Genomic DNA, 144,179 nt, shown 5'->3' on the forward strand with positions numbered 1-144,179 from the left:
TTCATAGATTTTACAGCCAGAAGGGACCACTGTGATAATTTAGTCTGACCTCCTGCATAACACTGGTCATAGGACTTCCCTGTATTTATTCTTGTTTGAACTAGAACATTTTAGAAAAAAAATCCCACCTTGATTTAAAGATTTCCGGTGATGGAGAAGTCATCACAACCTTTGGTTAGTTGGTCCAATGGTTAATTACCTTAACTGTTAAAAGTGAGCACCCTTACTTCTAGAATGAATTTGTCTAGCTTCAGGGTCTTGCCACTGGATCTTGATATTCCTTTGTCTGCTAGACTGAAGAGCTCTCTATCAAAATTCTGTTCCCCCATATAGGTAATTATGTACTATGATCAAGCCACCCTTTAAGCGTCTCTTCGGTAAGCTTGAATGTGATGAAATTCATCCACCTCTGTGCTGAATGACTGTACAAGGTGTATTCACCCCTTAGGTGTCATGTGGCTCTAGAGGTTTAAGTGGAGATTAATTGGTGAATACACTCTGTGTAGGGGTGTATTTGACCCAAGGAGTTGCAACTTTTGTGACACTGGAAGTAACAGTGACTAGTTACCTGGAGTCCACAACCTAACTTGCTTATGCATGTACCAGAAAAAGTGCATCCAGACATATTTGCTTGTCTTCCTTGATAGAGGAACAGAAAAAAAACTTTGGCTACAGTATTTTCTAATGTTTTTACCTTTAAATGAAAGAGTCCCAGGCTTTCAATTTACAGTGTTACCCACTTTCCTTATCACTTTTGCCAATGATTTTAGAAGGTATCCATGCTAAGTTCAAACCAAATATCTCCTAATAATTCCTATTGGCCATTCATGAAGCCACAGTGGTTTGATTTACTTGTGACTGTTGCAGGTGAATTGTTCAGTGGCAAAGTCCTGTTCCAGAGTCCTCACAAATACTGTGTTCATGGAAAACATATATAATTAGTATTGTATAGGCGTAGGACAGCTACACTGGAGATCCAGTCATAATACAGTTGTTTCATATTCTGTTAGGCACAAAGAGAAAATATCTGTCTGTGAACTGTCTCTGCTTCAGTTGGTAGCCAATAGCTTGGCCTGGGTTGGATTGAATTTTGTGCCCAAACTCAGGGCTTTGAGCGATGGAAGTAGGTTATACAATTGATGGGAGAGAAATGCATAAACCACAATTTAAAAAAAATCAATTTACATCTTTATAAAGGTCTCAGAGGGAGAAACCAATCAGTGAACAGAGAAAATGGTAGAAGCCCGAGAACCATGTATGCAGTGATTTCACTATGGCAGTATTTTCATTGTGGAGAAGTATAGGTCTGGACAACAAACACTCCACAGTACAGCCATATTGAATGGAGAGAGGGACACACAAATCTCATGAGCAGCTGGGGCCTCCTTGTCCAAGGAAATGAGATGACTCTGTGGAAGGCAGGTCAGTAAGTATCTGGGATCTTGTGCAGGAAGAAGACTAGAGGCATAGCACCAAAGTCACCAGGCTGGAAATGATAGGATCTGTCAGGCAACAAGTTTAGAAGGTACTCCCTTGAGATGCTAGTTTTTGCAAAACCTATACTACATCAGATGGAGCCTTATGGTTGCCAGCTTTCTAATTGTACAAAACCCAATACCCTAGCCCAGTCCCTTCCCTGAGGCCCCGCCCCTGCTCACTACATTCCCCCTCCCTCGGTGGCTTGCTCTCCCCAGCCCTCACTCACGTTCACTGGGCTGGGGTAGGGCCTGGGGGCAGGAGAGGGTACGAGCTCTGAGCTGGGGGTGCATACTCTGGGGTGGGGCTGGGGATGAGAAGTTTGGGGTGCAGCAGAGGGCTCCAGGCTGGGGGTGTGGCCAAGGGATTTGGAATGTGGGAAGGGGCTGCGGTTTGAGGCAGGGTGTTGGGATGTGGGAAGGAGTATGGCTCTGGGCTGGGGGTGCATGGTCTGGGATGAGACTGGGCATGAGGACTTTGGGGTGCAGGTGTGGGCTCCAGGCTTGGGGGTGGGGCAGAGAGATTTGGAGTATGGGAGGGAGGCTACAAGTTGAGGGAGTTGGGGAGTGGGACAGGGTGTGGGCTCTGGGGTGGGGCTGGGGATGAGGGTTTTGGGTGCAGGAGGGGGGCTCCGGGTTTGGGGTGGGGCTCAGGGTTGGGGCAGGGGGTTCGGACTCGGGTTGCGGGCTTACCTCAGGTGGCTCCTGGTCAGCGGTGCAGTGGGAGTAAGGCAGGCTCCCTGCCTGTTCTGACACCATGTTGCACGCGCCCCAGAAGCGGCCAGCAGGTCTGGCACTAGTATGCGGGGGTGGGGGGGGTAGGAGGCTCTGCATGCTGCTCTTGCTCGCAGGCACACACCCCAGCTCTTATTAGCCAGTTCCCGGCCAATGGGAGTGCAGAGCCGTTGCTTGGGGCGGGAGCATCATGTGGAGCCCCAAGCACCCCCCCACCTAGTATACTATAATAATAATAGTCATTTCTAGCAGGGATTATAAAAACTAAACTACAATGTAAGGTATTGGACATCAAATAACTCATTCCACAACAAAGTTCTCCCACTTTTGTTTTCTAATGTTGATAATAAGAGACATTTTGAGATCTGAGTTGTATTTCTCTTCCTTTGATGAACAAAGTCAGGTTTTAAAATGCAGTAAAATACATCTCTGAAATGATGCAGGTAAAACCAAAACATTTCTGCATTTAAAGATTCAATCAAAGATTTGCTGTGAATGGTGAGACACTAACGTAAAACAAAAAATCAGTCTGGTATGTATTTTGAACATGATTTGTCACAAACATAATTTCTAATAGATAAGAGTGATTATATGGTAAAGAGCTTAATTTATATATCCCAAGCACTGTGCTTTTGTCACTGACATCGTTAAGGAATTTGACACGTTTGCAAGAGAACAATATATGTCAACTGAAATATATACCCATTAGCTTTAAATGGGACATTGAAAAGAATGATGCATGCACATGCTATACTTAGAAGTAATAACGTGGTTTAAAGTCACTTGCATTTTCAAACAAGAATTCTTTTTATGTTGTCATTTTAAAAATCTAATATTTCAAAAGGTCCGGAATAAACAGCACCATTATCAGTAAAAGCTAGCAAAAGGGCAAGTAATTTGTTGTCATAAACAGATAAGTAAGAGTTAATAGAACAGAAGTACTTCATATCTCTTCTGCCTGTAAAGGGTTAACAAGATCAGTGAGCCTGGCTGTCACCTGGCCAGACGACCAATCAGGGGACAGGATACTTTCAAATCTTGAGGGAGGGAAGTTGGTGTGTTGGTGTGCTGTTAGTTTTTGGTGGTGGTTCTGTCTCTCCAATCTCTCTGATACAGGTTCTTATCAATTCAAAATAGTAAGTACTAGGTGTTAAGGTGAGTTAGGCTTATGTTTGTTTTCTTTATTTGCAAATGTGTATTTGGCTGGGAGGAGTTCAAATGTGTATTTGGCTGGAAGGAGTTCACATTTGTATTTTGCTGAAAGGATTTTAATTTGTACTTTCATAGATTCTAGGGTCAGAAGGGACTAATGTGATCATCTAGTCCGACTTAGGCTGGGAGGGTATTCCTAGTGTCTATAGCTGAAAGACCCTGTAACATATTCCATCTTAAATTGACAACGATAATTTTTACTGTTTTTTCTTTAATTAAAAGCTTTTCTTGTTTAAGAACCTGATTGTTTTTTTTATTCTGGTGAGACCCCAGGGGACTGGGTCTGGATTCACCAGGGAATTGGTGGGGAGAAAGGAGGGAAGGGGGAGAAAGAGGTTAATTTTCTCTCTGTGTTAGGATTACTTTCTCTCTCAGGGAGAGTCTGGGAGGGGAAGAGAGAAGGAGGGGGGAAGGTGGATTTTCCTCTCTGTTTTAAGATTGAAGGAGTTTCTTGGTGATTCAAGGAGATTCACAGTGATCTTCCAGGGTAACCCAGGGAGGGGAAGCCTGGAAGAGGCAACGGTGAGGGAAAGGGTTTACTTTCCTTGTGGTAAGATCCAGAGGGTCTGGGTCTTGGGGGTCCCCGGGTAAGGTTTTTGGGGGACCAGAGTGTACCAGGCACTGGAATTCCTGGTTGGTGGCAGCGCTACAAGTACTAAGCTGGTAATTGAGCTTAGAGGAATTCATGCTGGTACCCCATCTTTTGGACGCTAAGTTTCAGAGTGGGGATTTATACCATGACAGTTGTTCATTTAACAATGCATTTTATGTAATAGCTTTGTAAAGTGTTCATTTTTATTCTGCTAAAACAAGGGGGAAGCTGTTTCAGTTCATTATTAAAGAAGGATTTTTTTATTATACCATTGTCAATTTTAATGTCCCGATTCTGTTAGGTATTTGTTAAAATTATATGGTCTGCTGGAGTGGCTATGGCAGAGGATAATGCTGAGAATATCACGACTGTCAAAACAAGAGTGTGGGCAAGTTTCTGCTTATACCAAAGCCATGAGGAATGAAAAACAAAGGCAAAAATCTCCCTCAGCATTAGGATGTTAATATCCCTGTAGAAGCTGCTCTAGGAGGAGTAACTGAAATTTGTGAGCCAGATTCTGTAGAGCAGCCCCGCTGTGATAAAAAGGACCAGGTGCTGCAATGTCAAGAGGTTGCAAGATGCAATGAGCCCTGACATCATGTTGCAGGGTACGGTGTCCATGCAACCAGGCTGTGTCTGACTACTGCTGATTATAGATGGGGTAGCAGCCACTCTGCTGCTGTATGTATTATGAATGTACCCAGTAGCCATGTCCCTCACACATGTACATCTCTCATCCTGTTTTCCTGTGGAGACTGGCTGTGGAGGTCACATGCTCAGTGGGTAAGTGGCTGCAAATTCGCCTGGATGGGTCTTCTGTTTTTTTGACTCACCAGTATGGCCACAATGGAACATGCTCACTTCTTAAGGGGCTGTTATGCCTGCCTGCACAAGCCAGCTTAGTATTGGATCCTGTGTGACTATGAGTGCCCGTATGGAGCAGGATTGTAAGAGTTAGTTATTAAAAATTATGTTTTCACAAATACCCTTTCTCCTTCGCTTCTTCATCCACAGCTTGTCCATGTTCACTTGCCTGTGTGTGACCTCTCTGAACGCTCAGACTCAGTCTGTCTGTTTTTACTCATTGGGCAATGTGAGACTTATATCAGTTTGTGGAAACATTAGCTGGGCTAAACTCTGCACTCAGTTGTACCTGTGCAGCTCCAGAGACTTCAGTGGGGTCAGATGGGGAGTAACTGAGATCAAGATTTACTTCAGTATGTCCTCTGATCTGAGACAACCAATTCACCTCCTTAACAGATGACAACCTCCTTGATCACTATGCTTATGTATCATATCCTTGTTCCCTATGTTCCATATGTTTGCATCTTTGAACATTTTAAGTCCCTCCACACAGGGAGCGTGTCTTCTTGTATATTTGCATAGTGGCCAGCACCTTTTGAGTTCTACCACAATACAAATGATGATGATAAAACAAGCGGGGCAGTTATGCATTATCAACTTTTATTAATACTAACAGACAGGGCTGACATTTTTGTATGTTGTTAGCAAGATGTAAGAGTTTGCAGAACGTTCTCTCGCACAGTTTCGCTGCCACAGAAATTAAACCTGAGGAGAAAAAATATGAAAAGTGTTTTTAGTGTGTCTAGATTTATTTATTTTTTGTAATTGTACCAGTGTTTTTTAATAGAATAAGCCAACCTAATTTGTTTTTTGACAAAATTATGATAGAATATTGTTACATTGGCACAAAAGAACAAGCAAATACTTTGAGTTGCTAAATGTGAAATCATATTTCCTGCTAAACCACCAAGGGACTCTAATCATCCTGATTGGTTGGCCTCTCTTTTTTGGCTTCATTCCTTTGGTTTTATACCTTTCCTGTTCAATTTGTATGCCACCAGCATTAGAGAGATGATGATTGCTCGGTGTTTGCCAAGACATGAATAAATAGAATAGCTGATGGGACATTTTTGGGAACAGTATCCCTCAGCATGTTGATCTGTTGAATGCAAAAACCAGAAGTAGACTTGTATGCTCTGCTGTACCATAATTCATTGGTCTGTGAAGATCTCTATTTCAAGTGAATGGACTTTAGTTGTGTGATATTTTTTTTTAATTATATCCATGACCCACTGAATGTAGCTTGTACTTCATTGTGTCACCTTTTCTGCCCTTCTGAATGGAAACACAACACCATTGGTGGGTAACTGATTGAAACATGCTGTTTTAAAAGAATTAACTTAATAAGCACCTTCCAATCAGTAACTGCCATGCCGTACACTGCTTCTACAGTCTTAAGGCCTGATCCAAAATCCAATTAAGTCAATGGGAGTATTTTTGTGGAGTTCAGTGGGCTTTGGATCAGGTCTTTTAAGCACAATTTATAACTACTAGCTCTGTCTGTGGGACCTGAAGACATATTACCATTACCTCTTAGTCTTCCAGAGCCTGATCCAACACGCATTAAAATCAGTAGGTGGGAAGACTGCTATTGACTTCAATGGACAGTGGATCAGACCCCCTGATGTAAGTTTTAAACACTGATGGCCATTTCTAGTATAAAACTTGCAGTACTCAATAGCCCGATATCTGGAAAGAGCTGTGCTGATAACTTAATCATGGTTTAGGTAAATCTTTCCTACCTAAAACACAGAGGTTTATACAAAAACTTTGCTCCTGTTGAAGCCAAATCCAGATGTTTTTATAATTTTTCCTTGACAATATCTGACAGAAATATTTAATGTACCAGTAAGCTACATCGGTATCTTGTGGGGAAGGAAATTTAAACTTTTCCTCTTTCTTTATTTTAAAACTCTAAATAGCTGTTCTTGTGCAAGCACTATTACCCTCATATGTCATGCTGTCCTTGTAGCTCCTAAAGAATTTGAGATTTTCACAATAAATGTACATACACATTTCCATCTTCTCCAGCTTGTACTGTGACTGCTGCTGCTCCTAGTGTGGGTAGAGTTGGGTTTACGATATGGTTGTTCCAAAGAAATTTAACTTTCGTAATTGTCCCAACATTAAGTTCAACGTCAATGAAGTTGGCATATGTTTCGCCTGGTTTGAGGGTCCCCCTTCAAGAACAAAAGTATATAATGTCCAATGAGGTTTAATATTAATTACGAATACAGTGTAGTTGTTTGAGTAGCTATAGTAGCATATTGATAGTAAACATGGCCTTCAGCTTGTCAAAGAGTAAGGATCACAGATTAGGGTTGGAAGAGACCTCAGGAGGTCATCTAGTCCAACCCCCTGCTCAAAGCAGGACCGATCCCAACTAAATCATCCCAGCCAGGGCTTTGTCAAGCCGGGCCTTAAAAACCTCTAAGCATGGACATTCCACCACCTCCCTAGGTAACCCATTCTATTGTCTCGGTTACCTCAATATCATGTAAACCTTCATGTAATATCAAAATTTGTAAATGAAATTTCCCTGTCCTCATATGAAATCAATGTTCATCAGAATGCATTACCTGCTGATCAAAGAGATGTTTGCCTGGCATTCACATGCTCTGTAGTACCTCACCTATATTAAAATATGGTGTTCCAGGAGATCCAGTTACAACACAGTGCCCTAAGGCTTGGCTGCAGCATGGTTACATTTGGTAGCGTAGGCAGGGTCTTGGCCGTGTTTTGCACATATGTTAAACCTGTTTTATCTTCAATTCATTTACAAAACACAGGCATGGTGCCATATGTGCTACAAAATGTAGGTGTGTAGACTCATCCAAGAGACATTTTCACTGAGTCTCTGACATGGTTGGATTGGTCATGCAGGAAGAACCTTAGGGAAAGGGAATCTAGCAAGAATCAAACAAAAAAAAATCGACTTCTTGAAGGCTAAGAAACTCCATGCGTGGCTGGAAAATGTTGGTGGAGAAGTCAATCCTGGCGTAGTCTTTTCTGTGCAGGTCTTCTCTGACTGCTCTTAGCACACCAGGCCTTTTCTTCTTTTAGAGACAAGGAACCAAATTCTGCTCTCATCTACAGTGGCATAAATCCAGAGTAGCTCCATTTACTTGCACAAACAACTCATTAATGAAGTGGGCTTTGAGAAGTGATTTAAAAGGGAAGAGGGAGGTGACAAGGCGAATGAGGTAAGGAAGGGAGTTCCAGGCATAGAGAATGCATGGGATGGGTGTGGGGAAAGGATACAAAGAGAGACACAAATTGGCAAAGTATATGTGTGGGTTGCCCATCAAGCAGAATTTACTTGGTAAGTATTTTGTGCCAGAGCTGTGCCTTCTGTTAGCATTCCTTGAGAATCTAAATCAAATCTAGCTGAACATAATTTATAAAGAAAATCACTTAAAATATCTTCCCATTAGATCTACTGCCTTTCCAAATTTCCATGGCAGCATAATATGCTATGCTGGCTAAATAGTAATCCAGCACTAACATATTTGTACTGCTAGCACAAAAAATGAACAGGATTGTTAACGCAGGAAATCAAAATAAACTCACATTGCAGCAGAAAATTGCAATGCTTTGCAATACATAGCTTTATTCAGTGTGCATTACAGCTGGGATTTTCAAAAGAGCCTAAGAGAACAAAGCATCTAGGTGCTACTGAGTTTCAAGAGCATTTGAGCATCTACAACTTCAACTTCAAAGGGAGTTTAGGCTCTTTTAAAAAGTCCAGCTTGCTCACGCTAAACCCTTTGGCAGCATACATTTAAGTTTATATATAATTACACCCCAAAAAATTCAAGAGCATTGTTAATGTTCCAAAGTCAAGCACTAGGAAATACCAGATTTAAGGCTGTCCACACAACTTTAATTTGGCCTTTTTGTGTGTATGTATTATGATACAGTCTCAAATTACACAGTTGCATAGTGACAGGTTTCAGAGTAGCAGCCATGTTAGTCTGTATCTGCAAAAAGAACAGGAGTACTTGTGGCACCTTAGAGACTAACAAATATATTTGTGGGCTACAGCCCACTTCATCAGATGCATAGAATGGAACATATAGTAAGGAGATATATATACACATACAGAGAACATGAAAAGGTGGGAGTTGCCCAACCAACTCTAAAAGGATAATTAATTAAGATAAGCGATTATCAGCAGGAGGAACAAAAACTTTTATAGTGATAAGCAAGATGGCCCATTTCAGACAGTTTGACAAGAAGGTGTAAGGATACTTAACATGGGGAAATAGATTCAATCCTAAATTGATGCCCCTCTGCCATGTACACTGGCCAAACCAGACAGCCCCTACACAAAAGAATAAATGGACACACATCTGACATCAGGAATCATAACATTAAAAAATCAGTAGGAGAACACTTCAGACTTTCTGGTCACTCAGTAACAGACTTAAAGGTGGCAATCTTGCAACAGAAAAGCTTCAAAAACAGACTCCAATGAGAAACTGATGAAACTGAATTAATATGCAAACTAGATACCATCAATTTAGGCTTCAATAGAGACTGGGAATGGCTGTGCCATTACACACATTGAATCTATTTCCCCATGTTAAGTATCCTCACACCTTTTTGTCAAACTGTCTGAAATGGGCCATCTTGATGATCACTGCAAAAGTTTTTTTTCTCCTTCTGATAATCGCTCATCTTAATTAATTAGCCTCTTAGAGTTGGTAGGGCAACTCCCACTTTTTCATGTTCTCTGTATGTGTACATATATCTCCTTACTATATGTTCAATTCTATGCATCTGATGAAGTGGGCTGAAGCCCACAAAAGCTTATGCTCAAATAAATGTATTAGTCGCTAAGGTGCCAGAAGTCGCTAAGGTGCCTTGTCGGTCCTATCCATGACCCGTTAGTCCCTTGAAAACCTATAAATCAAACTACATCCCAAACCTTTCTCTTTAAAGCAGAGCAGAGCGGACAGGGAGCTGCAGACAGGGGAGTTTGAGAGGGAGTTTGACAGAGGGAGGCTTACGATGGTTAGGAAGACCCGCAATACGTGCCAGCACTGCTTCTGTCTCCTCCACCTGCGCCTGTAGCCAGACAGAGCACCAGAGCATGGATGCTTCTACCCAGATTCTGGTGTGGTTTTGCAAAGACTGTAACTTGCAATTTCCACTTACTGATATCCAGGCTGGGGGTGGCATCCAATGTGAATGGTGCCTATTGGTGGAATCTCTCAGGCAGCAGGTGGGAGAGCTACAGGAGGAGGTGGCTAGGTTGAGGAGCATCCGTATCCACGAGCAATTCCTAGACAGTGTCCATGTGGAGACAGCTGAGGCAGCTGTCCCAGTTCACAGGACTGCTGACACACCGCTGGTGGAGGAGGAGATGGCTCAGGGTGGACACTGGCAGCTGGTTATTTCTGGCAGCGGGCAGTGCTCCACCCCTGCTGCGAACCCTCCTGCCATGGTAATAGGTAACCGTTATGCTCTTCTTGATACAGGAGAGAAGGAATCACCCCCAAAGTAAAGGAGGAGAAGCCTCGTACCCCTAAGGCTGGGAGGTCTGCTGCCACCACTGAAAATAGGAAACGTAGGGTAGTGGTGGTCGGAGACTCTCTGCTGAGGGGGACGGAGGCGCCCATCTGTCGCCCTGACATTTCATCTCGGGAGGTACGCTGCCTGCCGAGGGCCCGTATCCGAAATGTTACAGAGGCATTGTTGAAGATTATCCGGCCTTCTGACTACTACCCCATGCTACTCATCCATGTGGGCACAAATGATATTGCAAGGTGTGACACTGAGCAGATCAAGAGTGACTACAGGGCTCTGGGAGTACGGGTGAAGGAGTTTGGAGCGCAGGTGGTATTCTCTTCGATTCTTCCTGTCAAAGGTAGGGGCCCGGGCAGAGACAGATGCATCATGGAGGTGAATGCCTGGCTGCAAAGATGGTGTCACCAGGAGGGCCTTAGCTTCCTCAACCACGGGATGCTATTTGAGGAAGGACTGCTACGCAGAGATGGCGTTCACCTTTCGAGGAGGGGAAAGACTCTATTTGCACATAGACTGGCTAACGTAGTGAGGAGGGCTTTAAACTAGGTTCGATGGGGACAGGTGAGCAAAACCCACAGGTAAGAGGGGAACATGAAGACCTGGGAGATGGGTCAGAAACAAGAGGGAGCGTGGGCTATAGTGGCAGAGAGAAAGGAGGGTCAGAGCAAAACTGGGAGGCAAGATCAAACCAGTATCTTAGATGCCTATATACAAATGCGAGAAGTATGGTAATAAGCAGGAAGAACTGGAAATGCTAATAAATAAATACAACTATGACATTGTTGGCATCACTGAAACTTGGTGAGATAATACACATGATTGGAATGTTGGTGTGGATGGGTATAGTTTGCTCAGGAAGGATAGACGGGACATAGGAGACGGAAGTATTGAGAGTCTCTGGATTAGGATAAAAGGGGTAAAAAACAAGGGTGATGTCGTGCTAGGAGTCTACTATAGGCCACCTAACCAGGTGGAAGAGGTGGATGAGGCTTTTTTAAAACAACCAACAAAATCATCCAAAGCCCAAGATTTGGTAGTGATAGGGGACTTCAACTATCCAGATATATGTTGTGAAAATAACACCGTGGGGCACAGACTATCCAATAAGTTCCTGGACTGCGTTGCAGACAACTTTTTATTTCAGAAGGTTGAAAAAGCTATTAGGGGGGAAGCTGTTCTAGACTTGATTTTAACAAATAGGGAAGAACTCGTTGAGAATTTGAAAGTAGAATTAAGCTTGGGTGAAAGTGATCATGAAATCATAGAGTTTGCAATTCTAAGGAAGGGTAGAAGGGAGTACAGCAAAATAGAGACCATGGATTTCAGGAAGCTGGATTTTGGTAAGCTCAGAGAGCTGATAGGTAAGGTCCCATGGGAATCAAGACTGAGGGGAAAAACAACTGAGGAGAGTTGGCAGTTTTTCAAAGGGACACTATTAAGGGCCCAAAAGCAAGCTATTCCGATGGGTAGGAAAGATAGAAAATGTGGCAAAAGACCACCTTGGCTTAACCACGAGATCTTGCATGACCTACAAAATAAAAAGGAGTCATATAAAAAATGGAAACTAGGTCAGTTTACAAAGGATGAATATAGGCAAATAACACAGGAATGCAGTGGCAAGATTAGAAAGGCAAAGGCACAAAATGAGCTCAAACTAGCTATGGGAATAAAGGGAAACAAGAAAACTTTTTATCAATACATTAGAAGCAAGAGGAAGCCCAAGGACAGGGTAGGCCCATTGCTCAGTGAGGAGGGAGAAACAGTAACAGGAAACTTGGAAATGGCAGAGATGCTTAATGACTTCTTTGTTTCGGTCTTCACTGAGAAGTCTGAAGGAATGTCTAACATAGTGAATGCTTATGGGAAGGGGGTAGGTTTAGAAGATAAAATAAAAAAAGAGCAAGTTAAAAATCACTTTAAAAAGTTAGATGCCTGCAAGTCACCAGGGCCTGATGAAATGCATCCTAGAATACTCAAGGAGTTAATAGAGGAGGTATCTGAGCGTCTAGCTATTACCTTTGGAAAGTCATGGGAGACAGGAGAGATTCCAGAAGAAAGGAAAAGGGCAAATATAGGGCCCATCTATAAAAAGGGAAATAAAAACAACCCAGGAAACTACAGACCAGTTAGTTGAACTTCTGTGCAAGGGAAGATAATGGAGCAAGTAATTAAATAAATCATCTGCAAACACTTGGAAGGTGTTGAAGTGATAGGGAATAGCCAGCATGGATTTGTCAAGATCAAATCATGTCAAACCAATCTGATAGCTTTCTTTGATAGGATAACAAGTCTTGTGGATAAGGGAGAGGTGGTGGATGTGGTATACCTAGACTTTAGTAAGGTATTTGATACGGTCTCACATGATATCCTTATTGATAACCTAGGCAAATACAATTTAGATGGGGCTACTATAAGGTGGGTGCATAACTGGCTGGATAACTGTACTCAGAGAGTAGTTATTAATGGCTCCCAATCTTGCTGGAAAGGTATAACAAGTGGGGTTCCGCAGGGGTCTGTTTTAGGACCGGATCTGTTCAATATCTTCATCAACGACTTAGATGTTGGCATAGAAAGTACGCTTATTAAGTTTGCAGATGATACCAAACTGGGAGGGATTGCAACTGCTTTGGAGGACATGGTCAAAATTCAAAATGATCTGGACAAATTGGAGAAATGGTCTGAGGTAAACTGGATGAAGTTCAATAAAGACAAATGCAAAGTGCTTCACTTAGGAAGGAACAATCAGTTTCACACATACAGAATGGGAAGAGACTGTCTAGGAAGGAGTATGGCAGAAAGAGATCTAGGGGTCATAGTGGACCACAAGCTAAATATGAGTCAACAGTGTGATACTGTTGCAAAAAAAGCAAACGTGATTTTGGGATGCATTAACAGGTGTGTTATAAACAAGACACGAGAAGTCATTCTTCCGCTCTACTCTGTGCTGGTTAGACCTCAGCTGGAGTATTGTGTCCAGTTCTGGGCACCGCATTTCAAGAAAGATGTGGAGAAATTGGAGAGGGTCCAGAGAAGAGCAACAAGAATGATTAAAGGTCTTGAGAACATGACCTATGAAGGAAGGCTGAAAGAATTGGGTTTATTTAGTCTGGAAAAGAGAAGACTGAGAGGGGACGTGATAGCAGTTTTCAGGTATCTAAAAGGGTCTCATCAGTTGGAGGGAGAAAACTTGTTCACCTTAGCCTCTAATGATAGAACAAGAAGCAATGGGCTTAAACTGCAGCAAGGGAGTTTTAGGTTGGACATTAGGAAAAAGTTCCTAACTGTCAGGGTAGTTAAACACTGGAATAAATTGCCTAGGGAGGTTGTGGAATCTCCATCTCTGGAGATATTTAAGAGTAGGTTAGATAAATGTCTATCAGGGATGGTCTAGACAGTATTTGGTCCTGCCATGAGGGCAGGGGACTGGACTCGATGACCTCTCGAGGTCCCTTCCAGTCCTAGAGTCTATGAATCTATGAAAGTACTCCTGTTCTTTTTACAGTTGCATATTATCTCTTTTAAATTACTTGACCACGTGCCATCCATCTTCCTCTATCCCTGCCCCGCCACATCAAACCTCTACCCCCTGGCTCCTGTTCCCTCCCTATTTGCTTCCGTGCCCTTCACCCCCATCCATCCCCTGCACTTTGGCTCCACAACCCCATCTTCCCACTAATCCTGTTCTCTTCCAGTTTCTTGCACCTCCTCACATCTCCGCATTCCAATTAGGATGTTTCCTTCTCCTCCTTGCTGCCAGGCGTGAGGGAACATTGAGGGTACAACAGACACAGTGTCCCTACTCTCAGTTCCTGGGCCTGGTGCCTCAGTGGCTCCTGGCTGCCTAGAGCAACATCTGCAGGGAAAGTCTTGCTCAGCCCCTGCAGCCATGGGATAGAGCATACTCAATAGCTTTGTTGGGATGATGCATTGCACAATGTGGTTGCAGATAGCAGCTGTGGGGGGCTGGAGCATACTCAGTGCAGATGGATTCTTTGGAGAATTTAACATCAAACTCCAACAGGTCTTTACTAACCATGTGCAAACTGAGATTTTTCAGAAATATGGATGAATTTTCATGGAGATGGCAAAAGACACAGTCCTGACACCAAGATGACCCCACTGGTAAATTTAAAGTTTCTGCCCTAAAGCATGAAGGCCTTAGAACTTCTCAGCAAAATGGTTGTAAGGATTTCTTTAACATGGGCAAAACACTGTATTTTCCCGTCATCTTTTTCTCAGAAACGCCTGAACCATTCTAGCTGAACTGTAATATCTGCCTGTCTTTCTGTCCAAAACAGACACCTGACATAGGAAATTTCAGCAGAAATGGTTAAAGTTTGGCAAAGTAACGAGCACACAAAAATAGGGTTTTGTGAAAGAAAGTGTCAGGAAACCCTGATTATAGGCCGAGCTGGTAGCACTGCCTATGAGCTAGCACCATAAACTGATACAACATTTTACAAACATGCAAAAGATAAGGAATCAGAATTATACTAATGTAAATCCATAGTATCATTTTAGAATTCAGTTAAGTTACATGGTATAACAGAGATCAGGATCTAGGCCCAGGTTCTTGTATCCTTATAGCTATCAGAGAAGTAGGGCTAAATTCTAACTCTTCTTCTGATATAAATCCAGAGTCAATACAGTTAATACGGATTTACACCACTGGATGTGAGAGCAGCATTTGGCCTATAGATTAAGAAGCATTAATTAAAAATAGAAGAATTAAATATTCTAATAGCAGAGAAGCTCATTTTTCATTATAATACTGAACTTACTGAACAATTTCATATTGCCTTGTGTTTCCTCCAGCGCCGTACAGGGCAATATTTACATACCCACTCACTTTACTCTTTCCAGCGATTGCCACTGATACTTTATACCTCCAACCTACACAGCAGAAATAAAATGAATTAGATTGTACCTATAGAAACAAACACAACATGCCAAATTTTCATTTTCTATCAGTACTTTATGTTTCAGGACAAAACAGAGGAAAAACATGACCGTCACTTCACTTTGAGCTCAAGATTAAATCCTGACCTAACTGGAATGATGAGAATAGCATAGAATAGAAGAGAATGTTTTTATAGGAGAATACTAGGAGCCTGCTTTTCCACTGCTTTGCACACTCTGCAGTCATTTACAGCTGAGGAAAATGAGTGTCAAACCCTAGCAAATCACAATTCTCCGCTCACACTAGTAGTAGCATTTTATTTCCAGTTTGCACAGCGTGAATGACTACACGAAGATCCAAGGCAGAGGAAATCCACGGACTTTGTGTTTATTTGTGAAAAATAGTCCATGATGTGATAGAAGGAACATATTGCATGTCATAGTGACCAGGAGAGTATCTATTCACAACTTGGGGGCATTGTAAGGAACAACCCTGAAGAGTGAGGACTGGAGTTTTTGGCCTATAACCAGGGCAAAGAGGACTTAAAGCATCCGACGGCCAAAGGAGTATTCCATGTAGGGGAACTTTCCGTTGACTTACAGCTGAGAAAGGTGCCTATGCTACCTCCTACTCCAGCTACGTCCCCACCCGCAGAATAAGGGGAAGGAGTTCTGCATGGGCATATTTTGGGAGTTGAGGGGACATTTCACTCCCAAACTGTAAGCCTTGGGCTGGCATGGAATTTTCTGCCCCCACCCCACGCATAGCTCCATTGGCCAGACTGGAGCTGTCCCCCAAAATATAGAAGTCAAAGCACACCTATGGAGTTATATTGGGGCCTTTCTGGGACTGGTGTTGTCAAGACAGGGAAGGGAGGGGGCATGATGATACAGCGCTCTGCTTCTCCACCACGTTAAGGGCCTTTGTCCAGTAAAACTAATTTAAAGTGAGAAGGAAATATTTTAAATTGTGTTGGTGCTCATGTTTAAGAAGAAGCAAGTAAAAAAATAGGAACTTACGAGCAAAATCGCTGGCCTCTCCAGTGTTCAGATAAAGTTTCTGGATCCCAGAAGTAACTCTGTCCTTAAACTTATCCGCATAGTGACCCATTTGTGGGCACCCGCCTTTGGGGCATGGGAAGCAGTTTTCCTAATCGAAATACATGTGCCAATTAATGAGGCTCTATCCCAAGGAGACAGGAAAAAAATCATTTGGCCACAGAAAAATGTTGCTAAGCCATGTCTATGGGCTAACTCTAACTCAGCTTGAAAGAAGCTGCCATAGAGAGAGCAGGAGGTGGAAGGGCCCTGCCTGGCACCTCATGGATTTGAAGGCATGGATGTCTCCTTTGTACTTCATCACAGTTTGCTGTTCACGAGGAGGAGGCCTCCCCATTTCTCTAAGTTCCCTCTCTTAAACTCAGTGCTTTAGAATGGGGGTAGCAGACAGGAATCATGCTCTCCCCGGCTCATCTAATGACTGGTTGTAAAGTGCTTTAATGGTGCAAAGGTTTATGTAAGTGCTAGGTATTATTGTTATTTACCCCTTGCATGTGAAGCTCTGTTCCCCTCCAGTGGTGGGTGGGCCACATAGCTAGGTTGATGAGCCTGCCACAGTAATAGCTAACAGAGCGGGATCATAGATGGAGCTATGGGACAAAGGAGAAAGCAGTGGCTTTTGGCCACATCCCATCTGTATTTGTTCCTTGAGGCCATCAGGTCGTCAGGAGAGTCACTGAGCATGCACTGTACCTTAAGGTAAATGATTTTATTTCAAAATTCTTTGCTGTGCTCACTTCTCCTTGGATGTGCGCAATAAATAATTACCAGGGCAGATTCTTCGCCCTGCCTGAGCCCCTCTTTGACCCAGCGGGGTGAGAGGTTGCAGGAGCAGCTCTAACGTATGCCACTGGCATGAGGTCTCTCAGGAGCCATGCATAACTCTGCTCCACCATGCCCCTTCTGTGCCCCATCCCCATCCCCGAGTGCCCCAGCACACCCCTTCCTTCCCCTTATGCCCGCACTCACGCAGTGCAAAGTGTCCTGAGCCAAATAGACCCTGGTTCTTCCGCATGCAGATGCACAGACAAGTGCCACTCATCCGCTGGGATGTGAGAATTACTTACTGTCTGAAAAATGTCATATGAAGCACAGGTGTATCCTAGAAAGCCATCGGGAGAGATGATGCTGTCAGAATAATACTTGTAGCTTCGCAAATGATTACAAGCAAAAAAGTCACGAGTTCCTGTGGAAAGAAGCTCCTATTACATATCGTACTGCAAGGTTATTGGTTGTTGGGTTTTTCTTTTGTGTAAACTATGTAGATTGGATTTGTGGTATTGAACTGATCATGTCATTTGAATGATTTGTAAATCCCCAAGTTACATTGTCACAATTCTGGGCAGCACCTGAGTTGCAGTTTGAGACCTATTTCTTCAGTGACTATATTTACCCTTTGTGAAATGCACGTAATACAGAACTTGTAAAATGCAGATGTGTAACAAACATAGGGGTCGATTGTGCAATCCTTGTTCATGTTGGTGAATGTGTGATTAATTACATTACTGCTCGCCAAAATGAATAAAGGGCCTCTGTAGGAAACAGCTCACCTTATCATCATATAAAAGGAAACAAAATGCAGTGTTAAGTATTATGTCCTCCTTAACACTGAGCTTCCTGGAGCAATACTGATTTATGCAGACTGAGGATCTGGCCACCTGATTATTTGTGGGGGGAGGGGGCGAAGGGGTGTGTTGTTATTTTAAATGTTATTTTGTACTAAAAATCCTTATGTTCTGAGTTTAGGTTAAAAAACAGAAGCAATTAAGTGCAAGGGGTTTTTGTGCATTATTATTAATAAAAAGTTTGATCTTCGTGCTTACACAGGCAAGAATTTGTGAGTAAAGACTGCAGAAATAGGCCAGTAATTGCAAGAAATTCATAGAATCATAATTTTTAAGGTGCTCATAATAATGTAGGGAAAGGCTAGGAAAGAAATCCCAGGAAAATGTTCAGGTTTTATGAGAGGGAAAATATGTCTGCTATAGCTGGGGTCTTGTCCTTACGGTATGTTTTGATTTATCAATGTGATTTCCCAAAGGTGTAAAGGTTCATGCTTGCAGATTCTTTGGCAGTTTTGGGATCTTACCCTGCCCTCAAAAAACTTGCAGTCTATGTGCTTTATTAATGTCCTGTCAGGTACAATGTAAATTTATGGCACTATGTACAGGATTCTTAACAATAATAACAACAACAGGATTTGGAATATACAAAATAAGGAACAAATCTGAGTGTGCATGATCTATCATAAGCCAAACTCTTTCCAGCTGCCTAATAATAGAAATAAAAATTACATTGTTCCAGTGCAACCCAAATTGATCACAGGTAACAACAGAACAGAAACACATTTGAATTTAACTGCCAAAGCTCACAAAACAATTGAAGCCAGAGATTCCATAGCAGAAATAGGCATGAATGTTGTTGTACCCACTCCCACCCAGTGGGGCTGCCAGGTGACTACATAATAGAAACAAAGTTGAACGTTGTTGTTCCAGAGCTAAACTTCTGGCACAGTTTGAGTAGAGTTTGTTTCTCTGAGTAGATAACTGGCAGCAGTGTCTGATGAGAGAGACCAATTAATGAATATTTGTTTCTACTGTGGAGTTACCTGGGAACAGAGCACGGGGCACTGGAACAATCACACTGAAGTTTGTTCCTGTTATTTGGCAGCATAATGGACTATTTACAATAAACTCCAGTTAATCTTGCTCCATTAGATCCAAAGCTGGATAATTTAAAGAGTGGGTCAGCCAAGGTCCTTGAAGGAACATGACTGGTGGGATCTGGGTCTTTGCAGACCCATGGAGCCCAAACACACGTGGAAGGGGAGCAGGAACTATTGTTATTGCTCATCGCCCCCAACCTTGTACAGATACCCATTACTTGACAATGCAGACACTCTGGATGGTTGGAGTTAGAGATACCAAACCTCAACCCCATCAAGTTTTTCCCCAAGCAAAACCTTTGTGCTACTCATTCTTTGATCCCTCTACCAGAATATGTCCCCTAGAGTACATTTGGACCATACTATCAGTTTCATTGTTGTTTGTGGCTGTAATTGTTGGCATTTGTAAAGAAAAGAATCAAAAATAGTTGAAATAAGAATATTGCTGCTATGTTAGCTCAATACATTTTGATGTTGACCCTCAATAGAAGTCATAATCTGCTTAACATATTTACCTTCCCAGATTCCATCAATGTCAACAATCTGTGAAACAGGATTCCTTGTGCATCCTGGCATTTGTACTCCTCCATTTGGATAAAAATCAAGATGTCCTATAGCCTGGCTCATTCCAAAACCTGCAATGTTTGTAACGGGGGGAAGCAAATTTTAATTTAAATACTATCATGTATTTTGTGGCAGCAGCTCTACTGCTAATGCTAGGGCTATAGTTTGTAAGCTCTTTGAGGCAATAACTGATGGTTATTTTTGGTTGTGTGTGTTTGTTTTTTGTTGTTTTTTTTCCTGTATTTGTACAGCACCTAGCACAATAGGGTCATATTCTGTGATTAGGACTCCTAGGTGCTACCACAGGACAAATCAGTAATAATAATACAATGCAGCTGGAAACTTACCCAGATACGGAATTGTTGGAGCTGTATCAGTATGAATAATATCAACAAAGGCTGCATCAGTCTTATCCAGTCTGACTCCAACTGGAGTATCTTGAAAATAAGGCTGAGCAGGATCCAGTCCTTAAAGAAATATATCCACCATTAAACATACGTGCAAATAAATATAGCTTGCTAGCTATACTACTGTAAATAATTGAAGATGGGTCTAGGGAGGCTACATAGTTTTATTTACTTCAGAATTAGAGTCGCTAAGAAATATATAGTGTGATCGATCTCTCAGTGGCAAATGCCAAGGCTGTAACCATAGCAGGGTGAGCAGGGTAACAGCCCAGGAAGCAAAGCTGGGGGTGGTGGTAAAATGGGGTAAAAAAATGGTAGAGGTGCAAATATGCGCGTTCAACCGGGCGCTAAAATGCCTAGTTACAGCTCTGGTAAACTACGTGAGACAGATCTCCAGCTGGTGTAGATTAATAGCTCCATTGAAGTCAATGGGATTATACCAATTCTTGCCAGCTGAGGATCTGGTCTTGTAAATGTTTAGTCTTGAATCCCAACAACTGGAACACAGATTGTTGTTTTAGGTTAACATTTTTTTTAAGAGTGCCTAAAGTGAGGCTCCTAAATCCATATCCTGAGTGGTCTGTTTCTCAGAAGTGCTTGAAGTGAGTGGGAGCTGTTGGGTGCTCCGCATGCTTGAAAATCATGATGCTTATTTAGGTGCCCTGATACAGATTTTGGAGCCTAAGCCCATGTCTACATTACACAGCTTTTAGTAACATGGCTGTGTTGCTAAAAGTCGGGCTGTATGAATGCTGTTTGTCGGCGCTTTTGCGGACAAAATACATCCATCCTCAACAACTGGGGTTCACGTTGTCGACAGGAATGCGCTTCTGCCGACAACATGGACGTTCACACAGGCACTTGCCGCAGCAACACTTTTGTCTTTCAGGGTGTGCGGGGCTTAAGTAGCTGTGAACAACAAAAGTTTTGTCCTTTTAATTGCAAGGGTAGACATAACCTAACTTTAGACACCTGCTTTTGACATTAGCATGAAACAGAGCCCTCGTCCAGACTAACCCGCGGCATCGGCGGGTTAAAATCGATTGCTCGGGGATCGATATATCGCGTCTAGTCTGGACGCGGTGTATCGATCCCCGAGCGCGCTTACATCGATTCCGGAACTCCATCAATCCGAACGGAGTTCCGGAATCGACGCGGAGAGCCGCGGACATCGATGCCGCCCCGTCCAGACTGGTGAGTACCTCGATTTTAGAAATTCGACTTCAGCTACGTTATTCTCGTAGCTGAAGTTGCGTATCTAAAATCGATTTTAATTCCTAGTCTGGACGTGGCCTGAGACTCATTTTCTGTCTCATTCACTGCATCCCTCTCAGGTGCTTGTAAAATCCTGTAAATTACAAAGCACTTATTATCCTGTGCTGGTATCTGATGCTTTCCGTGGGCAGCAGCTTTAGTTTTGTTTTTAAGTTGAATTTTGCAGACTACTAGTCCAAGGGTTGGCAGGCCCAGGCTCTTTGGAAGATGCTATAATGGAAAAAAATTAAGTTAATAACATCTGAAATTGGCTTCTGTGCATGAGGGGCAGCTTTTCTGCCTAATGCACATCCCTCTTGGTCTGGCCTGTGTGCTGAACAAGGAGTCCAAACAAACAACTTGTCCGGGTGAGTGCTGAATGTCTGTAAAACCGCCTGACACTGAAGTCCAGGGGATACATTAGCTGTATTTTCAGAAGTAGGTAAGTAAATGTGTATTATGTGATAGCTTGGTTTGCTGTGCAGGAGCTCTCTTGGCATAATGAATAACATTACTAAAAATAGTTGTAGCTTGTCTGGACAATATTCATAAAACGTGAAGGCCACAGCCCTGGTGTAAAGGAGCTTTGTGTGAGTTACCTATGTGGCTGCTGAAAGGAGGGAATTCTCCGCCCATCCATCCAACCCAGTGCCAGGATACTGAACGCTCTGTCTGCAGCTATTACTCTGGCCCATGAGCTGTAGTAGTGGCCACAGGCTGGTGTGCTCTCTCTCTCTCTCTTTTAATTCAAAGAAGGTTTTGCAGCCAATGACTCTGCTGTTGGCAGACTCAATGGCCATTCTGGTGTCACTCTTCCCACCCACTTATGAACCCCTTGCATAATCCCCCAGAGACAGCTACCATGGAGCATTGTGCTGGGGTTATGCAGGTGATTGTGGAATCCTTTTGCACATTCTGTGATGCTGCTTGTTCTCCTCTGCACAATAGAACAGTGGCATTTCTACTGAGTTCAAGCCTGCTGCATCCAAGGAGCTTGAGGGAGAGGGGGTTAGGGTTTGACCTAATACCTTAATGGCTCATGGGGCCTGATCCTGCAAGATGCTGAGCGCTCTGTCCATGCTCCAGCAAAGCTCTTCAGCATGTGCTTAACCTTAAGCATTGAAGTAGTTCCATTGAAACCAATAGGACCGCTCACAACCTTTAAGTTAAACACATGCTTAAATGGTTGGCTAGATTAGGGCCTAAGTGCTCAGCCTCTTGCAGGATCAAGCCCTAAAACAGTTGCTATGGTTAGTTTCACTGCACATTTTTGTTTTCCTGTTGTTTTTTAAAACCTAAGAAATTAAACTAAAAAAATCTGCTGGAAAAATAACATAAACTAAAAAAAATGTGTGTAAATGCATTGCCCAGATGTGAAGGCTTTGATGTAAACCTAGCAAAGCAAGGAGATTAAAGGGTTACATTTGAAGGCTCAACCTTCTTTCTTTACTACATCAATTTCAATTAATCCTTTTCTGGGAATGGATATCAGACAGCATAACCATGGCACCAAACAATTAGCTGTGCTCACTACTGTGCTGCTTACAGCACACTTTGCCAGGCCTCCAAACAGTGGGTGATCTTTAATACTGGGCATACTGCTGCACCCGCACAAGCTGGCTTAATGAGAAAAGGAAATGATAGGCGAAAATCTACCAGGATAAGGAAAGTGGGAATCACCATGTCAAGCCTACATTGTCATAATAAGGTTGGGCAAATGCTTTGGGAAAAATCAGACTCATTAACACTGGTTCAAGTAAATTAAAATCTGTCAAATTAACCTAGATTATTGTATGTTTGCACTGTGCAGCCTGAGTGGCATGCAGAATGCCACAGTGTCAAGTCATCATGTATTGAGCCAGAATAACCCATGCTCCCTGGGACCATCCTTAGAGCACAGCTAGAATCATAGAATATTAGGGTTGGAAGGGATCTCAGGAGGTCATCTAATCCAACCCCCTGCTCAAAGCAGGACCAATCCCCAGATTTTTACCCCAGTTCCCCAAATGACCCCCTTAAGGATTGAACTCACACCTCTGGCTTGAAGCAGGCCTATGCTCAAACCACTGAGCTATCCCTCCCCCTGACAAAAGAGGACCTGCTGTACAAAGCAGAGGCCAGCCATATCCTAGAGATGGGATGCTGGTGCAGATCACTACCTCATACAGCTAACCATCTCCTGCCTACTGCACTTCATGCAGAGATTCTTGGGGACAAATTCAGCCCTTATGTAAGAAGGTCTCAGGGACATTCTTCAGGGGGTATATACCTCCTCCCCCAAAGATTAAAGTTAGGACAAGAACACCATGAAGGGATCCTTATGGAGATTTCCACCTGGGTAATACCTTCCTGAGAGTTGGATGGTGTTATTGAGGGAGGGCACAATTTTGGCTGTTAGCAATATGAGGTTATGATACAGTTGTGCAGTTCTGATTCCATCCTGTAGGGGGCAGTGGCAAACACACCCATGCATGCGCGTGCATGCATACACATACTCACCAGTTCATTACACTGCGGGGTTTTCCTTCAGTCAGATACTGTAGTTGTTTTAGTAAAAAAACATGAAGTAATGTTAAGGTCTAACAATGCTCTCTTCAAATTCTTCATTGGTAGAGTCTGAGCTATAATTCATTAACCTACCAGTTATTCTTCCAAGGCCTGGACTCCTTCTCCCTGCCTCCCCTGCAGCATGTGCTCCAAGGCTATGGCCAATTAAATGGACTTTGGAAGGAGAGTATCCATATTGTTCCTGAGGAAAACATCAATTGTAACAAAAAGGAATCTATATGAGGCCTAGAGAGAAGCTCTGGTTCACACAACTAAAGCCAGAAATGGGCTGCACAGAGCAGAGGTCCATGGAATTGGAAGGAGGACAGAGTCCAGGATGTAGAGCAGTAACAGAGTCTTTCAGTAGCTGCTACTACAGCCTCAAGGCATTATTAACCTCTGCAACTTCTGCACACGTGAGATTTTGGCAGTGGATAGTCATGATTCCACCAGCCAGACCCCTTATTCCCTGCCCCATAGTGAAAGGAAGTGTATTTGGCTTCCTATAGACATTGTTTTAGCCAACTCATGAATGGCAAAGGGAAAAAAATTCATGGCTGCTCTTATGTAAGACACCCTCACTCTAAGGCCTGATTCTCCACTGCTTTGCACCTTGTGTTGGAGTGAGCACCAGTGCAATGCGAGTGTTAAACACTACAGTTCTGATTTGTAATTTGCAGTGATGTAATTGACAACACAAGTTGCAAGGGAATGGAGAGCCAGCCCTCTAGTATTTATGCTAGCCAGAGGCAAATTAGTTCAGAAAATATTAGGAACCATCCCTCTCCTCATAGCTTCACTCAAGACTGGTTGCAAGCATTTTTAAGTCATTAGATTTAGGGACAGAGGGAGAGATTTTCAAAGGCAAAAATGGCAGTTAGGTGCCTAATTCCTACTGACTTTCAACTGGAATTAGGCCCCTAATGGCGCTTTGTGCCTTTGAAAATGCCCCCAAGAGCCTCATGTGGTGTAAAACGGTGAGTTACATTGACATCAGTAGATCTATAAAAGCAGCAAAGAGTCCTGTGGCACCTTCTAGATTAACAGAGGTATTGGAGCATGACCTTTCGTGGGTGAATACCCACTTCGTCGGATGCATGTAGTGGAAATTTCCAGGGACAGGTATATATATGCAAGCAAGAAGCAGGCTAGAGATAACGAGGTTAGTTCAATCAGGGAGGATGAGGCCCTCTTCTAGCAGTTGAAGTGTGAAAACCAAAGGAGGAGAAACTGCTTTTGTAGTTGCCTAGCCATTCACAGTCTTTGTTTAATCCTGAGCTGATGGTGTCAAATTTGCAGATGAAGTGAAGCTCAGCAGTTTCTCTTTGAACTCTGGTCCTGAAGTTTTTTTGCTGCAGAATGGCTACCTTTAGATCTGCTATTGTGTGTTCAGGGAGATTGAAGTGTTCTCCTACACGTTTTTGTATACTGCCATTCCTAATATCTGAGATCTATGTGATTTGCAGGAGCTGAACATCTGGCCCTTAGTTTGATTACAGACCCACACCCCATCTCCCTGCCCTAGGGCAGCTGGGAAGATCCCACCTGTCCCCAAACACCAATACCTAGGTGACACTTCTTCATGGATTGGGGAGAGCACTCTGCTCTCTCCCCCTGGGAGGTGGCTGTTGCTATCCAATGGCCAGTTATTGTAGGCTTTTGTATGGGTATCCCTTAAGATGGGTCCTATAGCTTTCGTGGTTGAGAAAGGGTAATTTGCCGTGTTCATTACTTCTCTATCTTTAAAACTACTCAGCCCTTCACATCCACAAGAGTACATAAAAGTAATCACAGCATGAAAATATTCAAACTCTGTGTATTATGGGGGAGTTGATAGGAGTTCAAAGGAGGAGAACCGTCTTTTGCTGGGAGGAGTCTTTTGCTGGCTATATGACAATTCATTGTGATTGTCTATTTAGATTAGAATAAATTTCAGCAGCTCTATGACTATAATCCTGTTATGGAACGAGAAGAAGTCCCTTTACCTTAAGCACATTTATAAAATAAGCCACTTCAGCGCCCACAACACGGATATTGTTTGCTGCCTGGGAATATAGGCACCTTGACCCACCACTCCAGTCTACGCTGATGCAGTTCACGTCTTCCACTTCAAACATCCTCTGGTGCAAATATAGATTTGAAAAGAACAGAAGCAAATATTATCAACCCCGGTTCAGCTTGCTGATTACTTAACGCAGTCAGAGACTTACAAATGTCATATGAATTCCCTGTACATTTTTTCAAGTACATTCCCTATATTACACCAGTATCAGAGGGGTAGCCGTGTTAGTCTGGATCTGTAAAAGCAGCAATGAATCCTGTGGCACCTTCTATATTACACCAGGACTCTATTCATATCTTGATTATTTATGGAAATGATACAAAGACACAGCCTGTAAATTATAAAGTCGGTTAGAAGCATATATTTTTCCATAATAATTAAAAGGTGGGATAATTGAGAACTTACATATTTCTGTATTTATCAAACACATGGATTTATATTTTCAAGAGGATACATAAGTTTCTGCTGTCAGTTTACATTGGTTTCAAGTTTATGGTTTTGTTTTAGTATCCACACAGTAAAGTATCTGCTCAGCTATCTGTCACATAATATTAGATTTTGCTTTTCTTGCTCTGACCTGTGGAATGGTTTGCTAAAGACACCCTGTTTTAATAGCTGTGATATAGTTTGTATATTATGTTATGCTCTGGATTACGTGGCGGTAATGCCAATGAAAGCAAGTAAAGTACTTCTTGTTGTGAATAAGGATGGCAGAACCTGGCTGTACGTCAGTGGTTCTCAAACTGTGATCAATGGACCACCAGTCTCTTTGGTGATCTGGAGATTGAGGTCATTTAGAACAAACAATGGGAAATTTGAAGGAGGGGATAAGAGCTGGAGAGAGGAGGAGGATTCAGCACAGGGAGAAGGTTAGCAAAGTCCTGTGTTTGTGTATTGTTGCTTTTGGAGCTGCAAAAGGGTGGTTTTGTGCAGAGCTGTCAACTAGAGGGCTCTTTCTAGTAGCACAAAGATAAAGAAATAGCATTTTACTGCTGGAATGGAGCCCAAAAAGGCTCCACATGTCCCTGGACTGGGCTAAATCCTGGAAGTTGTGGAATGCTGGCCAATCAGCACCCTTCTCCCCAGAGGTGAAAGTAAGCCGGTACAGGCCGGTACGGAGGACCGGTAAGAAAAGGAGACTGCCTGAGGGAGGGAGGGAGAAGCCTGCCCCCTGTATAAGAATAGTTTAAACTGAGCTATTCCCTGAGTGGTTCAGCCCCCCAGGGTTAGGCGTGGTTTCTGGCATGCTTGTTAATTTCACCCAGAGCTGGGGGGAGGGTGTGTTTGACCATGGCAGGGGCAGTCCTTTTCTGCTCCCAGGATGAGGGGATCTCTCCAATACTAATATATACAACAAATACAAGCATTTGGCTGCACAACTTAAATCCAGAGCTAATCAAAGCAGATGGAAGGGGAAAACTCACTGTCACATTGGTTTCCCGTCTCCTCCCTCCTCCTCCTCCAGCCAGGCTGCAGACAAGGCTCTGCATTCCTCCCACGCCCCGTCAGCAGGGGTTCTCCTCTAGGCTGTAGCTTGCAGTAGGGAGACTGGCTGAGATGCCTGCTGCTGCTGCCTGCCTAAGGACAGTTTAACCTCAGCTGTTCCCTGCGCAGTTCAGCCCCCAGCGCTAGGAGCTGTTTTGGGCATCTTTGTTAATTTCATTCCCACTTTTGTGTGTGTGTGTGTCTGTCTGTCTGTCTGTCTGACCATGGCAGAGGCAGTTCTTTTCTGCCCCCAGGATGAGGGGATCTCCTATACACAAAAAATGCAATCAAAATCAGGAACCATTTCCAAGTTCAAATCTATCCCATTCCCTCCCCAGCAGAGGATCATAGTTGCGATGTCCAAACTGCTTGCAGATCCTCTTTGAAATGTTACTGAACTGAGTAGGAAACAGCTGAGTTTAAACTGTTCTTATGCAGGATGCAGGCTTCTCCCTCCCTCAGCCAGGCTCTCTGCTGCAAGCTAGAGGGAAGCCCCTGCTGCTGCTGAGTGCCAGGCAGGGAGAAAGCATGGAGCCTAGTGTCAGCAGCCTGGCTGGAGGAGGAGAGAAGACACGGAGAAAAATGTGACAGTGAGTTTTCACTTTTTCAGGCTTATTCCAATAGTAAAGTTTTATTACAGACAGTATTGATATTAGTAATAGTAGCTTTATTTTCTCTATCTATGTCATGCAATGGGAGGAATCCATAAAGTATGTAGAAGAGGTGGATTGCTTGTGATTGGACCATATGGGTAAGAAATGTAAATTACTTTTGCCACTGCCCAAACCCCAGGGCTCCCAGCCGTTTCTGCAGCTGATAGCTCTGGGGGTGATTTAAAGGGCCCGACTCCTAGCTTCAGCTGAATCCCCGAGCCCTTTAAATCCTGATTTAAAAGCCCCAGGATTTAAAGGCCCCACCTCTTATAGAGGCCATACCTCTTCCGGTCAATGCCTCTCCCCCTCCGCAGGACTCTGGAGTACCGGTAAGTCCTTTAAGTTACTTTCACCCCTGCTTCTCCCCCAACAGGCCAATGGGTGCCAGGGACTCCCAAGGGATGAGCATCCTGTTGTCCCTTGACGAGTGTCTCCCTTCCTTGCTGCTGGGACTGTGCCCCTTTCACTACCTGCCCCATAAATTTCCCCCATCCACTGATGCAGGTGGGTCGCAGTTGGTGTCAGAAAGAAGAAGTAGTAGCAGAATTTTACCAGACAGCAAGTCAGCTCTTCCAGGAGAATTGATTTTTTATAAGTTTTCTAAATTTGAGTTGTTGATATTAATGCCTATTTAGAAACAGAAGGATTATAACCAATCATAGCAGCAGTCTGTCTAGACCAATATAAAATGTATTTAAAAAATCCGTCTTAAGTGCCAACTTTCAAAACAAAGACAAGAATGTGATTTTCAGATATTGGGCTCCAGGCTTCACTGGAATTAGCTACTGACTCGAGACAAAGGACTAAACGCACAGCTTTGCCCTGACAGCTCACCCGTCCTGATTGCAAATGCTCACTTACAGAAAAATGTCTTGTATAAATGTCAAAAGAGGAGATGGTTCCGAAGATGAATAAAAATTCATTGGGGGCAGATGGTTGGAACAGATATATTAGGAGCCATGTCATCTCCCCAGCTATCAGGCCCAGTCCAGTGTCATGGGCCATCCCACCTCTACTCAGTGGACCTTCCACACTCAGAGCCTTCCTGTACCATGACAGCTTAATCGAGCTCATTATCGGCAGAACTTGATCTCTCCCCGTTTAACAAACTCTGGAATCTCCTTAATTTCTAAGCCACATTTTACTGCATTTTTTTTTGTATATCAGAGAAAAAACATTAATTGGATCAAACTCTGTTATCATTTATGTCTATACAAACCCTTTGACTTCAGCACAGAGTACAATTTGGCCCATTTTGTTTAAGATTTTTCCTGGAAGTGGAGCTAGAACTGACTAGATTTCAGGTGAACAACATTTTATGTCCTAATATTGTAAAGATATATGTGGACAGCTTTTCTCTTCTTGTCAGCCCAGATGGCACGATATGCATTGGTTAGACATAGAGAAAATAATTAATTTACAAGGATACCTTCATAAATGTGAACTAAGTGATTTGAGAATCACAGAATATCCAGATAGTACCATACCTTGCACATGTCTGACAGCCAGGTTTCTTCTCCTTTGTCTATAAATCCATGGGTAATAAAACGTGTTATTTTGCTTAGATCGAAATTTGAGTAGCCAATCGATGCTGGATTTATTGAAGTGATCTCCTGTTGTAGATATTAAAATAGTAAATGTTTTAGCTATTTCCTATAAAAATCTTGTCAAAACAGCAGTGTGAATAGAAAACAACACTGTTATTATGTAAGCCCAGATCCTGCAAGCATTTACACATGCACTCTCAGTAGACACAGGAAAAATGTGACGTATGGCTAGGGGTGACTTTTGTGAGGGAGCCTTCAGTCTGTCGTTTGCATAGGGTTGGGAAAGTCTTTAGTGGGTCTATTCAAAGAATCACCTGTTGCAGCCACCAGTAAGAATTTTGCCCCTTGTGACTTAGTGAAACTTGTGGCACAGTCAGGGCCGGCTCCAGGCGCCAGCATTCCAAGCTGGTGCTTGGGGCAGCATTCTGCACGGGGCGGCAGTCCCTGTTGTTTTGCCCCCAAGTAGCGCACCGAATTGCCGCCCCGGGCAGCGGGGACAGTCCGTGCGCCTTTAGGGCAGCAGATGCATTTCCACGATGAGGGCAATTCGATAGCAGATTCTATGTTTAGCTGTCTGGGGTAGCTTCAGCTAAACATAGAAGCTGCCCCCGAATTGCCGCCGCCGCGGAAAAGCACCTGCCGCCCTAAGGGCGCACGAACTGTCTCTGCCGCCCGGGGGGCAATTCAGTACGCTGCTTGGGACAGCGAAAACTGTAGAGCCAGCCTGGGGTACAGTGGACAGGAAATTTCGGAGGGGCTGGAAAATGCTGCCTCCTGACCACATTGGAGAGTTGACCATTTCTCTCACTGGCCTTGGGAATGCCAAGAGCACTAGAAGGTGATGATTCTGTGTGTACGTGTCACTTGCAATATTTAAACAGCAATAGATCTTACTTGAAAGTTATTAGGATTCTTTTTGGTGTAAAGAAGGAAGCGGGTGTTTATCTTTTCTGGACTCCATGGTAACTTTCCCACTGGTCTTTCTATAGTTCCAGCCCATGGTTTATCATCTGTGAAGCACCCGAGCCTTTCAAAACAAACTTCTTCTCCTGTAGCACACAGATCAAATTATTAGGATGTGAATGAGCAAAGATGTGGTAGGTTCTAGTTGTCACATTCTGTCCCGACAGCACCTTTCCCCCAATGGTGTCTCGGTGCTTTCTGAACACAGCAACCTGCATTCAGGCCAGTTACAACTGCAGGCATTGCCCTTGGCAGAGCATAGCAACTGCTCCCCCTGGATCCACAGGGGAGGAAGTAGGAACAAAGATCCTTTCACTTATCTAATGGCCCTGTGGAGAAGACCAGGATACCAACATTGTGGGGGGAAAGAAATCTTCTCATACTTCCTGTTTTGTAAACCTGCTTGTTAACCTGCCAGGTTCAGAAACTGAGGCTGGGTCTTCCTGAGGGAATGGCACACCGTACTTCTCTCCCTCCTTATAAATGAGCTGCAAACTCAGATAGTCATTACACATAGAACCTTCATCACATAGAGCAAAATCTTGGCAAAGGAAAATGATTGTGATCAGAATAGAAATGCTGTATTGAAATCGACATAAATCCTATTCCTCACCTCTGGCTGTACCAAGTAGAAAAAGTGCAAGAATCCAAATTCCAAGCATCTAGAACAAGTCAAAAGGAAAAAGCTTAGACTGGCTAATCCATTTGACAGGCAAAGCTTTGTATCGATTGCTTTTTCTCATTATAAATCTGTAACTGTACCACACAATGACAGTGTCTCAGCAGCAGCTTTTACTAAATAAGATAAAAAGTGACTTACTGTTCAATGCTCTACCTGGAGTCCCCAGGAATCGCTAAACAAACTTTGTGTGTGCTTTTATAACCTGACTTATCCTTGAGGGTTTTCTTCAAAAGGAAACTCCCAGAAAGATGGAAAATGGCAGGTGTGTACTTCATTTGTAGATTATCATAAACACACACAGCAGCTCCAGCACATGTATCAGGTAACTTGTTTTTATCATATTAAATTTCTGGAGCAGAAGAAGGTATTTTGTTAAATGTGCATTTTAGAAATGCATGTGCCAATGCATGATGCTTTCAGAGTACTTAAAGAAAAATAGCTTTACGAAATAAACAGATCTTCTGAACTGCGTTCTGCTGCTCTGATCTGTGCAGGATCCATGTTTCTGACCGTGAGGTGGCCGAGAGAAAAAGTGGCGTGAGGCACTTGGGGATTTTAAAAAAATGGCACAAAATTCATGGGATGGCAAAAACATATGAATATTGGAAAGGAAATTGTGAAAATATGACCCCAAGATTCCATAATTTCCCAAGCTCATTCCTGGCATCCCACAATGCAATAGGGAAAAGATCCCAAGGCACTGAGCCCCAGATGGTGTGCAGGACTGTAAACTGAAAAAAGTTCTGTTTGCCAAATTAAGCTATGCCTTTAGAATGCTCTTATCTTACACACTAGCAGCATTATGGTAATAATATTAATAATAATAATACCACATAAGCCTATGCCTGCTTCATTCTTGACTGTAAATTAAGACTTTTAACTCCATCTGTCTTCACTTGCTCGTCTCTAGTGGTTTGGTTGCATACAGCAGAATTGAGATTTAGCTCTGGTTAAATCATTTGTTGCAAATAGTACCCTGCTCCATTAGGTTGGTATATAGCATTGATAAATTGCACATCACACGTTTAACTGTAAATTTTGCTGTCATTGTTATTAAAAATAAATCCCTCCCCTCGCATTGCCTTGCGACTGTTGTAATCTAGAGGGGTTTGTATCATTGCTGCAGAATTCTGTAGTTTCGTCTGTAAAGGACATAAGATTCAGGAAGTGACGTTCACACTTGTGGAAAGGCCCAGCACCAGGCTTCTGCACCACTTGAGTCTCACTCACATCTGATAGTATTGCTCAGATGTTCCTATCTTTAAATATCCTAGGCTGGTAGCAGTTTGACTGCTTGCGGTTACCTGTTAACATTTCCGGTTATTAAGTTCAAGGTCTGGTTGGGAACCCCAACCCACAATACTCTCACTCCATGCTCTACTGACTGAGCTAGCCGGGCATGCTAAGGATCAGGGACCCCACAGCCTCATGCTAATTACATAAGTTCATGTCTTGCACGGTGTAGACTTGTAGGTTTCTTCCATTCCTGATAAATAAAATATTGTTAAATAAGCTCTCTGGGTTAAAATAGAAGGGCCTGAAGTGGGCTCAAGAAGTGCATAGATGTTGTGCTGGTCCTCTGGAGCAGGCTGAAGTGGGAAAGAAGGGTTTGCCAGCCTCTTTATGCTCATGAGGTGTATTCTTAGAACTATCTGACCTTCCAGGAGCTGATATCCCTCAATCTCTACCTGTGAGAAGGAATGAAAGGACACCAGCTGTGCACATACGTATCAAGCTGACAACAACCACAGAAACGAGAGGTGTTTTTTTAATGACATTTGGACTTCATTCAGGGCTTGATTCTGCCAGTCTTACTCTGAGTAATACCACACCCTGTAAGTAGGCCCATATGGATGGTAAGGGAGAGGTTTCAGATGCGGAGAGCTGTTGGGACTTGTGCGAGTCCCTATTAAATGATCACATGAATGATAAGAGGGAGCAATAGCCCCTCTCATCAATTTTATGAATCAGTGCGAGAACATGCAGCTTGATTCCTATTTTAACTGATCTGATTCTCCCATTCTGAATAACCATAAACAATAATCATTAGCAAATGTAGTTACTGGCCTAATCTACTTGGCCCAAGTTCAGGCAGGTTCAAGCTGCTCATCCATCCTCCATGCAGGAGGTGTTTTTGGGCCCTGGAATAGAATGGAATCTGGTTGAGCCTTGATTGGAGAAGTTGTCCCTATGAGACCACTCTAGCTGGCTCAAATTAAAGCAGCTCTGAGGTGGCTCTAAGTTACATTGGGAACTGTTATGGTTCTTGAGACAGGGTAAAGGTAGCTTTAGAATCTTTTTACCCTGCCTCTCTTCCCCCAAACTCTTTTAAATATAAGTATTGCTTGGCTGATGATTTGGGTTACTGTGTTTAGCTGCAGCAGCCCTTTAAAGTCTCAATACATTCTCATCAAGACACTATGGGTCACTACAAGTTTATGTTAATATTCTGCTTGTAGAATAATCTTGGAGAATTTAGTGCTCACGAAAATAACAATGAGAAAATAATAATTTTATTTATGTAGCTTGTAAACATCTGCCTGGGCACTTGGGGTGCAACCTCTGCAACCTCAAAGAACAAATTCAACTCTGGTGTTACTCCTAACCAGGAGCTTGAGAAGCCCACTCTGGGCTCTGAGTCACGCTAACATTGTTCTTATGTCATCATCAGTAATACAGATTCTTCATGCCAAATTCTGCCTTTAGTTTTTACCTGTGTAAGCACATTTTGTTTTTAAATTTTGCTCTTAATGCCTGAGCAATCTCATTGCCTTCAGATTCTGCCCTCAGGGACTCCTTTTGAATCCCCACCTTGAAACTTTTCCTGAGCTGCAAAGACTTATATATGCTTACATTTAAGCGAGTGAGCAGTCCCCTGACCTCACAAGGACTATTCCTGTGTGTAAAGTTAAGAGGTGTGATTGTCTGAGGCCAGGTCTACACTCCAGCATTTTCTCTGTCTGTGACGATCCTAGTGTTGTGAGCCGAATATACACACAGTTATATCCTCAATACTGCACTTTTGTCATTATAGCTTATTTTTCTTGGTAGGGCAGTTTTATTGGTACAAATTGTGGCCATACTAGGGGTGCTTTTCCAGTACAGTACACCACTATAGCTATACTGGCAAAGCACTCTTAGTGTAGAAAGTCTTAGCTAACCAGTCTGCTACTGACGCGTGAGCCAGAACAGACTCCAGCTCACACTCCCATCCCCTTGTAGTCCTGCAGAGCTAACAGGAATAAAAAAGTTGTAAAAGTATATTTTTGTCATTATTGTTAGCGGATCTGATTTTTTATACACTCAGAGTAGAAGGAGCTATGGTGACAGAGGGGATTTCCAGAGTAGAACGACACTTCAAGAAAGATTAAAAAAAAAAAAAGACTATCCTCTAAAAAAAAGTCAGAGAAATCAAATCAATGTCAGGGAGACGTAAAAACAGCAGTAGGGAACTGCGGGAAATTTTTGAGGAGGAAGGGCACAAATGCAGGACCAGCCATAATCAGAATTTTAAAAGGAAGAAAAGTTCTAAAGATGTTGTTCAAAAGTGGGAGAGATTGAGGGGGGGGGCAAAGAGGGAGGACCGCGATGGACTGAAATGGATGTGAGAGGTTTCCACGCTCTAGCACCCGCCATAGGAACTACGTTTGCAGTGTTTTGCTTTCCTTTGCACTCCTGTTAAACTCTGATTTGTAGCACTCTTGAACACGGCCCTTCGTAAGCTGAGACTAAAGGCTGGTCTAACGGTGTGGTAAATTTGTATGGCCTTTGTTAATGGACTTTAGTTTAGGGTTCTGGGTTTATTTTTTTAAAAATCATTTTACTTACATTTTTATTCCCATCAATACCAAAAGGTTTGAAATGCATTTCGATTGCTATCTAATAGCAGTTAGCTATAAATACCTAAATGCCTGCAGGTCATTTACCAGGTGTAAGAAAATGAAGGGAACAGGTAAAAGATTAATATGTTTGGGATTTATACTGTGTACTTTAGCAATTTATTTACTTTGGTTAAAAAAACTCCACTGCCTTGAACTCTTAACAGCTACAACCTGATCACTCATAACAAACTGCAGATCTTAAAGAAACAATGTTAATTTAAAATCTGTAAAACCACGTTTTTAAAAGCCTATGCCTATGAGCAATTTGTCCAAGTTTGTTTGTTTTTTAAAATACTAGTTAAAGCCATTATAAATATTTTTCCAAAGCTGGATGCCTTGCTGGAAGATATATGTTTTTGGGCTGAGTACAGAAGTAACTGGATGAAAACATAAGGTCTGTGTTATACAGGAGTTCAAACTAGATGATCTAATGTACTTCGGGCACCTAGGAAATAATCATTCCCATGACATGTCTGAACCCCTGATGTTTGAGTACTGAGACCCTATGGTCCTGCGAACCCTTATGCACACAACTTTACATTTGGGAGCTCAGATGTTATATAGTCATGGGTTCCATAGAAATACCTGGATGGCTTGATAGTTCAGTCATTAGAGAGACAGGACTAGTCACATTGATTTTAATGGGAGAACTGATGTGTGTAAAGTTAAGCACATGTGCAAGTGTTTGAAGGACTCGGGTCTGAGAAACAGTCTTGCATAAGTGGGGTGAACTGCAAGGACCAGAGCCATAGGGTTGCCAGGTGTCCGGTTTTCAACCTGAACACCCGGTCGAAAAGGGACCCTCCCCAGCTGGGTGTAAATGAGCAAGTGAGTGAAGGTGGAGGAGAGCGAGCAACAGAGGGAGGGGGGATGGAGTGAGCGGAGTGGGGCCTCAGAGAAGGGGCAGGGCAAGGGTGTTTGATTTTGTGTGATTAGAAAGTTAGAACACTGGATTATTGTGGAGTTTTTCATGTAACATTGGGCTACAGAGCAGTATTGCCAACCTGAAGCATTAACAAATCAGGCCCATCAGACTGTCTTAAATATTGAGATGCAGAAAATCTGAAAATTAAATAATAAAATTTAAAATTAATCTTGGGGTTTTTATTTGCTTTCTGGTATTGGAATGTTTAGCCTTCATATTTTAAAACTTTTTTCTGCCATCATGATGTCTAGAAATTTACTTTGAAAGAAGAAATGAGGGGTGAGATTCTCAATTAATAACTGGATTTCAGCAGCTGAGCTCTAAGAAAGTCAATAAATATTATAAAATCACAAGTGTAGGCAACACTGAGAGAGGGCTATCTATATAGTTCAGTGTTTCTGGGCTTCTTGGAAAATATGAGTGGTCACAACTTTGACCTCAGCTTAATCAGATGTTTTTCCTGGCAATTTCTTTACATTTTAAAATAAATTTTGCAGGAACACCTGTGACACTTATTGCTGATTCTGGGTTTCTAAAACAGTGTTTGTGCTCAGCTGGATATCTGTGCCTTCCTGATATGGTCTGAACAAAATAAATAACAATCTAGTAATCAAGCACAACACAGCAGTGGATTCAAACAGAGAAACTTGTTGCCTATGGCTGTGTATATTCTAAGGCACGTACGGTATGAGCAGTCCAGTACAGGCCTGAGGGGTTCTGTAACCAGGAGGCACACATGGAAGGCTGCATGGGACATAAGGTGAACATGGTAGGTGTTAGGAATTAATTATCTTATTATCTTATTACTATGCTGTGGCTATCCTAAGGAGCACAGGTCATGGCAATTTTGACACAATGCAGACTCCCTGCACCAAGACCTAGGAAATACTCCTGCTACAGACCAGATGGTTGTTGCTTGAAAAAAGCTTAGATTGCTACTTTTGATATTTTAAAGGTATGTTTTTATTGAAGTGCCATGTTAAAGTGGATTGACTAAACCATGCCACCCCCTCACCCCTTTTGCCAGGTCAGGTAATAATAACCCCTTGCAAGACACCCAGTTTTTGCTTAGCTACTTCTGCTGTCTTCCTTAGGTCCTGGAGACCCATTTTGTGGGCTCCTGGTTCCACCTCTTTATGGATACAGCCCGTCAGTTTCCTCCACTTTCACATGTTTTAATAGCTTTGTGTGTGTGTGCTTTAGCCCCCACTGCCTAGCAGGAAGCCAGGAGATACTAACACCAGCCACCCATGGAGATACTTGGCAAGAAAACAAGGCAGAAATAGAGAAACTCAACACCCATCAACCTGTATTTGAAACTTTCTGCCCATGGCAGTGGCAGGGTGTAGTACTGCATTCCTGCCACCATGTGGTGCTGTATGAGGCTATAAATCTGTACCACTGGCCAGGCCCGTGCTCCCTTCATTCCAAAATGGTGTCCCCCAGCAGGAGGTAGATGTTGCTGCTTGTTCTGTGTCCCCTGGATCCTGAGGAGATGCTGAGCAGCAGGGACACGTGCCCCAAGGTAAGAGAGTGCCTAGGTCTCTGGATCTGTACTGTGGCAGGTAGGAGGGTGGTTTGGGAGCAGATGTGCCACATGCACCTGCCCTGCGGAGATTGCACCTTCGGGTTCTTTAGTAGCTTTGATGGAAAGATTGTGATGTATTTAGGGTGCCCTTTGGGGTTGCCCCTTTGAGGGTCCTTCACCTTAGACTTTCATTGCCTCCCAGTTAGATTGTTCCAGCACAAATTCTTGGTGTACTAGGGCTTCATTCACATTTCTGTTTTTCTGTCTGTTTTTCTTCAAAGTGTTTTATTCTCAAGGTACTGGTCTGGCCCCAAATGCTCATGAACAACCACAGGAAAAGCCAGGAGTCTCTCTCTCTCTAGGAATAGGGCATTACGGGTAATGTAGTAAGTGTCACAATTCAGGGCAACTACACTCATAGTCCTCCTCTATGGGCCAGCAAGGGCTGAACCCACTCTTAGGCTTCTGGCTTCCCTGCCATCACTTTTCTTGAGTAGAGACACACACCTCTCTCCCACTCTTGACTGGGCTGTTCCCAGGCTGCCTGGTTCCCTGCCTACACTGAGAATGGCAAATCAGATTGCCTCAGCAGGCCTGCTTTGCCTTTCCTCCCAGGCTGCAAACAACATCAGTTAAGTAACCGCACAACTTTCTCAGCAAGTACCTTTATCCTTATTCAAAGCAATAACAGATCCTACGTGCTTGCTAATAAGCCAATCAGAAATCACCCCAACTCCAACTCGAGCTCTGGCCAGTGAACAAACCCCACCAATGGGTTTTTATGGGGTTAAAGGGTTCGTAACCGCGTTGGCTCAGACCTGTGAGTCCTTCCTTTATACAGTTGGGCCTCTCATCTTGTCTTGATGTAAGAGGTGATGAGCAGGTCCCCTCCTGAGGGGGGAGTTTCAAAGATTGTGTCTGGAGGTGGGGAATTTGCATTCCCTCCACCCAGGTATTTCCTAGGGAACCCTCTTAACTCCATAACCCGACGAAGTGGGTATTCACCCACGAAAACTCATGCTCTAATACGTCTGTTAGTCTATAAGGTGCCACAGGACTCTGCTGCTTTTACAGATCCAGACTAACATGGCTACCCCTCTGACCCTTAACTTTGTTTATCCCACCAGTTCCTTCTCATCTGGCCCATTATTTTAAAATAGCCATTTGAAGCTTACATAGGGTTTAAATTAGTCAAGTGTGCCTCCTTCATTCACATTGCTGTCTCTGTCTTCTAAGGATTGTATTCTCAGGGTACTGGTGTGGCCTCAAATGCTCATGAACAACTACAGGAAAACTTGTTACATACAATCCCATCATAACAGAGAAACCTTTGCATTTTTAATATAATGAACTCCTAAGACACTTAACCTTACTTCGGTGGGGTTTAATTGAATTCAGTGAGGTTTGTCCAGGATGTGCAAGAAATTGCCACGTCTGTCACAGTATTAAATTAGACAAGTTTGGCAGTATCTCATCAGCTTTTTTGGAGGCATGTGGCTAAAAGAATTATTCTTATTTAAATGCAAATCAGGGGCAGAATTCTGGTCCTCTGCTCTGGTGTGCAAGGGATGAAGATCATGCACACAGAGTTCTCCTCCTCTTGTACCATCAACTGACTCCATTGTGTAGAAGCTAGGTGTGGTGGCAGGTTTTGCCCTCGGGACTTCACAGGGTTAGTGCCACACTGTGGTATAAGCCTGTGCAATGGAGGGGGGAGGAGTCAGGGTCATGGCCCTGCTTCTTCTCCCCAATCGCTAGCTGGGCTAGCCAGGCCATTTAAGAGCAGCGCAGTGGCTGTGCCATCAGGAGCTTGGCAGAGTCCAGTGTGTCTCCTGGAAGTTCTACTAGGCTGGTGCATCTCTGTACTTACCCCTAATATAAAGCTATGGCAGGGGTTGGCAACCTCTGGCGCGCAGCTTGATGGGGTAGGCACCCTGGTTGGCCGGGCCAGCTTGTTCACCTGCCACATCCGCAGGTTCGGCTGATCGTGGCTCCCACTGGCTGCGGTTTGCCTCTTCAGGCCAATGGGGGCGGTGGGAAGCCGCGGCCATCACATTCCTTGTCCTGCACCGCTTCCCACCGCCCCCATTGGCCTGGAGCGGTGAACTGTGGCCAGTGGGAGCCTCGAATGGCCGAACCTGCAGACACGGCAGGTAAACAAAGTGGCCAGGCCCTCCAGGGTGCTTACCCTGGAGGGCCGCATGCCAGAGGTTGCCAACCCCAAACTACAGCTTAATGCTACAGCTTAGTCCCGTCATTTCTCCATAAGTGGGGAATATTTTACTTTGCGAAGTATTTGTGCGATTGCAGCATATAATGGGTAGTTCTGACTTTCACTGAAATGGGGACTTGTTTTTGTGCGTATCTATTCTTACCTCATACATATTGTCTGTGTTAAATGTAATGATGTATTTTAATGCATTAAAACTGGAAGGTAAACTGCGTAGGGGTTTTCTGCAGGTGCTCCTGGCATATGCTTAGGGCTGTTTTGAGATTTTGTGCTGTCTTAAACACATTAAAGAGAGACAAATAATCCTGTGGCTCCTTATAGACTAACAGAAGTATTGGAGCATAAGCTTCGTCAGACTATAAGGTGCCATAGGACTCTGTCGCATTTTACAGATCCAGACTAAAACGACTACCCCTCTGATACTTGACATTAAAGAGAGAGAATCTTGCAAATGCAACACAGTGGAAAACATTTGTATTTGTCTGTGAGCCTGTTTGAAAAGATTGTGTCAATATTACAATGTTTATCAGTGCACCTATAGATATGTACTACTGCAGTGCCTGCCCCTGTCTCTTACAGAGGAAGTGGACTTTGGATAAACTGAAACCAATGACTTCTTGCTTGAAAAACCCATCAGTGTGTTTGCACAGAGCTGAGAAAACAAAGGAAACTACCTATTTAAGAATTATTTTCTATCAATAGCTGTGTATGAAAACAACCCCAGAGAGAGTACTGACGGGGGGAGGGATAGTTCAGTGGTTTGAGCATTGGTCTGCTAAACCCAGCATTGTGAGTTCAATCCTTGAGGGGGCCATTTATGGTTTTGTGGCAAAAATCTGTCTGGGGATTGGTCCTGCCTTGAGCAGAGGGTTGGACTAGATGACCTCCTGAGGTCCCTTCCAATCCTGACATTCTATGAACACAGGAACCATAGTTGATGGGATTCAATTTAGCAAGGTGTAAGTAACTGTGGAATTCCATATTTCACATTTCCATTGCCACAATATGTAGACCTGGAGGAAAAAAAAAAAACTACATGAGTCAATATTTCACTACAAATGTCTTTTTCCAAAGGTGGGTAGGAACATTGGTTACATTTATTGGCCCATCTGATTCTGCCAACCAAGACCCTGCTCATCTGAGAGGAGGAGTACTCCACTTACATCACAGTAGTTCAGCCAAATAGTATAAAGGGGTGACAAGAATTGATGGAACACTATATATTTCCATCTGTGTAGTGCTATCTTCACTTTTGTTGAATGCAGGCTTTGCATATTCAGGGCCACATTGTATGATGATCTTGTTAGAAATGGGTTTATCTAGGTACTTCCAAACACTGAGGAGCTTGTGTATAGCCACTAATAAGTCTGTTTAAGTTCATGTCCTGACCTGTCTCTTTGAACAAAAATATTTACAAGTTTTGTTTCCCTGATACCGCTCCTGGAAATACTTTCCTTGAAAGTAACATATCTGGGCGTGACCTGCACTAACTGGCTGACGGACACTTAAATGTTGCCTGTAGGGTGGTACTTGTCGAAAGTCATGTCACAGAAATGGTAGCCTTGGGGTTCTTTTTTCTAAAAAAGTATTTAACAAGGATTTATACAGAGTGCAATAAAGGAGTATCCTTTAATGCTCTGGGCGGCCTTGTCTATTTTTTTTGGCCAAGCCAGGTGAAATCTAACACTCAGTTCTCTGGCATTTTCCTGTCTGTCTGTAACATGATCACACTGAAACCCCATACCTGACAAATTCCAAAAATTCAAGGAATGTTCCAGGCATCAATAGGCACAACCCTGTTGATTTTGATGCAAATCAGAGCGCCAGAAAAACCTGATTCATGGAAAATCAGGGCTCCAAGACTGCCTCCTGCTTCAGGCAGAAGAATCTCATTGCAAGCCTCTGCTGCTGCCTAGACATATCAGAGGCAACAGCTTAACTTACTGTGTGGGTTGATTGTCTATAGCCTGGACTCCAACAGAAATAAGAGAGCCTTACAGAGAGGGCTAGGGGGTGGAAGGAGAAAGAGGGTGCACAGAGATCCTGGCATGGAGGGAGATGCAGGATCCAGGGATGGTGGGAGCACAGAGACTCTGGAATGGGGGGAGGTGAGGGGGGATGTGAAGAGACACTGGCATGTGTCAGAGAGGGGAATGTGAGCTACATAGAGCCCCTGACATGGGGCAAGTGGTAGGGGGGAGCTGCATGGAGTAAATGAAATGGACAGGGCTGCCCAGAGGATTCAGGGGGCCTGGGGCAAAACAATTTTTGGGGCCCCTTCCATAAAAGAAGTTGCAATACTTTAGAATACTATATTCTCGTGAGGGCCCCTGCGGGCCTGGGGCAGATTCCCTACTTGCCCCCCCCCGGGCGTCCCTGGAAATTGAGAAGATGGGAGCTTGTGGGAGAGAATGGAGGGATGCAAGGAGCCTCTGGTGTGCACAGTGAGCTCAGTTTACAGAAGTTACAAAATGTGCACACACACCCCAGTCTAGAAATACGCTGGATCAAACAGAAGCATCAGTCCACTCGATCAGCTTGAATACACAGCGATGACATGAGCAACTGAAATCAATCAATACCACACAGAATCTCCAGAGCTGCTGTGCTTCACTGTTGTGTATGCAGTTAAAATTGCTTTTTGGATGAAATCCATTTCCAAGCAGAAAGCCAGCCTAATGCCTAGGCACCCTTGAGCTCCCATTTAAGCTCTGTTTGAAGGGTTTAAGTGGGACTGAAGTGGGCCTTGCCTTTGTATGGTAGCTCTTTGCATAGGGGAGAATCTCACCCTTTAGGAACAAACCGCAATGTCAAATTTGACTCTCTTTATAAATGACTAACGTAGTGTAAAACAAGTGTACTTACACATGGCCATCTTCTTCATTGATTATATGTACCATTTCTGCTCCCAGTCGGGCCCAAAGCAGAGTCAATATGTTCTTATTCCACAGAAATTCAACTTTTGTAATATTTCTTGGGTTAATTTCAACATCAACATACTTGGTATAAATGCTGCCTTGATGAAGGAGTCCACTGCAAATAGGAGAATGAGGAGAGTGACCCTATCTGATACAGTCCAGGGGCAGGGGTTCTCAACCTTTTTGTTTCTGAGCCCCCTCCCGTGTTTTAAAAATTCCACAGCCCAGCTATGCCACAACTATTTTCCTGCATATAAAAGCCAGGGCCATTGTTAGAGTGTAGTAAGCAGGAAGCTAAGTTGCTCAGACTTTGGCTTCAGCCCCTGGCGGTGAAGCTCGATGCCCCAGGCTGCAGTCTCATGCAGCAAGGCTTCAGCTTTCTGCCCTGGGCCCTAGCGAGTGTAACACCGGCCATGCTTGGCAGACCCTGTAAAACCTGCTCGTGGCCCCACAGAGAGCCCCAGACTGCTGGCTGAGAACCACTGGTCTAGGAGGCTGCGGAGCTAAGACAGGTTCTAAAGAACTTTCAGCATGTTGCCCTTATTATTTTATAACACTTCATACCTTTTTAAATAATAATTTGTATTTGTGTAGCATCCCCGGTGCTAGATGCTGTATTGATACAGAACAAAAAGATGGTCCCTGCCCCAAAGAGCTTGCAGTCTAAGAATAAAACAAGAGACAACAGATGACAAGAGACACACGGGTGGAGTACTGGCTGGTTTGTGGTTCCAGCATGCTGGTAGTTTAACCATTGTCGAGTTTTTTGGAGACATCGTGGGAGAAGAGAGGTTGAAGGAGGATAATGAGGTAGCTTTGTGGAAGTTTACATGGAGCTCCTCCAAAGTATGAGGGGCAGCATTGGAGAAAACACAAAGGTAAAAATTTAGCAAGTGGGAGGTGGAGGCTGGCATCATGGGCTGAACAGATGGAGGAGTTAGGTTGTGAAGGTCCATACGCCCTTTCCACCCTTCATCTAAAGGTCTCTGTGCTGTTCTCACATTAATAAAGCTTTTTAATGTAGTCAGGATAGGTAGTGTACCCAGTTTACAGATTGCGTAAACCAAGGCCCAGAGGTTAAGCAGCTTGCATGAGTTCATACAGCAAGGCAGTGGCAGAGCTGGGAATCATGTTGGCATGTGGGAGTGACTATGCTAACAAGCTATCACAATGCTAGCATGGAAGTGACTAGGGCTAGGTCAATGCCTGTGGTAAAGCTGCACACACCCCGGTGTGACCTGAATGGAAGTACACCTCTACCTTGATATAACGCTGTCCTTGGGAACCAAAAAATCTTACCGCGTTATAGGTGAAACAGTGTTATATTAAAATTGCTTTGATCCACCAGAGTGAGCAGCTCCGCCCCTCTGGAGCACTGCTTCACTATGTTATGTCCAAATTTGTGTTATATCGGGTGGTTTTATATTGAGATAGCGGTGTATGTCTCTATCAGAGTTGGCTGGAGCCTTCTCCCCAGGCAAATCAGACTCCCGAGTGCTTGTTAAATGTTAGAGCCCAGGCAAAGGAATTGACTTTCATGCCCCTGCTCTAACCATTAGCCAATTCTCATAAGCCTTGTCTCTTTTAACGTGTGTTAACTAACATGACTGCAACAATGAACAAACGTTTGTTGCTTGCAGTCTTTAAACATGACTTGCAAACAGATGTGTGAATGAAGTATAGACACGCTACAAAGCCTAGTCTTGTGCCATTGAACTTACCAGATAATTTCGTACTGCTTTGTGAACCCGTCTGTACCATGCAAAACTATGTTTAGTTCCCCCCTCACTTTCTTCGTGCCCGACAGCTTGATAGATATTCGGTGGCTCCAACCTACACAACAAAAGCCAAATAAAAGTAGATTGCTGGCATTGTCTAGGTTCCTTACATACTGCAAACAGTGACAGTTCTCTTTAAGTGTACTTTTACTGTTCTTGTTTGAAGAACAGGCAGCTCAAGAGTCTCAGCAAGAATGGACTTTGGTAAATGGTTTAGTGTTTTTCCTTGGTTGTCAGCAGCCGTGTACGAGAGAGACGTGGAAAACTACCACTATTCAGCTTATCAAAGTTTATAACAGCACAGCAAGTTTACAGCTTTAGATCATCTCATTTCATTGTGCTCCTGTGTTTAAAAAATATTTTTGGTTTATTTTCTCAAGTTTAGCTGGATATTGATCCGCGTAGTGACCCATCATTGGGCAGCCTTCTCTGGGACATGGGAAGCAGAGTCCCTAGGGGAAAATAAGAGCATCTGGGTAATGTGGAATATTTTTCTTTTCATTCTAACTCTTGCAAGACTAAAGCTGAAGAGGTGGCCCTGATGCTGTCAAAGCCTTGACCATTCCCTTCCCACACTATTGAACCCCACTGCGTTTCAATGTCCTGTTTCTGATGTCCGTTTCTTTACTGATTATTTATGCTTAACCATCTGAGGATGAAACAAACTAACTCTTTACCCATTACATTGAGGGGTGCACTTAACTTCCAGGTGGTGATGGTCTGAACCCTTCTATTTCAAACACTGCCTTTTTTTCTGCCTAAGATTTGTACAAAACCTATGCTAGTCAAACCTCCAATGGAAAGTGTAGCGTAGGAGACACCTGAGGTTTGACCTATCCCAGTGGAATCATCAGATACCCAGGATCCCACCAGTGGTACGGTGTGGGAGCCAGGGTCTATCTGTATCTATCCTGCCACATGCCTGCTCTCTACCAGCTGGCATTGCTTTATTATTGTTGGAGCTTCATTCTCCCCAAGGCCTGATCCCAGTCAGGCACTGGGAGAGCAGAGACACCCTAGCACCTGACTCTGTGTGTGATGTGTGCACATGAAAGTAGAGTTGTTAATATTTGCAGCTCACCCATTCTTGGGCTGTTATGCTTATCGACGGAAGAACTTGTATGTCCTGCAGGGATATCCAAGAAATCCATTGGGATGGAGGATACTTTGAAAATAAAACTGATGGCTGCGTGAATGATGGCATATAGGAGAATTGGCATCTGTTGAATCAAAATTATGAGTGTCTCTGAAACCATCTTCAATTACATTTTGGCCATGTAGCGCAGGGGTGGTTTTTTCTCCTTTATAACAATAATAAAAATTCTGGCTGGAAGGATAGCATGATCCTGTAGCATTTCTTAAGGGAAATCTTAGGGGTTTCTGGTTGTCAGTAGCATACGAGAAGCTCGCCGCTTCAATTGACCAATGCATTGACTTCTCATAGCTGGAAAACTGGGCTCACACCTGCCTAAGTTCTCTTGTGGATGTTGATCCATGTTACAAGACAGCTACGCAGCACAGTATCATTTTTGGTGTTGCAGCATGTCATAAAGCAGCAGTTCTCAAACTGTGGGTTGAGACCGGAAAGTGGGTAGCCATGTCTGGGACCGAAGCTGAAGCCCGAGCATCACCACTCGGGGCTGAAGTCCGAGGGCTTTAGCCCTGGGCGTCTGGTCTCAGATTACAGACCCCTGCCTGAGACTGAAGGCCTGGGACTGAAGACCTAGGGCTTCGGCTTTGTCCCCCCCGACATACACACCTGGGGCTCAGTCTGGCTTAGGCTCCTGGGGTCGTGTTGTTATTTTTATTGTCGAAAGGGGGTCACGATTCAATGAAATTTGAGAATGCCTGCCGTAAAGAATGCAATTCAGATGAACTGAATAGAGTATAAGGGATACACAAGCTTTGTGTCCACCATTCCAAGCCATGTGGAGAGGGGATTCTTTCACTATTCTCCATGGAGACATTCAGCCCAGCTCTTTGGCTCAAGTTGCTGTAGGGAGAGGAGATGCAGTCAGGCTTTGTGCCTTTGATCAGTGCCTTGTGGGTGCTGGATGGAGCATGCCAACTCTGCCCACATATCTACACCAGCGACACCATCACAGGACCTAACCAGATCAGCCACACCATCACTGGTTCATTCACCTGCACATCCACCAATGTAATATACGCCATCATATGCCAGCAATGCCCCTCTGCTATGTACATCGGCCAAACTGGACAGTCTCTACGGAAAAGGATAAATGGACACAAATCAGACATTAGGAATGGCAATATACAAAAACCTGTAGGAGAGCACTTCAACCTCCCTGGCCACACTATAGCAGACCTTAAGGTGGCCACCCTGCAGCAAAAAAACTTCAGGACCAGACTTCACAGAGAAACTGCTGAGCTTCAGTTCATCTGCAAATTTGACACCATCAGCTCAGGATTGAACAAAGACTGTGAATGGCTTGCCAATTACAGAACCGGTTTCTCCTCTCTTGGTTTTCACACCTCAACTGCTAGAACAGGGCCTCATCCTCCCTGATTGAACTGACCTCGTTATCTCTAGCTTGCTTGCTAGCATATATATACCTGCTCCTGGATATTTCCATTACATGCATCTGAGGAAGTGGGTATTCACCCAAGAAAGCTCATGCTCCAAAACGTCTGTTAGTCTATAAGGTGCCAGAGGATTCTTTGCTGCTTTTATGGTGAAAGGTGTCGCTTGCAGCCTCTATTCCAGGGATCAGCAAGTATTGGCACATGGCCCGTCAGGGAAAGCCTCTCCTTGGCCTGTGCTGCTTCCTGCAGCCCTCATTGGCATGGGACAGCGAACCGCGGCCAGTGGGAGCCACGATTGACTAAACCTGCGGACGCGGCGGGTAAACAAACTTCCCTGGCCCACCAGGGGTTTTCCCTGACAGGCCACGTGCCAAAGGTTGCCGATCCTCGCTCTATTCCAAAGTGTGAGCTAGTGCTGCCCCAGTATAGGTATAGTCATGACCTTGTCCTCACCCTGGCCAGACACATCCCATTATGACTGAAGTACTAAATGATCTCTACCCCAAATCTGCAGTCAAATTATGGAAATTAAGGCTGATCCCACATCTTCTGTATGACCTTTCCCCCCCCGTATGCTACCTTCAGGCCATCAAGGCTGTCATTTGGCCCTCATTGTTTCATGCTTTTTTTTCCACTCATCATCAAATATGCAAAATTATTTTTAAAATGAAACTCTCAAAAAAGCTCCATTTGCGATGTTCAGAACTATGATATGAACAGAAACTGTGAGTTAATGCTGCAGATGTTTGAAGTAGATTTACCTTCAGCGAAGACTCGACAGTCTTTTTTAGTCAGTGGAATAATTACATCATCGCATCCAGGCATAACACTGCCTCCATTGGGTAAAAGTCAAGGTGGCCAGTGATATTAACCATTCCAAGCCCTGAAATACATACGTGACATGAGGAGTGCCTCAGTTAATTCAGTGTCAGGACTGTTGCTGCAAATGTTTGTGGGATCTTACCTACAGTAGAAAACTGGGCAGCATTACTATGAATAACGTCAACAAATCTTGCATCCGTAGGGTCCAATCTGACTTTAGGCAGAGTGCCTTCAAAAAAGGGCCCAGCGGGGTCCAAGCCTAAAGAGAAACAAATTATTCACTGTTGGATTGGAAAAAAATTGTGCACACGTAGCGCATCAGTTTCAAATGAAGTATATAATGCATGGGGAGTAGTAATGTAAAGATGGGTTAGAACCCCAGCCAGGGCACTGAACATTTTAATGTAATAAACATTTGTACAGGGTCAAAACACTTACAGAAGTCAGAATACTTCATAAAATGTAGTCATTGCAAGGAGAACGAAACCTCGTTTTTCTTAGTGGGCTACTGTTTTTCCCAAGTGATCTAGAAGTGAGTCTCAACTCCTAGAAGGCAGCTTTTCTGCAAACTCATCCCAGCACAAGCAAAGTGCTATCGGTTAGTATAGAATCGGTTAGTGTATAATCATATGACCAAAGATAAGGAGAGAGTTTGACACAGTGATCCAGTTTCCTACATTTTCTGCTGATGTGGAATGGAAAGACTAAAAAGTTTTTGATCAGTTATTTATTTGTATTTTAGCACCACCCATTGGGCCCAACTGTAATAGGCACATTGCAAATGCAAAGGGAGAGACAGTCCTTGCACAAAGGAACTTGCAATCTAATTAGAGAAAGGAAGCATTAAAACGATTATCCCCCTTTTACAGATAAAGGACTGAATCACAGAGATTAAGTGACTTGCTCAAGGTCACACAAGAAGCCTTTCACAGAGCCAGGAACTGATCTATCCTAGTTCAATGCCTTAATCACCAACATCCTGTCACTAGCAGTGGTAAGTACCACAAATGAATCTGGAGAAGTAAGGGGGGAAAAATTAAAATACAACACAAGAATGCAGTTATAGCTGTCTGGCTCTGCTGGTTGTGCCCACAAACCCTTAGCAGGGTCCAATAGCTGTACAGGGAAAACCACCTTCTCCCAATACTTAGACATCTATCATAGTTTAAAACGTGGTGCAATGGTGCTCCACTCTAGCAGGAACCCCTTGCTGTAAGAGAACATGGGAACTGTGCCACAGGCGTCTCTCACCCTAGGCAGAGCTAGTTTTGTGTCGGAGAGAGGTGAGGCTGTGACCACCCCCTTCCTATTGCTGGAGCAGTGCTTGTGCTCATGGGAGTGCAGGGATTGCTGTCACACTCTGCTGCTGTGCAGGTGCATGTAGGGGTGGAGAAAATCAAGAGACAGCACAGAAAAGTCTTCAGAGGACTTGTGTGGTTATTTCCTCTCAAAGGCCTGGGAAAAGGTCATTTAGTGGGATTGTAGCCTGTGTTCCCGCCTCACCTCTTAAACCCATTCAGAGAAAGACATATGTCTTAACAGTGGCCGTTGGGAGACTCCTTGGAGGCAGAGTGTATCTGCCTTGTTAATAAGTCCCACTCCAATTCCCACTTCCACTGAAAGTATGTTAAGGAGAAACTTAAGCTTCACTTTGCAAATTGATTGTAAGACATGGAAAGCTGAGTGTGGAGAGAAACTTGCCAGTCGTATCTCAGGTCATCGTTTGCTTGAGACTACTAAACAGATCTGCGCCGGAATCCTCACTGTTGATATTTTAATACTATTACTAAAGCAATACTGTTTTGCTTACTCTTGATAACACCATAAAGAATGCATAGTGACGTCTATAGGAACCACACACACAATGGGCTAAGCAAGCACCCCAACTCATTGAAGTTGGTGAAGATACACCCCTTATGCCTGTTTCGCTCAGTGGGTCCAGCTTTGCAAACTTCTTTCCTTTTAAAGACCATATCTTGTAACGTTCCATCTTAGTGACTAGCCTACCAGTTATTCTTTTGATGCCTTGTATTCTTCTTCCCGCATCTCCTGCGGCATGTGCACCCAGACTATGCCCAATGATATGGGTATGAGAAGGGCAGTACTGAAACATGTTCTGATGAGTTTTTTTGAAAAAAAATAAAATAAAACCATATGTATTTAAATTTCAAATGCAGAAGATGCCTTATTTTCATAGATTTTTACAGCCAGAAGGGGCCACTGTGATGATTTAGTCTGACCTCCTGCATAACACTGGTCATAGGACTTCCCTGTATTATTCTTGTTTGAACTAGAACATTTTAGAAAAAAAATCCCACCTTGATTTAAAGATTTCCGGTGATGGAGGAGTCATCACAACCTTTGGATAGTTGGTCCAATGGTTAATTACCTTAACTGTTAAAAGTGAGTACCCTTACTTCTAGAATGAATTTGTCTAGCTTCAGGGTCTTGCCACTGGATCTTGATATTCCTTTGTCTGCTAGACTGAAGAGCTCTCTATCAAAATTCTGTTCCCCCATATAGGTAATTATGTACTATGATCAAGCCACCCTTTAAGCGTCTCTTCGGTAAGCTTGAATGTGATGAAATTCATCCACCTCTGTGCTGAGTGACTGTACAAGGTGTATTCACCCCTTAGGTGTCACGTGGCCCTAGAGGTTTAAGTGGAGATTAATTGGTGAATACACTCTGTGTAGGGGTGTATTTGACCCAAGGAGTTGCAACTTTTGTGACACTGGAAGTAACAGTGACTAGCTACCTGGAGTCCACAACCTAACTTGCTTATGCATGTAACAGAAAAAGTGCATCCAGCCATATTTGCTTGTCTTCCTTGATAGAGGAACAGAAAAAAAACTTTGGCTACAGTATTTTCTAATGTTTTTACCTTTAAATGAAAGAGTCCCAGGCTTTCAATTTACAGTGTTACCCACTTGCCTTATCACTTTTGCCAATGATTTTAGAAGGTATCCATGCTAAGTTCAAACCAAATATCTCCTAATAATTCCTGTTGGCCATTCATGAAGCCACAGTGGTTTGATTTACTTGTGACTGTTGCAGGTGAATTGTTCAGTGGCAAAGTCCTGTTCCAGAGTCCTCACAAATACTGTGTTCATGGAAAACATATATAATTAGTATTGTATAGGCGTAGGACAGCTACACTGGAGATCCAGTCATAATACAGTTGTCTCATATTCTGTTAGGCACAAAGAGAAAATATCTGTCTGTGAACTGTCTCTGCTTCAGTTGGTAGCCAATAGCTTGGCCTGGGTTGGATTGAATTTTGTGCCCAAACTCAGGGCTTTGAGCGATGGAAGTAGGTTATACAATTGATGGGAGAGAAATGCATAAACCACAATTTAAAAAAAAATCAATTTACATCTTTATAAAGGTCTCAGAGGGAGAAACCAATCAGTGAACAGAGAAAATGGTAGAAGCCCAAGAACCATGTATGCAGTGATTTCACTATGGCAGTATTTTCATTGTGGAGAAGTATAGGTCTGGACAACAAACACTCCACAGTACAGCCATATTGAATGGAGAGAGGGACACACAAATCTCATGAGCAGCTGGGGCCTCCTTGTCCAAGGAAATGAGATGACTCTATGGAAGGCAGGTCAGTAAGTATCTGGGATCTTGTGCAGGAAGAAGACTAGAGGCATAGCACCAAAGTCACCAGGCTGGAAATGATAGGATCTGTCAGGCAACAAGTTTAGAAGGTACTCCCTTGAGATGCTAGTTTTTGCAAAACCTACACTACATCAGATGGAGCCTTATGGTTGCCAACTTTCTAATTGTACAAAACCCAATACCCTAGCCCAGTCCCTTCCCTGAGGCCCCACCCCTGCTCACTACATTCCCCCTCCCTCGGTGGCTTGCTCTCCCCAACCCTCACTCACGTTCACTGGGCTGGGGTAGGGCCTGGGGGCAGGAGAGGGTACGAGCTCTGAGCTGGGGGTGCATACTCTGGGGTGGGGCTGGGGATGAGAAGTTTGGGGTGCAGCAGAGGGCTCCAGGCTGGGGATGTGGCCAAGGGATTTGGAATGTGGGAAGGGGCTGCGGTTTGAGGCAGGGTGTTGGGGTGTGGGAGGGAGTATGGCTCTGGGCTGGAGGTGCATGGTCTGGGATGAGACTGGGGATGAGGACTTTGGGGTGCAGGTGTGGACTCCAGGCTTGGGGGTGGGGCTGAGAGATTTGGAGTATGGGAGGGAGGCTACAAGTTGAGGGAGTTGGGGAGTGGGACAGGGTGTGGGCTCTGGGGTGGGGCTGGGGATGAGGGTTTTGGGTGCAGGAGGGGGGCTCCGGGTTTGGGGTGGGGCTCAGGGTTGGGGCAGGGAATTGGGACTCGGGTTGCGGGCTTACCTCAGGTGGCTCCTGGTTAGCGGTGCAGTGTGAGTAAGGCAGGCTCCCTGCCTGTTCTGACACCATGTTGCACGCGCCCCAGAAGCGGCCAGCAGGTCTGGCACTGGTATGCGGGGGTGGGGGGTAGAAGGCTCTGCATGCTGCTCTTGCTCGCAGGCACACACCCCAGCTCTTATTAGCCAGTTCCCGGCCAATGGGAGTGCAGAGCCGTTGCTTGGGGCGGGAGCAGCATGCGGAGTCCCAAGCACCCCCCCGCCTAGTATACTATAATAATAATAGTCATTTCTAGCAGGGATTATAAAAACTAAACTACAATGTAAGGTATTGGACATCAAATAACTCATTCCACAACAAAGTCCTCCCACTTTTGTTTTCTAATGTTGATAATAAGAGACATTTTGAGATCTGAGTTGTATTTCTCTTCCTTTGATGAACAAAGTCAGGTTTTAAAATGCAGTAAAATACATCTCTGAAATGATGCAGGTAAAACCAAAACATTTCTGCATTTAAAGATTCAATCAAAGATTTGCTGTGAATGGTGAGACACTAACGTAAAACAAAAAATCAGTCTGGTATGTATTTTGAACATGATTTGTCACAAACATAATTTCTAATAGATAAGAGTGATTATATGGTAAAGAGCATAATTTATATATCCCAAGCACTGTGCTTTTGTCACTGACATCGTTAAGGAATTTGACACGTATCATAACCTTAGTCCCAGATTTGGACCTTAGCGTCCAAAATATGGGGGTTAGCATGAAAACTTTCAAGCTTAGTTACCATCTTGGACCTGGTACTTGCTGCCACCACCCAAAAAATTAGAGTGTTTTGGGGCACTCTGGTCCCCCTGAAAAACCTTCCCTGGGGACCCCAAGACCCAAATCCCTTGAGTCTCACAACAAAGGGAAATAATCCTTTTTCCCTTCCCCCCCCTCCAGGTGCTCCTGGAGAGATACACAGACACAAGCTCTGTGAATCCAAACAGAGTGACTCCCCCTCTCCGTTCCCAGTCCTGGAAACAAAAGCACTTTCCTCTTCACCCAGAGGGAATGCAAAATCAGGCTAGCAAATCCAACACACACAGATCTCCCCCTGATTTCTTCCTCCCACCAATTCCCTGGTGAGTACAGACTCAATTTCCCTGAAGTAAAGAAAAACTCCAACAGGTTTTAAAAAGAAAGAAAAAATACATACAAATGGTCTCTCTGTATTAAGGTGATGAAATACAGGGTCGATTGCTTAAACGAATATTGAATAAACAGCCTTATTCAAAAAGAATACAAATCAAAACACTCCAGCACTTATATTCATGCAAATACCAAAGAAAAGAAACCATATAACTTACTATCTGATCTCTTTGTTCTTACACTTAGAAACAGAAGATTAGAAAGTAAAACTACTTCTCCAAAGCTCAGAGACAGCAGGCAGACAGAAAACAAAGACCTCAGACACAAAATTCCCTCCACCCAAAGTTGAAAAAATCCGGTTTCCTGATTGGGGAGAGAGCATCAGCAACTTTGTTAGAAGCTCCTGTGATGTGCTGAATTTCAAAATCAAAATGTTGGAGAGCTAAACTCCAACGAAGAAGTTTGTTGTTGTTCTCCTTGGCAGTATGAAGCCACTTTAGTGCAGCATGGTCAGTTTGTAGTTGGAACCGCCATCCCCAAACATATGGGCGTAGCTTTTCCAGGGCGTACACAATGGCATAGCATTCCCTTTGACTGACTGACCAGTGACTTTCCCTCTCAGACAGTTTCTTGCTGAGAAATACGACAGGATGGAAGTTGTGATCTGTTGCTTCCTGCATGAGCACTGCTCCTATACCACGCTCAGATGCATCTGTGGTTACTAGGAATCTGATCTCTTTGTCCTTACACTTAAAAACAAAAGATTAAAAAGTAAAACTACTTCTCCAAAGCTCAGAAACAGCAGGCAGACAGAAAACAAAGACCTCAGACACAAAATTCCCTCCACCCGAAGTTAAAAAAATCCGGTTTCCTGATTGGTCCTCTGGTCAGGTGCTTCAGGTGAAAGAGACATTAACCCTTAGCTATCTGTTTATGACAACACGTTTGCAAGAGAACAATATATGTCAACTGAAATGTATACCCATTAGCTTTAAATGGGACATTGAAAAGAATGATGCATGCACATGCTATACTTAGAAGTAATAACGTGGTTTAAAGTCACTTGTGTTTTCAAACAAGAATTCTTTTTATGTTGTCATTTTAAAAATCTAATATTTCAAAAGGTCCGGAATAAACAGCACCATTCGCATTAAAAGCTAGCAAAAGGGCAAGTAATTTGTTGTCATAAACAGATAAGTAAGAGTTAATAGAACAGAAGTACTTCATATCTCTTCTGCCTGTAAAGGGTTAACAAGATCAGTGAGCCTGGCTGTCACCTGACCAGACGACCAATCAGGGGACAGGATACTTTCAAATCTTGAGGGAGGGAAGTTGGTGTGTGTGCTGTTAGTTTTTGGTGGTGGTTCTGTCTCTCCAATCTCTCTGATACAGGTTCTTATCAATTCAAAATAGTAAGTACTAGGTGTTAAGGTGAGTTAGGCTTATGTTTGTTTTCTTTATTTGCAAATGTGTATTTGCCTGGAAGGAGTTCAAATTTGTATTTTGCTGAAAGGATTTTAATTTGTACTTTCATAGATTCTAGGGTCAGAAGGGACTAATGTGATCATCTAGTCTGACTTAGGCTGGGAGGGTATTCCCAGTGTCTATAGCTGAAAGACCCTGTAACATATTCCATCTTAAATTTACAAAGATAATTTTTACTGTTTTTTCTTTCTTTAATTAAAAGCTTTTCTTGTTTAAGAACCTGATTGTTTTTTTTTATTCTGGTGAGACCCCAGGGGACTGGGTCTGGATTCACCAGGGAATTGGTGGGGAGAAAGTAGGGAAGCGGGAGAGAGAGGTTAATTTTCTCTCTGTGTTAGGATTACTTTCTCTCTCAGGGAGAGTCTGGGAGGGGGAGAGAGAAGGAGGGGGGAAGGTGGATTTTCCTCTCTGTTTTAAGATTCAAGGAGTTTCTTGGTGATTCAAGGAGATTCACAGTGATCTTCCAGGGTAACCCAGGGAGGGGAAGCCTGGGAGAGGCAACGGTGAGGGAAAGGGTCTGGGTCTTGGGGGTCCCTGGGCAAGGTTCTGGGGGGACCAGAGTGTACCAGGCACTGGAATTCCTGGTTGGTGGCAGCGCTACAAGTACTAAGCTGGTAATTGAGCTTAGAGGAATTCATGCTGGTACCCCATCTTTTGGACGCTAAGGTTCAGAGTGGGGATTTATACCATGACAGTTGTTCATTTAACAATGCATTTTATGTAATAGCTTTGTAAAGTGTTCATTTTTATTCTGCTAAAACAAGGGGGAAGCTGTTCCAGTTCATTATTAAAGAAGGATTTTTTTATTATACCATTGTCAATTTTAATGTCCCAATTCTGTTAGGTATTTGTTAAAATTATATGGTCTGCTGGAGTGGCTATGGCAGAGGATAATGCTGAGAATATCACGACTGTCAAAACAAGAGTGTGGGCAAGTTTCTGCTTATACCAAATCCATGAGGAATGAAAAACAAAGGCAAAAATCTCCCTCAGCATTAGGAAGCTAATATCCCTGTAGAAGCTGCTCTAGGAGGAGTAACTGAAATTTGTGAGCCAGATTCTGTAGGGGAGCCCCACTGTGATAAAAAGGACCAGGTGCTGCAATGTCAAGAAGTTGCAAGATGCAATGAGCCCTGACATCATGTTGCAGGGTACGGTGTCCATGCAACCAGGCTGTGTCTGGCTGTTGCTGATTATAGATGGGGTAGCAGCCACTCTGCTGCTGTATGTATTATGAATGTACCCAGTAGCCATGTCCCTCACACATGTACATCTCTCATCCTGTTTTCCTGTGGAGCCTGGCTGTGGAGGTCACATTCTCAATGGGTAAGTGGCTGCAGATTCGCCTGGATGGGTCTTCTGTTTTTTTGACTCACCAGTATGGCCACAATGGAACACGCTCACTTCTTAAGGGGCTGTTACGCCTGCCTGAACGAGCCAGCTTACTATTGGATCCTGTGTGACTATGAGTGCCCGTATGGAGCAGGATTGTAAGAGTTAGTTATTAAAAATTATGTTTTCACAAATACCCTTTCTCCTTCGCTTCTTCATCCACAGCTTGTCCATGTTCACTTGCCTGTGTGTGACCTCTCTGAACGCTCAGACTCAGTCTGTCTGTTTTTACTCATTGGGCAATGTGAGACTTATATCAGTTTGTGGAAACATTAGCTGGGCTAAACTCTGCACTCAGTTGTACCTGTGCAGCTCCAGAGACTTCAGTGGGGTCAGATGGGAGTAACTGAGATCAAGATTTACTTCAGTATTGTCCTCTGATCTGAGACAACCAATTCACCTCCTTAACAGATGAAAACCTCCTTGATCACTATGCTTATGTATCATATCCTTGTTCCCTATGTTCCATATGTTTGCATCTTTGAACATTTTAAGTCCCTCCACGCAGGGAGCGTGTCTTCTTGTACATCTGCATAGTGGCCAGCACCTTTTGGGTTCTCCCACAATACAAATAATGATGATAGAACAAGCGGGGCAGTTCTGCATTATCAACTTTTATTAATACTAACACACTGGGCTGACATTTTTGTATGTTGTTAGCAAGATGTAAGAGTTTGCAGAACGTTCTCTCGCACAGTTTCGCTGCCACAGAAATTAAACCTGAGGAGAAAAAATATGAAAAGTGTTTTTAGTGTGTCTAGATTTATTTATTTTTTGTAATTGTACCAGTGTTTTTTTAATAGAATAAGCCAACCTAATTTGTTTTTTGACAAAATTATGATAGAATATTGTTACATTGGCACAAAAGAACAAGCAAATGCTTTGAGTTGCTAAATGTGAAATCGTATTTCCTGCTAAACCACTAAGGGACTCTAATCATCCTGATTGGTTGGCCTCTCTTTTTTGGTTTCATTCCTTTGGTTTTATACCTTTCCTGTTCAATTTGCATGCCACCAGCATTAGAGAAATGATGATTGCTCGGTGTTTGCCAAGACATGAATAAATAGAATAGCTGATGGGACATTTTTGGGAACAGTATCCCTTAGTATGTTGTTCTGTTGAATGCATAAACCAGAAGTAGACTTGTATGCTCTGCTGTACCATAATTCACTGGTCTGTGAAGATTTTGGTTAGCTTGATTTTCCTCTAGCACATCTCTATTTCAAGTGAATGGACTTTAGTTGTGTGATTTTTTTTTAATTATATCCATGACCCACTGAATGTACCTTGTACTTCATTGTGTCACCTTTTCTGCCCTTCTGAATGGAAACACAACACCATTGGTGGGTAACTGATTGAAACATGCTGTTTTAAAAGAATTAACTTAATAAGCACCTTCCAATCAGTAACTGCCATGCAGTACACTGCTTCTACAGTCTACAGTCTTAAGGCCTGATCCAAAATCTAATTAAGTCAATGGGAGTCTTTCTGTGGAGTTCAGTGGGCTTTGGATCAGGTCTTTTAAGCACAATTTATAACTACTAGCTCTGTCTGTGGGACCTGAAGACATATTACCATTACCTCTTAGTCTTCCAGAGCCTGATCCAACACCCATTAAAATCAGTAGGTTGGAAGACTGCTATTGACTTCAATGGACAGTGGATCAGACCCCCTGATGTAAGTTTTAAACACTGATGGCCATTTCTAGTATAAAACTTGCAGTGCTCAATAACCCGATATCTGGAAAGAGCTGTGCTGATAACTTAATCATGGTTTAGGTAAATCTTTCCTACCCAAAACACAGAGGTTTATACAAAAACTTTGCTCCTGTTGAAGCCAAATCCAGATGTTGTTTTTATAATTTTTCCTTGACAATATCTGACAGAAATATTTAATGTACCAGTAAGCTACATCGGTATCTTGTGGGGAAGGAAATTTAAACTTTTCCTCTTTCTTTATTTTAAAACTTTAAATAGCTGTTCTTGTGCAAGCACTATTACCCTTATATTTCATGCTGTCCTTGTAGCTCCTAAAGAATTTGAGATTTTCACAATAAATGTACATACACATTTCCATCTTCTCCAGCTTGTACTGTGACTGCTGCTGCTCCTAGTGTGGGTAGAGTTGGGTTTACGATATGGTTGTTCCAAAGAAATTTAACTTTCGTAATTGTCCCAACATTAAGTTCAACGTCAATGAAGTTGGCATATGTTTCGCCTGGTTTGAGGGTCCCCCTTCAAGAACAAAAGTATATAATGTCCAGTGAGGTTTAATATTAATTACCAATACAGTGTAGTTGTTTGAGTAGCTATAGTAGCATATTGATAGTAAACATGGCCTTCAGCTTGTCAAAGAGTAAGGATCACAGATTAGGGTTGGAGACCTCAGGAGGTCATCTAGTCCAACCCCCTGCTCAAAGTAGGATCGATCCCAACTAAATCATCCCAGCCAGAGCTTTGTCAAGCCGGGCCTTAAAAACCTCTAAGGATGGACATTCCACCACCTCCCTAGGTAACCCATTCTATTGTCTCGGTTACCTCAATATCATGTAAACCTTCATGTTATATCAAAATTTGTAAATAAAATTTCCCTGTCCTCATATGAAATCAATGTTCATCAGAATGCATTACCTGCTGATCAAAGAGATGTTTGCCTGGCATGCACATGCTCTGTAGTACCTCACCTATATTAAAATATGGTGTTCCAGAAGATCCAGTTACAACACAGTGCCCTGAAGCTTGGCTGCAACATGGTTACTTTTGGTAGCATAGGCAGGGTCTTGGCCATGTTTTGCACATATGTTAAACCTGTTTTATCTTCAATTCATTTACAAAACACAGGCATGGTGCCATATGTGCTACAAAATGTAGGTGTGTAGACTCATCCAAGAGACATTTTCACCGAGTCTCTGACATGGTTAGATTGGTCATGCAGGAAGAACTTTAGGGAAAGGGGAGGATCTAGCAAGAATCAAACAAAAAAAAAATCGACTTCTTGAAGGCTAAGAAACTCCATGCCTGGCTGGAAAATGTTGGGCGGAGAAGTCAATCCTGGCGTAGTCTTTTCTGTGCAGCTCTTCTCTGACTGCTCTTAGCACACCAGGCCTTTTCTTCTTTTAGAGACAAGGAACCAAATTCTGCTCTCATCTACAGTGGCATAAATCCAGAGTAGCTCCATTTACTTACAAAAAGAACTCATTAATGAAGTGGGCTTTGGGAAGTGATTTAAAAGGGAAGAGGGAGGTGACAAGGCGAATGGGGTAGGGAAGGCAGTTCCAGGCATAGAGAATGCATGGGATGGGTGTGGGGAAAGGATACAAAGAGAGACACAAATTGACAAAGTATATGTGTGGGTTGCCCATCAAGCAGAATTTACTTGGTAAGTATTTTGTGCCAGAGCTGTGGCTTCTGTTAGCATCCCTTGAGAATCTAAATCAAATCTAGCTGAACATAATTTATAAAGAAAATCACTTAAAATATCTTCCCATTAGATCTACTACTCTTCCAAATTTCCATGGCAGCATAATATGCTATGCCAGCTAAATAGTAATCCAGCACTAACATATTTGTACTGCTAGCACAAAAAATGAACAGGATTGTTAACTCAGGAAATCAAAATAAACTCACATTGCAGCAGAAAATTGCAATGCTTTGCAATGCATAGCTTTACTCAATGTGCATTACAGCTGGGATTTTCAAAAGAGCCTAAGAGAACAAAGCACCTAGGTGCCACTGAGTTTCAAGAGCATTTGGGCATCTACAACTTCAACTTCAAAGGGAGTTTAGGCTCTTTTAAAAAGTCCAGCTTGCTCACGCTAAACCCTTTGGCAGCATACATTTAAGTTTATATATAATTACACCCCAAAAAATTCAAGAGCATTGTTAATGTTCCAAAGTCAAGCACTAGGAAATACCAGATTTAAGGCTGCCCACACAACTTTAATTTGGCCTTTTTGTGTGTATGTATTATGATACAGTCTCAAATTACACAGTTGCATAGTGACAGGTTTCAGAGTAGCAGCCATGTTAGTCTGTATCTGCAAAAAGAATAGGAGTACTTGTGGCATCTTAGAGACTAACAAATTTATTTGTGGGCTACAGCCCACTTCATCAGATGCATAGAATGGAACATATAGTAAGGAGATATATATACACATACAGAGAACATGAAAAGGTGGGAGTTGCCCAACCAACTCTAAAAGGATAATTAATTAAGATAAGCGATTATCAGCAGGAGGAACAAAAACTTTTATAGTGATAAGCAAGATGGCTCATTTCAGACAGTTTGACAAGAAGGTGTAAGGATACTTAACATGGGGAAATAGATTCAATCCTAAATTGATGCCCCTCTGCCATGTACACTGGCCAAACCAGACAGCCCCTACACAAAAGAATAAATGGACACACAGCTGACATCAGGAATCATAACATTAAAAAATCAGTAGGAGAACACTTCAGACTTTCTGGTCACTCAGTAACAGACTTAAAGGTGGCAATCTTGCAACAGAAAAGCTTCAAAAACAGACTCCAATGAGAAACTGATGAAACTGAATTAATATGCAAACTAGATACCATCAATTTAGGCTTCAATAGAGACTGGGAATGGCTGTGCCATTACACACATTGAATCTATTTCTCCATGTTAAGTATCCTCACACCTTTTTGTCAAACTGTCTGAAATGGGCCATCTTGATGATCACTGCAAAAGTTTTTTTTCTCCTTCTGATAATCGCTCATCTTAATTAATTAGCCTCTTAGAGTTGGTAGGGCAACTCCCACTTTTTCATGTTCTCTGTATGTGTACATATATCTCCTTACTATATGTTCAATTCTATGCATCTGATGAAGTGGGCTGAAGCCCACAAAAGCTTATGTCCAAATAAATTTATTAGTCGCTAAGGTGCCAGAAGTCGCTAAGGTGCCTTGTCGGTCCTATCCATGACCCGTTAGTCCCTTGAAAACCTATAAATCAAACTACATCCCAAACCTTTCTCTTTAAAGCAGAGCAGAGCGGACAGGGAGCTGCAGACAGGGGAGTTTGAGAGGGAGTTTGACAGAGGGAGGCTTACGATGGTTAGGAAGACCCGCAATACGTGCCAGCACTGCTTCTGTCTCCTCCACCTGCGCCTGTAGCCAGACAGAGCACCAGAGCATGGATGCTTCTACCCAGATTCTGGTGTGGTTTTGCAAAGACTGTAACTTGCAATTTCCACTTACTGATATCCAGGCTGGGGGTGGCATCCAATGTGAATGGTGCCTATTGGTGGAATCTCTCAGGCAGCAGGTGGGAGAGCTACAGGAGGAGGTGGCTAGGTTGAGGAGCATCCGTATCCACGAGCAAATCCTAGACAGTGTCCATGTGGAGACAGCTGAGGCAGCTGTCCCAGTTCACAGGACTGCTGATACACCGCTGGTGGAGGAGGAGATGGCTCAGGGTGGACACTGGCAGCTGGTTATTTCTGGCAGCGGGCAGTGCTCCACCCCTGCTGCGAACCCTCCTGCCGTGGTAATAGGTAACCGTTATGCTCTTCTTGATACAGGAGAGAAGGAATCACCCCCAAAGTAAAGGAGGAGAAGCCTCGTACCCCTAAGGCTGGGAGGTCTGCTGCCACCACTGAAAATAAGAAACGTAGGGTAGTGGTGGTCGGAGACTCTCTGCTGAGGGGGACGGAGGCGCCCATCTGTCGCCCTGACATTTCATCTCGGGAGGTACGCTGCCTGCCGAGGGCCCGTATCCGAAATGTTACAGAGGCATTGTTGAAGATTATCCGGCCTTCTGACTACTACCCCATGCTACTCATCCATGTGGGCACAAATGATATTGCAAGGTGTGACACTGAGCAGATGAAGAGTGACTACAGGGCTCTGGGAGTACGGGTGAAGGAGTTTGGAGCGCAGGTGGTATTCTCTTCGATTCTTCCTGTCAAAGGTAGGGGCCCGGGCAGAGACAGATGCATCATGGAGGTGAATGCCTGGCTGCAAAGATGGTGTCACCAGGAGGGCCTTAGCTTCCTCAACCACGGGATGCTATTTGAGGAAGGACTGCTACGCAGAGATGGCGTTCACCTTTTGAGGAGGGGAAAGACTCTATTTGCACATAGACTGGCTAACGTAGTGAGGAGGGCTTTAAACTAGGTTCGATGGGGACAGGTGAGCAAAACCCACAGGTAAGTGGGGAACATGAAGACCTGGGAGATGGGTCAGAAACAAGAGGGAGCGTGGGCTATAGTGGCAGAGAGAAAGGAGGGTCAGAGCAAAACTGGGAGGCAAGATCAAACCAGTATCTTAGATGCCTATATACAAATGCGAGAATTATGGTAATAAGCAGGAAGAACTGGAAATGCTAATAAATAAATACAACTATGACATTGTTGGCATCACTGAAACTTGGTGAGATAATACACATGATTGGAATGTTGGTGTGGATGGGTATAGTTTGCTCAGGAAGGATAGACGGGACATAGGAGACGGAAGTATTGAGAGTCTCTGGATTAGGATAAAAGGGGTAAAAAACAAGGGTGATGTCGTGCTAGGAGTCTACTACAGGCCACCTAACCAGGTGGAAGAGGTGGATGAGGCTTTTTTAAAACAACCAACAAAATCATCCAAAGCCCAGATTTGGTAGTGATAGGGGACTTCAACTATCCAGATATATGTTGTGAAAATAACACCGTGGGGCACAGATTATCCAATAAGTTCCTGGACTGCGTTGCAGACAACTTTTTATTTCAGAAGGTTGAAAAAGCTATTAGGGGGGAAGCTGTTCTAGACTTGATTTTAACAAATAGGGAAGAACTCGTTGAGAATTTGAAAGTAGAATTAAGCTTGGGTGAAAGTGATCATGAAATCATAGAGTTTGCAATTCTAAGGAAGGGTAGAAGGGAGTACAGCAAAATAGAGACCATGGATTTCAGGAAGCTGGATTTTGGTAAGCTCAGAGAGCTGATAGGTAAGGTCCCATGGGAATCAAGACTGAGGGGAAAAACAACTGAGGAGAGTTGGCAGTTTTTCAAAGGGACACTATTAAGGGCCCAAAAGCAAGCTATTCCGATGGGTAGGAAAGATAGAAAATGTGGCAAAAGACCACCTTGGCTTAACCACGAGATCTTGCATGACCTACAAAATAAAAAGGAGTCATATAAAAAATGGAAACTAGGTCAGTTTACAAAGGATGAATATAGGCAAATAACACAGGAATGCAGTGGCAAGATTAGAAAGGCAAAGGCACAAAATGAGCTCAAACTAGCTATGGGAATAAAGGGAAACAAGAAGACTTTTTATCAATACATTAGAAGCAAGAGGAAGAGCAAGGACAGGGTAGGCCCACTGCTCAGTGAGGAGGGAGAAACAGTAACAGGAAACTTGGAAATGGCAGAGATGCTTAATGACTTCTTTGTTTCGGTCTTCACTGAGAAGTCTGAAGGAATGTCTAACATAGTGAATGCTTATGGGAAGGGGGTAGGTTTAGAAGATAAAATAAAAAAAGAGCAAGTTAAAAATCACTTAAAAAAGTTAGATGCCTGCAAGTCACCAGGGCCTGATGAAATGCATCCTAGAATACTCAAGGAGTTAATAGAGGAGGTATCTGAGCCTCTAGCTATTACCTTTGGAAAGTCATGGGAGACAGGAGAGATTCCAGAAGAAAGGAAAAGGGCAAATATAGGGCCCATCTATAAAAAGGGAAATAAAAACAACCCAGGAAACTACAGACCAGTTAGTTGAACTTCTGTGCAAGGGAAGATAATGGAGCAAGTAATTAAATAAATCATCTGCAAACACTTGGAAGGTGTTGAAGTGATAGGGAATAGCCAGCATGGATTTGTCAAGATCAAATCATGTCAAACCAATCTGATAGCTTTCTTTGATAGGATAACAAGTCCTGTGGATAAGGGAGAGGTGGTGGATGTGGTATACCTAGACTTTAGTAAGGTATTTGATACGGTCTCACATGATATCCTTATCGATAACCTAGGCAAATACAATTTAGATGGGGCTACTATAAGGTGGGTGCATAACTGGCTGGATAACTGTACTCAGAGAGTAGTTATTAATGGCTCCCAATCCTGCTGGAAAGGTATAACAAGTGGGGTTCCGCAGGGGTCTGTTTTAGGACCGGATCTGTTCAATATCTTCATCAACGACTTAGATGTTGGCATAGAAAGTACGCTTATTAAGTTTGCAGATGATACCAAACTGGGAGGGATTGCAACTGCTTTGGAGGACATGGTCAAAATTCAAAATGATCTGGACAAATTGGAGAAATTGTCTGAGGTAAACCGGATGAAGTTCAATAAAGACAAATGCAAAGTGCTTCACTTAGGAAGGAACAATCAGTTTCACACATACAGAATGGGAAGAGACTGTCTAGGAAGGAGTATGGCAGAAAGAGATCTAGGGGTCATAGTGGACCACAAGCTAAATATGAGTCAACAGTGTGATACTGTTGCAAAAAAAGCAAACGTGATTTTGGGATGCATTAACAGGTGTGTTGTAAACAAGACACGAGAAGTCATTCTTCCGCTCTACTCTGTGCTGGTTAGACCTCAGCTGGAGTATTGTGTCCAGTTCTGGGCACCGCATTTCAAGAAAGATGTGGAGAAATTGGAGAGGGTCCAGAGAAGAGCAACAAGAATGATTAAAGGTCTTGAGAACATGACCTATGAAGGAAGGCTGAAAGAATTGGGTTTATTTAGTCTGGAAAAGAGAAGACTGAGAGGGGACGTGATAGCAGTTTTCAGGTATCTAAAAGGGTCTCATCAGTTGGAGGGAGAAAACTTGTTCACCTTAGCCTCTAATGATAGAACAAGAAGCAATGGGCTTAAACTGCAGCAAGGGAGTTTTAGGTTGGACATTAGGAAAAAGTTCCTAACTGTCAGGGTAGTTAAACACTGGAATAAATTGCCTAGGGAGGTTGTGGAATCTCCATCTCTGGAGATATTTAAGAGTAGGTTAGATAAATGTCTATCAGGGATGGTCTAGACAGTATTTGGTCCTGCCATGAGGGCAGGGGACTGGACTCGATGACCTCTCGAGGTCCCTTCCAGTCCTAGAGTCTATGAATCTATGAAAGTACTCCTGTTCTTTTTACAGTTGCATATTATCTCTTTTAAATTACTTGACCACGTGCCATCCATCTTCCTCTATCCCTGCCCCGCCACATCAAACCTCTACCCCCTGGCTCCTGTTCCCTCCCTCTTTGCTTCCGTGCCCTTCACCCCCATCCATCCCCTGCACTTTGGCTCCACAACCCCATCTTCCCACTAATCCTGTTCTCTTCCAGTTTCTTGCATCTCCTCACATCTCCGCATTCCAATTAGGATGTTTCCTTCTCCTCCTTGCTGCCAGGCGTGAGGGAACATTGAGGGTACAACAGACACAGTGTCCCTACTCTCAGTTCCTGGGCCTGGTGCCTCAGTGGCTCCTGGCTGCCTAGAGCAACATCTGCAGGGAAAGTCTTGCTCAGCCCCTGCAGCCATGGGATAGAGCATACTCAACAGCTTTGTTGGGATGATGCATTGCACAATGTGGTTGCAGATAGCAGCTCTGAGGGGCTGGAGCATACTCAGTGCAGATGGATTCTTTGGAGAATTTAACATCAAACTCCAACAGGTCTTTACTAACCATGTGCAAACTGAGATTTTTCAGAAATATGGATGAATTTTCATGGAGATGGCAAAAGACACAGTCCTGACACCAGGATGACCCCACTGGTAAATTTAAAGTTTCTGCTCTAAAGCATGAAGGCCTTAGAACTTCTCAGCAAAATGGTTGTAAGGATTTCTTTAACATGGGCAAAACACTGTATTTTCCCCTCATCTTTTTCTCAGAAACGCCTGAACCATTCTAGCTGAACTGTAATATCTGCCTGTCTTTCTGTCCAAAACAGACACCTGACATAGGAAATTTCAGCAGAAATGGTTAAAGTTTGGCAAAGTAACGAGCACACAAAAATAGGGTTTTGTGAAAGAAAGTGTCAGGCAACCCTGATTATAGGCCGAGCTGGTAGCACTGCCTATGAGATAGCACCATAAACTGATACAACATTTTACAAACATGCAAAAGATAAGGGATCAGAATTATATTAATGTAAATCCATAGCATCATTTTAGAATTCAGTTAAGTTACATGGTATAACTGAGATCAGGATCTAGGCCCAGGTTCTTGTATCCTTATAGCTATCAGAGAAGTAGGGCTAAATTCTAACTCTTCTTCTGATATAAATCCAGAGTCAATACAGTTAATATGGATTTACACCACTGGATGTGAGAGCAGCATTTGGCCTATAGATTAAGAAGCATTAATTAAAAATAGAAGAATTAAATATTCTAATAGCAGAGAAGCTCATTTTTCATTATAATACTGAACTTACTGAACAATTTCATATTGCCTTGTGTTTCCTCCAGCGCCGTACAGGGCAATATTTACATACCCACTCACTTTACTCTTTCCAGCAATTGCCACAGATACTTTATACCTCCAACCTACACAGCAGAAATAAAATGAATTAGATTGTACCTATAGAAACAAACACAACATGCCAAATTTTCATTTTCTATCTGTACTTTGTTTTAGGACAAAACAGAGGAAAAACATGACCGTCGCTTCACTTTGAGCTCAAGATTAAATCCTGACCTAACTGGAATGATGAGAATAGCATAGAATAGAAGAGAATGTTTTTATAGGAGAATACTAGGAGCCTGCTTTTCCACTGCTTTGCACACTCTGCAGTCATTTACAGCTGATGAAAATGAGTGTCAAACCCTAGCAAATCACAATTCTCCGCTCACACTAGTAGTGGCATTTTATTCCCAGTTTGCACAGCGTGAACGACTACACGAAGATCCAAGGCAGAGGAAATGCACGGACTTTGTGTTTATTTGTGAAAAATAGTCCATGATGTGATAGAAGGAACATATTGCATGTCATAGTGACCAGGAGAGTATCTATTCACAACTTGGGGGCATTGTAAGGAACAACCTTGAAGAGTGAGGACTGGATTTTTTGGCCTATAACCAGGGCAAAGAGGACTTAAAGCATCCGACGGCCAAAGGAGTATTCCTTGTAGGGGAACTTTCCGTTGACTTACAGCTGAGAAAGGTGGCTATACTACCTCCTACTCCAGCTATGTCCCCACCCGCAGAATAAGGGGAAGGAGTTATGCATGGGCATATTTTGGGGGTTGAGGGGACATTTCACTCCCAAACTGTAAGCCTTGGGCTGGCATGGAATTTGCTGCCCCCACCCCACGCATAGCTCCATTGGCCAGACTGGAGCTGTCCCCCAAAATATAGAAGTCAAAGCACACCTATGGAGTTATATTGGGGCCTTTCTGGGACTCGTGTTGTGAAGACAGGGAAGGGAGGGGGCATGATGATACAGCGCTCTGCTTCTCCACCACGTTAAGGACCTTAGTCCAGTAAAACTAATTTAAAGTGAGAGGGAAATATTTTAAATTGTGTTGGTGCTCATGTTTAAGAAGAAGCAAGTAAAAAAATAGGAACTTACGAGCAAAATCGCTGGCCTCTCCAGTGTTCAGATAAAGTTTCTGGATCCCAGAAGTAACTCTGTCCTTAAACTTATCCGCATAGTGACCCATTTGTGGGCACCCGCCTTTGGGGCATGGGAAGCAGTTTTCCTAATCGAAATACATGTGCCAATTAATGAGGCTCTATCCCAAGGAGACAGGAAAAAAATCATTTGGCCACAGAAAAATGTTGCTAAGCCATGTCTATGGGCTAACTCTAACTCAGCTTGAAATAAGCCGCCCTAGAGAAAGCAGGAGGTGGAAGGGCCCTGTCTGGCACCTCGTGGATTTGAAGGCATGGATGTCTCCTTTGTACTTCATCACAGTTTGCTGTTCACGAGGAGGAGGCCTCTCCATTTCTCTAAGTTCCCTCTCTTAAACTCAGTGCTTTAGAATGGGGGTAGCAGACAGGAATCATGCTCTCCCCGGCTCATCTAATGACTGGCTGTAAAGTGCTTTAATGGTGCAAAGGTTTATGTAAGTGCTAGGTATTATTGTTATTTACCCCTTGCGTGTGAAGCTCTGTTCCCCTCCAGTGGTGGGTGGGCCACATAGCTAGGTTGATGAGCCTGCCACAGTATTAGCTAACAGAGCGGGATCATAGATGGAGCTATGGGACAAAGGAGAAAGCAGTGGCTTTTGGCCACATCCCATCTGTATTTGTTCTTTGAGGCCATCAGGTCGTCAGGAGAGTCACTAAGCATGCACTGAACTTTAAGGTAAATGATTTTATTTCAAAATTCTTTGCTGTGCTCACTTCTCCTTGGATGTGCGCAATAAATAATTACCGGGGCAGATTCTTCGCCCTGCCTGAGCCCCTCTTTGACCCAGCGGGGTGCGAGGTTGCAGGAGCAGCTCTAACGTATGCCACTGGCATGAGGTCTCTCAGGAGCCATGCATAACTCTGCTCCACCATGCCCCTTCTGTTCCTCATCCCCATCCCCCAATGCCCCAGCGCACCCCTTCCTTCCTCTTATGCCTGCACTCACGCAGTGCAAAGTGTCCTGAGCCAAATAGACCCTGGTTCTACCGCATGCAGATGCACAGACAAGTGCCACTCATCCGCTGGGATGTGAGAATTACTTACTGTCTGAAAAATGTCATATGAAGCACAGGTGTATCCTAGAAAGCCATCGGGAGAGATGATGCTGTCAGAATAATACTTGTAGCTTTGCAAATGATTACAAGCAAAAAAGTCACCAGTTCCTGTGGAAAGAAGCTCCTATTACATATCGTACTGCAAGGTTATTGGTTGTTGGGTTTTTCTTTTGTGTAAACTATTTAGATTGGATTTGTGGTATTGAACTGATCATGTCATTTGAATGATTTGTAAATCCCCAAGTTACATTGTCACAATTCTGGGCAGCACCTGAGTTGCAGTTTGAGACCTGTTTCTTCAGTGACTATATTTACCCTTTGTGAAATGCACGTAATACAGAACTTGTAAAATGCAGGTGTGTAACAAACATAGGGGCCGATTGTGCAATCCTTGTTCATGTTGGTGAATACTTACTCACATGAGTAGCCCCACAATGTGTGATTAATTACATTACTGCTCGCCAAAATGAATAAAGGGCCTCTGTAGGAAACAGCTCACCTTATCATCATATAAAAGGAAACAAAATGCAGTGTTAAGTATTATGTCCTCCTTAACACTGAGCTTCCTGGAGCAATGCTGATTTATGCAGACTGAGGATCTGGCCACCTGATTATTTGTGGGGGGAGGGGGCGAAGGGGTGTGTTGTTATTTTAAATGTTATTTTGTACTAAAAATCCTTAAATGTTCTGGGTTTAGGTTAAAAAACAGAAGCAATTAAGTGCAAGGAGTTTTTGTGTATTATTATTAATAAAAAGTTTGATCTTCGTGCTTACACTGGCAAGAATTTGTGAGTAAAGACTGCAGAAATAGGCCAGTAATTGCAAGAAATTCATAGAATCATAATTTTTAAGGTGCTCATAATAATGTAGGGAAAGGCTAGGAAAGAAATCCCAGGAAAATGTTCAGGTTTTATGAGAGGGAAAATATGTCTGCTATAGCTGGGGTCTTGTCCTTACGGTATGTTTTGATTTATCAATGTGATTTCCCAAAGGTGTAAAGGTTCATGCTTGCAGATTCTTTGGCAGTTTTAGGATCTTACCCTGCCCTCAAAAAACTTGCAGTCTATGTGCTTTATTAATGTCCTGTCAGGTACAATGTAAATTTATGGCACTATGTACAGGATTCTTAACAATAATAACAACAACAGGATTTGGAATATACAAAATAAGGAACAAATCTGAATGTGCATGATCTATCATAAGCCAAACTCTTTCCAGCTGCCTAATAATAGAAATAAAAATTACATTGTTCCAGTGCAATCCAAATTGATCACAGGTAACAACAGAACAGAAACACATTTGAATTTAACTGCAAAAGCTCACAAAACAATTGAAGCCAGAGATTCCATAGCAGAAATAGGCATGAATGTTGTTGTACCCACTCCCACCCAGTGTGGCTGCCAGGTGACTACATAATAGAAACAAAGTTGAATGTTGTTGTTTCAGAGCTAAACTTCTGGCACAGTTTGAGTAGAGTTTGTTTCTCTGAGTAGATAACTGGCAGCAGTGTCTGATGAGAGAGACCAATTAATGAATATTTGTTTCTACTGTGGAGTTACCTGGGAACAGAGCACGGGGCACTGGAACAATCACACTGAAGTTTGTTCCTGTTATTTGGCAGCATAATGGACTATTTACAATAAACTCCAGTTAATCTTGCTCCATTAGATCCAAAGCTGGATAATTTAAAGAGTGGGTCAGCCAAGGTCCTTGAAGGAATATGGCTGGTGGGATCTGGGTCTTTGCAGACCCATGGAGCCCAAACACACGTGGAAGGGGAGCAGGAACTATTATTATTGCTCATCGCCCCCAACCTTGTACAGTAACCCATTACTTGACAATGCAGACACTCTGGATGGTTAGAGTTAGAGATACCAAACCTCAACCCCATCAAGTTTTTCCCCAAGCAAAACCTTTGTGCTACTCATTCTTTGATCCCTCTACCAGAATGTGTCCCCTAGAGTACATTTGGACCATACTATCAGTTTCATTGTTGTTTGTGGCTGTAATTGTTGGCATTTGTAAAGAAAAGAATCAAAAATAGTTGAAATAAGAAGACTGCTGCTATGTTAGCTGAATACATTTTGATGTTGACCCTCAATAGAAGTCATCATCTGCTTAACATATTTACCTTCCCAGATTCCATCAATGTCAACAATCTGTGAAACAGGATTCCTTGTGCATCCTGGCATTTGTACTCCTCCATTTGGATAAAAATCAAGATGTCCTATAGCCTGGCTCATTCCAAAACCTGCAATGTTTGTAACGGGGGGAAGCAAATTTTAATTTAAATACTGTCATGTATTTCGTGGCAGCAGCTCTACTTAATGCTATTGGCTATAGTTTGTAAGCTCTTTGAGGCAATAACTGATGGTTATTTTTGGTTGTGTGTGTTTATTTTTTGTTGGTTTTTTTCCTGTATTTGTACAGCACCTAGCACAATAGGGTCATATTCTGTGATTAGGACTCCTAGGTGCTACCACAGGACAAATCAATAATAATAATACAATGCAGCTGGAAACTTACCCAGATTCGGAATTGTGGGAGCTGTATCAGTATGAATAATATCAACAAAGGCTGCATCAGTCTTATCCAGTCTGACTCCAACTGGAGTATCTTGAAAATAAGGCTGAGCAGGATCCAGTCCTTAAAGAAATATATCCACCATTAAATGTGCGTGCAAATAAATATAGCTTGCTAGCTATACTACTGTAAATAATTGAAGATGGGTCTAAGGAGGCCACATAGTTTTATTTACTTCAGAATTAGAGTCGCTAAGAAATATATAGTGTGATCGATCTCTCAGTGGCAAATGCCAAGGCTGTAACCATAGCAGGGTGAGCAGGGTAACAGCCCAGGAAGCAAAGCTGGGGGTGGTGGTAAAATGGGGTAAAAAAATGGTAGAGGTGCAAATATGCGCATTCACCCGGGCGCTAAAATGCCTAGTTACAGCTCTGGTAAACAACGTGGGACAGATCTCCAGCTGGTGTAGATTGGTAGCTCCATTGAAGTCAATGGAATTATACTAATTCTTGCCAGCTGAGGATCTGGTCTTGTAAATGTTTAGTCTTGAATCCCAACAACTGGAACATAGATTGTTGTTTTAGGTTAACATTTTTTTTAAGAGTGCCTAAAGTGAGGCTCCTAAATCCATATCCTAAGTGGTCTGTTTCTCAGAAGTGCTTGAAGTGAGTGGGAGCTGTTGGGTGCTCCGCATGCTTGAAAATCATGATGCTTATTTAGGTGCCCTGATACAGATTTTGGAGCCTAAGCCCATGTCTACATTACACAGCTTTTAGTAACATGGCCGTGTTGCTAAAAGTCGGGCTGTATGAATGCTGTTTGTCGGCGCTTTTGCGGACAAACTACATCCATCCCCAACAAGTGGGGTTCACGTTATCGACAGGAATGCGCTTCTGCCGACAACATGGGCGTTCACACAGGCACTTGCCGCAGCAACACTTTTGTCTTTCAGGGTGTGGGGGGCTTAAGTAGCTGTGAACAACAAAAGTTTTGTCCTTTTAATTGCAAGGGTAGACATAGCCTAACTTTAGACACCTGCTTTTGACATTAGTATGAAACTGAGACTCATTTTCTGTCTCATTCACTGCATCCGTCTCAGGTGCTTGTAAAATCCTGTAAATTACAAAGCACTTATTATCCTGTGCTGGTATCTGATGCTTTCTGTGGGTAGCAGCTTTAGTTTTGTTTTTAAGTTGAATTTTGCAGACTACTAGTCCAAGGGTTGGCAGGCCCAGGCTCTTTGGAAGATGCTATAATGGAAAAAAGTTAAGTTAATAACATCTGAAATTGGCTTCTGTGCATGAGGGGCAGCTTTTCTGCCTAATGCACATCCCTCTTGGTTTGGCCTGTGTGCTGAACAAGGAGTCCAAACAAACAACTTGTCCGGGTGAGTGCTGAATGTCTGTAAAACAGCCTGACACTGAAGTCCAGGGGATACATTAGCTGTATTTTCAGAAGTAGGCAAGTAAATGTGTATTATGTGATAGCTTGGTTTGCTGTGCAGGAGCTCTCTTGGCATAATGAATAACATTACTAAAAATAGTTGTAGCTTGTCTGGACAATATTCATAAAATGTGAACGCCACAGCCCTGGTGTAAAGGAGCTTTGTGTGAGTTACCTATGTGGCTGCTGAAAGGAGGGAATTCTCCGCCCATCCATCCAACCCAGTGCCAGGATACTGAACGCTCTGTCTGCAGCTATTACTCTGGCCCATGAGCTGTAGTAGTGGCCACAGGCTGGTGTGCTCTCTCTCTCTCTCTTTTAATTCAAAGAAGGTTTTGCAGCCAGTGACTCTGCTGTTGGCAGACTCAATGGCCATGCTGGTGTCACTCTTCCCACCCACTTATGAACCCCTTGCATAATCCCCCAGAGACAGCTACCATGGAGCATTGTGCTGGTGTTATGCAGGTGATTGTGGAATCCTTTTGCACATTCTGTGATGCTGCTTGTTCTCCTCTGCACAATAGAACAGTGGCATTTCTACTGAGTTCAAGCCTGCTGCATCCAAGGAACTTAAGGGAGAGGGGGTTAGGGTTTGACCTAATACCTTAATGGCTCATGGGGCCTGATCCTGCAAGATGCTGAGCGCTCTGTCCATGCTCCAGCAAAGCTCTTCAGCATGTGCTTAACCTTAAGCATTGGAGTACTTCCATTGAAACCAGCAGGACTGCTCACAACCTTTAAGTTAAACACATGCTTAAATGGTTGGCTAGATTGGGGCCTAAGTGCTCAGCCTCTTGCAGGATCAAGCCCTAAAACAGTTGCTATGGTTAGTTTCACTGCACATTTTTGTTTTCCTGTTTTTTTTTTAAACCTAAGAAATTAAACTAAAAAAATCTGCTGGAAAAATAACATAAACTAAAAAAAATGTGTGTAAATGCATTGCCCAGATGTGAAGGCTTTGATGTAAACCTAGCAAAGCAAGGAGATTAAAGGGTTACATTTGAAGGCTCAACCTTCTTTCTTTACTACATCAATTTCAATTAATCCTTTTCTGGGAATGGATATCAGACAGCATAACCATGGCACCAAACAATTAGCTCTGCTCACTACTGTGCTGCTTACAGCACACTTTGCCAGGCCTCCAAACAGTGGGTGATCTTAAATACTGGGCATACTGCTGCACCCGCACAAGCTGGCTTAATGAGAAAAGGAAATGATAGGAGAAAATCTACCAGGATAAGGAAAGTGGGAATCACCATGTCAAGCCTACATTGTCATAATAAGGTTGGGCAAATGCTTTGGGAAAAATCAGACTCATTAACACTGGTTCAAGTAAATTAAAATCTGTCAAATGAACCTAGATTATTGTGTGTTTGCACTGTGCAGCCTGAGTGGCATGCAGAATGCCACAGTGTCAAGTCATCATGTATTGAGCCAGAATAACCCATGCTCCCTGGGACCATCCTTAGAGCACAGCTAGAATCATAGAATATTAGGGTTGGAAGGGATCTCAGGAGGTCATCTAATCCAACCCCCTGCTCAAAGCAGGACCAATCCCCAGATTTTTACCCCAGTTCCCCAAATGACCCCCTTAAGGATTGAACTCACACCTCTGACTTGAAGCAGGCCTATGCTCAAACCACTGAGCTATCCCTCCCCCTGACAAAAGAGGACCTGCTGTACAAAGCAGAGGCCAGCCATATCCTAGAGATGGGATGCTGGTGCAGATCACTACCTCATACAGCTAACCATCTCCTGCCTACTGCACTTCATGCAGAGATTCTTGGGGACAAATTCAGCCCTGATGTAAGAAGGTCTCAGGGACATTCTTCAGGGGGTATATACCTCCTCCCCCAAAGATTAAAGTTAGGACAAGAACACCATGAAGGGATCCTTATGGAGATTCCCACCTGGGTAATACCTTCCTGAGAGTTGGATGGTGTTATTGAGGGAGGGCACAATTTTGGCTGTTAGCAATATGAGGTTATGATACAGTTGTGCAGTTCTGATTCCATCCTGTAGGGGGCAGTGGCAAACACACCCATGCATGCGCGTGCATGCATACACATACTCACCAGTTCATTACACTGCGGGGTTTTCCTTCAGTCAGATACTGTAGTTGTTTTAGTAAAAAAACATGAGGTAATGTTAAGGTCTAACAATGCTCTCTTCAAATTCTTCATTGGTACAAACTGAAGTATAATTCATTAACCTACCAGTTATTCTTCCAAGGCCTGGACTCCTTCTCCCTGCCTCCCCTGCAGCATGTGCTCCAAGGCTATGGCCAATTAAATGGACTTTGGAAGGAGAGTATCCATATTGTTCCTGAGGAAAACATCAATTGTAACAAAACGGAATCTATATTTTCTCTAGTATGAGGCCTAGAGAGAAGCTCTGGTTCACACAACTAAAGCCAGAAATGGGCTGCACAGAGCAGAGGTCCATGGAATTGGAAGGAGGACAGAGTCCAGGATGTAGAGCAGTAACAGTGTCTTTCAGTAGCTGCTACTACAGCCTCAAGGCATTGTTAACCTCTGCAACTTCTGCACACGTGAGATTTTGGCAGTGGATAGTCATGATTCCACCAGCCAGACCCCTTATTCCCTGCCCCATAGTGAAAGGAAGTGGATTTGGCTTCCTATAGACATTGTTTTAGCCAACTCATGGCAAAGGGAAAAAAATTCATGGCTGCTCTTATGTAAGACACCCTCACTCTAAGGCCTGATTCTCCACTGCTTTGCACCTTGTGTTGGAGTGAGCACCAGTGCAATGTGAGTGTTAAACACTACAGTTCTGATTTGTAATTTGCAGTGATGTAATTGACAACACAAGTTGCAAGGGAATGGAGAGCCAGCCCTCTAGTATTTATGCTAGCCACAGGCAAATTAGTTCAGAAAATATTAGGAACCATCCCTCTCCTCATAGCTTCACTCAGGACTGGTTGCAAGCATTTGTAAGTCATTAGATTTAAGGACAGAGGGAGAGATTTTCAAAGGCAAAAATGGCAGTTAGGTGTCTAATTCCTACTGACTTTCAACTGGAATTAGGCCCCTAATGGCGCTTTGTGCCTTTGAAAATGCCCCCGAGAGCCTCATGTGGTGTAAAACGGTGAGTTACATTGACATCAGTAGATCTATAAAAGCAGCAAAGAGTCCTGTGGCACCTTATAGATTAACAGAGGTATTGGAGCATGAGCTTTCGTGGGTGAATACCCACTTCATCGGATGCATGTAGTGGAAATTTCCAGGGACAGGTATATATATGCAAGCAAGAAGCAGGCAAGAGATAACGAGGTTAGTTCAATCAGGGAGGATGAGGCCCTCTTCTAGCAGTTGAAGTGTGAAAACCAAAGGAGGAGAAACTGCTTTTATAGTTGGCTAGCCATTCACAGTCTTTGTTTAATCCTGAGCTGATGGTGTCAAATTTGCAGATGAAGTGAAGCTCAGCTGTTTCTCTTTGAACTCTGGTCCTGAAGTTTTTTTGCTGCAGGATGGCTACCTTTAGATCTGCTATTGTGTGTTCAGGGAGATTGAAGTGTTCTCCTACACGTTTTTGTATACTGCCATTCCTAATATCTGAGATCTATGTGATTTACAGGATCTGAACATCTGGCCCTTAGTTTGATTACAGACCCACACCCCATCTCCCTGCCCTAGGGCAGCTGGGAAGATCCCACCTGTCCCCAAACACCCATACCTAGGTGACACTTCTTCATGGATTGGGGAGAGCACTCTGCTCTCTCCCCCTGGGAGGTGGCTGTTGCTATCCAATGGCCAGTTATTGTAGGCTTTTGTATGGGTATCCCTTAAGATGGGTCCTATAGCTTTCGTGGTTGAGAAAGGGTAATTTGCCGTGTTCATTACTTCTCTATCTTTAAAACTACCCAGCCCTTCACATCCACAAGAGTACATAAAAGTAATCACAACATGAAAATATTCAAACTCTGTGTATTATGGGGGAGTTGATAGGAGTTCAAAGGAGGAGAACCGTCTTTTGCTGGGAGGAGTCTTTTGCTGGCTATATGACAATTCATTGTGATTGTCTATTTAGATTAGAATAAATTTCAGCAGCTGTATGACTATAATCCTGTTATGGAACGAGAAGAAGTCCCTTACCTTAAGCACATTTATAAAATAAGCCACTTCAGCGCCCACAACACGGATATTGTTTGCTGCCTGGGAATATAGGCACCTTGACCCACCACTCCAGTCTACGCTGATGCAGTTCACGTCTTCCACTTCAAACATCCTCTGGTGCAAATATAGATTTGAAAAGAACAGAAGCAATTATCAACCCCGGTTCAGCTCGCTGATTACTTACGCAGTCAGAGACTTACAAATGTCATATGAATTCCCTGTATATTTTTTCAAGTACAGTCCCTATATTACACCAGTATCAGAGGGGTAGCCGTGTTAGTCTGGATCTGTAAAAGCAGCAATGAATTCTGTGGCACCTTCTATATTACACCAGGACTCTATTCATATCTTGATTATTTATGGAAATGATGCAGAGACACAGCCTGTAAATTATAAAGTCGGTTAGAAGCATATATTTTTCCATAATAATTAAAAGGTGGGATAATTGAGATCTTAAGTTTCTGCTGTCAGTTTACATTGGTTTCAAGTTTATGGTTTTGTTTTAGTATCCACACAGTAAAGTATCTGCTCAGCTATCTGTCATATAATATTAGATTTTGCTTTTCTTGCTCTGACCTGTGGAATGGTTTGCTAAAGACACCCTGTTTTAACAACTGTGATATAGTTTGTATATTATGTTATGCTCTGGATTACGTGGCGGTAATGCCAATGAAAGCAAGTAAAGTACTTCTTGTTGTGAATAAGGATGGCAGAACCTGGCTGTACATCAGTGGTTCTCAAACTGTGATCAATGGACCACCAGTCTCTTTGGTGATCTGGAGATTGAGGTCATTTAGAACCAAACAATGGGAAATTTGAAGGAGGGGATAAGAGCTGGAGAGAGGAGGAGGATTCAGCACAGGGAGAAGGTTAACAAAGTCCTGTGTTTGTGTATTGTTGCTTTTGGAGCTGCAAAAGGGTGGTTTTGTGCAGAGTTGTCAACTGGAGGGCTCTTTCTAGTAGCACAAAGATAAAGAAATAGCATTTTACTGCTTGAACGGAGCCCAAAAAGGCTCCACATGTCCCTGGACTGGGCTAAATCCTGGAAGTTGTGGAATGCTGGCCAATCAGCACCCTTCTCCCCAGAGGTGAAAGTAAGCCGGTACAGGCCGGTACGGAGGACCGGTAAGAAAAGGAGACTGCCTGAGGGAGGGAGGGAGAAGCCTGCCCCCTGTATAAGAATAGTTTAAACTGAGCTATTCCCTGAGTGGTTCAGCCCCCCAGGGTTAGGCGTGGTTTCTGGCATCCTTGTTAATTTCACCCAGAGCTGGGGGGAGGGTGTGTTTGACCATGGCAGGGGCAGTCCTTTTCTGCTCCCAGGATGAGGGGATCTCTCCAATACTAATATATACAACAAATACAAGCATTTGGCTGCACAACTTAAATCCAGAGCTAATCAAAGCAGATGGAAGGGGAAAACTCACTGTCACATTGGTTTCCCGTCTCCTCCCTCCTCCTCCTCCAGCCAGGCTGCAGACAAGGCTCTGCATTCCTTCCCCCCTCCCACGCCCCGTCAGCAGGGGTTCTCCTCTAGGCTGTACCTTGCAGTAGGGAGACTGGCTGAGATGGCTGCTGCTGCTGCCTGCATAAGGACAGTTTAGCCTCAGCTGTTCCCTGCGCAGTTCGGCCCCCAGCGTTAGGAGCTGTTTTGGGCATCTTTGTTAATTTCATTCCCACTTGTTGTTGGTGTGTGTGTGTGTGTGTGTCTCATCATGGCAGAAGCAGTTCTTTTCTGCCCCCAGGATGAGGGGATCTCTTATACACAAAAAATGCAATCAAAATCAGGAACCATTTCCAAGTTCAAATCTATCCCATTCCCTCCCCAGCAGAGGATCATAGTTGCGATGTCCAAACTGCTTGCAGATCCTCTTTGAAATGTTACTGAACTGAGTAGGAAACAGCTGAGTTTAAACTGTTCTTATGCAGGATGCAGGCTTCTCCCTCCCTCAGCCAGCCTCTCTGCTGCAAGCTAGAGAGAAGCCCCTGCTGCTGCTGAGTGCCAGGCAGGGAGAAAGCATGGAGCTTAGTGTCAGCAGCCTGGCTGGAGGAGGAGGGAAGACACGGAGAAAAATGTGACAGTGAGTTTTCACTTTTTCAGGCTTATTCCAATAGTAAAGTTTTATTACAGACAGTATTGATATTAGTAATAGTAGCTTTATTTTCTCTATCTATGTCATGCAATGGGAGGAATCCATAAAGTACGTAGAAGAGGTGGATTGCTTGTGATTGGACCATATGGGTAAGAAATGTAAATTACTTTCGCCCCTGCCTAAACCCCAGGGCTCCCAGCCGTTTCTGCAGCTGATAGCTCCGGGGGTGATTTAAAGGGCCCGACTCCTAGCTTCAGCTGAATCCCCGAGCCCTTTAAATCCTGATTTAAAAGCCCCAGGATTTAAAGGCCCCACCTCTTCTTATAGAGGCCATACCTCTTCCGGTCAATGCCTCTCCCCCTCCGCAGGACTCTGGAGTACCGGTAAGTCCTTTAAGTTACTTTCACCCCTGCTTCTCCCCCAACAGGCCAATGGGTGCCAGGGACTCCCAAGGGATGAGCAACCTGTTGTCCCTTGACGAGTGTCTCCCTTCCTTGCTGCTGGGACTGTGCCCCTTTCACTACCTGCCCCATAAATTTCCCCCATCCACTGATGCAGGTGGGTCGCAGTTGGTGTCAGATAGAAGAAGTAGTAGCAGAATTTTACCAGACAGCAAGTCAGCTCTTCCAGGAGAATTGATTTTTTATAAGTTTTTCTAAATTTGAGTTGTTGATATTAATGCCTATTTAGAAACAGAAGGATTATAACCAATCATAGCAGCAGTCTGTCTAAGACCAATATAAAATGTATTTAAAAAATCCGTCTTAAGTGCCAACTTTCAAAACAAAGACAAGAATGTGATTTTCAGATATTGGGCTCCAGGCTTCACTGGAATTAGCTACTGACTCGAGACAAAGGACTAAACGCACAGCTTTGCCCTGACAGCTCACCCATCCTGATTGCAAATGCTCACTTACAGAAAAATGTCTTGTATAAATGTCAAAAGAGGAGATGGTTCCGAAGATGAATAAAAATTCATTGGGGGCAGATGGTTGAAACAGATATATTAGGAGCCATGTCATCTCCCCAGCTATCAGGCCCAGTCCAGTGTCATGGGCCATCCCACCTCTACTCAGTGGACCTTCCACACTCAGAGCCTTCCTGTACCATGACAGCTTAATCGAGCTCATTATCGGCAGAACTCGATCTCTCCCCGTTTAACAAACTCTGGAATCTCCTTAATTTCTAAGCCACATTTTAATGCATTTTTTTTGTATATCAGAGAAAAAACATTAATTGGATCAAACTCTGTCATCATTTATGTCTATACAAACCCTTTGACTTCAGCACAGAGTACAATTTGGCCCATTTTGTTTAAGATTTTTCCTGGAAGTGGAGCTAGAACTGACTAGATTTCAGGTGAACAACATTTTATGTCCTAATATTGTAAAGATATATGTGGACAGCTTTTCTCTTCTTGTCAGCCCAGATTGCACGATATGCATTCGTTAGACATAGAGAAAATAATTAATTTACAAGGATACCTTCATAAATGTGAACTAAGTGATTTGAGAATCACAGAATATCCAGATAGTACCATACCTTGCACATGTCTGACAGCCAGGTTTCTTCTCCTGTGTCTATAAATCCATGGGTAATAAAACGTGTTATTTTGCTTAGATCGAAATTTGAGTAGCCAATCGATGCTGGATTTATTGCAGTGATCTCCTGTTGTAGATATTAAAATAGTAAATGTTTTAGCTATTTCCTATAAAAATCTTGTCAAAACAGCAATGTGAATAGAAAACAACACTGTTATTATGTAAGCCCAGATCCTGCAAGCATTTACACATGCACTCTCAGTAGACACAGGAAAAATGTGACGTGTGGGTAGGGGTGACTTTTGTGAGGGAGCCTTCAGTCTGTCGTTTGCATAGGGTTGGGAAAGTCTTTAGTGGGTCTATTCAAAGAATCACCTGTTGCAGCCACCAGTAAGAATTTTGTCCCTTGTGACTTAGTGAAACTTGTGGCACAGTCAGGGCCGGCTCCAGGCGCCAGCATTCCAAGCTGGTGCTTGGGGCAGCATTCTGCACGGGGCGGCAGTCCCTGTTGTTTTGCCCCCAAGCAGTGCACCGAATTGCCGCCCCGGGCAGCGGGGACAGTCCATGCGCCGTTAGGGCAGCAGATGCATTTCCGCGATGAGGGCAATTCGGCAGCAGCTTCTATGTTTAGCTGTCTGGGGTGGCTTCAGCTAAACATAGAAGCTGCCCCCGAATTGCCGCCGCCGCGGAAAAGCACCTGCCGCCCTAAGGGCGCACGGACTGTCTCTGCCGCCCAGGGGGGCAATTCAGTGCGCTGCTTGGGGCAGCGAAAACTGTAGAGCCAGCCTGGGGGACAGTGGACAGGAAATTTCGGAGGGGCTGGAAAATGCTGCCTCCTGACCACATTGGAGAGTTGACCATTTCTCTCACTGGCCTTGGGAATGCCAAGAGCACTAGAAGGTGATGATTCTGTGTGTACGTGTCACTTGCAATATTTAAACAGCAATAGATCTTACTTGAAAGTTATTAGGATTCTTTTTGGTGTAAAGAAGGAAGCGGGTGTTTATCTTTTCTGGACTCCATGGTAACTTTCCCACTGGTCTTTCTATAGTTCCAGCCCATGGTTTATCATCTGTGAAGCACCCGAGCCTTTCAAAACAAACTTCTTCTCCTGTAGCACACAGATCAAATTATTAGGATGTGAATGAGCAAAGATGTGGTAGGTTCTAGTTGTTACATTCTGTCCCGACAGCACCTTTCCCCCAATGGTGTCTCGGTGCTTTCTGAACACAGCAACCTGCATTCAGGCCAGTTACAACTGCAGGCATTGCCCTTGGCAGAGCATAGCAACTGCTCCCCCTGGATCCACAAGGGAGGAAGTAGGAACAAAGATCCTTTCACTTTATCTAATGGCCCTGTGGAGAAGACCAGGATACCAACATTGGGGGGGGGGGGGGAAAGAAATCTTCCCGTACTTCCTGTTTTGTAAACCTGCTTGTTAACCTGCCAGGTTCAGAAACTGAGGCTGGGTCTTCCTGAGGGAATGGCACACCGTACTTCTCTCCCTCCTTATAAATGAGCTGCAAACTCAGATAGTCATTACACATAGAACCTTCATCACATAGAGCAAAATCTTGGCAAAGGAAAATGATTGTGATCAGAATAGAAATGCTGTATTGAAATAGACATAAATCCTATGCCTCACCTCTGGCTGTACCAAGTAGAAAAAGTGCAAGAATCCAAATTCCAAGCATCTAGAACAAGTCAAAAGGAAAAAGCTTAGACTGGCTAATCCATGTGACAGGCAAAGCTTTGTATCGATTGCTTTTTCTCATTATAAATCTGTAACTGTACCACACAATGACAGTGTCTCAGCAGCAGCTTTTACTAAATAAGATAAAAAGTGACTTACTGTTCAATGCTCTACCTGGAGACCCCAGGAATCGCTAAACAAATTTGTGTGTGCTTTTATAACCTGACTTATCCTTGAGGCTTTTCTTCAAAAGGAAACTCCCAGAAAGATGGAAAATGGCAGGTGTGTACTTCATTTGTAGATTATCATAAACACACACAGCAGCTCCAGCACATGTATCAGGTAACTTGTTTTTATCATATTAAATTTCTGGAGCAGAAGAAGGTGTTTTGTTAAATGTGCATTTTAGAAATGCATGTGCCAATGCATGATGCTTTCAGAGTACTTAAAGAAAAATAGCTTTACTAAATAAACAGATCTTCTGAACTGGGTTCTGCTGCTCTGATCTGTGCAGGATCCATGTTTCTGACCGTGAGGTGGCCGAGAGAAAAAGTGGCGTGAGGCACTTGGGGATTTTAAAAAAATGGCACAAAATTCATGGGATGGCAAAAACATATGAATATTGGAAAGGAAATTGTGAAAATATGACCCCAAGATTCCATAATTTCCCAAGCTCATTCCTGGCATCCCACAATGCAATAGGGAAAAGATCCCAAGGCACTGAGCCCCAAATGGTGTGCAGGACTGTAAACTGAAAAAAGTTCTGTTTTCCAAATTAAACTATGCCTTTAGAATGCTCTTATCTTACACACTAGCAGCATTATGGTAATAATATTAATAATAATAATACCACATAAGCCTATGCCTGCTTCATTCTTGACTGTAAATTAAGACTTTTAACTCCATCTGTCTTCACTTGCTCATCTCTAGTGGTTTGGTTGCACACAGCAGAATTGAGATTAGCTCTGGTTAAATCATTTGTTGCAAATAGTACCCTGCTCCATTAGGTTGGTATATAGCATTGATAAATTGCACATCACACGTTTAACTGTAAATTTTGCTGTCATTGTTATTAAAAATAAATCCCTCCCCTCGCATTGCCTTGCGACTGTTGTAATCTAGAGGGGTTTGTATCATTGCTGCAGAATTCTGTAGTTTCGTCTGTAAAGGACATAAGATTCAGGAAGTGACGTTCACACTTGTGCAAAAGCCTAGCACCAGGCTTCTGCACCACTTGAGTCTCACTCACATCTGATAGTATTGCTCAGATGTTCCTATCTTTAAATATCCTAGGCTGGTAGCAGTTTGACTGCTTGCGGTTACCTGTTAACATTTCCGGTTATTAAGTTCAAGGTCTGGTTGGGAACCCCAACCCACAATACTCTCACTCCATGCTCTACTGACTGAGCTAGCCGGGCATGCTAAGGATCAGGGACCCCACAGCCTCATGCTAATTACATAAGTTCATGTCTTGCACGGTGTAGACTTGTAGGTTTCTTGCATTCCTGATAAATAAAATATTGTTAAATAAGCTCTCTGGGTTAAAACAGAAGGGCCTGAAGTGGGCTCAAGAAGTGCATAGATGTTGTGCTGGTCCTCTGGAGCAGGCTGAAGTGGGAAAGAAGGGTTTGCCAGCCTCTTTATGCCCATGAGGTGTATTCTTAGAACTATCTGACCTTCCAGGAGCTGATATCCCCCAATCTCTACCTGTGAGAAGGAATGAAAGGACACCAGCTGTGCACATACGTATCAAGCTGACAACAACCACAGAAACGAGAGGTGTTTTTTTTAATGACATTTGGACTTCATTCAGGGCTTGATTCTGCCAGTCTTACTCTGAGTAATACCACACCCTGTAAGTAGGCCCATATGGGTGGTAAGGGAGAGGTTTCAGATGCGGAGAGCTGTTGGGACTTGTGCGAGTCCCTATTAAATGATCACATGAATGATAAGAGGGAGCAATAGCCCCTCTCATCAATTTTATGAATCAGTGCGAGAACATGCAGCTTGATTCCTATTTTAACTGATCCGATTCTCCCATTCTGAATAACCATAAACAATAATCATTAGCAAATGTAGTTACTGGCCTAATCTACTTGGCCCAAGTTCAGGCAGGTTCTAGCTGCTCATCCACCCTCCATGCAGGAGGTGTTTTTGGGCCCTGGAATACAATGGAATCTGGTTGAGCCTTGATTGGAGAAGTTGTCCCTATGAGACCACTCTAGCTGGCTCAAATTAAAGCAGCTCTGAGGTGGCTCTAAGTTAGATTGGGAACTGTTATGGTTCTTGAGACAGGGTAACGGTAGCTTTAGAATCTTTTTACCCTGCCTCTCTTCCCCCAAACTGTTTTGAATATAAGTATTGCTTGGCTGATGATTTGGGTTACTGTGTTTAGCTGCAGCAGCCCTTTAAAGTCTCAATACATTCTCATCAAGACACTATGGGTCACTACAAGTTTATGTTAATATTCTGCTTGTAGAATAATCTTGGGGAGAATTTAGTGCTCACGAAAATAACAATGAAGAAACAATAATTTTATTTATGTAGCTTGTAAACATCTGCCTGGGCACTTGGGGTGCAACCTCTGCAACCTCAAAGAAGAAATTCAACTCTGGTGTTACTCCTAACCAGGAGCTTGAGAAGCCCACTCTGGGCTCTGAGTCACGCTAACATTGTTCTTATGTCATCATCAGTAATACAGATTCTTCATGCCAAATTCTGCCTTTAGTTTTTACCTGTGTAACCACATTTTGTTTTTAAATTTTGCTCTTAATGCCTGAGCAATCTCATTGCCTTCAGATTCTGCCCTCAGGGACTCCTTTTGAATCCCCACCTTGAAACTTTTCCTGAGCTGCAAAGACTTATATATGCTTACATTTAAGCGAGTGAGCAGTCCCCTGACCTCACAAGGACTATTCCTGTGTGTAAAGTTAAGAGGTGTGATTGTCTGAGGCCAGGTCTACACTCCAGCATTTTCTCTGTCTGTGACGATCCTAGTGTTGTGAGCCGAATATACACACAGTTATATCCTCAATACTGCACTTTTGTCATTATAGCTTATTTTTCTTGGTAGGGCAGTTTTATTGGTACAAATTGTGGCCATACTAGGGGTGCTTTTCCAGTACAGTACACCACTATAGCTATACTGGCAAAGCACTCTTAGTGTAGAAAGTCTTAGCTAACCAGTCTGCTACTGACGCGTGAGCCAGAACAGACTCCAGCTCACACTCCCATCCCCTTGTAGTCCTGCAGAGCTAACAGGAATAAAAAAGTTGTAAAAGTATATTTTTGTCATCATTGTTAGCGGATCTGATTTTTTATACACTCAGAGTAGAAGGAGCTATGGTGACAGAGGGGATTTCCAGAGTAGAACGACACTTCAAGAAATATTAAAGAAAAAAAAAGACTATCCTCTAAAAAAAGTCAGAGAAATCAAATCAATGTCAGGGAGACCTAAAAACAGCAGTAGGGAACTGTGGGAAATTTTTGAGGAGGAAGGGCACAAATGCAGGACCAGCTATCATCAGAATTTTAAAAGGGAAGAAAAGTTCTAAAGATGTTGTTCAAAAGTGGGAGAGATTGAGGGGGGGCGAAGGGGGAGGACCACGATGGACTGAAATGGATGTGAGAGGTTTCCACGTTCTAGCACCCGCCAGAGGAACTACGTTTGCAGTGTTTTGCTTTCCTTTGCACTCCTGTTAAACTCTGATTTGTAGCACTCTTGAACACGGCCCTTCGTAAGCGGAGACTAAAGGCTGGTCTAATGGTGTGGTAATTTTGTATGTCCTTTGTTAATGGACTTTAGTTTAGGGTTCTGGGTTTATTTTTTTAAAAATCATTTTACTTACATTTTTATTCCCATCAATACCAAAAGGTTTGAAATGCATTTCGATTGCTATCTAATAGCAGTTAGCTATAAATACCTAAATGCCTGCAGGTCATTTACCAGGTGTAAGAAAATGAAGGGAACAGGTAAAAGATTAATATGTTTGGGATTTATACTGTGTACTTTAGCAATTTATTTACTTTGGTTAAAAAAGCTCCACTGCCTTGAACTCTTAATAGCTACAACCTGATCTCTCATAACAAACTGCAGATCTTAAAGAAACTATGTTAATTTAAAATCTGTAAAACCACGTTTTTAAAAGCCTATGCCTATGAGCAATTTGTCCACGTTTGTTTCTTTTTTTTTAAATACTAGTTAAAGCCATTATAAATATTTTTCCAAAGCTGGATGCCTTGCTGGAAGATATAAGCTTTGGGCTGAGTACAGAAGTAACTGGATGAAAACATAAGGTCTGTGTTATACAGGAGTTCAAACTAGATGATCTAATGTACTTCGGGCACCTAGGAAATAAACATTCCCATGACATGTCTCAACCCCTGATGTTTGAGTACTGAGACCCTATGGTCCTGCGAACCCTTATGCACACAACTTTACATTTGGGAGCTCAGATGTTATATAGTGATGGGTTCCATAGAAATACCTGGATGGCTTGATAGTTCAGTCATTATAGAGACAGGACTAGTCACATTGATTTTAATGGGAGAACTGATGTGTGTAAAGTTAAGCACATGTGCAAGTGTTTGAAGGACTCGGGTCTGAGAAACAGTCTTGCATAAGTGGGGTGAACTGCAAGGACCAGAGCCGTAGGGTTGCCAGGTGTCCGGTTTTCAACCTGAACACCCGGTCGAAAAGGGACCCTCCCCAGCTGGGTGTAAATGAGCAAGTGAGTGAAGGTGGGGGAGAGCGAGCAACAGAGAGAGGGGGGATGGAGTGAGTGGGTGGGGCCTCAGAGAAGGGGCAGGGCAAGGGTGTTAGATTTTGTGTGATTAGAAAGTTGGAACATTGGATTATTGTGGAGTTTTTCATGTAACATTGGGCTACAGAGCAGTATTGCCAACCTGAAGCATTAACAAATCAGGCCCATCAGACTGTCTTAAATATTGAGATGCAGAAAATCTGAAAATTAAATAATAAAAATTTGAAATTAATCTTGGGGTTTTTATTTGCTTTCTGGTATTGGAATGTTTAGCCTTCATATTTTAAAACTTTTTTCTGCCATCATGATGTCTAGAAATTTACTTTGAAAGAAAAAATGAGGGGTGAGATTCTCAATTAATAACTGGATTTCAGCAGCTGAGCTCTAAGAGAGTCACTAAATATTATAAAATCACAAGTGTTGGCAATACTGAGAGAGGACCATCTATATAGGTCAGTGTTTCTGGGCTTCTTGGAAAATATGAGTGGTCACAACTTTGACCTCAGCTTAATCAGATGTTTTTCCTGGCAATTTCTTTACATTTTAAAATAAATTTTGCAGGAACACCTGTGACACTTATTGCTGATTCTCGGTTTCTAAAACAGTGTTTGTGCTCAGCTGGATATCTGTGCCTTCCTGATATGGTCTGAACAAAATAAATAACAATCTAGTAATCAAGCACAACACAGCAGTGGATTCAAACAGGGAAATTTGCAATCTTGTTGCCTATGGCTGTGTATATTCTAAGGCACGCATGGTATGAGCAGTCCAGTACAGGCCTGAGGGGTTCTGCAGCCAGGAGGCACACATGGAAGGCTGCATGGGACATAAGGTGAACATGGTAAGTGTTAGGAATTAGTTATCTTATTACTATGCTGTGGCTATCCTAAGGAGCACAGGTCATGGCAATTCTGACACAATGCAGACTCCCTGCACCAAGACCTAGGAAATACTCCTAGGGTCCGTCACCTTAGACTTTCATTGCCTCCCAGTTAGATTGTTCCAGCACAAATTCTTGGTGTACTAGGGCTTCATTCACAGTTCTGTTTTTCTATCTGTTTTTCTTCAAAGTGTTGTATTCTCAAGGTACTGATGTGGCCCCAAATGCTCATGAACAACCACAGGAAAAGCCAGGAGTCGCTCTCTAGGAATAGAGGATTACGGGTAATGTAGTAAGTGTCACAGTTCAGGGCAACTACACTCATAGTCCTCCTCTATGGGCCAGCAAGGGCTGAACCCACTCTTAGGCTTCTGGCTTCCCTGCCATCACTTTTCTTGAGTAGAGACACACAACTCTCTCCCACTCTTGACTGGGCTGTTCCCAGGCTGCCTGGGTCCCTGCCTACACTGAGAATGGCGAATCAGACTGCCTCAGCAGGCCTGCTTTGCCTTTCCTCACAGGCTGCAAACATCATCAGTTAAGTAACCGCACAACTTTCTCAGCAAGTACATTTATCCTTATTCAAAGCAATAACAGATCCTATGTGCTTGCTAATAAGCCAATCAGAAATCACCCCAACTCCAACTCGAGCTCTGGCCAGTGAACAAACCCCACCAATGGGTTTTTATGGGGTTACAGGCTTCATAACCGCTTTGGCTCAGACCTGTGAGTCCTTCCTTTATACAATTGGGCCTATCATCTTGTCTTGATGTAAGAGGTGATGAGCAGGTCCCTCCTGAGGGGGGAGTTTCAAAGATTGTGTCTGGAGGTGGGGAATTTGCGTTCCCTCCACCCAGGTATTTCCTAGGGAACCCCATTAACTCCATAACCCAATGAAGTGGGTATTCACCCACGAAAACTCATGCTCCAATACGTCTGTTAGTCTATAAGGTGCCATAGGACTCTGCTGCTTTTACAGATCCAGACTAACATGGCTACCCCTCTGACCCTTAACTTTGTTTATCCCATGAGTTCCTTTTCTTGTGGCCCATTATTTGAAAATAGCCATTTGAAGCTTATATAGGGTTTAAATTAGTCATGTGTGCCTCCTTCATTCACATTGCTGTCTGTCTGTCTTCTAAGGGTTGTATTCTCAGGGTACTGGTGTGGCCCCAAATGCTCATGAACAACTACAGGAAAACTTGTTACATACAATCCCACCATGACAGAGAAACCTTTGCATTTTTAATATAATGAACTCCTAAGACACTTAACCTTACTTCGGTGGCGTTTAATTGAATTCAGTGAGGTTTGTCCAGGATGTGCAAGAAATTGCCACGTCTGTTACGGTTTTAAATTAGACAAGTTTGGCAGTATCTCATCAGCTTTTTGGAGGCACGTGGCTAAAAGAATTATTCTTATTTAAATGCAAATTAGCGGCAGAATTCTGGTCCTTTGCTCTGGTGTGCAAGGGATGAAGATCATGCACACAGAGTTTTCCTCCTCTCGTACCATCAACTGACTCCATTGTGTAGAAGCTAGGTGTGGTGGCAGGTTTTGCCATCATGACTTCACAGGGTTAGTGCCACACTGTGGTATAAGCCTGTGCAACGGAGGGGGGAGGAGTCAGGGTCATGGCCCTGCTTCTTCTCCCCAATCACTAGCTGGGCTAGCCAGGCCATTTAAGAGCAGCTCAGTGGCTGTGCCATCAGGAGCTTGGCAGAGTCCAGTGTGTCTCCTGGAGCTTCTACTAGGCTGGTGCATCTCTGTACTACCCATAATATAAAGCTATGGCTGGGCTTGGCAACCTCTGGCACGCAGCTTGCCGGGGTAGGCACCCTAGTGGGCCGGGCCAGCTTGTTCACCTGCCACGTCCGCAGATTCGGCTGATCGTGGCTCCCACTGGCTGCGGTTTGCCTCTTCAGGCCAATGGGGGCGATGGGAAGCCACGGCCATCACATCCCTTGTCCTGCACCGCTTCCCACAGCCCCCATTGGCCTGGAACTGTGGCCAGTGGGAGCCACGATTGGCTGAACCTGCAGACGCGGCAGGTAAACAAAGTGGCCAGGCCCGCCAGGGTGCTTACCCTGGAGAGCCACACGCCAGAGGTTGCTAACCCCAAACTACGGCTTAATGCTACAGCTTCGTCCCGTCATTTCTCCATAAGTAGGGAATATTTTACTTTGCGAAGTATTTGTGCAATTGCAGCGTATAATGGGTAGTTCTGACTTTCACTGAAATGGAGACTTGTTTTTGTGCTTGTCTATTCTTACCTCATACATATTGTCTGTGTTAAATGTAATGATGTATTTTAATGCATTAAAACTGGAAGGTAAACTGCATAGGGGTTTTCTGCATGTGCTCCTGGCATATGCTTAGGGCTGTTTTGAGATTTTGTGCTGTCTTAAACACATTAAAGAGAGACAAATAATCCTGTGGCACCTTATAGACTAACAGAAGTATTTGGAGCATGAGCTTCGTCAGACTATAAGGTGCCACAGGATTCTTTGTCGCATTTTACAGATCCAGACTAATATGGCTTCCCCTCTGATACTTGACATTAAAGAGAGTACCTTGCAAATGCAACACAGTGGAAAACATTTGTATTTGTCTGTGAGCCTGTTTGAAAAGATTGTGTCAATATTACAATGTTTATCAGTGCACCTACATATATGTATTCCTGTAGCGCCTGCCCCTGTCTCTTACAAGGGAAGTGGACTTTGGATAAACTGAAACCAATGACTTCTTGCTTGAAAAACCCAACAGTGTGTTTGCACAGAGCTGAGAAAACGAAGAAAACTACCTATTTAAGAATTATTTTCTATCAATAGCTGTGTATGAAACAACTCCAGAGAGAGGACTGATGTGGGGAGGGATAGCTCAGTGGTTTGAGCATTGGTCTGCTAAACCCAGCATTGTGAGTTCAATCCTTGAGGGGGCCATTTAGCCATCTGTGGCAAAAATCTGTCTGGGGATGTCCTGGCTTGAGCAGAGGGCTGGACTAGATGACCTCCTGAGGTCCCTTCCAATCCTGACATTCTATGAACACAGGAACCATAGTTGATGGGATTCAATTTAGCAAGGTGTAAGTAACTGTGGAATTCCATATTTCACATTTTCATTGCCACAATATGTAGACCTGGAGAAAAAACAAACAAACAAACAACTTGAGTCAATATTTCACTACAAATGTTTTTTTCCAAAGGTGGGTAGGAACATTGGTTACATTTATTGGCTCATCTGATTCTGCCAGCCAAGACCCTGCTCATCTGGGAGGAGGAGTACTTCACTTACATCACAGTAGTTCAGCCAAATAGTATAAAGGGGTGACAAGAACTGATGGAAAACTGATGGAAATATATAGTGTGCGGTGCTATCTTCACTTTTGTTGAATGCAGGCTTTGCATATTCAGGACCACACTGTATGATGATCTTGTTAGATATGGGTTTATCTAGGTACTTCCAAACACAGAGGAGCTTGTGTATAGCCAGTAAAAAGTCTGTTTAAGTTCATGTCCTGACCTGTCTCTTTGAACAAAAATATGTACAAGTTTCGTTTCCCTGATACCGCTCCTGGAAATACTTTCCTTGAAAGTAACACATCTGGGCGTGACCTGCACTAACTGGCTGACTCACACTCACTCATGCTCGTCACCCCAATCGGGGTATGGGCCGCCAACCACAGATCTCCAGAGTCCTCTATCCTGGGCCATTCGCTCTAGCTGGTTCCAGGTATAGCCCACCTGACGGACACTTAAAATGTTGCCTTTGGGTGGTACTTGTGGAAAGTCATGTCACAGAAATGGTAACCTTGCGATTATTTTTTCTAAAAAAGTAGTTAACAAGGATTTAGACAGAGTGTAATAAAGGAATATCCTTTAATGCTCTGGGTGCCCTTGTCTATTTTTTTTGGCCAAGCCAGGTGAAATCTAACACTCAGCTCTCTGTCATTTTCCTGTCTGCCTGTAACATGATCTCACTGTAACTCCATATCTGACAAATTCCAAAAATTCAAGGAGTGTTCCAGGCATCAATAGGCACAACCCTGTTGATTTTGCAGCAAATCAGAGTGCCAGAAAAAAACCTGATTCCATGGAAAATCAGGGCTCCAAGACTGCCTCCTGCTGCAGGCAGAAAAATCTCATTGCAACCCTCTGCTGCTGCCTAGACATATCAGAGGCAACAGCTTAAGTTACTGTGTGGATTGATTGTCTATAACCTGGACTCCAACAGAAATAAGAGAGCCTTACAGGGAGGGCTAGGGTGTGGAAGGAGAAAGAGGGTGCACAGAGATCCTGGCATGGAGGGAGATGCAGGACCCAGGGATGGTGGGAGCACAGAGACCCTGGAACGGGGGGATGTGAGGGCAGATGTGAAGAGATACTGGCATGTGTCAGAGAGGGGAATGTGAGCTACATAGAGCCCCTGGCATGGGGCAAGTGGAAGGGGGGAGCTGCACGGAGTAAATGAAATGGACAGGGCTGGCCAGAGGATTCAGGGGGCCTGGGGCAAAACAATTTTTGGGGCCCCTTCCATAAAAGAAGTTGCAATACTTTAGAATACTATATTCTCGTGAGGGCTCCTGCGGGCCCGGGGCAAATTCTCCACTTGCCCCCCCCCCCGGGTGTCCCTAGAAATTGAGGGGGATGGGAGCTTGTGAGAGAGAATGGAGGGATGCAAGAAGCCTCTGATGTGTGCAATGAGCTCAGTTTACAGAAGCTACAAAATGTGCACACAGACACCCCAGTCTAGAAATACGCTGGATCAAACAGAAGCATCAGTCCACTCCATCAACTTGAATACACAGCGATGACATGAACAACTGAAATCAATCAATCCCACACAGAATCTCCAGAGCTGCTGTGCTTCACTGTTGTGTATGCAGTTAAAATTGCTTTTTGGGTGAAATCCATCTCAAAGCAGAAAGCCAACCTAATGCCTTGGCACCCTTGAGCTCCCATTTAAGCTCTGTTTGAAGGGTTTAAGTGGGACTGAAGTGGGCCTTGCCCTTGTATGCTAGCTGTTTGCATAGGGGAGAATCTCACCCTTTAGGAGCAAACCGCAATGTCAAATTTGGCTGTTTTTATAAATGACTAACATGTAGTGTAAAACAAGTGTACTTACACATGGCCATCTTCTTCGTTGATTATATGTACCATTTCTGCTCCCAGTCGGGCCCAAAGCAGAGTCAATATGTTCTTATTCCAGAGAAATTCAACTTTTGTAATATTTCTTGGGTTAATTTCAACATCAACATACTTGGTATAAATGCTGCCTTGATGAAGGAGTCCACTGCAAATAGGAGAATGAGGAGAGTGACCCTATCTGATACAGTCCAGGGGCAGGGGTTCTCAACCTTTTTGTTTCTGAGCCCCCTCCCGTGTTTAAAAAATTCCACAGCCCAGTTGTGCTACAACTATTTTTCTGCATATAAAAGCCAGGGCCATTGTTAGAGTGTAGTAAGCAGGAAGCTAAGTTGCTCAGGTTTTGGCTTCAGCCCCTGGCGGTGGGGCTCGATGCCGCAGGCTGCAGTCCCATGGAGCAAGGCTTCAGCTTTCTGCCCTGGGCCCTAGCGAGTGTAACACCGGCCATGCTTGGCGGACCCTGTAAAACGTGCTCGTGGTCCCACAGAGAGCCCCAGACTGTTGGCTGAGAACCACTGGTGTAGGAGGCTGCGGAGCTAAGACAGGTTCTAGAGAACTTTCAGCATGTTGCCCTTATTATTTTATAACACTTCATACCTTTTTAAATAATAATTTGTATTTTTGTAGCATCCCCTGTGCTAGATGTTGTATACATACAGAACAAAAAGATGGTCCTTGCCCCAAAGAGCTTGTAGTCTAAGAGTAAAACAAGAGACAGACGACAGACACACGGGGGGAGTACAAGGAAACAATGAGAAATATTCGTCAGCTGGCTGGGTTGTGGTTCCAGCATGCTGGTAGCTTAACCATTGTTGAGTTTTTTGGAGACATCGTGGGAGAAGAGAGGTTGAAGGAGGATAATGAGGTAGCTTTGTGGAAGTTTACAGGGAGCTCCTCCCAAGCATGAGGGGCAGCATTGGAGAAAACACAAAGGTGAAAATTTAGCAAGTGGGAGGTGGAGGCTGGCATCATGGGCTGAACAGAGGGAGGAATTAGGTTGTGAAGCTCCATACGCCCTTTCCACCCTTCATCTAAAGGTCTCTGTGCTGTTCTCACATTAATAAAGCTTTTTAATGTAGTCAAGATAAGTAGTATAGCTAGTTTACAGATTGCGTAAACCAACGCCCGGAGGTTAAGCAGTTTACATGAGTTCATACAGCAAGGCAGTGGCAGAGCTGGGAATCATATTCATGTGGGAGTGACTATGCTAACAAGCTATCACAATGCTAGCATGGAAGTGACTAGGGCTAGGCCAATGCCTGTGGTAAAGCTGCACACACCCCAGTGTGACCTGAATGGAAGTACACCTTTACCTTGATATAACGCTGTCCTTGGGAGCCAAAAAAATCTTATCATGTTATAGGTGAAACCGTGTTATATTGAAATTGCTTTGATCCACGAGAGTGTGCAACCCCACCCCCCTGGAGCACTGCTTTACTGTGTTATGTCCAAATTCATTTTATATCGGGTGGCTTTATATCGAGGTAGCAGTGTATGTCTCTGTCAGAGCTGGCTGGAGCCTTTTCCCCAGGCAAATCAGACTCCTGAGTGCCTGTTAAATGTTAGACCCCAGGCAAAGGAATTGACTTTCATGCCCCTGCTCTAACCATTAGCTAATTCTCATAAGCCTTGTCTCTTTTAACGTGTGTTAACTAACATGACTGCAACAATGAACAAACGTTTGTTGCCTGCAGTCTTTAAACATGACTTGCAAACAGAGGTGTGAATGAAGTATAGACACAGTACAAAGCCTAGTCTTGTGCCGTTGAACTTACCAGATAATTTCGTACTGCTTTGTGAACCCGTCTGTACCATGCAAAACTATGTTTAGTTCCCCCCTCACTTTCTTCGTGCCCGACAGCTTGATAGATATTCGGTGGCTCCAACCTACACAACAAAAGCCAAATAAAAGTAGATTGCTGGCATTGTCTAGGTTCCTTACATACTGCAAACAGTGACAGTTCTCTTTAAGTGTACTTTTACTGTTCTTGTTTGAAGAACAGGCAGCTCAAGAGTCTCAGCAAGAATGGACTTTGGTAAACGGTTTAGTGTTTTTCCTTGGTTGTCAGCAGCCGTGTACAAGAGAGACGTGGAAAACTACCACTATTCAGCTTATCAAAGTTTATAACAGCACAGCAAATTTACAGGTTTAGATCATCTCATTTCATACGCCCACCTCTTCCCCCTCCCTCCCGCATCTATTTGGCTAAATAATTACCCTTCTACACGTACTAGTGAAGGGTGGGTGTGCTCCTGTGTTTAAAAAATATTTTTGGTTTATTTTCTCCAGTTTAGCTGGATATTGATCCGCGTAGTGACCCATCATTGGGCAGCCTTCTCTGGGACATGGGAAGCAGAGTCCCTAGGGGAAAATAAGAGCATCTGGGTAATGTGGAATATTTTTCTTTTCATTCTAACTCTTGCAAGACTAAAGCTGAAGAGGTGGCCCTGATGCTGCCAAAGCCTTGACCATTCCCTTCCCACACTATTGAACCCCACTGCGTTTCAATGTCCTGTTTCTGATGTCAGTTTCTTTACTGATTATTTATGCTTAACCATCTGAGGATGAAACAAACTAACTCTTTACCCATTACATTGAGGGGTGCACTTAACTTCCAGGTGGTGATGGTCTGAACCCTTCTATTTCAAACACTGCCTTTTTTTCTGCCTAAGATTTGTACAAAACCTATGCTAGTCAAACCTCCAATGGAACGTGTAGCATAGGAGACACCTGAGGTTTGACCTATCCCAGTGGAATCATCAGATACCCAGGATCCCACCAGTGGTACGGTGTGGGAGCCAGGGTCTATCTGTATCTATCCTGCCACATGCCTGCTCTCTACCAGCTGGCTTTGCTTTATTATTGTTGGAGCTTCATTCTCCCCAAGGCCTGATCCCAGTCAGGCACTGGGAGAGCAGGGACATCCTAGCACCTGACTCTGTGTGTGATGTGTGCACATGAAAGTAGAGTTGTTAATATTTGCAGCTCACCCATTCTTGGGCTGTTATGCTTACCGACCGGAAGAATTCATATGTCCTGCAGGGATATCCAGGAAATCCATTGGGATGTAGGATACTTTGAAAATAAAACTGATGGCTGCGTGAATGATGGCATATAGGAGAATTGGCATCTGTTGAATCAAAATTATGAGTGTCTCTGAAACCATCTTCTATTACATTTGGCCATGTAGCGCAGGGGTGTTTTTTTCTCCTTTATAACAATAATAAAAATTCTGGCTGGAAGGATAGCATGGTCCTGTAGCATTTCTTAAGGGGAATCTTAGGGGTTTCTGGTTGTCAATAGCATACGAGAAGCTCGCCGCTTCAATTGACTAAGGCATTGACTTCTCATAGCTGGAAATCTGGGCTCACACCTGCTTAAATTCTCTTGTGGATGTTGATCCATGTTACAAGACAGCTACGCAGCACAGTATCATTTTTGGTGTTGCAGCATGTCATAAAGCAGCAGTTCTCAAACTGTGGGTTGGGACCGGAAAGTGGGTAGCCATGGCTGGCTTAGACTTCCTGGGGCCGAAGCTGAAGCCCGAGCATCACCACCCGGGGCTGAAGTCCAAGGGCTTTAGCCCTGGGCGTCTGGACTCAGATTACAGACTCCTGCCTGGGACTGAAGACCTAGGGCTTCAGCTTTGTTCCCCTGCCCCTCCTCCCCCCCCCACACCTGGGGCTCAGACTGGCTTAGGCTCCTGGGGTCATGTTATATTTATTGTCGAAAGGGGGTCACGATTCAATGAAATTTGAGAACGCCTGCCATAAAGAATGCAATTCAGATGAACTGAATAGAGTATAAGGGATACACAAGCTTTGTGTCCACCATTCCAAGCCATATGGAGAGAGGATTCTTTCACCCTTCTCCATGGAGACATTCAGCCCAGCTCTTTGGCTCAAGTTGCTATAGGGAGAGGAAGATGCAGTCAGGCTTTGTACCTTTGCTCAATGCCTTATGGGTGCTGGATGCAGCATGGTGAGAGGTGTCACTTGCAGCCTCTATTCCAGGGGTCAGCAAGTATTGGCACATGGCCCATCAGGGAAAGCCTCTCCTTGGGCTGTGCTGCTTCCTGCAGCCCTCATTGGCATGGGACAGCGAACCGCTGCCAGTGGGAGCCACGATTGGCTAAACCTGCAGACGCGGCAGGTAAACAAATTGGCCTGGCCGACCAGGGGCTTTCCCTGATGGACTGCGTGCGAAAGGTTGCCGATCCTCGCTCTATTCCAAAGTGAGAGCTAGCGGTGCCCCAGTATAGTGTAGTCATGACCTTGTCCTCACCCTGGCCAGACGCTTCCCATTATGACTGAAGTACTAAATGAACTCTACCCCAAATCTGCAGTCAAATTATGAAAATTAAGGCTGATCCCACGTCTTCTGCATGACCATTTCCCCCTTTACGCTACCTTCAGGCCATCAAGGCTGTCATCTGGCCCTCATTGTTTCATGCTTTTTTTTTCCACCCATCAAATATGCAAAAACATTATTTTTAAAATGAAACCCTCAAAAAAGCTCCATTTGCCATGTTCAGAACTATGATATGAACAGACACTGAGTAAATGCTGTAGATGTTTGAAGTAGATTTACCTTCAGCGAAGACTCGACAGTCTTTTTTAGTCAGTGGAATAATTACATCATCGCATCCAGGCATAATGCTGCCTCCATTTGGGTAAAAGTCAAGGTGGCCAGTGGTATTAACCATTCCAAGCCCTGAAATACATACGCGACATGGGGAGTGCTCAGTTAATTCAGTGTCAGGACTGTTGCTGCAAATGTTTGTGAGATCTTACCTACAGTAGGAAATTGGGCCGCATTACTATGAATAACGTCAACAAATCTTGCATCTGTAGGGTCCAATCTGACTTTAGGCGGAGTGCCTTCAAAAAAGGGCCCAGCAGGGTCCAAGCCTAAAGAGAAACAAATTATTCACTGTTGGATTGGAAAAAAATTGTGCACACTTAGAGCATCAGTTTCAAATGAAGTATATAATGCATGGGGAGTAGTAATGTAAAGATGGGTTAGAACCCCAGCCAGGGCACTGAACATTTTAATGTAATAAACATTTGTACAGGGTCAAAACACCTACAGAAGTCAGAATACTTCATAAAATGTAGTCACTGCAAGGAGAATGAAGCCTCGTTTTTCTTAGTGGGCTACTGTTTTTCCCAAGTGATCTAGAAGTGAGTCTCAACTCCTAGAAGGCAGCTTTTCTGCAAACTCATCCCAGCACAAGCAAAGTGCTACTGGTTAGTGTATAATGGTGTCATATGACCAAGGATAAGGAGGGATTTTAACACAGTGATCCAGTTTCCTACATTTTCTGCTGGTGTGGAATGGAAAGACTAAAAAGTTTTTGATCAGTTATTTATTTGTATTTTAGCAGCACCCATTGGGCCCAACTGTAATAGGCACATTGCAAATGCAAAGCGAGAGACAATCCTTGCACAAAGGAGCTTGCAATCTAATTAGAGAAAGGAAGCATTATCACGATTATCCTGCTTTTACAGATAGAGGACTGAATCACAGAGATTAAGTGACTTGCTCAAGGTCACACAAGAAGCCTTTCACAGAGCCAAGAACTGATCTATCCTAGTTCAGTGCCTTAATCACTAACCTCCTGTCACTAGCAGTGGTAACTACTACAAATGAATCTGGAGAAGTGAGGAGGAAAAAACAATACACAACACAAGAATGCAGTTATAGCTGTCTGGCTCTGCTGGTTGTGCCCACAAACCCTTAGCAGGGTCCAATAGCTGTACAGGGAGAGAACCACCTTCTTCCAATACTTAGACCTCTATCATGGTTTAAGATATGTGGTGCAATGGTGCTCCACTCTAGCAGGAACCCCTTGCTGTAAGAGAACATGGGAACTGTGCCACAGGCGTCTCTCACCCTAGGCAGAGCTAGTTTTGTGTCGGAGAGAGGTGAGGCTGTGACCACCTTCTTCCTGTTGCTGGAGCAGTGCTTGTGCTCATGGGAGTGCAGGGATTGCTGTCACGCTCTGCTGCTGTGCAGGTGCATGTAGGAGTAGAGAAAACCAAGAGACAGCACAGAAAAGTCTTCAGGGGACTTGTGTGGTTATTTCCTCTCAAAGGCCTGGGAAAAGGTCATTTAGTGGGATTGTAGCCTGTGTTCCCGCCTCACCTCTTAAACCCATTCAGAGGAAGACATGTCTTAACAGTGGCCGTTGGGAGACTCCTTGGAGGCAGAGTGTATCTGCCTTGTTAATAAGTCCCACTCCAATTCCCACTTCCACTGAAAGTATGTTAAGGAGAAACTTAAGCTTCACTTTGCAAATTGATTGTAAGACATGGAAAGCTGAGTGTGGAGAGAAACTTGCCAGTCGTATCTCAGGTCATCGTTTGCTTGAGACTACTAAACAGATCTGTGCCAGAATCCTCACTGTTGATATTTTAATACTATTACTAAAGCAATACTGTTTTGCTTACTCTTGATAACACCATAAAGAATGCATAGTGACGTCTATAGGAACCACACACACAATGGGCTAAGCAAGCGCCCCAACTCATTGAAATTGATGAAGATACATCTCTTTTGCCTGTTTGACTCAGTGGGTCCAGCTTTGCAAACTTCTTTCCTCTTAAAGAACATACCGTGTAACCTTCATTCTTAGTGACTAGCCTACCGGTTATTCTTTTGATGCCTCCTATTCTTCTTCCTGCATCTCCTGCGGCATGTGCACCCAGACTATGCCCAATGATATGGGTATGAGAAGGGCAGTACTGAAACATGTTCTGATGAGTTTTTGAAAAAAAAAGAAAAACAAAACATATTTAAATTTCAAATGCAGAAGATGCCTTATTTTCATAGATTTTACAGCCAGAAGGGACCATTGTGATAATTTAGTCTGACCTCCTGCATAACACTGGTCATAGGACTTCCCTGTATTATTCTTGTTTGAACTAGAACATTTTAGAAAAAAAAATCCCACCTTGATTTAAAAATTTCCAGTGATGGAGAATTCATCACAACCTTTGGATAGTTGGTCCAATGGTTAATTACCTTAACTGTTAAAAGTGAGTACCCTTACTTCTAGAATGAATTTGTCTAGCTTCAGGGTCTTGCCACTGGATCTTGATATTCCTTTGCTTGCTAGACTGAAGAGCTCTCTATCAAAATTCTGTTCCCCCATATAGGTAATTATGTACTATGATCAAGCCACCCTTTAAGCGTCTCTTCGGTAAGGTTGGATGTGATGAAATTCACCCACCTCTGTGCTGAGTGACTGTACAAGGTGTATTCACCCCTTAGGTGTCACGTTGCCCTAGAGGTTTAAGTGGAGATTAATTGGTGAATACACTCTGTGTAAGGGTGTATTTGACCCAAGGAGTTGCAACTTTTGTGACACTGAAAGCAACAGTGACTAGTTACCTGGAGTCCACAACCTAACTTGCTTATGCATGTACCAGAAAAAGTGCATCCAGCCATATTTGCTTGTCTTCCTTGATAGAGGAACAGAAAAAAAAAACAAAAAACAAACCATTTTGGCTACAGTATTTTCTAATGTTTTTACCTTTAAATGAAAGAGTCCCAGGCTTTCAATTTACAGTGTTACCCACTTGCCTTATCACTTTTGCCAATGATTTTAGAAGGTATCCATGCTAAGTTCAAACCAAATATCTCCTAATAATTCCTGTTGGCCATTCATGAAGCCACAGTGGTTTGATTTACTTGTGACTGTTGCAGGTGAATTGTTCAGTGGCAAAGTCCTGTTCCAGAGTCCTCACAAATACTGTGTTCATGGAAAACATATATAATTAGTATTGTATAGGCGTAGGACAGCTACACTGGAGATCCAGTCATAATACAGTTGTTTCATATTCTGTTAGGCACAAAGAGAAAATATCTGTCTGTGAACTGTCTCTGCTTCAGTTGGTAGCCAATAGCTTGGCCTGGGTTGGATTGAATTTTGTGCCCAAACTCAGGGCTTTGAGCGATGGAAGTAGGTTATACAATTGATGGGAGAGAAATGCATAAACCACAATTTAAAAAAAAAATCAATTTACATCTTTATAAAGGTCTCAGAGGGAGAAACCAATCAGTGAACAGAGAAAATGGTAGAAGCCCAAGAACCATGTATGCAGTGATTTCACTATGGCAGTATTTTCATTGTGGAGAAGTATAGGTCTGGACAACAAACACTCCACAGTACAGCCATATTGAATGGAGAGAGGGACATACAAATCTCATGAGGAGCTGGGGCCTCCTTGTCCAAGGAAATGAGATGACTCTGTGGAAGGCAGGTCAGTAAGTATCTGTTATCTTGTACAGGAAGAAGACTCGAGGCATAAGACCAAAGCCACCAGGCTGGAAATGATAGGGTCTGTCAGGCAACAAGTTTAGAAGGTAATCCCTTGAGATGCTAGTTTTTGCAAAACCTATACTACATCAGTTGGAGCCTTATGGTCGCCAACTTTCTAATTGTACAAAACCCAATACCCTAGCCCAGTGCCTTCCCCGAGGCCCCGCCCCTGCTCACTACATTCCCCCTCCCTCGGCAGCTCGCTCTCCCCAACCCTCATTCACTTTCACTGGGCTGGGGTAGGGCCTGGGGGCAGGAGAGCGTACGAGCTCTGAGCTGGGGGTGCATACTCTGGGGTGGGGCTGGGGATGAGAAGTTTGGGGTGCAGCAGAGGGCTCCAGGCTGGGGGTGTGGCCAAGGGATTTGGAATGTGGAAGGAGGCCGTGGGTTGAGGCAGGGTGTTGGGATGTGCGAGGGAGTATGGCTCTGGGCTGGGGGTGCATGGTCGTGGGTGGGACTGGGGATGAGGACTTTGGGGTGCAGGTGTGGGCTCCAGGCTTGGGCTGAGGGATTTGGAGTATGGGAGGGAGGCTACAAGTTGAGAGAGTGGGACAGGATGTGGGCTCTGGGGTGGGGCTGGGGATGAGGGTTTTGGGTGCAGGAGGGGGGCTCCGGGTTTGGGGTGGGGCTCAGGGTTGGGGCAGGGGGTTGGGACACGGGTTGCGGGCTTACCTCAGGTGGCTCCTGGTCAGCGGTGCAGTGGGAGTAAGGCAGGCTCCCTGCCTGTTCTGACACCATGTTGCACGCGCCCCAGAAGCGGCCAGCAGGTCTGGCACTGGTATGCGGGGGTGGGGGGGTAGGAGGCTCTGCACGCGGCTCTTGCTCGCAGGCACACACCCCAGCTCTTATTAGCCAGTTCCCGGCCAATGGGAGTGCAGAGCCATTGCTTGGGGCCGGAGCAGCAAGCGGAGCCCCAAGCCCCCTCCGCCCCCGCAAGGAGGCAGACCGGTGCAGTGCGGTGCCAGAGCTGCTAGGGACTAGCCTGCCTTAGCACCGCTGAGCGGACCTTTAACGGCCCAGTCGGCGGTGCTGACCGGAGCCACCAGGATCCCATTTTGACCGGGTATTCCGGTCGAAAACCGGACACCTGGTCACTCTAGATGGAGCCTTAAGTACCTTGGCCAAAACTTTCAGACATGGATGTCCAATCTGTGACATCTAAATCCACATGTACTTAGCTATATAAATGCCTCGATTCTCAGAGGTACTGAGCATCCGCAACTCTATTGAAAGTGCATGTAGGTATCAGCACTTTTTTAAATCAGCCACTTTGATTTAGGTGCCTAAGTTTGAAACTCTTTCCTCAGACAAAGACTAGGGATTGGCAGCAGAGGCAGGACAAGAGAGTTGTTAAGAGGGAAACCCGGGGATAATTCTCAGGCTCTGTTGTGCCAGGAAGTAACAAAGTCAGAACTAGAGGACTTAAGAGTGTTTATATCCTGTAGCCAGACATCAGAAACAGAAATCCAGCAGTATTAAGTGAGCCTCTGGACTGCTCCCAGGATCTGATTGCTTTGGGAATGAATTGCTAAATTGAGAATGTAACTCTATCTCAAGTATAAGTATGTATTCCTAACAAGTATTTACTAATCACTTTAAAAATCATGTTGGTGCTTCCTTGCAGTGATTATACAAATACAGTTGAGAAAGCAAAGAAATATTGCCACCTACTGGTCTTTTAAGTTAATTAGTCACTTCTATCACATTACTGTACTATCTTTAGGACATATCTTAGTACCATTTGTGGCTATGTGAGGTATCCCCATTTTGGTGGTTCTCAACTATCTACTGTGTTCTGTACTTCCCAAAACATTAACTTTTTGAATCATACTTTTCTGACCACAAGAAAACAAGATCAGAACACAAAGACACCGGTTACATAAACCCATTATGCGCATGTGAATCTTAGCTTTAAAAAGTAACTTAAAATTCATAATATATTTTTACCATAAGAGTATTTATGAAATAAGCAATCTCAGCTCCAACAACACGGATGTTGTTCACTGCACTGATGTATGTGCCTTTTGCACCATCTGCCCAGTCCACGGCAATGCAGTTCACATCTTCCACTTCCACTAGCAGCTAGTGTGTAAACAGAAAACAAAGAACTTATGAAAGCATACAGTAAAATAGTGATTCAACTTAAACCTAAATGAATCGTTAAGTAAATTGAGCATTTGGGTTGCTTGTTGTTTACAGAGGACAAACTTTTACTACAGCACTTACACACATTAATATGGGTCTTTTCATGAAGCGCAATAGGATGAAAACTTTGACATTTACACAAACAGATGTCTGAACTTTAAAAAAGCACAATCAAAATATTTTTCAATTTTTATCACCATAAACACTTATTTCAGATCAGAACTATAAACTGATTTATTGCAGTTTACAATTTCTGACTGTTTTGTTTTCTCTTCTGTAAACAGTTTAATGAAACCTTTAATGTTTAAAGCTCTCGCTTCAATTCTGAAAAAGGCAACTGAGCATGAGGGGCTCAGAACTAAGTGGGAGGTTTCTGCAACAGCATGTAAAGCTAAAAGCCTGGTGACTTCCACACTGGAGGCTTACAAACGTCGGGGATATTGTTCTCTCTAATTTCCCATCATAACTCACCATTTACTATAATAAGAGTGCAAACATGAAGGTGTGCACTGTGCTTCTATCGTCTGTCCTCTTCACAAGGCAGTATGTCTGTGCTGACCCATGACTCATGCCTTAGAGAGAGGATTCCTTCCCTCCTTCCTATTTTGCTCCATGGGACCAGTAATTAGATGCTGGTGGATTATTACCAACAGTTCAGCTGCTCTGCTTAGAGGAGCAAAGGCTCCACTTCCTGCTCAGGGGTGGGTGGGGGATGGAAGTGCATAGAGTGCCGGTTTACCACTTTATGCCTAGACCTAAGGCTTGGGGAGGAGATGAAGGGGTTTGTGGGGTTCTTATCCCTCTCATTCCCCTGAGCCGGTACATGGACCACATTGAAGCCTGGCCTTTTTTGTATTCAATGGATGAAGGTAAATTTGGGTCATATCCTATATAACACGAGACAGCAGGAGACACTGTATGGCCGTCTCTTATTTTTTCCATTTTAAGGTTAGTATTTTGTATCAAGAGACAGTATAAAACAGCCTCCACTGAGAGGGCATTGAAATATTTAGGTTCTCTGCTGTGTACTGACTTTTCAAGATATTTTTGGTCATGGGTGGTTTATTTTTCCTAAGTGTCTAAGGTGATTCCAGTAATTGCGAGCAGAGCCGGTTGGAAAATATTTTCCTCTAGAAAATTTCAAATTTTCACTGAAAAACTAACCATTTTAATTCAGAAAAGTTTTATTTTCTGAAAACTCAAAATATCCCATAGAAAACTGATGTTTTTTACAAAAAGTCATTTTGTCAAAAGTCCAATTTTCCATTAAAAAACAGTTTTGATGGTAAATTTTCGACCTGCCTTAACTGAGAGTTCTAGATATGAATTGTGTGCTAAACCAAGACAGCATATTGGTATTACTGTAGATTCTAGCCTTCTCATGCTTTATTCTTTCAGAAGGTTCTACTCAACAGCTAACTAACCTTTGGATAAAGATTTTTTTTAACTTTTAAATGTAGTGTAGGAGTAGTGAGTAACAAGCCCATCTGTTAGCTTCAGCACAGTTAACCAAACCGCAAGGAGGAAAAAAGTTAATGCTATGTCTACACTAGCACTTGTGTCAGTAAAACTTTTGTTGGTCAGGGTGTGAAAAAAACACACCCCTGACCGATGAAAGTTTCAACCACAAAAGTGCTGATGTGGACCATGCTATGTGGGCTGGAAAGAGCTCTCTCCTGTCAGCACAGAGTGGCTACATAGATGTCCTTATAGTGGTGCAGCTGTGCTGCTGTAAGGTCTGTAGTGCAGACATTGCCTAAGTTTCAATATCTGAATGCTTGGAACAGTGTAGGCTTGGCATGAGATCAAAATAAAATTAAACACCATCTCCATTAGAATAAAAATCCAACTTCTGGTGAATTTGCTAAGATTCCCAATACTACAAAGACTTCCACATGTGCTTATTTTACTCACTCTGAGTGGGCCCCCTACTTGCAGTGTGTAAAATTAAGCAGGCATGCAAGCCTTCATAATGTCAGGGCCTAAGGTATTATCTACTTCCTGGTTATGCAACGGTTAGGATGATCCTGAGTATAAATGGATTTCCCCTGGAGCCTTGTGCCATAGGCTCTTTCTGCTTTTGCAGATTGGTGTTTGTTGAGGCCCAGACTTTCCTCTTTTTAGTTTGCTGAGTAGGAGTCCTACTTTGGGGAGAAGAGTTTCCTTTTCTCTGTATATACATGCACATATCACTGCTTTCCATTCATTTGTCCAAAGTAGAATTTACTCTGTTAGACTGATTGACATAAGGAGCCATAATAATTCTTTGTGACTGGGGTTAAACTTTCAGGGCTGGCTTGTGAGTGGTAATGGCAGAAGGATAGTCTCTTCCAGCTGAGAGATGGCATAGGTGAGTTGATAGCGCGCTGGCTGGGAACTCAGATGACTAGGGTTTTATTCCAGACTCTGCCACTAGTCTGCGGGCTATAGGTAAGTTATTTTATATCTGTGTGCCTCATTTTCCCCATCTGTTAAATGGGGATAATGACATTGGCTGCTTTTGCAAAACACTGACATCTATGGATAAAAGGAACTATATAAGAGCTAGGTATTAGTATTGTTATCTCCCCCAACCACCCAAGGAGGAGTGGACGCCACAAGAAGTATAGGTTTTTCTTCCAAAGCTGGACTACTACAAAAACATATGCACAACCTTAAACCCAACCCAGCATTCTCATTTCCTGTCAAAGCCATATGGAATGTACAGTTTAATTCACTCCCGCACCCACATTCATTAAAAGGGCGAGGTGATTATTAAAGTTGTTACATATAGGTTAGCACATCTTGCCCATTAGGAACATCAAGTGATTGTCAACATGCAAGTTTAATACTAGTGTTTAAGAAACAGTGATTGAATGTGGCCTCAGTTAAAGTTGGAAATTGTAGGATATTCTCTCATACCAAGCACATCTCTACCACCCAGCCGCGTTTTCCGGTGCTCATGAATCCATGAACAATGAAGCGTGTTTTCCTATGTGAGCAGAAATGTGAGTCTTTGATAGTTGAGGAATGTATCGCAGAGATCACCTGTTTTGAGCAAAAACAACAGTAATAATCATCATCCTCTATTCTGTCATCCTCCGGCTCTTCTTAGCTAGGAAATAAAAACAAAATATGGTCCAGATCGTCCCTTATATAGGATACTATCTTCACTCCTGGAAACCCATGGGTTTCATTGGCTCCCCACAACTCTAACCCCAGTCGCAGCAGAGCTCCTGTTCTGTCCCCTGCTGCTCCAAACTACTCCTCTCTGTGTACAAAGAGCTATTTATATAGAGCCAACCAGCATAAAATAATCACAATGAGCAGCACCTCACCGAGTATCCCCCAAAGCCAGTCCTCCCAGCTCCTGCCTGCCCCCTTACTGACCTAACTCCTGAATCCCCAGAGCTGCAGTGCAACTGAAGAGTGGCTTTGAGAAGTCACAGGGGATGGAATCATTGAGGTACAGCTCTGTGCTAGGTGCAGTAGTGGAGGTACATTCATTTAGTATGGCCCTTTCTTCTGCTGCCAGAATGATCTCTAACCCTCAGTCTAACTTTTTAAACTAATGCTGGGTCTCTGCTCTGGGTGCGTGGAGAGAGTGGGACTCTGAAGCATTCCAGAGGGATGCCCCTATGTGCTTAGTCTGAGTCGTTTGTATTCAATGCAGGTTGAGCTGCTGGGCAATAATACAAGGTACGTGCTACCTGATTTAATGTATTGGATAGCAGTAATGTTTTGTGTAACCCACTGCTGAGTGTATGTTACAGGTCCTCATGTGCCCCTCATAGACCTGGCTTTGGTAGCTCCTGTCTTTACCTTTTAAGGTGCCTGGTTGGATCCCTGTTGTGTTGGCCAAGATGGTGGCTGTCACATTTACACCGTCACAGCTTGTTGCATTTTTTATATTCATGCATAACACAAAAGGCAAAATGTTCAAAAGCTCCTAAGTCCCATTTTTAGAAGAGTCTTAGACTCCTAAGTCTCACTGAAAGTCAATGGGACTTAGGCTCTTAAGTGTCTAAGTCATTTTTCTAAGTCACTTAATTTTTTTTTGAAAATATGACCTCCTGGGCACGTCTCACTTCCACCTCCAAAGTGATATAGTTCTGGCTCAGTGGGATGGCACTAGTACTGCAGTGTCCATGGGGCAGTAGCAATAGCGCTGGCTTACTCACGCTGCTCCACTGCCTCCCCCTGTTCGGCTGGGATGAGATGGCCGTTCACTCTCCGTGCCCATTCAGTTTTTGGCTTTTGCTGAAATTGCCAACAAGGGCACCAGTTAGGGTGGTGGTTTGTATGATGAAGGCAGCTGTGTTCTGGGGAAATGGACTGAGACCACAGACTTCACATAGGCCATGACAGAGAAATAATCTTCATTTGAAGCTGAACTTGGCTGCAGTGGCTACAGGTATTAAAACATGAAAGGCTCCTTTCCCCCTTGCAAGTTCTCCAAGCCATTCAGTTCCCCTCAATTTCACTTCTTCACCATCTTCCCTTACTCGCTGCATATTTGAGTTTAAAATTATGTTAGCTTTAAAAGGCAGCGTGGGCTGGAGGAATAGACAAAATATTGGGAGTGAGGAGCCTAATTCTGGCTCTGCTCTGGACTTTCTATATGTTTTTTGGCAAATCATGTCACCCCACCTCAGTTTCCCCATCAGTAAAATGATGATGCTAGTTCTCCTATCTGTCAGGGGTGATTGAGCACTTAGAGCACTGCATAAATGCTACTGACTATTAAAACGTGTCTCCTGATTTTTCTCAGAGAATTAAATGTGTTGCAAACAACAGTAGTGTGCAGCATTCCCAGTTCCTTGCACAGGAAAAGTGCCAGAAAAATGTTTCATTTGTTTGGTTCATTTTTCAGTTTGTGCATGAAAATATTTCAGTTTTTACCCCAGTGACTTTAACCTCTGTTAGTTACTGCATCTAACAACAACCTGACTCTTTATTTCCTGACTCAGTTTCTCACGGTGAGTGACGTGCTCTTCCTACGGAGCTAGTGAACGTTCGGAGATGTAATTAATTTTTTATATTAAAATAGAGGTAGGTTCTCACTTGAGAATTATTTCTAGTTTCTTTAGTGTAAAGGGTGAAGCTGATGTTCATACTCTCTGGAGAGTCGGGTAAACCTGCCAGAAATCTCCCTGGTATTCCAGCCCATGGCGGTTTATCTGAAAAGCAGCCAAGTCGTCCGTAGCAAACTTTTTCGCCTGCAGCATACAAAGCAAATCATTAGTATTTTGGGATCCACTACAGTTAGATGGTGCATTGGAAGCGGCAACAACTTTATAAGAAGCAGACACTGGGCTTTGGTTTATGATTCATTTTGAAGTCCAAATTCTTTCTGTCTGTTAGCTAATGCAGGTAATAGAGAATAGATGTTAGTGACTCATCAAACACAATGAAACACCGGGATACTCTTGTGGCAACTTTTTTTCCTTAGGGTTGTAGAATCCTCATACCAAAGGGGAAAAAAAACCAAAACAGACTTTAATAAAATATGTGTTGGTGTCACTACTGCCAGCTCCTGACTCAGAAGCAGCAAGTGTATATGTCACAGTTCCCAGGTTAACTGCATCTCTGACCCTCCCTGGTCTTGGTGAGGGCACCCCACCTAGGTCTCAGGCTCTAGCTGTCACCTTTATTGGATTGGGATCCTGTGATCTACTCCCTCTGGACCAGGGAAGTAGCCTGCAGACTCTTGCAGTTCTCTATGATCACCTCATCAGCCTTCCCATCAGCACCTGTTCTCACAGGTGCAATGCCAGGGTGAGCAGCCAGCTCTCACAGAGCACATTACTGTTTATTCAGAGCAAAAGCATTTCAGAGAAAACATAAAAACAATAAACAGCTTTTAGGCATTCCTCACTTACCAGCTGTCACCCATCTTCCACATAATGACCCTGACAGAACTAAAGTACTTGGGACCCTTTCACAGCACCTGTCTCTCGTGGTCGCAGTCTCATCTCAGTTCTTGGACTGACTGTGCGTGACCCTCCCCTCTGATCAGGGCTGTCATCTGATACAGTTACAAGTCCTTTGTATTAGGCTTCTTGAACCAGGTCGAACTAGCATATGTTAATTTCCCGGGGCCAAAACGTCAAAAGTCTGGTTACTTGCATTTTTTCAGCGTTGGGAATTGCATTAATTACTCCCTACTGAGTTTAGCTCCTGCAGGATGCACCTTTTCGCTCACGTGTTGAGGCACGTCACCTAGCCATCCCATGAAGATACATGCAACATTTGTAAAGTTGATACAATATCAAGTGATTATAATCTTTGAATAGTCCATGTTTCTAAAGTATGGCATCTCTCTCAGTATATGTCTAGGAGAGGAGATTCCTCTCCGCCCCACTCCCTCCGTAAGAGTTCTGAAGGAATTTATCACAAAATTCTGAGCACTTATTTCCTTTGACTTTTCTGTTCATCTCAAACACTGTCCATCACATTGAACACTCATTCTGCTGCGCTGCTCCTGGGAAACAGTGCTCACGTGTAAAATAAGTGTGTCCATACAACTATGCAGAATCAGGGTCTAAAGGTGAACATGGGATTTATGCATCACTTGAGCTCTTATAATAGAACTTAAAAGGTGCACAGGCCTTTTGTTAGTTCTCAGCACCAAGTGAACAACATCATAAATCACACAGAATAAACTGAGGGCAGAGAAAAACGAATTTCCATTATACTGATATTAATTTTTTATTTCATTTGAACATGACTAAATTCAACATGTTTGGTGCAGTTATTTATAAATATTGTATCTCACCTGCTGTTGGGGCCAGCAGATACAGTGCAGCAATCCAAATTCCAATCATCTAAAATAAATTAAATATACATGTGAAGTCCAGGTAAAGCATTTTATTTGGATACTAATTGATTTAGATGCCTTCATCTTGTAAAAAGTGTATAATACAACAGTATTTTCCCAGTGACCCATATAGCACTCAGTCTAGCATCAATTTCTATGCGTTCATTACTTATGTCTTGAAAAGTAAAGGCAGCATGTTCTTAAATGTGTGCTTTAATCTACTCCTATTTCAAAGCAGGGTAGATCAAAATACACTACAGAACATTTAGGGCATGGCTAGGGTGACCAGGTAGCAAATGTGAAACATCGGGACTGGGGGTGGGGGGTAATATGAGCCTATATAAGAAAAAGACCCCAAAATTGGCACTGTCCCTATAAAATCGGGACATCTGGTCACCTTAGGCATGGCAGCAAGGGCCACATGGAGACTTAGAGCATGGCAGGCTAGTGCAGGGTAGATTTACACCCCAGCTTGCTCCAACCTAAGTGCTCATGTAGCCAAGCATTAGTGTAAAGTGCTGTTTTCTTGATATCTCCTCATCAGCAGATGTCCCTTTTTAGTTCATTAGTTATTTTTTCTGCTTTCTGCAATGCAGTCTTTGCTAGGTTAAAAATTCCAACTTATGTCTTACACTTAGCCTGATCATGCATTCTATGCATGCTCCAAAACTCCCGTTTCCTTCCCTGGAGAATTTTGTGTCTGTGAGGAATGCAGGCTTCAGCTTGTTGAGGGAATAAATTCTGCCTCAAGTAGATCTTGGAAATTTTCTGACAAAACAGCGTTTGAGCTCTGCCCCTCCTTGTGATTCTGCTTTCATCTCTATTCCCACTCCCGAGGCACTACACAAGCCTATTCCCTTTGCCCACGTCCAGACTAACCCGCTGTATTGGCGGGTTAAAATCGATTGCTCGGGGATCGATATATCGCGTCTAGTCTGGACGCGATGTATCGATCCCCGAGCGCGCTTACATCGATTCCGGAACTCCATCAACCCGAACGGAGTTCCGGAATCGACACGGAGAGCCGTGGATATCGATCCCGTGCCGTCTGGACGGGTGAGTAACTCGATCTTAGAAATTCGACTTCAGCTACGTTATTCACGTAGCTGAAGTTGCGTATCTAAGATCGATTTCCCCCCCTAGTCTGGACGTGGCCAAAATCTCCTCTGACACTGTGCCACAAACTTAGCACCCTCCCAGTTGCATTCTTCTAACAATACTTCAGTTTGCCTTTCAAATTTCCCTTCAAATCCTCTTCCTCCCCACTATGGTTTTGCATAGGAGGCATTTGGAAGCCCAGGCTCAGCTCCAACTCCATGCCAGGGAGCCTGGAAGCCCTGAGAATCCAGGTTTGAGCCAGGCCTCTAGGGGCTTCCAGGGTCCCAAGTCAGCTGGCTCCCGGGTGCCCAACTTCCTCAGCCTGGTGAACCAGTTGCCCCAAGAGTCAGGAAGCCTAGGGAGCCAGCACAGGTCCCTGGCCTGGGCAGTCGACATACCCAGGCTGCCCCAGAGCTGCAGACCCTGGAAACTCTGTCAGCTGCTGAGTGAAAATGACACAAACTGAGAAGATCCATCTGCTGCCAACCACTGAATAGCATCATGGAAACTGACTCAGCAGCCACTGAGTCCAGGGAGCATTTTTCATTTTGGAAACACCTTGTTTTGACCAGCTCTAATTTGAAGGCTTCTGATTTTTCCATCATCTCCCAGGAGCTGGGTAAAGTCAGGAGGGGGGAACAAGAGACACTGACATGCGAAACTTATTAGAGGGTCACACACTTCGTTTCTTCTGTAGGCTGAGCGCTGTGCTCACACCAGGGATTCCTGGTGTTATCTACACCATCACATCACCAAAGAACCAGGGGTCACCCAAGAAGTAGCAGGTTTAAAACAAACCTAGGGAAGTATTTCTTCACACAGCACACAGTGAAACTGTGGAAGTTGTTGCCAGGGGATGTTGTGAAGTCCAGAAGTATAACTGGGTTCAAAAAAGAATGAGATAAGTTCATGGAGGACAGGTCCATCAATGGCTATTAACCAAGATGGTCAGGGATGCAACTTCATGCTCTGGGTGTTCCAAAACCTCTGACTGCCAAGTGCTCGGACTGGATGACAGGAATGGATCACTAAATAATTGCCTTGTTCTTGTCATTGGCCATTATCAGAAGAGAAGATCCTGGACTAGATGGCCCATTGGTTTGACTCAGTGTGGCCATTCTTATGTTCCTTGCAGTCTTCCATTCCTCTACACGCTCCCCATGTGGCCTCCCAACCTCCTCTATTTCAGGGACTCTCTGTGGCCTCCACCCCTTTCTTCATGCCAGATTTAGCTCAGTATGCTTTAGGATTAATACACAGGATGAAAGCCTCAGTTGGTGTATATCTGCTAAGAAATATGGCCTTTGAAGCTACAATAATTTATACCAGCTGAGGGTATGCCTAAGGATATGATATAAACAATTGCAAGCTCCTTTCTTTGGCCTTCTACTTCAGTCCCACCCCGCTTCCATTTCACGTGGAATAGCTACTTGAGAATAGCAATGCCCGTGAATTTCCCTGCCAATTCTCTCACATCACACCCCTCTCAAATACATATGCAGGCTGACCTAGTCCCATATGCATTTTAAGCGCCATACTTCATCAGAACCTTTCTCAATTCTGTCCATTTACAATTCTGCTATCATCTCTTCCTTTATTCACACTCGTGAGGCACTGCACAACCCAAATCCTTTTATCCCCTCTTACACTGTGCCTCAAACGTAAAACACCCTCCCAGTTGCAGTCTTCTAAGCATTCTTCCTTTTGTCTTTCAAACCTCTTTTTATATCCTCTCTGCACTTCAACCCCACGGTTTTGTCTACCATTTACTTAATAAATGAAGTGCAGCGGGGGTATCCACTCTTGCACTGCAGTTATTACTTAAATGCCATGCAAAATGGAGAGGAAGGAAGGTCTTAGGGGTAGTGCACCTGCTGGAGACCCATTTAATTCCCTGTTCTGCCACAAACTTCCTGTGTGACCTTGGGCAAGTCACCTAGTCTCTCTTTCTCATCTGTATAATGGATTTAATAGTGTTGTCAGGATAAATGCATAAAAGATTGTGAAGTGCTCTGATGCTGCAGTAATGAGAGCCGTATAAGTACTTAAGAGACATAGAACTACCAATTTCCGTTGCTATATTGTTGTTCCACCCTTTGGCTGCTGTCCTGGAATGGCTTATACCAGCAGCTGTTGTGCTGTTTTCTGCACAGATCATATTATACATTCTCCAAAGCAGAAAAGACGTCTCTTTAAAGTGCTGCATTCACCAGATCAATACAATATGTCTAAGTGTTCACCTGTTGTCTTTTATACTTCAGTTTAAGGCCAAGGATCAGATTCATTAGAAGGAAAGAGGTAAATAAAAACATGCCAGATGATTACAGTTAATGTCTTTGCAAACTCAGAACAAAACCCTTGAAAATGGAAATACCCGACAGTACAAAGTTCTCTGCATATCACATGTCCCATCTTACCTGTGTGAACACCCAGTTCACCTCTAGAAAATGACTATTTGGAAACACACCAGCCCACTCCTTAAAAGGAATCCGAGAGTAGCCTTGTCTCTAGGCACAACTGTAGCTCAGGTTGGAGATGGCACAGTAGGATCCCAGTTAGCTGCCCAGGCTCTTCCAGACACTGAAAACTGGTGCATAGAAAATTTCATGGTTTGCTGGTGACGTGAAGAGTAAAGTAATCTAAACAGGAAGTGGAGGACTTCATCCCATCTCCAAATGCTGCTTACTCCTCCCATGTGTTTGTACAGTGCTTAGTATGGTGATCCCTAATTGCTGTTAGGATTACTGCAATGCAAAATATAGCAGAGATGGGAGCATCTTGACCTTGGCCAATCTCCTCTTCCTGTCTACTCACTAGGAGCTGTATGGGGAAATTCTCCAGGAGGCAACTGACTTTAAATAAAGGCTCAGAATGACACAGGTTTAAAATTAGGCAACCCAGCCCTCCAGTGGAGCAGAGTGCTTTGGGACTTCTTTCAGATTCTCCTTCTCCAAATCAGCTGACAGAGCAAAAGCAATAATTAGGTCAGTGAATAGCATTCATATACATCACTTTGTCTTGCATAGGTAAGAAGGGAGGCTTTCAAATATCTGCCGATCTCCTAAATTATGTTGGAGTCTCTGGTTTGAACAGTGACCCAGAATAGTTGCTAGGGGATGTTTTTCTGAGGTATTTGATGAGGGGGATGAGGGTACAAAGTGTACAGGCATTTGCTCACTGTTGGAGACCATGTACCAGGGGTTGGGATTTCAAAATGTTTATGTTATAGCCCGATGAAGAACCAAACACAATTAATATGATTGTAACGAAGGACAGAGGAAAAAGGGATATTAATCCACAGCCACTTGCTTGGGCATGGATCACAGTCAAATGGACTCAGATAGATAGTGTAGTGATTAAAAAAAACAATTCAATTATCCAATTTTTTATCTTGCCAATGTAAGATTGTTCCATTCAGCATTTGTCTAGTCTAGTTTAAAGTCCTAAATAAGGAGGATTCTACCATTTCCTTGCACTGGGATTCATGGATTTTTAAGGCCGAAAAGTACCATTATGATAATCTATTCTTGACTTCCGCATAGCACAGGCTATAGAAGAGTTTGGGAGATGTGCTACCTGTGGATTCTTCCACTAGTTTATAGTCAGTGACTAGGATTTCTTGCCTCTTCTTTCTTTCTAGTGGCTCTTTTTCTCCGTTCTTCTTAGTCAGTAGTTAGGTTACTGTTAATCTCTGTCCTATTCTCGGTCTGTTTATCAACTAGCCATCCTCAAATGCAGGATACCTTTTGCTGGCAACCAGCCTGAATGTCTCTATAGATGATTGTGTAATAGAATTTTTTCTAATTGCCACATTCTTCCATTTAGTATCTCCATAAAAATCCCATCCATTCTTTAATGTGGTGCCTCTGACAGTACTTTACTTCATGCTTTATCTAACTTTGCTTCCTCAGTTGACTTCAACTATTACTCATCTTTACAGCTGAGCATGAAATGGTTCTCCCATCCAGCAACATTTTTTGAGATTTCAAATATGTTCCTGTTTGGTATTGGGATGAAACTAAGACCTTCTGACATTTCTCACAAAGAGAGACAGACAGACACAGACCCACTGCAGAATAGCTAGTAGCATGATGCTCCAAATCAGACAATGCCAGGACTTAAACAAGGCTCTCCCACATCCCAGGTAAGTGCTCCAATGATTAGGCTGGTGGCAGTGGCTCTTTCTCAGTATCTCCTGTTGGAGCTATTCCACTTTGTAGAAATAATTAATTCGTCATTGGACAGAGTACAAGCAAGACTGAATATAGCACAGTGGTTTAATCACTGATGTGGGAAACCAGGGTTCAAGTCCTTGCCCTAGAGCAGGGATTTGAACCTCTGTCTCCCATGTGCTAGGTGATGTGCTAACCAGGGCTCAGATGGTCAGAGGCACACACTTTAATCCAAAACCTGAGAAACCTTTCTGATGAAAGTTTTGTTGTCTGTGACCCTTTCCCATGAAAAGCTTTGGTTTTGACAAATCGGTTATTTTCTGATGAAAACCTGTTTCATCAAAAAATTCCCAACCAATTCTACTTGTGCCCCTATATATTTGACCCTGGAAAGGATCCAGACTACACTTCCTGCAGATATAGCTTTTCTCTTCTTCTTTCAAACTGGGACAACATCCCCCCTTCCCTCCCCCCGAATCCCAGTTCCATTACATTCTCTCTCCAAAGGAGTCTCATCACTTGTTGGGATATGTCATTGTTTAGACACGGCAACCTCTTCCTTTCAGAGCTTCCACGGGTAGCCCTCAGAACTCGTTTGTTTCCTTCTCACATGTTGGCTGAGTCACTCTACTGTCCCTGTCTTAGATACATCCTTTGGTTAGCAATAATGCATTTCACTGTCCCCTGGCCCCTATATGGAAACAATCAAACACAGCATATTACCCTTCTTATTATTTTTAGTCACTTACCACTCTAAATCCAGCATGTGCGGTTGCTTTGTAATCTCTGTTCAGATTACTCCCTCTGGAACACTGGTTCCTGCTCTCTTTCCTCAGACGTCTCATCTCCTTGGGTGTGGACCCACCCATAAAGTGCCTAATTATGTATTTAGTGCAGAGGAGTGTGAACTTTTGTGATGGTGAGTATCCTTGTTCCACCCTTTCCTGTCTTGTCTTTTCTTATCATCTTGTGGTTATCTAATTTACACCTATTAACATTTTACCATTGACCTAATTAAAAGCAGGGTCAGGCCTTTTACTCCTCTTAGTAAGGACTGTGACTTTATTTCTGTAAAGTGCTGTGCAAACTATGATGTTATTTATATAGTCATAAACTGCCTTGTTGGAGTTGGGAGCAAGCCGCGGCCACGTCTTTTCAATGACCATTTCCATATTTAGGACCTGATACTGCTTCTGCTAAAGTTAGGGCCCTACCAAATTCACAGTCCATTTTGGTTAAATTCACGGTCATAGTATTTTAAAAATCATAACTTTCATGATTTCAGCTATTTAAATCTGAAATGTCACGGTGTTGTAATTGTAGGGGGCCTGACACAAAAAGGAATGGGGGGGGGTCGCAAGGTTATTGTAGGGGGGATTGCAGTCCAGCTACCCTTACTTCTGCGCTGCTGCTGGTGGCGGTGCTGCCTTCAGAGCTGGGCAGCTGGAGAGCAGCAGCTGCTGGCCGGACGCCCACCTCTGAAGGCAGAGCCACTGCTGCCAGCAGCAGCGCAGAAGTAAGGATGGCATGAAGTATTGCTACCCTCACTTCTGCGCAGCTTCCTGCAGAGCTAGGCCCTCAGTCAGCAGCCGCTGTGCTCTGACTGCCCAATTCTGAAGGCAGCGGTGCCAGGGCCGGCTCCAGGCACCAGCTTATCAAGCAGGTGCTTGGGGCGCCCACTCCAGAGCAGGACGGCACTTTCAAGTATTCGGCGGCAATTTGGCGGAGGGTCCCTCACTCCCGCTCGGAGCGAAGGACCTCCCGCTGAATTGCCGCAGATCGCGATCGCAACTTTTTTTTTTTTTTTTTTTTTTTCGTGTGGCTGCTTGGGGCGGCAAAACCCCTGGAGCCGGCCCTGAGCAGCGCATGAGTAAGAGTGGCAAAGTATGATATTGCCACCCTTACTTCTGCGCTGCTGCTGGTGGGGCACTGCCTGCGGAGCTGGGCTCCCGGCCAACAGCCACTGCTCTGTGGCCGCCTAGGTCTGAAGGCAGCGCAGAAGTAAGGATGGCAATATTGCAACCCCCCTAAAATAACCTTGTCTCACACACCCCTACAACTCTCTTTTGGGTCAGGACCCTCAATTTGACAAATGCTGATCTCCCATGTGAAATCTATATAGTATTGGGTAAAAGCACACAAAAGACTAGATTTCACAGGAGGAGACAAGATTTCATGGTCTGTGGCACATTTTTCTTGGCTGGGAGTTTGGTAGGGCCCTAACTAAAGTCAATGGCAAAATTTCAGTGGGGGTAGAATAGGTCCTGTTAGTAATGAATGGTCAGTACTCCAGTAACTGGGCGTTGATGAGAAAATAGAAATGAAGCACCATTTACAGGCCTTACATCTTGCCCCTTTGGTATTGGTGTCTGGTAAGGAAGAGATTAGATCAGGCGTCGGCAACCTTTCGGAAGTGGTGTGCCGAGTCTTCATTTATTCACTCTAATTTAAGGTTTTGCATGCCAGTAATACATTGTAACGTTTTTTAAAGGTCTCTTTCTATGTCTATAATATATAAACTATTGTTGTATGTAAAGTAAATAAGGTTATAAAAATGTTTAAGAAGCTTCATTTAAAATTAAATTAAAATGCAGAGGCCCCTGGACTGGTGGCCAGGACCTGGGCAGTGTTGAGTGCCACTGAAAATCAGCTTGCATGCCGCCTTCGGCACACGTGCCATAGGTTGCCTACCCCTGGATTAGATCCTGGTAACATTAGGTAAGACATTGAAGGAGGAAGGGTTTTGTGCCAGATTTTTTAAAATGAGGTCACCTGCCCAAATTTTTGAAAGTGACTTGTCATTTTGGGTGCTTTTATTTACAGTGCTCAATTTGAGATGCCGTAAAGGATCCTGATTTTCAGAAAGTGCAGGGCACATGCCCTCTGAAATCAGGCCCCTTTAAGATGTCTTAAATTGAGAACCCTAAATCACTGGATAGTCTTCAAAATGTTGTTTGCTACCTGCAGAGTGCGTGTATTCTCTCTCATCACAGAGCACACTACAGGGGTATGGTTACAAATTAGCTGAAACAGCAACTTCACCACAGTAAGAAACAAGAGGAGGGTTTCAGGCAGGGTGACCAGATGTCCCGATTTTATGGGGACAGTCCCGATTTCTGGGTCTTTTTCTTATATAGGCTCCTATTACCCCCCCCCAGCCCCTGACCCGATTTTTCACATTTGCTGTCTGGTCACCTTAGTTTCAGGGCTCTACTATAACTGAGTGCAAATTTGGTCAAATGAATCCAACTGAGAGTTTGTTTTCACCAGATCTAAATTTCTGGAAGGGCTATATATGGAAAAGCCTATTTGACGTGATCACATGCATTTTCAGCTTTGAAATAGAATTTTGCTGTTGGTATGTCAGGAGAACCCAAAGTGGGTATATTTAATAAATACGGGCTAGGATAACTGGGATGGGTCAATAAACTAATGGCTTTGTTCTCTAGGCCAAACTGCAGAATTTTTGTGAAGTCTGTGTTAGGAAGGAGGTTCGACAACAGGGTCTAGATTTCAGTTAGTCTTGACCTGTTTTTATGGATCAGGGAGATTTCTTTAGAGAGAGGGGCAGGATTTTGCAGAAGTAGCCCTGATATCTTATATTAACTGGAGGCAAAAGCAATGGGTTTGCCCTTATGTATCATTTAAGGGTTACCCAGCAGCAGTTAGATAAATATTTATGAACTCTCGGTTAATATACACCATCTGCTGAGTAAACAGTTCAAAGACCAGCAGAGGTAGGTCATAGCATGAATTAACGTTTTGGGGGAAATTGGGATCAGGGGATCCATGAGAATGGTGTTATGGTGAGCAAATAAAGATGAGAGCAAGGGAAAGAATTTCATAGCTGGAGATGCAAATAAACAGGGAGGAAGAAAGTGGAGGGGGAGTCAATTCACCTTTCCCCACTATCAAGCCCTGGACTTCACCAGAAGAAGTCCTTTTATCCTGGATGTCTTAATTCCTGGTAATGCTGAGATTGTAAACCTGGTTTAGGCTTAAAGATTTTTATGTGATGGGAGCAACACAACTGAAAGGAATATATATAGAGCGGCATGGTCTTGGAGATCGAGGCAGATTAACATCTTCACCAAGAATGTTGTAGATATATAAAGGGATGGTCATGAGCTGCTCCTAATAAGAACCAGTGGTCAGTTGGAACCAAAATTTTAACTAGGAGCATGAGCAGCCTTCAGATCGGACCTCAGAACGTCCTAGTGTAAAACAGCTAATAGAGTGAGAGGGTGACTTGAATGAATGTAAACACTAGATTGTTACACAATGCCTCTGCTTCTTATGTTGTAAGAAGACTGGCTCACTCTGTCTCTGCTTCCTGTGTTGTAAGATGACTGATTCTCTTACCCCAACCATTCTTGCACAAGCTGGAATGAGGGAGGTGTGTTTCCTGCAGTGCAGCGATGTAGGTGTGTGTTGTTTGGAGAGAAAATCATCATCATCCTTTAGCAGGAGTTTTGAGAAATCTGATATTCTACAGATAAGACCAGATCCATGGTTTTGTTCCATCCCAGAAATCTGGTTTAAACATCCATCTAGGACTTCCCAACTACTCCCTCCCTTACAAACCCCACTGATTCTGGAAACAACGGTGTGCAGTCAGCATTGTTTAGAGCAGCCTTTGATGGGGTATTCAAACCCCACTCTGGGCCCCAAGGTGTTAAAAGGCAAAACTGGGCCCAGGTAGCCCCACTCCTCCCGGCTTGCCAAGCATGCTCTGACTGGAGAAACAGGTTATAAAGGAAGCTCAGAAGCCCAGGCCAGGGATGACGGATGGGGTTCCTGGAGAGGGCAATCCTTCCCCAGGAAGCCATTCAGGAGGCTGAGAGGGGACCACCCAAGAGAGAGTATCGCCCACAGGCACTGTCTTCTCTAGCTATCACCCCCATTGAGAACCAACAGGCCCTGCTCCTTTGGATTCCATTTTTTATTGAACTATAGGGGGCCATGCCCCAAATGGAAGGGACCTATAGGTAGGAAGTAGCTCAGGGAAGCAAACTTAGACTTGCTTCAAGGAGGAATTGCTAGTGTTGCTTCCCACTGGGCCCTGGACTGGGACTCTGTGGAGAGGGAGGGCTTGTGTCTCCCTAGCACTCCCCCTTATTGCTTGAGGCCCAAATGTGGGTGGAAAGCTGAAGATTTCTGGCACTTCCGCTGCCCTGACAGAGAGTTAAAGGGCTGGAAAGTGGATGTGCTGACCACTAGGCTGCCCCAGCCCTCCGAGCCCCTATCCCATAGCCTAATTCCAGGGATGAAGCAACCCCCAACTTCCCCCAACATTAGTGGGTTCTGTGGGGGGCAAACGGCTGTGAGCAGCTCAGTGGGGTATCTGAGTCTGGGGGGGATTTGGATGCACAGGGGCTTGTTGGGGAGTTCTGGGGCGTAACGGTAATGGGACTCTGCAGAGGGATCCAGGTGAAGGTGAATGGAGCTCAGTGTGGGGGAATCTGGGTGTGGAGGGCATAGAGCTTGGCAGAGGAGTCTGGGTGTGGGGGGCTCAGTGGGGAGATCCAGATGCTGGGGAGTGAGGCTCAGTGGGGTTGGGATCCAGGTGTAGCTGGTTGGGGCTCAGTAGGGTGGGGATCTGGGTGGTTCATTAGGGTCGTCAGGTGCAGGGGAAGTGGCTCATTGAGGGGGTTCTGTGTGTGTGGGGGGTGAGGTTCAGCAGGTGGAGCTGAGTATGATGGGGTGCGGATGCCGGGGGGTTGGGTGAATGAGGGATCAGCTCCCTATAGAGTGATCCCTCCCCCTGCAGTGGAGAAGCAATGGATGCAGGAAGAGCGAGGAGGTGGGGGTGGTTACAGAGTTTCCTACAGCCAGGCGAGAAATCTGGAGGTGGGTCTGACACAACCCTGGATGCCGTGCAGGGGAAGAGGAAATCCCGTCCTCCCCAGCCCAGTTGGGACTAGCAGCTGAGCCCGGCACAGGGTAGGAGCCACCAGCCAGGTTTCCCTAGTCCCGCCCTCTGCCCCCCAGTAATTTACCTCTGCCGGCTGCCTTGGGCACCCAAAACATACTGCCGGGGAGGGTCACATGACCACTTTTGTGGCTTCTCTTTGCTTCCCTGCGGAAAAATGACTTTCTGACAGGGAAGCAAAGAAATCTGCAGGGGACATAAATTCTGCGCGTGCACAGTGGTGCAGAATTCCATCAGGAGTAATTATTGCCTCCCTGCTCCACTATCAGATAAATTATAAGAAATACAGTTTCCATCTGTAGGCTGAAAGGTGGAAACTCTCACCCCAACACTGGGTGGAGAATGAAGCAGAAGATCAAAATGAAACAATGTTAAAATGGAATACGCATTTTCCTTTGTGCAGAAATCATTTGGGAGCAAGTAATGTAGGGATCCTGGGGAGTTATCTGGTGAAGGAACAAACCCTAATGCATTTCATGAGGAATTTCTTATCTCAAATGCTGAGTGTGTGTGTGTGTGTGTGTGTGTGTGTGTGTGTGTGTGTGTGTGTGTGTGTATTAAAATCACATCTATGCTGTACTTTGTTATACAATCCCAACAAGGGAAGCCTGTACTGGAATAGGAGCGAATTCTGGCACATGATTGGGTTATTAACTGATAACAGGAAAGGACAAATTTTTACAGGCAGTATGGGTGAGTGGTGAAATATATATATATTTGTTTATTTCTCAAGGTTTTCGTTCTCTAACTAACTAAATGTTGAAGAAAGAAAATTACTCTGGTAAAACATCAGTTCTTGAACAATCTGCTGCTGAAGTTGTATTTTCTGCAAAAATCCAGCTAACTTTTAAGAGTAATATTATTATATTCTGGGATGTCAAACTTTCATAAAAGCATCTGAATACTGCACAGTGGGAAAATAGATGAAGAGGATCAGAAGAGGAAAACTAAGGAAGAAAGATAGTATACTGTACATTGACTTCACTTAGGTTATCAGTTAGTTAGTTGGTTAGTTTATTTATTTGAGGCTGTTTTTATGCTATTGTTTACTCAGGCACCAGCATATAGATGGGAGAGTCTTTTATTTGTGGACCATCTATTTCCCCTTTTCTTGGAAAGAAGAAAATGTGTTGTGGCATGCAATTAAACATTTTATTTCCTGTTAGTGGAGAATCCTGATGTTCATGGTTCTTCCTATCAAAGTGACGCATTTTTATGCATCATCTGCAAAATGGATTCTCTCTCTTAACATTGTCCCTCTGGAGGGAAACACAAATTGAAGGCAGTTGGATAAGTGGCTCTAAAATATTATTAGATTTTTGGTACAGTAATTTAATATTCTGGATTATTTATTTACTATTGCTGTTCACTTCTTCCATGGAACTAAAAGGAACATACAAAGTTCAAGAATCTAATGTTTTTTCACCTCCAACAATAACAAAAGAAATGTCATGCATATAATAATAATACCGCCCCCCACTGAAAGCTCAATATTCTGTAATAATTTTGTTAGTAATTTTTGAGAGTATCCTCAGCTTATTCTTTGCACCAAGGAAGAACTTTGGACAAAGGTTTTTGTTTTGTTTTTAATTTTAATAAAATCTTTTTCTATTGTATTTCCCAAAAGCCAATACAATGTTATAAAATAAAGAAAAATCAACAGAATAACTGAAGTCAGCTTTTTATGGGGTGACAAAGGGAATGCAAATTGCATAGCAGAATATGCCCTCAAAAAACATACTTAGAGCACAGCTGTTCAAAGAGTAATTGTCTTTTTCAACATGGCAGGAAAATGTATCACGTAGCACACTGTGAAATTATGAATTATAGATAAGATTTAATTCATTATAAAATGTAGGCTTACTTTCTTTTGCCATTTACAAGGTATGAACATCTTGACTGATTATCTTTTTCCAAGGCAAATTTTCCTGTGATTAGATCAGGCCTTTATAGCCTCAGACTAGTTCCAAAAATTTAAAATGACAGCATCACACAAATCTGAAACCAAGTTACAATTTTAAAATTTCAAAAGAGATGAAGTGGAAAGAGACTGTGATACAACAATAGCTGGTAACTGTCAATACTTTATTAAAAGTAACTGTGATAAGTTAGCAGGAAAGATCAGTACTTCCACCCAAGTAATTATTACACCATTATCATCATCTCATATTGCAATAAGGAATATAATAAATCTACTTTTGATCTATTTGGGGAAGCTACTTACCCTCTCTGTGCCTCATTTCCCCATCTGTAAAATGGAGATAATTCTTCCTTTTCCTATTTTTTTGTCCGTGTTGTCTATTTAGGCTGTCAGCTCTTTGAGACAGGTACTATGGGTATCTTTGGGCCTAGTACCAACAGTCCTTCAGTTTCAGTTGGGTCTTCTAGGTGCTACTGTAGTACAAATAATCAACAACAGGAAGCATTCCCAATGCCTCAGAACTCCTCCAACTCCAGCGTGTCTCAAAAGATCTATAGGAGAGGACTCCTCATATTAGGAATTTCCAAAGATTCACAGGAATGGGTCCTGCTGAAATAGACTTCCTAAGTTGGACCGGAGTAGGTTCTTTGGTTATGCAGGTCATAGGACCTTTCTCTGTGTGTGGTTCGTGAGTGCACTGAGTTACTATATCTGAGCAGGAAGTCTGCTGAACTTGTCAACACTGCTGCAGGTTTCCTAAGCTTCTTCCATTCCTCTGGCAAAGCTCATAAGAAATGGCTGGATTTAGACATTTCTAAATATGCTTTTTCTGTCTCTCTGGTTTGGCCTTGCAAACTAGATCTCATTAAGATCTTACTAATAAATCCTGTTTGACGTATTCCAGACAAGCTAGTAGTCAGGATCCAGTAGTAAAGGAGTTGCAAGCATTGTCAGATAATGATTAATACTTACTATTTCTATGTCCCATATTTTAAAAATGGCTTCTTGAAATGGTCTGACACTTGCCAATTTCAAAGCTGAAAGGACATTTATGGGGGATTTTAGATAGGAACCAAAATTTGGTTTATAACAGAAAGTGTCTGCCTTTTCAACACTCTCTGTTAGTTCATCTTATAGATAGGCAGAATCTGAATACCTTCAAACTTTGGGAAAAATTCAAACTATGCAGCTCAAGTTCACCTCTAATATGAACAGATGCTGGAATTCTGATGAGGAGGATAGATATTTATGGCACATGTTCTCACATTCCCCACCGTTGTGTTCTTTGTAGGAGGAAACATGATCCTAAGAACTGATTAAGGCTGTAGCTCTAGAATTTCTGTGACAGGTGTTCTTCTTCGAGTGATTGCTCACATCCATTCCAGTTAGGTGTGCGCGCCGCGCGTGCACGTTCGTCGGAAACTTTTTACCCTAGCAACTCCAGTGGGCCGGCAGGTCGCCCCCTGGAGTGGCGCCGCCATGGCGCCCAATATATATCCCTGCCGGCCCACCCGCTCCTCAGTTCCTTCTTACCGCCGTGTCGGTCGTTGGAACTGTGGAGCGCGGCATAGCTGTCCTCCACGTCCCTAGCTCTCCTTGTTATCTCTCGATTATCTCTCGTACTGTTATAGTTGTTAGTTAGATTGTTAAGATAGTAGTAATTAAGTTAAATAGGTTGTAAATAGTTGTTCGCCGGGGGCTTAGCCCTTCCCGGCACCCGGCACCGGGCTCATGCCTGGTTCGCCGGGCTTCAAGCAGTGTGCGGCCTGCAAGAAGCCTATGCCCACCAGCGACCCCCACGACACGTGCCTGAAGTGCCTGGGGGAATCGCACAGATCGGACAAGTGCCGCATCTGCAAGGCTTTTAAGCCAAGAACAAAGAAGGAGAGGGATCAAAGACTCCGAACTCTCCTTATGGAGGCGGCACTTGACCCGGCGGCTTCGCAGGCCGTGATCTCGGCGCCGGCACCGGATCGCACCGGCACCGAAAAGACTCCCCGGCACCGACCTTCTCCGGCACCGGGGACAGAACCGAGGCCGTCGAAGTCTGCTACTCCGGCCAGGCAGACCCGACTGGAGCGCCCGGCCTCATCATCGGCCGCGGCGCCGCCGGCACCGTCGACTCCGGGCCCGGCGGGTCCGTCGAGTCCGGTGCCGCCAAGCTCCCCCATGAGATCTGGGGTTGAGATATTGGTCCCATCCACGCCGGAGACCTTCGCCTCGGCTCGGGACCTCATAGCCTTGACTGAGCCCACTCAGCTGCCACCCCCGGTACCTCCGGTGCGGGTCGCGTCCAGAGGCAAGCCCATGATGACGGCACCGTCTCGGGACTCGCGCTCACGGTCCAGGTCCCGGCGTCACGGCAGATCGAGATCCCATCGCCGCTCGCAGTCCCGGCACCGCTCTCCCCGGCGGTACCGGTCGCACTCGCGGCGCCGGTCGGCCTCAAGACGGTCGCGGTCGGACTCCAGCCGCCGATACCGGCACCGTGACTCCAGGAGCCAGTCCCGACGTTACTCGCCGCACCGGTCGACCTCCCGGCACCGAGCTGGTGGCAGGTCCCGGTCCCGGTCGACCTCCCGGCACCGAGCTGGTGGCAGGTCCCGGTCCTGATCCCGGCACCGAAGCGGCGGCCGGTACCGGTCCAGATCCCGGCACCGAGACAGAACCCGGTCCCGGTCCCGATCCCGGCACCGTTTTGACTCCCGGCACCGGTCCCCGGCACCGAGACGATCGTCCATGCCGACCCGCGCAGACCCTTACCAACCAGGGTCAGCCCCGCCATGGCCTTCTAGACAGCCGTCGGTCTCCTCCCAAACGGACAGCGGGTATGCGCTGGGCACCGACCGGCAGGCGGCGCTATTTAACGATCCGCCACAACATGACCAAGGCCCGCAGCAATGGGGGTTCTGGACACCCTGGGCATACCATCAAGCCCAGGGGCCCCAACAGCTCCCTGCTAGGCCTGCGACGGCGGAGCACAGGGCGCCGGAAGCCTCATTGTCTCGCCCCCCTCCCTCCCCGGATGGGGAGGAAGGGTCCAAGCAGCAAGACTCCGCTCTGGCTCCTGAGGCAGAGGCGAGGGCCGAGGGAGACCCTCCATTAGACACTCTCTTGCTGGGGGTCTCCTCATCCTCCTCCCCTGATGAAGCGGTGGCTGGTACCTCCTCCAACAGCCCCCCCCCGCTGGATCTCAGGGCGCACCAAGACCTCCTCAGGCGAGTAGCTCAGAATCTGAGTCTGCAAGCCGAGGAAGTCTCGGAAATAGAGGATCCGATCGTCACCATCCTCTCAGCGGATGCTCCCACCAGGGTCGCCCTGCCCTTCATAAGAACCATCCAGGCCAACGCCAATACCATCTGGCAGTCTCCGGCCTCCATCCCCCCTACAGCGAGGGGCGTCGAGAGGAAGTACATGGCCCCTTCTAAAGGCTATGAGTACCTCCATGTACACCCGACACCGTGTTCCCTGGTGGTTCAATCGGTGAATGACAAAGAGCGTCATGGGCAGGAGGCTCCAGCCCCCAAATCCAGAGAGGCCAGGCGAATGGACCTCCTCGGCCGTAAAGTATACTCGGCTGGGGCGCTGCAGCTCAGGGTTTCGAACCAGCAAGCCCTGCTGAGCAGATACGCCTTCAACTCCTGGGTGGCAGCAGACAAATTCAAGGAGCTGCTGCCGCAAGACGCTCGCCAGGAATTTGCAGCCATCTTAGATGAAGGCAAGAAGGTTGCACGCACGTCCTTGCAAGCTTCTTTGGACGCTGCAGACTCAGCTGCCCGTACCCTCGTGTCAGGAGTAACGATGCGTCGCATCTCCTGGCTGCAGGTTTCTGGCCTTCCGCCGGAGCTCCAGCATACCATCCAGGACCTCCCTTTCGAAGGCCAGGGCCTGTTTTCTGAAAAGACAGACCCCAGACTCAAGAGTCTGAAGGATAATCGGGTCATTATGCGGTCCCTCGGGATGCACACACCGGGAACGCAACGCAGACCCTTCCGGCCACAGCAACAACAGCAGCGCAGGCCGTATTCCCAGTTCCGCCAGCGGCAGGACCTTAACAGGCGCCGCGGCAGGAATGGAAGGCGCAGGCATTCGGGGAACCAAGGGGGGCAGAACCAAGGCTCCTCTAAGCCCCCGCCTGGACCCAAGCCTTCATTTTGAAGGTGCGCCCGAGGGCACAGTAACAGTTTCCCCCATGGATCCTTCCCCCCCGTTTTCCAACCGCCTTTCGTTTTTCCTCCCGGCGTGGACCCAAATAACATCGGACCGCTGGGTCTTACGCACGGTGCAGACGGGATACCGCCTGCAGTTTGTATCATTTCCTCCTTCCCGCCCCCCTTCCTCGTCCCTCTTCAGGGACCCCTCTCACGAGCAATTCCTTTGACAGGAGGTACAGACGCTCCTCAGCAAAGGAGCTATAGAGGCGGTTCCGGAAAACGAGAAAGGCAAGGGGTTTTATTCCCGCTACTTTCTGATCCCCAAGGCCAAGGGAGGCCTCAGGCCTATCCTCGACCTGCGAGAGCTCAACAAATACCTGGTGAAGTTGAAGTTCCGCATGGTATCCCTGGGGACCATTATCCCATCCCTGGATCCGGGAGACTGGTACGCCGCCCTCGACATGCAGGACGCGTATTTTCACATTGCCATGTGGCCACACCACAGACGTTTCCTTCGCTTCGTGGTGGGCCCCCTTCATTACCAATTTGCAGTCCTCCCATTTGGCCTTTCCACGGCCCCGAGGGTGTTCACAAAATGCATGGCAGTTGTTGTGGCGCATCTTCGGCGCAATCGTATCCACGTGTTTCCTTATCTAGACGATTGGTTGATTCGGGGCACGTCGGAACAACAAGTCTGCAGCCATGTCCGCGTGATCACCGGCATGTTCGCTACTTTGGGCCTCTTGATAAACACGGACAAGTCCACCCTCATTCCCACGCAGAGGGTGGAATTCATCGGGGCCGTCCTGGACGCCACTGTGGCCAGGGCCTTACTGCCATTGCAGAGGTTCCAGGCTTTGTCGGCGATCGTTCAACGACTGCGGGCGGCCCCCTTGACATCAGTGCGGACATGTCTAGCCCTGTTAGGCCACATGGCGGCTTGCACCTTTGTGACCGGTTATGCTCGGCTCCGCATGAGGCCCCTCCAGTTGTGGCTCATCGATCATTACCGGCCGGCAAGACAGCCGCTAGACATGCTGATCACAATCCCCCAAAGGGTGTTAGATTCTCTCGGCTGGTGGCTAGACCAGTCCGTGCTATGTGCGGGGCTCCCTTTCCACCCACCTCAGCCCTCGGTGTCCCTGACAACGGATGCCTCAGATCTAGGCTGGGGGGCCCACCTAGGGACCCTGAGAACGCAGGGCCTGTGGTCCCAGGAGGAGGTGGGGTTGCACATCAACATGCGGGAGTTGAGAGCGGTCCGCCTTGCTTGTCAAACGTTCTGCCATCAGCTTCAGGGTCGTTGTGTCGCAGTGTTCACCGACAACACGACGACCATGTATTATATCAACAAGCAAGGCGGCACCAGATCCTCCCCCCTGTGTCACGAGGCGATGCGACTCTGGGACTTTTGTGTAGCCCACTCCATTCACCTTCACAGCTTCCTTCCTCCCCGGAGTACGGAACACGCTGGCGGATCGCTTGAGCAGATCCTTCCTGTCGCACGAGTGGTCCCTTCGCCCGGACGTCGCCCTCTCCATCTTCCGGAGGTGGGGTTATCCCCGCGTGGACCTCTTCGCGTCCAGGGGGAACAAGAAGTGCCAAGCGTTCTGCTCCTTTCAGGGCAGGGAGCCCGGGTCGATAGCGGATGCCTTCCTTATTCAGTGGTCGACCCACTTGTACTATGCGTTTCCCCCGTTCCCTCTGGTCCACAGGGTCCTTCTGAAGGTGCGCAGGGACAGGGCTCACGTGATCATGGTAGCCCCGGCATGGCCCAGGCAACACTGGTACCCCATGCTGCTGGACCTGACCATAGCCGACCCAGTTCCCCTGCCCCTTCACCCGGACCTGATTACCCAGGAGCACGGGACCCTCTGTCACCCGGACCTGCAGTCGCTGCACCTAGCGGCGTGGCTCCTGCGTGGCTGACCGGTTCTGAGCTGCGCTGCTCCACACCGGTGAGGGAGGTGCTTTTGGGCAGCAGGAAGCCTTCCACGAGAGCGACATATTCGGCCAAGTGGAAGCGTTTCTCCTGTTGGTGCGTGGAGAGAAATCTCCGCCCTATGGAAGTTTCGGTGGCCGACATCTTAGACTACGTTTGGTCCCTCAAACAGCAAGGTCTGGCCATATCGTCGTTGCGAGTCCACCTGGCAGCTATCTCCACCTTTCACCCGGGTGCGGATGGTCGCTCTGTTTTTTCTCACCCGACGGTGTCTAGATTCCTTAAGGGGCTGGAACGTTTATACCCTAACGTCCGTCTCCCTGCTCCAACCTGGGATCTTAACCTGGTGTTGTCCCGGCTCATGGGACCCCCCTTTGAACCGTTAGCCACTTGCTCCCTGCTTTACCTCTCTTGGAAGACTGCCTTTCTAGTAGCTATCACCTCAGCTAGACGGGTGTCGGAACTCCGGGCTCTTGTGGTAGACCCCCCATATACAGTCTTCCACAAAGATAAGGTGCAGCTGAGACCACACCCTGCCTTTCTTCCCAAGGTAGTCTCGTCCTTCCACATCAGCCAAGAGATATTCCTTCCGGTTTTTTTTCCCGAAACCTCACTCCTCAGGCAGGGAGCAGCAGCTCCACTCGCTTGATGTCCGTAGGGCTCTCGCGTTCTACGTGGAGAGGACTAAGCCCTTCCGCAAATCCCCCCAGCTTTTCGTGGCGGTAGCGGATCGCATGAAAGGGCTTCCTATCTCCTCCCAGAGGTTATCCTCTTGGGTAACGTCCTGTATCAGGACCTGCTATGACTTGGCCCACGTCCCTACGGGCCGTGTGACTGCGCATTCTACCAGGGCGCAGGCGTCGTCGCTGGCTTTCCTCGCCCGTGTGCCCATCCAGGAAATCTGTCGGGCAGCGACCTGGTCATCGGTCCACACCTTTGCTTCCCACTACGCCCTGGTCCAGCAGTCAAGAGAGGATGCGGCCTTTGGATCTGCAGTGCTCCATGCCGCGACTTCTCGCTCCGACCCCACCGCCTAGGTATGGCTTGGGATTCACCTAACTGGAATGGATGTGAGCAATCACTCGAAGAAGAAAAGACGGTTACTCACCTTTGTAACTGTTGTTCTTCGAGATGTGTTGCTCACATCCATTCCACACCCGCCCTCCTTCCCCACTGTCGGAGTAGCCGGCAAGAAGGAACTGAGGAGCGGGTGGGCCGGCAGGGATATATATTGGGCGCCATGGCGGCGCCACTCCAGGGGGCGACCTGCCGGCCCACTGGAGTTGCTAGGGTAAAAAGTTTCCGACGAACGTGCACGCGCGGCGCGCTCACCTAACTGGAATGGATGTGAGCAACACATCTCGAAGAACAACAGTTACAAAGGTGAGTAACCGTCTTATCTTAATGGTCTTTCCAGACTTAGTAAGCCACATCAGTTGTTTGTATAGAAAATTCAGCTTGATTGCTAAAAGACAAATGATCATATTTTGGAAGACACTAGGGATGTTTAACATATCTGAATACCGCAGTGTTGTTCTGGCTAATGAGATGAGCCATGCTCTGTGAATGCAAGGGGTTGGGAAAAGGTCCTGGTTGTCCACCAAATCCAGCAGAGATGGATGGAGCGGACCACAGCAAGCACAAGGTGGCAACAGCAAATTTGATCTTGAGGAAAATGAGAAAAATCAAGTGCCCCTGCATTACATTAGGCTGGCCTGATACGCTGTGGTTCCCAGCAGTGACTAGGTTTTATTTCCATGTACATGCTTCACTTCATATCTGGATACACCGTGCTGCCAATTCTCAACAGGCTTTTGAAGGTATTGTTAAAAAGTAGCTTTAAACATGTGCTTCAGGAAGAAAGGGCACATCTCAGATAATTCTAGTCCAACTTCGGAGGCTTTTATTTTCAATAGACACTCTTCAGAATACTGGTGTAGAAGCAGATGGTCCCAGGACAACCATGGGAAATTCCATTCAACAAAATGGGTATTCACCCACGAAAGCTCATGCTCCAGTAAGTTTGTTAGTCTATAAGGTGCCACAGAACTCTTTGCCGCTTTTACAGATCCAGACTAACATGGCTACCCCTCTGATACCAGAATGTTTAGTTGTCCAGGAAATGGGGATTAAGAAGAGATGGTCAAGCAGCCATTCCCAACATGAGTTAGCATATTTAAAGCTCCTGTGCTTACAAAGTACATTCAGAAGGGCAAAGACAGTCTTTTCCATTGTATTTGAACAAAGAGAGACCTTCTTCCATTTCAGTATTAGTTTTCACATTGAAACAAAAATGGAACCAAACCATGCAGTTATAGCATTAGTAAAATATCTGTTATATTTGGTTGTCATTAACTGAGCTGGACAGTTTAGCTTCCCTTGAAGGAGTGGATAGAAACAATGAATGAATTTGAAAACACAACATTAGTGCTTTTGCAGAGAACCAAGTAAATAAAGTTCTAGTATTTATTGAAGGAACCTAGTTCGAAATCAGTTTCGTCACTGAACAAATGAAAGAAGATTATGTGGTTCTGTGTATTGTGGTCACAGGAAATACAAACACAAAATTTCCATCCATATGTTAGCAAGGTCTAAGAGTTTGTCAAACCCTAGGCTGCACAATGACTTTGCCACAAAACATAGATCTGTGAACAAAAGAAAAATATAAGTAAATGTAAAACTGGAATTTTTTAAAACAATAGCACGAGTTACTAAACATGGAATCTATTCCTTTTTTTAATGTCATGTGAACATGCTGGTTATTCTGCCTCAAAATATTTGCTTTTTCTAAAAATGTTTTTTTAAATTATCAGAATAAATATTTTAAGGGTCACTATGTAAGATGTAACTAAACTATTCCAAAATATATTCACCCTCAGGTTTAGCCCAAACATGGAAAATTTCAGCCCAAGAGGGAAACATAACTTTTTCATATGCCTAAGCCAAAATTCCAAATCTGAATTCTCCTGTATCTGGGGTAAATCTGGATATAATTCACAGTTGGCTGTGATATCCAGAATGGTCAGAATCAAAACCCTGGACCCAGTGGCGGATTAACGCTCAGGGGAAAAGGATAAATGGGCACAAGTCAGATATTCAGAATGGCAATATACAAACACTTCAATCTCCCTGGACACACAATAGCAGATTTAAAGGTAGCCATCCTGCAGCAAAAAAACTTAAGGACCAGACTTCAAAGAGAGACTGCTGAGCTTCAGTTCATCTGCAAATTTGACGACACCAGCTCAGGATTAAACAAAGACTGTGAATGGCTAGCCAACTACAAAAGCAGTTTCTCCTACCTTGGTGTTCACACCTGTCATAAACAGATAGTTAAGGGTTAATAGAACAGGAGTACTTCATGTCTCTTTTGCCTGTAAACGGTTAACAAGTTAGTGAGCCTGGCTGTCACCTGACCAGAGGACTAATCAGGGGACAGGATACTTTCAAATCTTGAGGGAGGGAAGTTTTTGTGTGTGCTGTTAGATTTTGGTTGTTATTCTCTCTGGGTTCTGAGAGTGACCAGACGTGCAACCAGGTTTCTCTCCAATCTCCCTGATACAGGTTCTTATAGGTTCAAAATAGTAAATACTAGGTGATAAGGCAAGTTAGGCTTATGTTTGTTTTCTTTATTTGCAAATGTGTATTTGGCTGGAAGGAGTTCAAATTTGTATTTTGCTGAAAGGGTTTTAATTTGTACTTGTATACTTAGGCTGGGAGGGTATTCCCAGTGTCTATGGCTGAAAGACCCTGTACCTATTCCATCTTAAATTTACAAAGATAGTTTTTACTGTTTTTTCTTTCTTTAATTAAAAGCTTTTCTTGTTTAAGAACCTGATTTTTTTTTAATTCTGGTGAGACCCCAGGGGACTGGGTCTGGATCCACTAGGGAATTGGTGGGGAGAAAGGAGGGAACGGGGAGAGAGAGGTCAATTTTCTCTGTGTTAGAATTACTCTCTCTCTCAGGGAGAGTCTGGGAGGGGGAGAGAGAAGGAGGGGGGAAGGTGGATTTTCCTCTCTGTTTGGAGATTCAAGGAGTTTGAATCACAGTGATCTTCCAGGGTAACCCAGGGAGGGGAAGCCTGGGAGAGGCAACGGTGAGGGAAAGGGTTTACTTTCCTTGTGTTAAGTTCCAGAGGGACTGGGTCTTGGGGGTCCCTGGGCAAGGTTTTGGGGGGACTAGAGTGTACAAGGCACTGGAATTCCTGGTTGGTGGCAGCGCTACAAGTACTAAGCTGGTGATTGAGCTTAGAGGAATTCATGCTGGTACCCCATCTTTTGGACGCTAAGGTTCAGAGTGGGGAATTATACCATGACAACACCTCAACAGCTAGACGAGGGCCTCATCCTCCCTGATTGAACTAACCTCATTATCTCTAGCCTGATTCTTGCTTGCACATTTATACCTGCCTCTGGAAATTTCCACTACATGCATCCGACGAAGTGGGTATTCACCCACGAAAGCTCATGCTCCAATATGTTTGTTAGTCTATAAGGTGCCACAGGATTCTTTGCTGCTTTTACAGAAGTAGTTATATTATTGTCTGCTGTGCATAGACCTAGTTACAGCATTATCCCTGTACAGGGCAGCATTGAGCAAAATGTCTAATGAGAAGTGGCAATTGCTACACCTTTAAAAATGTGTTGTGTGCCTTGACTCTGATCTTGTTGGAGGTGTGCAGTGAATGATTGTCATCCACCTAGTTGTATCTCTTTGGGATGCCTGGTGCTGCAGACAGCACCAGCAAAACCCCTTATTATCTAGTAGCTTGAGGATGTGGTTTAATTTTTTATTGGAAAAGGTCACAATCCAAAGTATTGAAGGAAATTGTATTAAATTGAACTTTTAAGAAAAAATACAGATTCTGAGCTATTAATGTTTAAAAATCTTTAACTGCACTCACAACAACTTTACCTAAAACATTTTGCAATTGTTAATTAACATTCCAAGAAGAGCTTTCCTGGGATTTGTAGGGCCCTATGCAAAGTGAAATGTGCTAAGTCCCACCTACTGGTGACCGCCTCCCTCCTGCCTTTGTATACACTTGACACTTCCAAGAAGTTTGGTCATCTCTCACTTTGTGCACCAGGAAGCTGGAGGAGCAGCACAATCTTCCTAGCACAGAGCAGGTGAGGGACAGTTAAGAATTTCACTCTGTTTTGCAACCCAGTCTTCCTAGAGTCAGACACGGCTCAGCAGGGGAAATTGGGGGTAGCGTTCTGGCTGGCAAGTCAGATGTATGCAGGTGATATGGGATCTGTGGAAAAACAAGGCTGTCTTTGTATCTGATCATGTGGCTTAATGCTATCGCGTGCGGTCTGTATTGTGGATAGCAGTAATTCCTGTGCTTTGTTAGGTTCTGCCTTCTTGCTGAAAAAATGTGCCTAGTCCCATCTGACGAAGTAGTCTATGGTACCTGTTATTCTTCTGCTGCCTTGTTTCCTTCTCCTTGCTTTCCCCTCAGTATGTTCACCAAGACTACAGCCAAGGAAATGGACATTGGCAGGACAGTATCCACATTCATTTTGTTAATATATGAAAATGAAAAAAGAGCATACATATGTTTGTGCTGGGCCCAGAGAATGCCAGGGAGAGGACTGCGTTGGGAGCTAGATCTTCTGACCCAGTTCCCTGCAAATGTCTGTCCCACAAATGTGCAGTGTATGAAAATGTTAGAATATATGTGGGACCTGACCTGTAAATTAGAGATACAAGCCTAGTGCAATGGCCTGATGCTCAGGGCCCAATCCTGTGAGGTGATGCATGCCTTCCTACATCATAGACTTCGTTATGACAATTTACCCCCAACTCATGCTACATCGTGACCCCCCCATTGCTTCCATGTCTTCACCCTCTCCTGGACAAGTACACTACCATAGGCTCTAAGGTACTGTCTAGCCTGCTCCCCACTCCTGGAATCTGTGCAGGGACAGCAGAATGACCCTGGTTCCCCTCCCTGAGCCCCTCTTCCTCCAAGCCCCATCCCCATCCTTCAGGTCAGGGCTGTGAGGCCTGGTGGGGAAGTTTGCGCTTTACCCATCCTGTGGATAAAATAAGTCTTTATTGTACAGGGATGTCAGTGTGAGCCCTTCCACCAGTTCTGTTCATATGCACACTAAGTAACATGTAATTTAAAAGCAGTTAAAAAAACAGTTGAAAAAATGTGAGTCATGTCCATACCCCTCTCTCCCAGTGATGAGCCTGACAGCTTCATTTGTGTGAGGGAACACTGCCACCTAGTGGTTTGTTGGGTAAATTGACCGCCTCTTTCATGGGGCTATAGTTGTGTGACCCAGATTTTGCAAACACATGCTTAATTTTAATAGGACTCTCAGGCACTTAGAGTAAAGCCTGTATTTTATCTGTTTGTAGGATTGGGGCCTGTGCAAGGCAGCCACGTTTCTGATTATCAACTGCTGCATTCAGCATTCCCCTGCTTTCTGACTGTGCCATATCCGATCTAAGGACACCATTGGTATTTTCTTAGGGTCTGTAAAGAAAATAAACCTGATTTAAACTCCACCCCATGGACTGTATGTCAGTGGGTCAGCTCCACACAGCCTTCAATGGTGGCTAAATAAGATATTTTTACCTCAGGAAGGGCCACAAAATAGATCAGTTCAGCCCCCACAACACAGATATTGTTTGCTGCTTCAGTTTACAAGGCATTTGGGCCATCTCTCTAGTCCACAATAATGCAGTTCACCTCTTCCACTTGAAACATGAACTGGTGGATATGAAAAAAAGAAGACAGAAGGAAACCAGCATGAGTTAAAAGTCAGGAGTCAGGTTATTAGAACTAAATAAGTAATGATTGGATTATATTGTGCTATGGCAGAGAGTCTCATCTCAGTCACTGACAGTTAGATTCTGCAGCCCTTATTTATGAAATTAGTATCTGCTTGTGCAAAAAGCACCATTGGCCTCAAATTCTGCTCGGGTTACTAATGTGACTAATCATAGTGAAATCCCTGGTGCAACTCGTGGGCACTATTCTGTAACTTTTCCACTGAGGAGTGCATCATCTTGCAAGTAATTCTATTGATCAGTGGGCTACACACAGAGTGAAATATACATATCACCAGTAAGGGGGAGAGAATGAGACCGTATGTGAGTAAGGTGAGCAGGATTTGGCCCCAGGTTATGTGGAAAATTTTTGCACATATAATTGTAAAGCAACTCGGCTAAGATTGTTTTTCAACATGATTTTTTATCCTATATTTTTCTAATAGCCCTTTGGAAGGTCAAATCTTGTTGTGTTTCTATTTAGAAAAGTGGCAGTATAATAATGACACAACTGCCTCATCAGCTTACTTGACTAATGAAGATAAACTTTGAGTACTTTTTTACTCCTGTTAGTGGAGTCGACACATCACAAAACAGTGAGGAAGGATGGTCCAGTAGTTAGGACACTACACTAGGACTCGGGGGACCTGGGCTGAAGTAGCTACGGCACCACAGACTTCCTGTGTGACCTTGGGCAAGTCACTTAGCCTCTCTGTGCCTCCATTCCCCTTCCCCCCACTGAGGTTAATAGCACTTCCTGTCTCTCAGGTATGCTGTGAGGATAAATATATGAAAGACTGTGAGGAGCATACATGAAAGATTGTGGTGCACCCGGCATGAAGGGGTGGGGCTTCGGTTTGTTTGGAGGTAGGCATGAGGCAGTCTCTGTCCCCTCAGGCAGAGCAGAAAATGCAGCAGCCTGCCTGCATAGTTTTTCCTATTGCTGTTAATTTATTGTTCCCATTCTTAGTGAATTCCCCAAGGAGCATAAAACAGGTATAAACATTTTAAGGCTGTTTTACATCGCTAGAGTGGTGTAAAGGAGTCTTCTTGTAAATGACAGTAAGGGAATCCTCAGCCAGGAAGATCTATGTTTTTTCACTTCTTTCCTGTGCCAGAACGGTACAATGGGGATAAATTACAGCTCAGGGTCTATTTTACTTACCCATTTTAAAAAAACAGACTTTGAGGGTGAATCAAATGTTTATCAAGCAGTCAGTAAAATGTCAGGACAATCAGAACTAAGCACTTTCCAAAGTAACCAGCCAGAATTATGACTGGAATGCAGGGTATTGGTTACCAGTATTTGTAACTTAACTTTGTGTTTAGGAAATGCTAACTAATTCTTAACTTTTTTCTGTATTGTAGTTTAAATAAATTACCAGTATAATTGAAACTGACCCGACTATATTGCATTTTTTTGACAAAATATACAGATTTTTTTAATTTTTGGAGGAGAATTTTTAAATATTTGGTGCAGAGTAGCATATAAAGAGCTTAATGAGAAAAAAGAGCTGACCATGTTTTGAAGTCAGTTCATTGTAGCTAGAAAATACATACCAAATAGTTTTAAAAAGGAAAGCTGAAATTTCAAGTTGAAATGGAATGACTCTGAGATAATATTCGTATTATACCCCACACGTATCTGTTATCTAGGGGTAGTCTTACCAATGGTATATCCATGTATGATGAAAGGAGTTTTCCTTTGTGTTCAGAAATTTGAAGCTATGATAGTTGAGGGATTTATAGCTGAAATGTCCTGTATTAAGAAAGAAAAGGAAAAAGAAAAAGATCTGTATATCCTACCATGGCATGTATTTTTATGTGGAGGCAGACTGGCGGTATGACCTGGTGAGTAGCGCATGGGACTAGGACTCAGGAGAGTTGGGGTTCTATTCCCAGTTCTCCCACTGGCCTGCTGGGGGACCTTGGGCAAGTCACTTCCTCTCTCTGTGCCTTAGTCTGGTCTGTGCATAAAACTCAGCTACATCGTTCAGGGCTGTGAAAAATTGCATTGTGTGTGTGTGTGACTTAAGGTAGGTAGACCTAGCGCCTAGTATAGACACAGCGAAGTCAACAGAAAAATTCTTCTATTGACCTAGCTACTGCTTCTGGAGAGAGTGGATTTCCTACAGTAACAGAAAAACACTTTCTGTCACTGTAGTGTCTACGCTAGAGCAGCGTAGCTACAGAATGTGTAGTGTAACCGTACCCTTAGTTTCCCCTTAGCTTTGAGATCTACTGTCATATCAGAACTAGGTATTATCAGAAGAAATAACTTCAGGCTGATGGGGGAGGGGTGCCTGTCAGTCTCACTTTTTTTTTAAAGAAAAAATAAGTGGGGAGGACCCTGACTTTCTAACCCTGTTTCTTTTTTATCTTAAAAACTCTCTAGACAACTAGAAAACTACCAGTTACCACATCAGAGACCAGGAGGCAACCTATGGTATGCATGCCGAAGGTGACACGCGAGCTCATTTTCAGTGGCACTCTCACTGCCTGGGTCCTGGCCACCGCTCTGGGGGGCTCTGCATTTTAATTTAATTTTAAATGAAGTTTCTTAAACATCTTAAAAATCTTATTTACTTTACATACAACAATAGTTTAGTTATATATTATAGACTTATAGAAAGAGACCTTCTAAAAACATTAAAATGTATTACTGGCACGTGAAACCTTAAATTAGAGTGAATAAATGATAACTTGGCACACCAGTTCTGAAAGGTTGCCGACGCCTGTCAGAGACCCTGGGTAACATTTGATTAGTTGAGAGGGGAAGCAATATTTTAATTTTTTTTTTAAATTATGGCTTGTTAAGGCTCATTAAACTCGAATACTTCCATAAGCAATTGGGCAAAAAAGATGACTTGAAGTACTTAACACCCCTGTGCCTTCAGCGAGGGGTTGAGAGAAGTCAGAGGATATATCTGAGACCCTCATCAAGTCCTCCAGAGAAGACCAGACCTGGTAATCCCGAAGGATTTTTAAGGTGACACAGAACCAGGAAAAATAAAATTTTAAAAATCCCACTTTTTAGAAACTAACCCTAATAAAAATCTCTTGAGTCTTTTTATGCATCGTAAAAAAATAAAAAACAAATAAAAAAAGACACACACCTCACTATTTTTTCCATTGCCAGGTAACCATTAAATTACTTGAATTTTGATTTCTCAGTTAGGATTGACTTTCTTTGGTGAGTCATTTTTCTTCTGCCACTAAAGTAGTCTCCAGCACAGCAACTGCATCGCACGTACACACTATGCTACAGATGAGCCCAAGCCAGAGCCCTCAACCCAAACACCTGCAACGTCTCGAGAAGGTCAGATGCGAATTTGGATACAAATTTCACCCAGTGCCGGCTGGTTCTTAAAATAATTGACAGGACCAAGACATCCCCCAGCTTCTTTCTACCCTCCCAATGAAGACACCTCACTTTCTCCCACCTCCTGCCAGTACAGCAAACCTCTTCCAGCTGTCCCCTTCTGCTTCCTCCTGTCTCAAGCTCCATTATTTCCTCTTATCACACTTGCTCTTCTGTCACTGTAGTTGCCCCTGCTGCCTCCTTCCCTTTCCTGCTGCATGTGGCTCCAGAAAGCTGGCCCAGCCACCTCTCACTGCTGCCTCTCTTCGCCTCTCTATCTGAGCAGGCTCTAGAGACACAGCCTGCTCATACTTTCCCTGCCCAGCTGACCCTGCTCAGAAGAAGCCAATATCACCTTCAAAGCCACCACCACTTTAAAAGAAGTTGATTAAAGAGATTTTCTTATCTTTACATCCAGGGAGCTGAGAAGAGCTGAATCAGATTTGGTACATGAGTCCATTTCTAGAGAAAAGGGGTTCAGTTTTCTGTTGGATACTCTCCCAGTAACCCCACTGAAGTCCACACAGTGATTGCACTGGGAGTAAGACTGGGCCCCAAAGCATTCTGAATTGTTCCAGTGCTGTTCCTAAGAAAAAAAGAGTAATGGATAGAGCAGACGTCATGGCTCTATCACCCACACTCATGACATCTGGGAGGAGGTGGGAAGGACCTGAGAATCTCTGCCAGGCAGAGTCCACAGCACTGGGATTGCACTGGTTCCTCTTCCCCCCTATAGGCGGAGCAGAAGTTGCCCTTTATTGCAGACATGTTGACACAGAACAAGCCCACACCTTTTTCTGGTGTTAACAGTGCACTGACTAAACCAGGAACTCCTAAGAAGAATAGCCCTGTTAGTTGCTGCATGTTCACCAGTAAACTTGTGACATCCACTGATTCTTAGCCATTTTTAGATGTGCCTGGTACAGGGCAGATCACTAAAGACGACAGCACTGTAACAATAAACTTCTTCAGAGCCTACTTTTAATTAACCAATTTGTACATCTTAGCAAACCATGCCTGCAGCTCTGTATCCGGGGCCCGTTAACAGAACTTGTATCTCTGGGGAACTTGGTTTGCTGTCTGCTAAAAGCTAGTTGGCTATTTAAAAATGGTCTGTAAGTGCTGTCAGCATACACAAGAATTAGGTTTGAAGATGTCTCAAGAGACTGTAACCTGGTGGAGCTTCACCTTCAACATTTTTAGATGTTATTTCTTTAGAGATGACTGAAGTTTGGGTCTTTGGTCTAAGAGGAGGAGAAGCCAAATGGGAAATACATCTGGCTTATGGAACTCATTGTTTACAGTTGAGGCCAAGACCTTAGTAGGAAATTTATGTGAATAACAAGAATATCCAGTCATATTAGTGAGGAATTTAAAGAGAATTTTGGAAGGGATATAAACTTACATACGTCAGAGAATAAATCAACTTTTAACTAACGAGGGTTAGGAAGAAATCTCCCCTGGGAGCTAGTTATCCCAGAATTGCTTAGTGCAGGGTTTCTTGCATCTTTCTTTGAGGTAGCTTGTAGTGGCTACTGTCAGAGACAGAATACTGGACTAAATGGGCCTTGGGTATGATCCAGTATGGTAGCTCCTGTCTTCCAACGGCCCGACTGGGAAGAGTTTAGGATCTGATTGGCCCAGATCTTAAATCAAGTATCTGCTTTTATTAACAAAAAGATATGAAGTGAAAGTAATACTGCCCAAAGCGATGCACAGCCTGGGGAAGTGGTGAACTCCTAAAATAAAAAAATAAAGAAGTTGGAGTCTCTTAGTTTCTATAATTGTTTTAAATAGTAGCAATACAATGACAGTATATGGGAGTTGCCATTTAAAAGTCGCCATTTACCAACACTTATCACTGCACCTGCAATCCTTCAACTAGTTCCTGTTCTAGCTAGAGGAAAATAATACAAATGGTTGGAAACTATGATAACCAAGGATAAATAATGAATTTTTAATAGTGGCAACCACAACTTGTATGTTGTTCCGGACTCTTGACAAGTGGCTGGTATAATAGATTGTTTGATCTAGAAACACTTTTGGGATAAGAACGAAATTTGAATATGGAAATGTAAATAGGGTGTATGTTGAAACCCTAGTGAATAGTAATTAATTATTTTTAAAGAACCCAGAAGTGTGGTAGGAGCCTTGCTGTACAAATAGATTCAATGGCAAAAAACTGTGTTAATGCAGAGTTAAGGTTGCTTGGTGGTATATCGTCCCCTTGAAGAACATTGCATTGAGCAAAACTCAAACTTCTGAAAACCAGGGAATGCACAGCAAAGGGTTGTCCATGCAGCTGTAACTTGGCCCTCTTTCAGGATTTCATATGGATTTTAGAGCACTTTAAAATTCAGCTCTTGCTATGCTCCTAAGTGACTTAGACACTTTGCAAATGGGGCTTAGGATCTTAAGACACTTAGGTAAAATTTTCAAAGGCACTTATGATGACAATATCACAATCTTATGTCCAAGATCTAAAGCAAAGGTTTATACTGTACAGTTATTCCTGTAATTCGTACTCGAGATACTACACCTCAAGCCTCATTGCAGGGAGCTTAACACCTGCCAGCTTTTCTCAGAGTATATGAGATGATTTTTCAGTGAGTCCCTTACTGCTGCGCGGCAGTCAGTATGATTCCACAGTTCCCACTCCACCACAGAAAGCATCACGAGCCAAATTGCAGGTAAAGCGGGGGCCAGCCGGAGCATCTTCATTTATTAACAATTCAGTCAGAGGATTTACTAGAGCAGACAAGCATGAAATGAATTCTCCATATTAGTTTGTTAATTCCGGGAAAGCTTTCTCCACAGAAACCAATAGGGTTTGTCTGCTTACAGTATTAACCCCTGGTTTTCTGTTCTTTCATCACAGACTTTCATTCTTATTCCTGCTTCCAAGTTCTACAGTTGTTTCTCTAATAATTTGGATGTCATCCAAAAACATAGGATCCCTTTTAGATTTTGCAATATCTGGTTCATAATGGATTGAAAACCATAGCCAGGATTAGAGTATGAGATAAGACAGGATTCCTTCCTCCCCAGCCAACCTGCTGATTTTAACAGCTCCACCTCAGGTGTGTTTTCCATTAACCCCTACAGCTGCTCAAAGCTTCGAGATCAAACATAGGATCCATTGTGCCAGTGCATCTTTCGGAAAGTTGCTTCATTGTGTCTTTATTGACAGAGATCTACAGATTGCAACTAAGATCCTGGTCTACAATGCAGTAGTCATCCCCACTCTTCTTTATGGGTGTGAGACATAGTCACATGAGTGACATACCAGAGTCATCTTAAGCATCTGGAGTGGTACCACCAGCACTGCCTCAGGAAGATTCTGCATATCAGATGGAAAGGTTGTCGCACCTATGCAAGTGTTCTTTCTGCAGCTAACATCACGAGCGTTGAGGTGAAGATCATGAAACATTAACTGCGCTGGGCTAGCCATTGTCTGCGGGTGGCTGATACTTGTCTTCCCAAGCAAGTCCTTTTTTCTCAGCTTAGACTTGGTAAGAGGATTCATGGGGAACAGAGGAAACACCACAAAGACACCCTGAAAGTATATCTTAAGAAGAGAGACCACACGAATTGGGAAGAGTTGGCTGGCAATAGACTGCAATGGCATCGTATCATACATCAAGCCTCAGTCCATTTTGTAGAGAATTGCCTTGCTCAAGAGGCTGAGAAATGTCAGAGGAGGAAGGAAAGTGTACAGCATCCCAGCCAGCTGTTGTGCTGTCTCCAAGCAACCACCTGTCACATAGACAGAAAAACCTATAGAGCACGGATTGGACTCCTCAGCCATCTTAAGTCTCCTCAGTGACTTTTTCTCCCCTGGCAGATAACATCCTTGTATCGAGGGACAGCCAACGACGAGGATGAAACACAACATGGAAGTTAGAAATACAGATTAGGGAACTGAAAAGTGTCACATGCAGGGGAGATTTAAAATCACTGCTGCAGAAATATTTTAAGGATGAGGGACACTTCTTATCTTAATCCAAATTTCAAGGTATAGGTGGGTTTATCTAGACAGCAAAAGAGAGATGAGACACATATTTGAACCACCTATTGGGGTGAAATCCTAGTCTTATAGATGTAAATAGCAAAACTGCCATTTGCTTCAGTGGTGCCAGGATTTCACCCTGGATCTTTATTCTGAATTCGTTAAGGGGATGAAAGAAATGGTTACAATAATAATGTTTTTTTCCCCAATTGATTTATGACTGTTTTTACTTTTCTCAAGGGGCAGCGCTTATATAATTGTTTAGCCCATCATTTTCAATAGCTAGTTATGAACAATTTTGAGAATAGATAATGAAATATTTTATGAGATGCATTTCGCAGATCAGTGGGCAAGGGTAAGGCTATTTCAGGATAGAGATTCTAATCACGCTCATTTTAGAAGACCTCATAGAAGACTGATGATATAAGGCAAATGAATTGTAATCATGAATGACAGATTTTATTATGTGGTCTTAGAATGACATTATGGAGGTTCTGCCTGCAGAC

At 44.0% G+C, this 144,179-nt stretch overlaps 3 protein-coding genes across 3 annotated transcripts; all 3 read right to left on the minus strand.

Annotated features, from left to right (window-relative positions):
• Positions 1-5,519: 5,519 nt before the first annotated feature.
• Positions 5,520-31,177, minus strand: LOC127053765 (inactive pancreatic lipase-related protein 1-like). The gene is made up of 12 exons (XM_050959039.1): positions 31,129-31,177; positions 30,447-30,601; positions 29,493-29,618; positions 25,791-25,925; positions 23,899-24,007; positions 19,945-20,064; positions 19,549-19,668; positions 17,436-17,554; positions 16,330-16,459; positions 15,192-15,303; positions 6,891-7,058; positions 5,520-5,583 (listed from the first exon to the last, which is right to left on the minus strand). The coding sequence occupies exons 1-12, from the start codon at positions 31,175-31,177 to the stop codon at positions 5,520-5,522; spliced, it is 1,407 nt and encodes a 468-aa protein (XP_050814996.1).
• A 9,491-nt stretch (positions 31,178-40,668) lies between these two features.
• LOC127054535 (pancreatic lipase-related protein 2-like) lies at positions 40,669-116,412 on the minus strand. The gene is made up of 13 exons (XM_050960771.1): positions 116,317-116,412; positions 110,256-110,304; positions 108,542-108,696; positions 106,400-106,525; positions 103,301-103,435; positions 99,677-99,785; positions 97,821-97,937; positions 97,618-97,740; positions 96,042-96,157; positions 95,259-95,388; positions 94,802-94,913; positions 42,627-42,794; positions 40,669-40,774 (listed from the first exon to the last, which is right to left on the minus strand). The coding sequence occupies exons 1-13, from the start codon at positions 116,410-116,412 to the stop codon at positions 40,711-40,713; spliced, it is 1,500 nt and encodes a 499-aa protein (XP_050816728.1). The 3' UTR covers positions 40,669-40,710.
• Positions 56,849-82,240, minus strand: LOC127053764 (inactive pancreatic lipase-related protein 1-like). The gene is made up of 12 exons (XM_050959038.1): positions 82,192-82,240; positions 81,503-81,657; positions 80,548-80,673; positions 76,895-77,029; positions 74,996-75,104; positions 71,340-71,459; positions 70,945-71,064; positions 68,803-68,921; positions 67,697-67,826; positions 66,561-66,672; positions 58,259-58,426; positions 56,849-56,912 (listed from the first exon to the last, which is right to left on the minus strand). Exons 1-12 carry the CDS (start codon positions 82,238-82,240, stop codon positions 56,849-56,851), a joined length of 1,407 nt encoding a protein of 468 aa, XP_050814995.1.
• Positions 116,413-144,179: the final 27,767 nt, after the last annotated feature.

Source organism: Gopherus flavomarginatus, chromosome 6 (assembly GCF_025201925.1).
Source record: "Gopherus flavomarginatus isolate rGopFla2 chromosome 6, rGopFla2.mat.asm, whole genome shotgun sequence".
Lineage (NCBI taxonomy): Eukaryota > Metazoa > Chordata > Testudines > Testudinidae > Gopherus > Gopherus flavomarginatus.

Excerpts from the sequence above, each read along its gene's own strand:
- LOC127053765 (XM_050959039.1), bottom strand. The coding sequence starts at position 31,177 with ATGCTTGGAATTTGGATTCTTGCACTTTTTCTACTTGGTACAGCCAGA. Across the intron at positions 25,926-29,492 it reads GGCTGTCAGACATGTGCAAG|AGGATGTTTGAAGTGGAAGA; the intron begins GTATGGTACTAT and ends TATTTGCACCAG. Across the intron at positions 24,008-25,790 it reads ATTTTATAAATGTGCTTAAG|GAACAATATGGATACTCTCC; the intron begins GTAAAGGGACTT and ends TGTTTTCCTCAG.
- LOC127053764 (XM_050959038.1), bottom strand. The coding sequence starts at position 82,240 with ATGCTTGGAATTTGGATTCTTGCACTTTTTCTACTTGGTACAGCCAGA. Across the intron at positions 66,673-67,696 it reads AGAGGCCAGCGATTTTGCTC|GTTGGAGGTATAAAGTATCT; the intron begins GTAAGTTCCTAT and ends TCTGCTGTGTAG. Across the intron at positions 56,913-58,258 it reads GCTGGAGAAGATGGAAATGT|GTTTAATTTCTGTGGCAGCG; the intron begins GTATGTACATTT and ends TTTTCTCCTCAG.
- LOC127054535 (XM_050960771.1), bottom strand. The coding sequence starts at position 116,412 with ATGAGACGTCTGAGGAAAGAGAGCAGGAACCAGTGTTCCAGAGGGAGT. Across the intron at positions 96,158-97,617 it reads CTGTCGAGTCTTCGCTGAAG|ATGCCAATTCTCCTATATGC; the intron begins GTAAATCTACTT and ends TTGATTCAACAG. Across the intron at positions 40,775-42,626 it reads AATGAAGAAGATGGCCATGT|GTCTACATATTGTGGCAATG; the intron begins GTAAGTACACTT and ends TTTTTCCTCCAG.